This window comes from Cajanus cajan, chromosome 2, assembly GCF_000230855.2.
Source record: "Cajanus cajan strain Asha chromosome 2, NIPB_CcT2T_4, whole genome shotgun sequence".
NCBI lineage: Eukaryota > Viridiplantae > Streptophyta > Magnoliopsida > Fabales > Fabaceae > Cajanus > Cajanus cajan.
This window is the reverse complement of record NC_138518.1, coordinates 74,802,484-74,944,710: the sequence shown is the minus strand read 5'-3', so window position 1 is coordinate 74,944,710 and position 142,227 is coordinate 74,802,484. Positions and strand designations below refer to the sequence as shown.

The 142,227-nt window shown below is 29.6% G+C and overlaps 17 protein-coding genes and 1 pseudogene across 29 annotated transcripts; 14 read left to right on the top strand and 4 right to left on the bottom strand.

Annotated features, from left to right (window-relative positions):
* Window positions 1-5,135: 5,135 nt before the first annotated feature.
* On the bottom strand, window positions 5,136-7,470 carry LOC109799650 (thiamine phosphate phosphatase-like protein; annotated as a pseudogene). Its single transcript, XR_014431796.1, has 3 exons — window positions 7,291-7,470; window positions 6,954-7,224; window positions 5,136-5,740 (listed from the first exon to the last, which is right to left on the bottom strand). The product of XR_014431796.1 is annotated as a thiamine phosphate phosphatase-like protein (transcript).
* A 7,883-nt stretch (window positions 7,471-15,353) lies between these two features.
* Window positions 15,354-19,257, top strand: LOC109799466 (protein NDL1). Its single transcript, XM_020360037.3, has 11 exons — window positions 15,354-15,606; window positions 16,667-16,766; window positions 16,913-17,010; window positions 17,115-17,203; window positions 17,398-17,458; window positions 17,569-17,655; window positions 17,738-17,815; window positions 17,894-17,950; window positions 18,084-18,139; window positions 18,242-18,377; window positions 18,784-19,257. The coding sequence occupies exons 1-11, from the start codon at window positions 15,523-15,525 to the stop codon at window positions 19,003-19,005; spliced, it is 1,068 nt and encodes a 355-aa protein (XP_020215626.1). The 5' UTR covers window positions 15,354-15,522; the 3' UTR covers window positions 19,006-19,257.
* Window positions 19,258-22,952: 3,695 nt separating this feature from the next.
* Window positions 22,953-30,657, bottom strand: LOC109799626 (Metallopeptidase M24 family protein). Its single transcript, XM_020360222.2, has 16 exons — window positions 30,468-30,657; window positions 30,350-30,399; window positions 30,187-30,247; window positions 29,742-29,837; window positions 29,504-29,653; window positions 29,106-29,237; window positions 28,460-28,587; window positions 28,043-28,085; window positions 27,426-27,509; window positions 26,922-26,963; window positions 26,587-26,657; window positions 25,967-26,020; window positions 25,762-25,867; window positions 25,556-25,624; window positions 24,537-24,680; window positions 22,953-23,322 (listed from the first exon to the last, which is right to left on the bottom strand). Exons 1-16 carry the CDS (start codon window positions 30,597-30,599, stop codon window positions 23,227-23,229), a joined length of 1,458 nt encoding a protein of 485 aa, XP_020215811.1. The 5' UTR covers window positions 30,600-30,657; the 3' UTR covers window positions 22,953-23,226.
* A 2,170-nt stretch (window positions 30,658-32,827) lies between these two features.
* LOC145955194 (uncharacterized) lies at window positions 32,828-33,190 on the top strand. The gene has a single exon (XM_083069901.1). The coding sequence runs from the start codon at window positions 32,828-32,830 to the stop codon at window positions 33,188-33,190; it is 363 nt and encodes a 120-aa protein (XP_082926027.1).
* A 12,745-nt stretch (window positions 33,191-45,935) lies between these two features.
* On the top strand, window positions 45,936-48,389 carry LOC109799665 (1-aminocyclopropane-1-carboxylate synthase 7). The gene is made up of 3 exons (XM_020360269.3): window positions 45,936-46,510; window positions 46,629-46,918; window positions 47,212-48,389. The coding sequence occupies exons 1-3, from the start codon at window positions 46,340-46,342 to the stop codon at window positions 48,065-48,067; spliced, it is 1,317 nt and encodes a 438-aa protein (XP_020215858.1). The 5' UTR covers window positions 45,936-46,339; the 3' UTR covers window positions 48,068-48,389.
* A 12,998-nt stretch (window positions 48,390-61,387) lies between these two features.
* Window positions 61,388-65,006, top strand: LOC109799360 (uncharacterized). 3 transcript variants are annotated; one of them, XM_020359892.3, is made up of 3 exons: window positions 61,388-61,553; window positions 62,797-63,007; window positions 64,516-65,006. In XM_020359892.3, the coding sequence occupies exons 2-3, from the start codon at window positions 62,826-62,828 to the stop codon at window positions 64,700-64,702; spliced, it is 369 nt and encodes a 122-aa protein (XP_020215481.1). In that variant the 5' UTR covers window positions 61,388-61,553; window positions 62,797-62,825; the 3' UTR covers window positions 64,703-65,006. The 3 variants fall into 3 exon arrangements, with proteins under 3 accessions (XP_020215481.1, XP_020215480.1, XP_020215479.1); XM_020359891.2 differs by having other exon boundaries at window positions 61,389-61,553; window positions 62,821-63,007; XM_020359890.2 differs by having other exon boundaries at window positions 61,389-61,553; window positions 62,814-63,007.
* A 1,284-nt stretch (window positions 65,007-66,290) lies between these two features.
* Window positions 66,291-70,895, top strand: LOC109799345 (uncharacterized). 2 transcript variants are annotated; one of them, XM_020359874.3, is made up of 3 exons: window positions 66,291-66,450; window positions 67,983-68,176; window positions 70,423-70,895. In XM_020359874.3, the coding sequence occupies exons 2-3, from the start codon at window positions 67,995-67,997 to the stop codon at window positions 70,607-70,609; spliced, it is 369 nt and encodes a 122-aa protein (XP_020215463.1). In that variant the 5' UTR covers window positions 66,291-66,450; window positions 67,983-67,994; the 3' UTR covers window positions 70,610-70,895. The 2 variants fall into 2 exon arrangements, with proteins under 2 accessions (XP_020215463.1, XP_020215464.1); XM_020359875.3 differs by having other exon boundaries at window positions 67,966-68,176.
* Window positions 70,896-71,040: 145 nt separating this feature from the next.
* Window positions 71,041-77,044, top strand: LOC109799482 (uncharacterized). The gene is made up of 7 exons (XM_020360054.3): window positions 71,041-72,039; window positions 72,123-72,255; window positions 74,468-74,571; window positions 74,955-75,126; window positions 75,216-75,341; window positions 75,658-75,829; window positions 75,913-77,044. Exons 1-7 carry the CDS (start codon window positions 72,005-72,007, stop codon window positions 76,890-76,892), a joined length of 1,722 nt encoding a protein of 573 aa, XP_020215643.1. The 5' UTR covers window positions 71,041-72,004; the 3' UTR covers window positions 76,893-77,044.
* A 911-nt stretch (window positions 77,045-77,955) lies between these two features.
* LOC109799752 (putative caffeoyl-CoA O-methyltransferase At4g26220) lies at window positions 77,956-79,794 on the top strand. Of its 2 annotated transcripts, none has more exons than XM_020360372.3 (6): window positions 77,956-78,087; window positions 78,355-78,427; window positions 78,523-78,602; window positions 78,898-79,042; window positions 79,121-79,252; window positions 79,375-79,794. In XM_020360372.3, the coding sequence occupies exons 2-6, from the start codon at window positions 78,359-78,361 to the stop codon at window positions 79,663-79,665; spliced, it is 717 nt and encodes a 238-aa protein (XP_020215961.1). In that variant the 5' UTR covers window positions 77,956-78,087; window positions 78,355-78,358; the 3' UTR covers window positions 79,666-79,794. The 2 variants fall into 2 exon arrangements, with proteins under 2 accessions (XP_020215961.1, XP_029127348.1); XM_029271515.2 differs by having other exon boundaries at window positions 77,963-78,087; window positions 78,345-78,427.
* A 14,090-nt stretch (window positions 79,795-93,884) lies between these two features.
* Window positions 93,885-95,718, top strand: LOC109799644 (putative caffeoyl-CoA O-methyltransferase At4g26220). The gene is given in 6 exon segments (XM_020360245.3): window positions 93,885-94,104; window positions 94,193-94,250; window positions 94,253-94,271; window positions 94,614-94,758; window positions 94,844-94,975; window positions 95,230-95,718. Coding segments are annotated over 6 exon segments (717 nt in total). The 5' UTR covers window positions 93,885-94,032; the 3' UTR covers window positions 95,521-95,718.
* Window positions 95,719-99,403: 3,685 nt separating this feature from the next.
* On the top strand, window positions 99,404-100,980 carry LOC109799418 (putative caffeoyl-CoA O-methyltransferase At4g26220). 2 transcript variants are annotated; one of them, XM_020359973.3, is made up of 6 exons: window positions 99,404-99,564; window positions 99,653-99,732; window positions 99,951-100,095; window positions 100,173-100,304; window positions 100,394-100,649; window positions 100,891-100,980. In XM_020359973.3, exons 1-6 carry the CDS (start codon window positions 99,493-99,495, stop codon window positions 100,902-100,904), a joined length of 699 nt encoding a protein of 232 aa, XP_020215562.1. In that variant the 5' UTR covers window positions 99,404-99,492; the 3' UTR covers window positions 100,905-100,980. The 2 variants fall into 2 exon arrangements, with proteins under 2 accessions (XP_020215562.1, XP_020215561.1); XM_020359972.3 differs by having other exon boundaries at window positions 100,394-100,968.
* A 147-nt stretch (window positions 100,981-101,127) lies between these two features.
* On the bottom strand, window positions 101,128-102,366 carry LOC109799419 (small ribosomal subunit protein uS8my). The gene is made up of 3 exons (XM_020359974.3): window positions 102,200-102,366; window positions 101,635-101,795; window positions 101,128-101,519 (listed from the first exon to the last, which is right to left on the bottom strand). The coding sequence occupies exons 1-3, from the start codon at window positions 102,327-102,329 to the stop codon at window positions 101,421-101,423; spliced, it is 390 nt and encodes a 129-aa protein (XP_020215563.1). The 5' UTR covers window positions 102,330-102,366; the 3' UTR covers window positions 101,128-101,420.
* Window positions 102,367-102,413: 47 nt separating this feature from the next.
* On the top strand, window positions 102,414-105,120 carry LOC109799417 (F-box/RNI-like superfamily protein). Its single transcript, XM_020359971.3, has 2 exons — window positions 102,414-102,996; window positions 103,638-105,120. Exons 1-2 carry the CDS (start codon window positions 102,543-102,545, stop codon window positions 104,534-104,536), a joined length of 1,353 nt encoding a protein of 450 aa, XP_020215560.1. The 5' UTR covers window positions 102,414-102,542; the 3' UTR covers window positions 104,537-105,120.
* A 2,707-nt stretch (window positions 105,121-107,827) lies between these two features.
* Window positions 107,828-118,709, top strand: LOC109799416 (Insulinase (Peptidase family M16) protein). 3 transcript variants are annotated; one of them, XM_020359970.3, is made up of 22 exons: window positions 107,828-107,986; window positions 108,272-108,630; window positions 108,723-108,969; window positions 109,056-109,181; window positions 109,461-109,598; window positions 109,684-109,818; window positions 109,927-110,184; window positions 110,292-110,429; window positions 110,535-110,604; window positions 110,712-110,925; window positions 112,004-112,109; window positions 113,709-113,942; window positions 114,861-115,025; window positions 115,106-115,255; window positions 115,340-115,431; window positions 115,753-115,834; window positions 116,769-116,852; window positions 116,937-117,053; window positions 117,137-117,247; window positions 117,494-117,574; window positions 118,063-118,257; window positions 118,348-118,709. In XM_020359970.3, the coding sequence occupies exons 2-22, from the start codon at window positions 108,419-108,421 to the stop codon at window positions 118,444-118,446; spliced, it is 3,054 nt and encodes a 1,017-aa protein (XP_020215559.1). In that variant the 5' UTR covers window positions 107,828-107,986; window positions 108,272-108,418; the 3' UTR covers window positions 118,447-118,709. The 3 variants fall into 3 exon arrangements, with proteins under 3 accessions (XP_020215559.1, XP_082925183.1, XP_020215558.1); XM_083069057.1 differs by having other exon boundaries at window positions 116,766-116,852; window positions 116,937-117,057; window positions 117,141-117,247; XM_020359969.3 differs by having other exon boundaries at window positions 107,829-107,986; window positions 116,766-116,852.
* Window positions 118,710-121,093: 2,384 nt separating this feature from the next.
* On the top strand, window positions 121,094-121,919 carry LOC109799638 (large ribosomal subunit protein eL31). The gene is made up of 3 exons (XM_020360237.3): window positions 121,094-121,234; window positions 121,321-121,413; window positions 121,507-121,919. The coding sequence occupies exons 2-3, from the start codon at window positions 121,331-121,333 to the stop codon at window positions 121,784-121,786; spliced, it is 363 nt and encodes a 120-aa protein (XP_020215826.1). The 5' UTR covers window positions 121,094-121,234; window positions 121,321-121,330; the 3' UTR covers window positions 121,787-121,919.
* Window positions 121,920-125,413: 3,494 nt separating this feature from the next.
* On the top strand, window positions 125,414-128,042 carry LOC109799553 (histone-lysine N-methyltransferase). Of its 2 annotated transcripts, none has more exons than XM_083069056.1 (7): window positions 125,414-125,648; window positions 125,761-125,822; window positions 125,917-126,000; window positions 126,624-126,678; window positions 126,888-127,023; window positions 127,387-127,437; window positions 127,527-128,042. In XM_083069056.1, exons 1-7 carry the CDS (start codon window positions 125,555-125,557, stop codon window positions 127,561-127,563), a joined length of 519 nt encoding a protein of 172 aa, XP_082925182.1. In that variant the 5' UTR covers window positions 125,414-125,554; the 3' UTR covers window positions 127,564-128,042. The 2 variants fall into 2 exon arrangements, with proteins under 2 accessions (XP_082925182.1, XP_082925181.1); XM_083069055.1 differs by having other exon boundaries at window positions 125,421-125,648; window positions 127,522-128,042.
* Window positions 128,043-129,679: 1,637 nt separating this feature from the next.
* SYNC1 (Class II aminoacyl-tRNA and biotin synthetases superfamily protein) lies at window positions 129,680-132,424 on the bottom strand. Its single transcript, XM_020360317.3, has 6 exons — window positions 131,800-132,424; window positions 131,027-131,620; window positions 130,525-130,781; window positions 130,308-130,437; window positions 130,137-130,195; window positions 129,680-130,026 (listed from the first exon to the last, which is right to left on the bottom strand). Exons 1-6 carry the CDS (start codon window positions 132,277-132,279, stop codon window positions 129,843-129,845), a joined length of 1,704 nt encoding a protein of 567 aa, XP_020215906.1. The 5' UTR covers window positions 132,280-132,424; the 3' UTR covers window positions 129,680-129,842.
* Window positions 132,425-136,707: 4,283 nt separating this feature from the next.
* Window positions 136,708-141,603, top strand: LOC109799725 (vacuolar protein sorting-associated protein 32 homolog 1). 4 transcript variants are annotated; one of them, XM_020360347.3, is made up of 8 exons: window positions 136,708-136,865; window positions 137,082-137,242; window positions 137,898-137,997; window positions 139,616-139,701; window positions 140,279-140,370; window positions 140,572-140,686; window positions 140,837-141,032; window positions 141,298-141,603. In XM_020360347.3, the coding sequence occupies exons 2-7, from the start codon at window positions 137,171-137,173 to the stop codon at window positions 141,026-141,028; spliced, it is 657 nt and encodes a 218-aa protein (XP_020215936.1). In that variant the 5' UTR covers window positions 136,708-136,865; window positions 137,082-137,170; the 3' UTR covers window positions 141,029-141,032; window positions 141,298-141,603. The 4 variants fall into 4 exon arrangements, with proteins under 4 accessions (XP_020215936.1, XP_020215934.1, XP_082925179.1 ...); XM_020360345.3 differs by having other exon boundaries at window positions 141,293-141,603; XM_083069054.1 differs by adding an exon at window positions 136,960-136,976 and having other exon boundaries at window positions 136,749-136,865; window positions 140,837-141,603.
* The last annotated feature ends 624 nt before the right edge of the window (window positions 141,604-142,227 follow it).

Here is a 142,227-nt window from a genome sequence, read left to right as displayed (position 1 = left end):
TATACTTCATCCATCCGAATTTTTTTCATAAGAATGAAATTAAAAGTTATCTTTATATAAGAATCAACCTAAATATTGACTGTATTCAAGGACGGAGCCAAGGGGGGACCTACGGGTGCCACGGCCCCCCCAACAATTTTAATTTTTTTTTATATACATATATATTACTATATGGCACCCCCTATTTTTAATATAAACTCATATGTATAATTAAATGAATAACCCAAATTTATTTTTTTATTCAACTTTTGGACTTCTGGTACGGCCTGCTATGTGGTATCACTTTGGAATTTTTTTTTTTAAAAAAAATGTAGCGCCTCATTTGATCATTCCAATTCTCAATTCTCAATTCTCAAGTAACACTGGCAATAGGAATAGGATTGGGTAGTGACTATCGGCCCCCCAGTATTGAAATCCTGGCTCCGTCCCTGACTGTATTATGAGTAACTTTTATATTTCAATTAATATATATATATATATATATATATATATATATATATATATATTAAGTTTCTTTTTTAGAAATCTAACTTTGTCTTTGTATCGATAAAATTTTGGAAACCTTATTTTATCTCCGGCCATGCATAGCTAATAAATATATATTACTGTTGAGAGATTATAATTAATAATATTTTTGAAAAATAAATAAATATCTTTTTACCACTAAGAATAATTTAAAAAATGTAAATTAATAATATTTTTTATCTTTACTCTTTAGTAGAATTTTATACTTCTTATATGTTCAAAAAAATATAACCTTTCATTCTTTTTAGATAATCATTTACAATTATTTAATATCCTGTTTATGTAACTATTTGATATATAAAATATATCAATTCTTCTAATTTATATATAATTTTTTTCCTATTTTACCTATGATATTAAGGAGATATTATGATATGTAATATTTTTTGTCCTGTTTGAGGGCACACTTGTAATTTTTAAGTAACTGGAGGGCTGAATGAGAGTTTTGGGTGGATGCTTTAGAGGGGGAGGTACCTGCAAAAGGCGCTCCGACGCTCAAGTTAGGACAAACACGATTCTCGAGAGTAATAAATGAATAGTGCATACCTCGTTTTACGTTACCTATTTATACTACTTATCATGGGCCCTGAACGTGGTGGGTCTTCTGACACTTACCAAATTAGGTAATATGGTGCTAATCGATTGATTATGCCTTAATCGCGCGTTTGTCCTTGTTAATCATGATCATCGTCTTAATTGTTGTTCGGCCCTATCGACCTTTGACTGAGCCGATAGGTATAAGGTTGGGGCTGCCCTTCGTTCTCGGCCTTTGGCCCAGCTGATAGATAAAGGATTGGGTTGCCCTTCGTTGTCGACCCTTTGCCGAGCCGAGGAGTTGCTGAGGGGTAGAGCCCATTATGACACCTTGATGTTTGGTCTTATCAGTCTCTGACCGTGTCGAGGGGTGTGTGATTGGGGTTTCCTCTCGGTTTCGACCATTCGCCGGACAGAGACGCTGGTAAGAAGGTTAACCAATAACACTGACCTAGTTGAGTCATTGATGACTTTGTAAATTTGTTATTATGGTCATAGCCGTGTCCGAGATCTGTATCGGTGTCTACTAAAACATCATGTGTCGATCTACGTAGTCGATAGGACCCTTCCGGTACAATTTTTTTTTCTCGACTCTTTATTGGATGATTATATATGTTACATCTGTTACACTCTCTAGTTTCATATATATTTAATTTTACTATTTAATTAATTTTTCAATCGCTTTAAATCAGACAATTTAAGTGTTATAAAAAATACTGTTGGACTTGGAAGTAAAATTTAAAGATGCAGTATACATTTCTGTAATTTATGTCTTAATTTCAGTGAGGTCTAGGTGTATTGTAAATAATTGGATGCCACCTTTTGTATGGCATGGGCAGAAAATAATTGGATGGCATGCAGCTTTAAGCTTTTGTATGACATATGGCCAGAATCCATGGTGGTTTTCTTTGATGCTTTCTTTTTCATGAGTGGGAGAAAACATTCAACGTTGTATCTGTGTATGTTATTCACACATGGGGAACATGGCACAGTTGTTCAGGTTGTCGCTTTCCTTACATCTGATTAGAATTCAGAATCCGTATTCAGAACTCAGAACCCAAACTTTCTTTTTACAGATAAAATAAAACAACAACCATATTTCATTTTTTTAAAAAATATCATAATTAAGTAATCATAAATTAAATTAATTGTTACGCTTAGGACAAAGATACAAACTTTCTATCCATTTAGGGTTGTTACGGAAATATTTTATTTTATTTTCGTGTCATGTCACCCGATAATAACCATATACATGTTTCTGCATGTACTATATATTTGGTTGAAATAAAAAAGTGAAAGAAAAAATAAAATTCTTTTTATAGTTCACAAGTATTTCTTTTTATTAGAGACAAACATATCTAAATTAGATAAATTTCTTAGTTTGAAATTATTGATTAAACTAAATTAATTTTATACTAATTGGCATACATACTCAATAAAATAATATTTTTTAAATTTTTTAGTTGTTTGGTAAAGAGTGAAAGAAAAGGAAAGTGTAAATATTTTTTTCCTTATTTTTGATTGGTTGAACATGAGAAGAAACATAAATGTATGTTCGTAAAATGATATGAATACCTATAAGCAAAAATGAAATATAATAAAAGAAATAAAAATAAATTAAAATTTATATTGCCACTTAAAATTAAAAGAAAAAAATTAGCAATATAAATAAATAAACAAAATGTTCTACCACGCAAGGACATTTATGCCTTTTTAACTTAAATTAATAAATTCACATTCTTCCTCCCCTTTCTTCAAGCATTGTAATTCTTATAAATAAACAAAAATTCGATGCAAACCCACAATCCACATTTATATGACAAATAAACATAATAAATGTTATACTAGTTCTTTGATCCTCCTCCTTGTTAAGGTAAGATAGGGTTGGATTTTTCAAGGTGTTAGAAAGTGCTAGAAAACCTTGGAATCATTTTTTGTGATGCTTGCATAATGTTACTGTGCCGTAGTCTTGGGGCTTTTATTCTGCACTGTTGAAGTCCTTATTAGCCACGATTTTATATATCATCCTTAGCTAAATTTATCATATGTAAAAAAATCGATGACATGAACCACGATTGATAAGAGTCTCTTGTTACTTAATCAAGTAACTGAATTTGACTTCTGACTTGTGTGTATTTAAAAAACTCAAATTGAGAAGATATAAGTATTTATCTATTCAGTTTGACAAATTCTTAAAGAAGATTATTTTTTGTGTTTGAGAGATATCCTAAAAAAGAATTCATCGTAAAAATAACAGTTATATCTATTTCTTGTACCAAAGTGCTATGAAGTTATGGAGTATGGAATAAATATTTTGTGTAGCTTTTAGATGCTAGACCAAGATGTCTAGTGCCCTATTCTACAAATTATGGAATTCCTTATAGGTCAAATATAGTGGAAATCATTACACATGCATGTGACAAATCATGGTCCGTATAGTTGTTATTAAACTCGTGTATGAACGTTGGGAAACTATGTAACCAAATTCTAAGATGCTTATTACCGCTGAACCGCAAATTTGTAATACATGTTGTGAACCATTCTTGGTGACGTGAATTGTGAATTGTGAATCAGAAGTGTCATCTCATTAAACATGTGATAAGAGTCATGAATCATGATATCTTTACCGAGTCAGAAGTGTCATCTCATTAAACATATATTGCACAAATCTTGCATTTCATTTTGTGATGATGATATATCTGTTAAGCTAGGACCTGAATGTTACAGGTATGGTAATATATCTCATTAGGTATAGGATAGTTCTTACGGTAAAGACTAGACTCAGGTATATTGACCTGGTGATTGTGATTTTTGTGAGCTAGAATCTATTGTGGTCTTGTTTGGTTACTACAACCTGTTGAAAGAAAAGCTTACAAATGTTGACATGAAGTAAATCTCATGTCTTCTAATTTGAGAGCTTACTCAATAAATAATGAAATGACGATGAATTGACACTATGAAATGGATGTTATTGTTTCTTTTAAAACAGGCTACATGATGGAATCATTATGTTGCGACTGATCAAATGATTTTGTGGTCCATACATCGTTATAACGCATACTCTAGTGTTGTTAACTACACACTGTGAAAAGGCTATGAATAGCATTCCTACTTAGATGCAAACGATTTTTTAAAGTTGAAATCCAAAGATTCTCGTAAGCTCTCCCTCTTCTGTGACCCTTGAAGAGGTGGATATGCAGATTTGACATATCAAAAATGCAGGATTCATCACAAGATGCAGTTCCATCTTTTACCATTCATTTTCCTTTAATTATACTTTTCTGTCAATATTTTATTTATTAAAAATATTAATTAATAGCTGAGATTCGTGCAGTTCATGAATAAACTACAGGAGATCTTGATCCATAATAGATACATCACCATACTTAGTTTGCAGTAAGATCGAACAAACCGGCCAGTAGAGTTGGTAATATAAACCGAGGCTCACCTACGATTCTAAAAATGTTAACACATTTAGGATGCAAGTTTTTTGACCTAGACTTTAATTGCAAGTATGGGATGATCTGCAGACTTTTTGCACCAATTTTTTTTTAATAAAATGAACTTAATTAAATTTCAGCAAAAGTTTGTGTTATTATTTATGTCAAGTATATCATAGTGAAGAGAACAGTCAAGTGTGTTGTATGTTGGTTCATAAATATGCACGATAACATAATATTGTCCTAGTGATGGTATTGGAAAAACTTAACTATGTGTGAGTGACACTCTAGGAGCACTTATTTTTGGACAATTTTAATTTAGAACTTTTTTCTGTTTTTGGTATTTAGTGGTATTGTGGACCAAGGACAAACCAGTTAGCCTGCGAGATATGCAGAGTGAGCTTATATGGGCAGCACAGCCCGTATACCCAGCTCTATCGGTCAATCTAGTTTTTAAAAGAATGAGTTTTACTCAAAAGTTATACGAATTGTTTTTAAACAATTAGAAAAAGGCTGCAACTGAAATATAGTTGGGTGAAAAAAAATTGTTCTTTAGCGTATGCTTAACAGAAACTGTTTCTTACTCTTTTTTTTATAACATTTTCCTATCTATAAAACTAAAATTAGAGAAATGCATTGAAAACCAAAACAGGGTTCTATTTTTCTCATGGAACTGCAGCATTGAGTATTAACTATCTATCTTCTGTTCAATAATCAAATCGATCAGTTACATATGGGGATTGGGGAACAATGCAAGTTTGGTGGACTTCCACTAACAATGATCAATCGTATAATTGCTATCAGGTAGAGAGAATGTATGAAGAGAAATTGTGAGAGAGGAATGCACCTTGGCCGGAGTACAGAACCCTCTCAAAGTAATAATATTCATTTGAGTTTAATGGAGCTTCCTTTATTGGGTCTCTTGGGAGCTAGAGCATTGGTAACCTACATGGGAAGGGGGGGGGGGGGTGTCCTTCACCATTAGTGGGGGTTAATTTGTTGATAAGATTTAGTAGAATGCTCTCCAACTCCTCCCCATTGCTCCAATCATGAACTTCTGCAGCAACTAGTTTTGGGTCACTGTGAATCCGGTTCCAGAGAGGATAATTCTTCCTTGGCATCACAAAATCATCTCCCTTCAGCTTCAAAGTCGGGCAATAATCACCCATTCCATCTCCAAGGTAGATGAATCTTCTTTCATTTCCAGGTAAAGAACCTCGAATTTGGTCCATCACTAAACCCTGTAAGATGGGAAAAAAAAAACACCACCAAAGCTATGAGTAACAAATTACTGCTAGACAAAAAAAATCAAAGAGAAGGTCGAAAGAATAATGATTTTGCAAAACCAAACCACACACTAAGAAGTGCCCCCCATTAATATAGAGAAATTATATATCTATAATATCAAATGATTTTATATCATTATCTTATCACAAACTAAAATAAATAATAAATTTATTGACTTTTATAATAAATAATTAAAAACATAACAAGATAATTTTTAATTGGTAGGGTATAACTATTGACCTTTTTCTTTTGTATCTTTTATAATAGATGATCTGATGCAAGAGAAATCCAAATTATGTAAGTTGATTCACGCATATGCAATTAATATGTCTGGTTTCATAAAATAAATAATGTAATTTTTCAATATACCTTTAAATTTTTTGAATTTCCAACTATAATTAAGAAATGAATTAATGATAGTTAAGGGTATAGCGAAAAAAAAAAACTACTGTTACATTAATATTGTAAAACACAAATCAAATTAAAAAGACAAGAATTGCTAACACATCATTGGAAGAAGTATAATTTACTATTTATAAAATTAGAGCTATTAAAGTGGATCATTCAACTCAACTCATCACAAGTTGAAAAATAAGTCAACAAATCCAACTTAACTCACCTTTTAATGAGTAAAAAATAATAATAACTCGACCTGGCCCATTAAAAGTTAGAAAGTTAAATAGGCTGACTTACTTAAATTAAAAAAAATAAAAATAAATTATTGTACTTTATAAAAAAACTATTATAGTCTTATATCACAATTATAACTATGTTAATAATAGGACAAAAACAAATGTTTAAAAAATATGTATCAACCACAACCAACTTAATTAATTTATAATATTAAATAATATCAAAATAATTGTATAAAATATTAATAAAGAATATAAATTAACTTTAATTATCGTAATTCATGATTAATATATATATATAATATTTAATCAATAATATAATGTATAATTACATAAATTAACGTTGGAAACCATGTATATATACTATTACTAGATGAGACACTCCATCACGAGTTAACTTATGATGAGTCGGAAGTTAGATGAAATTTTTGTTATGATAATGTTTTAAATAGTATTATTACATATAAATTAAATTTAGTTGAATAGTATAGAGAATGCTTGGTTGTAATGAAGCAATGAGTTAATGGTAAGTAACCTTGCACATATTGGGAGGGCAGAGGGGGCAAGCGTGAGGCGACAAGGTGGAGTGATGCGAAGGCGTCCTTCATTATCTACAAAAGCTGGGTTTGTATTGATATGCGAAAAGCAACCCAATAAGCCATTGTGTTCGAGAATGGTCCGAATGAAAAACAAATTGGCGTCACTGATTATCCTCAAATCGCAGCTGCAAATGAGATTTGATGGCTGAAGCGGTGTTGGGTGGTGATGCCGTGACCGTGAGAGTGGAGCTCCTGCATGATCCTGTCCTGAAACACAAATGAAACGTTGAATTAGAAAGAATGTGGGAAAAGGGCAAAGGGTAGTGGTGGTACCATGAGAGAGGTCCAAGGCATGGTGTGCCCAAGTTGGTTGAAGAGATGGGTCAGACCCATTTCGGTCACGATCCATCTGTCGCTGTCGTCGTCGATTAGGGTTCGATCGAAGTCAAAAACCACCACCGTCGCCGCCCATTGTTGCCAAATCAATCTGCAATTGAATGGAATGGGTATAAATATAAATATAATACATTGCCTAATCAAATTCAAATAACCAACCCACGTCCCACGTAAAGACAAAAACATCTATCTCTTCAATTTTATTTTTATTTTTAATTAATTAAAATTGCTGATACGTTTTTTTTATTTTATTTTTTTTTTGTTCCTACGGGTGTTGTCCAAAAATGAGTTTCCAAAAAAATTATACTCTTAAAATAATTGAAAAGGTTAAATTATTGCAATTTAACTATCTAAAATTATTCTTCACAAAAATACATTAGCATTTCAAATTTTAAATCGTCTGAAACTTCATTTTTTTATCTTTCAAAAATACGTATTTTAGTTTCTAACATTTTGGTAAGAGAGTTTTGTTTTGTCCATGATCAATGTAAAAAATTTGAAACTTTTAATCGATTAGAAATTGTGTTAAATATAACTTTAAACATAAAGAGATACAGTAATTAGTAAATATGTAACAATTTATTTAATGTTATTTTTTTTTTCATATTATTTATTATATTTTTATAATTTCTCTCTTTCTCTTTTTATCTCTTGATTTTATAAATTATTATATATATTTATCACATATTTTTTTAATTAAATATAATATGTTATGTAATTTATTATACAAATATTCTTTTCAACAAAATATCATAACAAAATATATTATAAAAGTCAATAGATATGATTATTTATAATTAGATGATAATATAAATATATTTTATTTTAAAATAGAAAATAACTCGTGTATTAAATTAATTTGTTTATCGATATAAATAATTTTATCTTGTTTATATAATTAATTTTCTCATTATTCATTGATATAACACATAGAAATTATAATGTAATATTATAAAACTATAAATATTTATTATTATTTTTTACTTATGTCTATATTCTTTTTTATAATACTATACTCTAATTTTTCTTTATGCTTATACTAATGCTTAAAATATATTAAAGATATTATGCTTTTCATAATTATAATTATAAATATGTTTAAAAGTATATATATATATATATAATATTTACAACATAAATTTTTTAATCATAAAATTTTCAAAAGAGTAAAATCAAATAATGATTGCAGTTTTCTAACTTTCTTGTAATTTATGGAACAAAATAATGTCATTCTATTGTTATTTTTAGTTAAAATAAAAAATATATAAATAAATAATAAATAGTTAAATTGAATAGTTCTACACCTTTTCATAATAATTTTCAATTTCTTATAGAATATATCGTCCATAATTTCTTTAACTTAAAAAAATTATAAAATAAGTCATATAATTAACGTATAAATAAGAGATATTTAATATTTCATGTGATTTATTGTAGTTTATGTGATTTATGAAATAAGTAATTACAACCTCAATAATTGAGATATTTTGTTTTGTATAGAAGTTGTTAATATGACAAATATTACTCGATATTACATTTTCAAGTATCTTACTATTAAGGAAAAAATATGAATTGGAATTGATTCCTAATAAATAAATGTTACAACTATATCTTTATATCTATTAAATTCGCACATATAAAATATTTTCACATAACCATATTATTATATTACCTTTCTAATATTTTAAACATCAATTTTTTTTATTATTTTTCAAAGTTGTGTTTTATCTATTATTATTATAGAACTTCATTCAACATAATATATTTTTAAACGATGAACATGCAACAAAAAAATTTAAAAGTTAATTAAATAGACAATAACACAATATGAAGATGTCACATTAAAATTGAATTTACATTATTGTTAATTGAGAAAATTGTTGTGACTGAATACTCATCCTTCGAGATATTCTATAACTTTTCAAAGTCACCCTCCTAAAAAGTATAAATAATGTCATCAAAAAAGTAATGATAATAAATTTCTATAATAATAAATAAATAAATATGGTATCACCTTGTCAAAATACATATTTAAATACTTTCTCTTAATATAATTGGAAGATTTCTTTGAATTTTATTTTGATTGTAGATAAAAAAAAATATGAAATAAATTTTAGTTCTCTATATTGTTATTAAGTTAAATCCATGAATACTATAAATGAAAAGAGACAGCTCCTCAGTTTGAGATAACAATATTTTTTTAAAAGCATGACTATCTATGAATAAGAAAGAGACATATCTTAAATTTAGTTTTAATAAAACATATTGACTAAACTTAATTTCTTTTTAAAAATCAATTAAACTTAATTTCATTAAAAAAAATGATTAAGGTGAAGATGAGATTGTAAACTAACTCATGTTTATGACAACCAAAATAATTTATAATTTACAATATTATGATAATGTTGTTTTTTAATTGTTTGTTTATAATTATATTTGCTCCCATCGCAGTGTTATACATTTTAGTATTTTTTAATTTGTAAATATATTATAAGTATGAAACATTTACTAATTTTATTAAAAAATTAATTTTTATCAGAATTTTGACTCTGCAACTTCTCATCCAACCACAAATTAAAAATTAAATGAGAATTTATATTTTTTAAATTAAAAATGAGAATTCTTTAAAATAAAAAAGTATATATATGTATTTTAATTTATAGTTCGTAGATTCTATATTTTGCTTGTGTTAATCACGCGTTTTTTTTATATATATATAAATTAAAGCATTTGTTATTTTTATATTTTATTTAACTTTACAAAAATGCTATTACCTAGTAGAAACTCACTTTTTCAAAGGGAAAATTTTGTGTAGAATAATAAATCTTCTATATCTAAAAATTTAAATAATTATGTCGAAAAACATTTAAGGACCATTAATAATACTCTTAGCTATTTTTCCTCAATAAAAACGTTTTTAACAAAAAAAAAAAAAAAAAAGGGCTCCTCTAATAATGTACATCCTATATCATTTAACATTCATGCAATGTCTCTATTTTTAACCAATGCTCACATGTTTTTTAATCAAAAATGTTCTTTTTTGTTTTTTTTAAATAAAATCACTTGACATGAATATGCGTACATGATAATCAACATGCACGTACCCTTACTAATTAAATAAACAGTTCATCAACATTTAACAATGTTATACTCGAGTTTTAAAACTTCAAGTAATAGTCACGTTGAGGAACTCAATTATGTATTTTATTTTTCATGTACAACTTTACTATTAAGAAAAATGTATTATTAACACCTTTCTTGATGAGTTATGCTCTCACTTTTAGTGTTTAAAGGAGAGAGTTTCTTACATTCATCTAAAGACTATAAAATTATTGCCCCAATAGGTAGTTTGGTATTATACGATTGTGAGAAATCTTAACAAAAAGGATTTCTTTCTCATTTTATGAATTCGTGTGAGACAATCTTATTTGAGTATAATAGAATTAATTAACAATTTTTTTATTTAAATATTTAATGGAAATACACACTTAAGATTAAACTCTAAACCAAAATTATGCTAAAACAATCATATATTAATTTATTTACAATATCAATTGGGTATTTAGGTTCCTTGTTATAAGTATACACTTTTTATACTCTGTTACAAATAGGGGTATTCAAAATCGAACCAAACCAAAAAGAAAACCAAGAAGCGATCCAGAAAAACCAAAAAAAATAAAAATAAAGTTTGGATTTTTTGGATGTGTTTTTCAGAGAACCGACTAATTTGGTTTGATTTTTGGTTTAGTCAGTTGAACCAAATCGAAATCGACTGAACCACAGTGCTGCTTATGACTGCGTCTGCCTGCGTGAGTGTAGGTTAAACTCCAGGTCTCTCACTCCCTAATTAAAAGTTTTCTCTACTAGTGTCGCCTCTCTCCCTCTAATCTAAGTGCCTCCTTCGTCTGTCTGTCGTTCTCTCTCTCATCTAAGTGTCCTCCTCTATCGTTCTCTCCCTATGGCCTCTGCACCTTTGTGTTGGGATTCATCCCAAGTCCCACATCGGTAAAATGAAGGAACATTGGCTAGTTTATAAGTGTCCACCATTCCACATAGTATGAGGCCTTTTGGGAAGGAGCCCAAAAACAAAACCGTGCGGGCTTGGGCCCAAAGCGGACAATATCATACTATGGTGGTGGAACGGGTGGACTAGCGGGCCCTACAAGTGGTATCAGAGCCAACGGTTCGTCTGGGTTTGATGCGGGAAGACCCTCAGTGTTGTGCCTCGCGATGGAGATTCGAACTTGGTGCCTTGTGTCGAAAGTCTTCCTGATATTGTGGTGTTCAGGCGGCGTGTCCCGTAGAGTTAACGACGGTACAAGATGGTGACGGATTATCGCTTGAGGCCTTTTGGGAAGGAGCCCAAAAACAAAACCGTGCGGGCTTGGGCCCAAAGCGGACAATATCATACTATGGTGGTGGAAAAGGTGGACAATCGGGCCCAACACTTTGCCCATCGTTATCTCTCTAGTCGCTTCTCGATCACCTAAGTGTCTTCCTCTATGACTATGTCGCTCTCTATCTTTACACCTTCGCATGATTGTATCACGTTGTCGCCTCTCTGTTCGTTTCCTCTGACATTCTCCTTCGATAGTGAGAGTCTCCATCTTCTGAGTCTTTTTTTTTTCTTTTGTTAAAATCTCTTTCTTTCTACTATGTGGATATTGGAGAATAACATATAACTGATAATAGTCGATTCCACTGTGTGGGCATTAAAGATAATCACAGGTTCACAACATTAACATCGCTATAGAGGTAATTATAATTGTATACAAACAAAAAGGTAAAAAAAAAATTGCAAAAATCGAATCGAATTACAAACTATTGGTTCGATTCGGATATTATAAAAAATAAAAACCAAACCAAATTCCATGTATTTTTTTTCATTAGATTCAGGTAACTATCTAGTTAAAAATCAAATCGAACAGTGAACACTCCTAATTATAAATATGTCATAATTATGTATTATTATATTTTCTAAAATTCATTAATCCCTTCATCAATTCAAATTCAGAGTGCATTTTTTTTAATTGTTACCTATCTTAATTATTTTTCAAAAGAACATTTCAGGATAATCCTTTGATGTGAAATAAATATTTATTATTGAAATTAGTCACACGTTGCATTGTTTATCCACTAACACTCTCAAATATTATGCCATCAATTAGTCACACGTTGCATTGATTTAAATATTTCTTATTTATTTAAACGCAATAAATTAATAAATGTATTATAATTGATTAATAAATAGCAGTAAAAGATTTTAAATAAAAATTCATTATATTTATGTTTTTGAAGAGAAAAAATAATCATTATATAAATATATATATATATATATATATATATATATTAAGTAATTAAAATTATTTAATACAATAAATAAAATATTTCTTAAGTAATTGATTGCAAAGAAAATGAATTATAACTCAATCAAATTTTACCCGAGATATTCAAATTAAAATTCTCAAATTTCCGTTCTAAAAAAAATAGATAATCTTGACCGACGAATCAATTTTATAACTCTATCTCTGATCATTCTTTATATAGCGTGCTTGGGTAAAATCATTTACTATTAAGTATTAACACTTGTACAATTATTTTCTAAATAAGTTTAATCTGCAATTCCAACATACAAATGAATTTTTTTTTAATGAAAATGAAATTTGATATTAAGGATTTACAACAATTTACACTCCCTATTTAACTAATTAGCTGAGTTAGACACACTTGATATCAATGATGCCTTACCCAAAAGTATTGAGAATACCTTCTCTAGCTTATAATATAAAAAGATTAAACTCTATATTTAAAATTGTAGCAAGTAATTAATGTCCTTTTAAAAATAGAGATATTGGTGTCATAAATGTTAGAAATATAATGAGATGAATGAAATTTGTGAAATTGACGTAAAATGGAGAGCATAATCACGCATGTCTTATGCAATGTTATGGTGTGTTGGAGGTCGCTCTCGACAGCTTTAAGTATAAAAGGTGCAAGAGGTTTGTCGCTTAAACTAGTGATAATAATTTTACCAAAGATACAAAAGCTTATGACAATATTAAATTGCGTCATGACTATGAAACTATGGGTACAATGGAAAACATTGTTAGTAACAAGTCATTGCCAGATATCCACCTATAAAAGCAATTGACGTTTCGAGATTGATTGAAAAAAACCATGTAACTGATAATTTATTAAAATAAAACCCACATTTTAATTTCCTCAAAGCTTTCTATAGCATGTATATATATTTATATTACTCTAGTTAAATTAAAATACTGTCAATTTTAAATGTCTTTATCTTATATTCATAATATAATACTTACTAACATTGTTAGAGTAAACAATAGTATTACTAAGTAGGTCAGATACCCCTTGTGAAATCCCCACTCATTTCTATACTTTGCCACATGTAACAGTTAGTTTGATTTGGTTTATTAGCCATATATTTGAATACGCAACCCATTCTCAATGATTTATAATTATGATTCTAGATACACATTGTGTAGATGAGATTAAAGTAAGCATTGTCATGGGTACACTTGGAACATAGTCTGTAAAGCTAAATGGAAATATTTGTTTGAAATAATATAGTATTAAGGTTTGGTGAAGAGGAGAAAGAATATTGGTAAATGAAGAATGGAAGAAATGCGTGGGAATATGATTAGGAAGGCATGATTAATGATTGGAGTCAAATGAAAGGCAAGCAACCTAACATTTTTTAACTTCTAAGGTCCCTCTTCGATCATAAACACATGCCCTCGTCTAAAACGAGAGTAATTACATTGCATGAAATTAAAAATAATAAAAGAAAGTTAAAAGAAAAAGTGAAGGGTTTGAAAGAAATATAGTATGACAGGTGTGGACGCACAATAGGGTTTGGAGTCCAAGGGAAAATGATGGGCCAAAGGCAGACGCATCCCGCAAATTACGACCCTTTTAGATTTTGTTTTAGGTTTTCATCATCACCCAAATCATTTGTAAAAATCAAAAATTAACAGAGGACTAGTTATCTTTTTTACTACCAAAAACGTTCTTGTTTAAATAATAATAATAAAAGGTGATTATCTTTTATTTATGGATGAATTTGATTATCAAAGATGAGAAATATAAAAACATTTAAATATTAGAGAGAAATTTGTCAATGGTTGACATACTAGCTACTCAATAAAACAAAATAATTTCAAACTACATATTAATCTACAACTTTGAGATGTCATATTTATAGATTTATTTATTTATTTATATGTTACTTAACATTTATTTTTATGCGATAAAATACTTTCATTCATATTTGCAAATCAACAATTATTTCATTAAAATAATCATAGTTCTTAATCTAATTGTTAAAGTTTTAGTGAAATAAATTAACAAATTATAATTAAGATTATATTTAAGTATTCACAATATAACTTGCTAATATATTCAAATTAAAAAATAAATGAATGTATATTAACAAATGCAAATAATGCTTGATAGCATATTTTCACTTATTTTTTTTAGAAGAAATATAATAATAAACTATAACTACAACTTTCTTGCAATATCCCTACTTCTGGCCAAAGAATAAGTGAATGTATATTAACAAATTTGTTTTATTAATCTCAATTAAAGTTAATTTTTTCCCGGAAGCTACCTTTCAATAAAACTTAATATCAAAAATAAAAAAGGCTTTAAAAATATAATATGAATTAAAAATACTATTTATATTTTATTATTCATTTTTTTTCTTCTTATAGTTGAAGTAGAAGGAAGAAAAAAATTTGCTTGAGCAGAATAGCATTAGGATAGGTTTGGAGAGAATGGAGAGAGAGTGAGAAACGACGTCGTGGAGGGAAATGACGTAGTTAAAAAAGAAGGACAAAAACAAAAGGTAAGGTTAAATTCGGTTGGTACGGAAATGAAGCGTCGGTGGTGGTAAACCGCAGGTTAAAATTTTGTACAGAAAAAAACACAAACAGAAGAAAGAATCGAAGTGCTTCGTATATAAGCCATTAAAGGCACATGAGAGAGTCTTATATTTCTTTCTTGAACCTCTCAAACTCAAAACATAAACAAAAAAAAATTAAAAAAAAAATAGAGAGCAAGAGAGAGAGAAGGAGAAAGGGGGAATTGGTGGGTGGAGGCTTCTTTGGAGTGAGTTGAGTTGATCATCAGGGAGAGGCTTCCATGTTCGCCACAGCCATGCCAGAATCCAATGATTCCGTTTCACTTCACATCCAGGACGAGGAGAAGATCTACCTCGGTGGAAAGGTCCCACCCCATTTCATTCTTCTCTTTTTTTCTCTTTCAAGTTTCAATCTTTTTTCGTTTCTTTCTTCTGGGCTCGATCCAGTTCCACTGTTTCTCAATTGGGTTGCAATTTCTTTTTTAGTTGTCGGCATTAATTATGCTGCATTTTCGGTTTTTTTGGATTTGGCTGTTGCTGAATGAAGGAGATGTGTGTCCAAATCAACGGTTTTGTGCCTGCCAGAGGGTTTAATTGTTTTGTTTTGTTTTACATAACGGAACATTTGATGGGGGCAAGTGTTTTGCTATTGGGATCTTTGTCGGAAAATAGAAAAAAAATGTACAAGAAACGTTTTTTCTCCAGCTCTTTCTATTACTCTTGAAAATGCATGGGGTTGTCTTTTTATTTATTTATCTTCTTTTTTGGAATGTTGTGTAGCTTATCATATCTTCTGAAGATTTGAACGCGGAATACAGCGGATCTGCACATTCTTTATTTGCCAATTGTCACATATTCCCTCCATTTATTAAGCTATTGGTTTTTTGAACATTTGGTGGTCGTTGTTTTCATCGGATTTCTTTTGGTTTTTGTTTTGAAAATTTGAGATACGCATATTAGTTTTATTTGTTTTCCCTTTTATTTTTTATTTATTTATTTTTATTTCTTTCGGGTTTAAAGGAATACGCATATTAGTTATTGGATGAGTTTCTGGCATTCTTTTCCTTTTAAAAGCCAAAGATACTCTTCACTTTTTCACTGTCTCTCCTTGTTATTATTATTATTATTATTCTTTTTTATTCTTGAGCATACAATGATTGGAATCTGGAATGACTTATTGCACTCTTCGGTTCAGATAGTGATATTAATGTGTTGTGTTGCTTGTGGGTTTGGGTTGCCCAAAAAGGGAGTAATGGCACATGGGGAACCATGTTAGAGAACAGGTAGCTTGGAAAAAGGTTCCTTATGAATTTTAACATTACTCAAATGGAGTGCATAGTAGATAAAGGATATCCTTTGCTTTAGGAGAAGGTTCTATTCATTCCTAAAAGTTCTAACTCCATTCGTTTTGGATAACCATTTCAGGAACATCATATTCGAACTGGCTGTGGTTCTGTGTCTGTCATAGTCTATGGTGATCATGACAAACCAGCTCTGATCACTTATCCAGATTTGGCCCTAAATTGTAAGTGCTGCGTGCTGCCAATTTATTTTCTTTTATCTAATTCCACTTGTTTCAAGATTCTGATTCTGTTCTAGACTTTGTCTATAATGTATTGTACATGTGCATCTGGAAATAAGTCAATATTTGACTTGTGTGTATTGGTGCAGATATGTCATGTTTCCAAGGATTATTTTTCTGTCCAGAGGCAGCTTCTTTACTGCTTCACAACTTTTGCATATACCATATCAGTCCCCCTGGACATGAGGTTTGTCAGTTGATCGATTTGAATGAGTTTTTTTATTGCATTTAGAACTGAATATTATTATTCACATTGTTTTTCCTCTGAAACTTCCACAAGAGTTCTTGCAGTTGGGAGCAGCTGCAATTTGTGCCGAAGATCCTGTTCCTTCTGCTGAAGACTTAGCAGATCAAATAATTGAAGTCCTCAACTATTTTGGGTAATCAGAATATAATTATAATGTTGATAATTTTATTTTGTGGGGACTGGGTTAGCTTTGCTTTAAAGGTCCAAGATTTTGGAAATTGGAAGTTAAAGAACACTGTCCTCTGTGTGGGGGGGGGGGGGGTGGTGGTCAAATCCAATGTTTTTGCTATAGTTACTAATGGCATGGACTATTATTTTATTCTCCAGGCTTGGTGCAGTGATGTGTATGGGAGTGACAGCTGGTGCTTATATCCTAACTCTTTTTGCTGTATGTACCCCCATTAACTTTGAAAGGAAAAAATATGCTATGTAGTCTTATTATGAACTTATGTAGTCATTTTTCTTACTGGTTTGTTCTTCTTTGGTATTTTTCTACAGATGAAATATAGAGAGCGTGTTCTAGGTTTAATACTTGTATCTCCCTTATGCAAAGCACCTTCTTGGTCTGAATGGTTTTATAACAAGGTTCCTTTCAAATTCTTGCAGAATTTGTATTATGAATTCACTGATAATGATAACATACTCAGACCACTTGTGAATATTTTAGGTGATGTCAAATTTGTTATATTTCTACGGTATGTGTGGCTTGTTGAAGGAGTGTTTGCTTCAGCGATACTTCAGCAAGGTATTATAATACAACTATGCAAAGTGTCTTTGGTTCTGTTGTATTGTCATATTGAGTTTTCTTGGTCAATTTTAACAGGAAGTTCGCGGTAATGTTGAAGTTCCAGAATCAGAGATAGTTCAAGCTTGCAGAAAAGTCAGTGCTATGCTAATTTAGTTTCTTCGCCCTGTACTGCTCTATAGCTGGAATGTGATTGCTATTCCTTTTCTCACTCTTTAAGTGTTTGATGTATTCACCTGGATTTGCATTGTGATGTTTCTTTTTTCAGTTGCTGGATGAGAGAAAGAAAACAAATGTCTTGCGGTTTCTTAATGCAATTAATCAGTAAAATCTCCTACATGTTTGCTTCACCTTTGTTTTATCTTTATCTGTGGTCGTGTAAATTGGAAAATTTATGTGCTAAAACTTTGTTTTGCCAAATTGCAGGAGGCCTGACATATCAGAAGGGTTGAAAAGATTAAAATGTCGTACACTTATTTTTGTTGGGGATAGTTCTCCTTTCCATTCGGAGGCTCTATACATGACTTCAAAACTTGATAGGAGATATAGTGCCTTGGTTGAGGTATGTATGTGTAAGGTTGTGGTATGTATTATGTATGCATGAATGTATGTACAGAAGAAAGCATAGCAAATAGGAGATGGATAAACGCTTGGGTGACGTTTTCAAATTGATTTTTGAATGAAATTGACTTTAATTAAAGTTAATTTTGAACTAAAGTAATTTATGTTTATATATGTTTTTATTTTAAAAGTAAATTAGTGGTAAAACTTGGAATAAAACTTTAGAATGACCAAGCACATGGATCAGCTGGTATGAGGTTGTTCTAGGCTTCCAGCTTAACTAGTAGTCTGAAGTTTGAGTTTTGGATATGCAACATGTTATTATTTAGTCGATATCTGATCGTGATTATTGATAATCCAACATGAATCTAAACAAACATTGATGATATGGGGGTTTCATTTTGCAGGTGCAAGCTTGTGGGTCAATGGTTACAGAGGAACAGCCACATGCAATGCTGATACCAATGGAGTACTTTTTCATGGGTTATGGGTTGTATAGACCAACCCAGTTGAGTGACAGCCCAAGGAGCCCACTAAGCCCATCTTGCATCTCTCCGGAGCTACTTTCTCCAGAAAGCATGGGATTGAAGCTAAAGCCTATAAAGACCCGTGTTTCCTTGCAAGTTTGAAAATAAATAAACCTTTGTCTTTTGTAATTTGGAAGCAGTTTTTTTCTTGAGATTTTTTTATTGTTTTAAGTGGGGAGGGATAGACAAGAGGTTGTAAGAAGGGTTGTAGATAGAAGAAAAGAGACATGGAGAGAATACATGAAATATAGGGAGGACTTGTCTTGATTCATTTGTAGGTCTGTCTTCAATAAAGGAATAATTGAGTTGTATCTGTAAATCCCACGTGGACTCAATTTATTTATCATTTGTTAAGACATGTTTCTCATTACCATCGGAATCTGGTAGAGGGTTCAAATTTTAGATGCATATTTTAAGTCAAATTTATCGAAATAAAAAAATGATCATCCTTGTGTGAATGTGTAAAGTCCTTTACTGCAGGAAACCGTGATCTCATTTGCAGCTGATTGGATCGAAGTTTTGACTTTTGCATATTATGTTATGTTACTCCCCTCGGTCATTACTGCAGTCTTAACATTCATAAAGTATTTCAAAAGGTAATGTTTTCTTTTCAATTAGTGTGGGATGAATGAAGTTTTAGTTAACCTCAAAGCTTGTGCATAAAATAGTAATGGCACCCTCTACTTACACGAGGTAACGAATCTTCAAACCCCAGGCTTCTGAATACTCGTGTGCAAAGCCCTGGTATGCTATTGGTCTATTGTTTGTGTATTAGGAATTAGCATTTTAAAGTTGATGTGGAAAATTGCATGATACATGTAATAAGATACCATGGTAATACGTATATGCACCACATGACACGACTATAACACTTATTTTAATCTATGAAATTATAGCATTATGTTCCTTTATCTTTGAAATTGTAATTTAATATCACTTTAATTCTTAAAATTTTAATTTAATGTCACTTTAGTTCTTAGATATTATCATAATTTTACTTTAATCAAGTAATTAAGACTTAAATATTTTTATAATAAAATAAATAATTAAATTAACATTGTAAAAAGGATGATAAATATATTCAAATCATATTAAAAATTTTGCATTTAACATTAGATCTATATATAAAATACAAACAGTCATATTGCGCAAGAACTTCTATTTGACGAGAGTTTTTAGAGATTCTTTTAATTTCATATCAATTCAATTTTTATTTATCGTAAATGTTTATGAATTAATTAATTTTTTAAAATGAATTATCATTAAATAAAAATAATGTAAAATAATATAAATTACTTATTATAAATTTAAAATATAACTTATATATTTAAAAATAACTATTTATTCAAAGTGTGTTTATATATATATTGTATTCAAACATAATATTTATTTATATGCATAATTTATTTAAATTTTAGTTATATATAATAAATATTTAGTATGTGCATTGATCAAATTAAAATACTAATTTTTTTTATTCTAAATATGCTACATCTCTTCTTCTAATCGTAATTGTCCCTTTCTTTTATCCATTTTATTTTCTAAAATGCATAAATAAAAATAATTTCTAATTTTTCTATATTTATATTTTATTTTCATAATTAATTCTCTTAAACAAATTAATTCTTATTTTTCTATTGTGAAAAACGTCTATTACTTTTATTTTCCAAAAATAACATTTTTTATGTCTTTAATATTCCATTTTTATTTTAATAATATATACGCACAAACACAAACATTAGAATATTTTTTAGATGAATATATTTATCGTTATATTTACAATATTAACATGATTATATATATACCTATTATAAAGGGGATACTGGGGGCATGTAACTGTTTTTTATCTTCACTTTTTAGTGTGGATAATTATAACCATTAGATGGTAAAGAAAAATTTCTTACATCCTCTTTGAATAATTCCACTCAACCTTCTAATATTCTGTTTGTGTGTAAGTATTAGAAACACAAAATGTCTCTGCCCTCTAGTATTTTATTATGTAAATATTCAAGTCATAATTACTTGATTGAAATAAAATTATGATAATGTTTGGTGATTAAAGTGACATCAAATTAAAATTTTAGGAATTAAATTGACATTGAGTTACAATTTCAAGAGACTAAAATGACAATGATACAATTTTAAATATTAAAATGATAATGTTATATATATCGTGATATATATACATCATGTGACAAACTTATGTGACACGTGTCATCTTACATATGACACTTTCTGTTTAAAAAAACAAAGCTTATTTAATGGAAAGACTTTAATGAGTGGTGGATTACATTTTTAGAGACTTTTTTGTTAGTTTTATTATAATCAAGTACTAAATTGAGAACGATATATAATTTTAGGATTAATTTGACCATTTACTCTTCGTATAACTAGGAAATATTTCAATTTGAGTAAAACAAAACATTGATTTTAGTGGCCATTCATATTAAATCACTTGTTTGATATTAAGAAGGTATTTTATTATGAAAATTGGTGACTAGGTAGTGTGGTAGGATGCTATTTTTTACGTTTTCTGATATGAGAGGGAGAGAGATTAAATATATTTATAATTCTCCAAAATGAAGTATTTCAGTTTTCCATGTTTAAATTTGATGATACCCTACAATTTGGAAGTTGTACTCCAACATTTGCTTGCTAATAAGCATCTGTGCTTTTATTTGGTTTAACACCGTTTTTCTTTGTCGATGGAGAAGACCTTATGGAGTTATGGGTTCAAACTTCCAACAAAAAGCACCCATCGGCCTTATAACTCATCGGATTACACCCAACTTGGCTAGTTATCCTCTCCAACAAAAAGTTCGTTCAATCTCAGTAGTAACAGGAAGAGCACAACTCCCATGTGTACCATTCATCTCATGCAATGACATTACCTTCACATGCACTTAAAACTACAGTTCAAATAGTTACATACTTTAGTTCTCAGAAGATCCTGCGTGTGCTGCTGTATAGAACTCCGGGGAACGTTCTGTTGCAAAATCATCTTAGGGAGCTAATATGGAAACTATGTTAACGTCTTTGGAGTTACTTTTCTTATGGCCTTGTTTTATAATGTTAAGAGCAAATGGAACTTGGCATGAGTGAACCTGAGCCTTCACCCTGAACTCTTCCTAAAATATAGCCCGGGGCCCCGTGTTTGGAGGTTTAATCCTATATTTACATGATGCAGCCTCACACAGGTTCCGTGCACGTAATTCTTCTTCAGGGCATATTGGCAGGAGCACCTATAATGAAAATGCACTTAACAGGCTGGCTACATTAACAAACATGTAAAATTTGGGTGATGATGAACATAAAAAGGAGGATAGCTTGCCCCCAAAATTGGTGCTCACATTTTTATTTATTTGTTTTTTTTTTTCTGTTTTTTCTCCCTCCACTGATTGAAATGTCATAGAATCACTAGGTCATTGAAAAACTGCATTCTGCAAGAAAATTATTTGGCCAACAATGCTGAAAGGCGACTTGAAATATACGAAAATGAATTGTAGATACCGGCATGACATTGAAGAAAGATGCAAACATCATCTCCAATCTTATACGAAGGTGGTTGAGAGTAAATAAGACATTCCAAGGCAAGGCAAGCAACTGAGAACTTTTGGCATTTGCAGAGTTTTCTTACACAGGTTCCTTAGTCCAAGATTGACAAAGGAGTAAAGGAACGCAATCAAATGTTGTTACAATCACCGCATGAATGATTTATTTTCAATCAATGATCTGCTATATTTGTGCACTTTCCCTCTAGTGTCTTAATGTTTAAAGAAAGTCAAACGGCAATGAAATTTACGATCCCCCGTCTTGGATGTATTGTAGTGACAGAATTGTTTGTGTCGAGAGGGATTATTCTTCGAAATTTAATGCAAGTAAATGTATTTTCCATTTTCTTGTTTTGGCAACTAACAACTTCCTTTTTTATCAACAAGAACCGGTAATTTGATTGATAGGTTGATCTGGAGCAATCTTATGACTTAAATTTAAGCACTTGCACCCCCACAACATTATAATATTTGTCAAAAAAAAAACTATTGCTGGGCTTTGCATTGAAATGCTTATTCCTTAAATTTTTGATAGCGATCACATTATCTAATGCCTAACATCGAGGATCTCATTTTTTGGGGGGAGGGGGGGATTTAGAGTGTATAGTCCCAAGAGAATTTAAAAAACGAGGGGTGGGGTGGGAGTTACTTTTTAATATTTATTTAAAACAACAACAACAATAAAAACTAGAAATTGATGCAGACCTGTTCACTTCAAGGATGATTGTAGCCAAACTTGGATTTCTAATCCATTTCCAACATGAGTAGATATCTAGGCTGGCCATGGGGCTCCTGCCATCACTGCCTCAATCTCTCGTATTTCCCTGGGACACTTGGTCATGTTGTAGCAACCAGCGGCAGTAACAAGCTGAGTACATCATAAAGCAATAAACAAAGTAATAATCAAGCTCATATACCAGAATAGCTATGCACTTTATAACAATATACTGTTTGATCACAAGAAAGGGATAAGAGATTAAAATTGATCACCCTAGAGATATATCAAATGAGAAAGTTGCTTTTATAGGAGTGAGAAGAATACATATTGACTAACAAGTTTTACTGTAAATGATCAAAATTAAAACACAAGTCGTGTAACTTCTTAAGTATCCTGTGATAGATAGATAGATAGAGAGAGACAAAACAGGCTAGAACTGTCAGTTATTATAATAAAAAAATAAAAATGAGAGCATTTAATTATAACCATTATATTAAGAGTATATTTGGATCTGCGTTCAGGAACCACATCTACCAGAAAAATCAAGTCAAATAGCTCAAAATACACAAACAACTACTTGGAGCTTCAAGATGAACACGTGCCATCTATTATGCGACGTGTTTCCAAGTATGCACAAAAATTGATGGTTCAGATTGCATATTTAATTATAAATCTCACGTGTTCTTTAATTTAAAGGAAGAAAATCACATGCGACTTATAATTAAATACACAATCTAATCACTCAATTTTAATCAAATAGTTGTAATTAAATATTCTCATTTTTTTACCAATACCCAATAGTTCTCTTTTTTCACTTATTTTTTAAAAAATCAATTACCTTTTTGGTCCCTATAGTTTTATAAACTTTAATTTTTAGTCTTTATAATTAAAACATTTCATTTTAGTATCTATATATATCATTTTTGTTTCTTTTTATTTCCTATAATTTCATAAACTTTTCGTTTTAATCCCTATAGCAATAGACAATTAAAAGGAAACAAAAATGGTATGTATAAGCCAATAAGGACTAAAATGAATCTTTTTAACTATAGGGATTACAAGTTAAAAGTCATGAATATCGGGACTAAAATGGTAATTAAACATTTTTTAAAAGACTATATTAAACAAATTACATCTTTAGAAGTGTTTTCTCAAATCCAAAGTTGTATATTTGTATATTGCTACCGAACTCCTAAAGAACATGTCGGAGAATAAGTTAGCAACCCTCTCCCAAAATATAGTATTGAATATATGTTTCTTAGGACAAATATTATTAGGTTGAGAAAAAATCAAACATCAATGAGATATAGAGATGATAATTGAAAAAATAGGCTATCCTTAATAAGGTTCAGTAAATGGAATACCACATCACTCTCGATTCGGACTCCACCAAAACCTTTAAATCTATTAATCACTTCCTGGTTTAAGAACTTGGAAGTTTCTGGACTACTCATGGCAGGAAGCAGCAAAGCATCAATAAAGTAGCATCCAGGCTCCACAGTGATAACCTACAAGTGTAAAAATAGGTATCGGGATCAGAGATAAGAAATGAGGAAAATCTGTATTATTAGGTGTATGAAAGACTTGGATCAACTGATTACAGAGCCTAAAAAATGTTTACAAGTATAGAAATGAAAGGAAAACAAATCTGAGCAGTTTGAGTGCTCAGTCTCTCCCAGATTAAGAGTCCAGCCCAATTACCACTTGGCTTCTTCCTCTATTACTTACACTTCCCTCCCAACTGCCTCACATGTGTCACACCACAGCCAGCTAGGCAGTTAGTTGCATATTCTCCCTCCCTAATTTTGATTATAGGTGCATAACACTTAATCGTCCTTTTCCTATACACACTTAATCTCAGCTTTCTTTTTGGGCTCTATCAATAAAGAAGAAGGTTACCTAATCATCAAATTCATATTTCTAGTTCGTAAAATAAAGCACTAACTAAAAGAGATCAAAGAACTGAGAAGACCCCAATCTCAACTGAAGCAACCAGGGTTCACAAATTGCATTATCATTATTTTGATTTTAGGCCTTTAGCTTTATGTAACATGTACAAGATTTATAATCAAAATTCTAATGAAGACTTAAAGTGAAAGACATTTTGCAAAGTTAGGGGACTAAGGTGATCAATGCTTACAATCTCAGGGAGTAAAGAGCAGATTTAGCTGAACTAAGTCATTTGGCAATAACATGTAAAGACAACTAGACGATTCAATACCAGAAAATTTTAACAATCAATAAATCATGGAGTTTTAGGGGCATCATAATTGTGCCAATTTTAATATAGTATAACCCATAGCAAAACATCAACACTAATATTATACTTTATATGAGTTGCTACTTAAAAAAGTTCTGATTACTGAAAAAAGTCATAACTGACCATTCCTTCCCTGAGATCTCTGATTGTCCGCAAAGATTTTAATCCGGGTTCCTTTCTTCTTTCCAGGCCCTGCAAATCAGAAGAAAGTTCTCTAGACATTATATGTAAAAGAAGTTGCTGACACAAGATTAATTATACAAGCCATTAATCAAAAAAGAGGAAGAGGGGCGGTTTAAAATGTAACTGCAGATTAAATTCACAAATACCTTTAAGTAGCCTCCAGGGTCATGTGTGTCAATACCAAGGAAATGCCCTAGACCATGTGGCATAAAAACAGCACCCAAGCGTGCAGCCACCATGTCATCAACATCACTACACCAAAAGTCACAAGTATGCAACATCATAAAAGATCCTAGAGACTGTATTGAGATGAAAGTTTGCCACTGGAAATAGAAAAACACAATATGTCACCCCAATATAATGTGTCCCCTCTTCAGTGACTCCAGAATCACTTTTTCTGCTAATCTGCAATTTCAGAAAGGATGAGTTATGAGCAGAAACAAGGCAATATAACATGACATGACACGAGTGTAAATTAGTGGTTTGAATAATAAAGTTTTTTAATTTTTTACAGAAATTAGTAGGATCAGGGATATTTGGTCAACCCGTTCATATTTCTTATTATCTCTATAACTTATTATTTTCACTATAGGTGTTGTGAACAGCATACAATATCACAATGAAGACTTGGTACAAATATTAGACACCAGAGTTGTTGATTCCACAATGAAGACTGATAATGGCTACCAGACTATATTACTCTTAGGTTCCCCCATTTAAGACAATTGACTGTAATTTCTCATTCAAGCTGCAGACGGCAAAATAAATACTTGTGACTGCATGTGAAAAATTACCTAGGCTACAATTCTGTTATGTTCCAATCCATCAACTAAGTTAAAAAGTCAATAAATTTCACAAGTAAAGCACTAATATAATATACTTGTTCACAGCTATTAACACTTGAAAGTTGAAACCAAGCATGGCAGACATTTTAGTTGCTTAAAAAAAATTATACTTGTACTCAATCATACATGTGCATATCAACCCAGTTTATTCCAGGTTTCATTGCAGATATAACGGCATTATGAGCATCTAGCACAGCCTGCAGAACATGGAAAGCATGAATACATAATTGTTGAAAGAAATGCTATAAAAATTAATTCAGTAAGGTATATGAAAGGTACAATGGCTGGGCCGTACTAACATGCACACAAGTGTCTAAAATTGGTTGAGCCCTTATTGAAAATTATAACGTGTTTGTTAGGGATTTGCACTGCAAATGTTTGTACTGGTGCAATTTTCCCATTCAGTAAAGAATTTAAAATTTGTTTTCCCTTTGATTAAGGCTTTGCATGAAAGGACTTACACTATATATAAGAGATTGATCACTTGTAAATTTTCCATTTACCTGCACCACAAATTTAAAGTTGAGGATAAAATGATTATTCTAGTCAATACAAGCGAACATAGTGTTTGACCCAGCCTTTTTTCGGCTTCTTTTCTCAGAAATATAGAAATTCCTCCATCTAACTTCTATGGAAGCTCTATTTTTTTATTTTTCTTTCATTAAAAAAATCAAATTTTATTTTCTAGAGCTTATTTAATACTGTGTTTGGCCCACCTTCTCATTTTAAGGAGAAGAGAAGCCCAAAAACTAGGTCAAACACTACCTAAGCAGCTAAACCTTAAACCTGGCACACTCACAAAAAACTCTGGATTAATATAAAGAAAATAATGAGACTACAGAAATATAATAAATAAACATGTGAACATGCAAAGGAACCAACTGTGTGCAATTTTAGCAGAGGTATGCAAGTAACAGTGAAACCAAGTAAAATTACTAAAATTAATTACTAAAGGAAAGACTCACAGGGAAAGAACAAGTTATGTCAGATCCATAGAAATGGTACTCAGCTCCCATATCAAACAGCGCCATGTCTCCATCTTCCAAAGTCTAAATAAGATTTTAAAAATAAATAAATAAAATTGGAAATCTCTAAAAAGTAAATAAACATTGATCATCCAATTCAGACTATAACTTCATTTTATTTTGTCTCTTAAAGAATGGAGTTTTGAATATTTAATATGTTAGTAACCAAAGTCACCATATACAACAAATAGTTTACTTTTTCCCGTTTTCAAAGAGTTTCAAATCATTGTTTTTGTTATTTTTCTATAATCTCATTTTTCTGTATTCTTGAACCAGTTACTTGTTCCTACTAGTGAAAGAAAAAATACGGATGACTAAGCATGGTGCTGATTAATTTCAAGTTTCAATGTAGGAAATAATAAATAGGCATACAGGATACAGCCAACACAGCAATTATGCACAATTCAGTTTCCCAGAGGTGGAACAGCACCAAACAGCTTACAAAACTCATATAACCAATCTATTAAGATGAACTGAATCAACATTATGGTAGAAAATCAGCCACAATGGCTACAATTATTTTAAAGGTAAAAGAAAAATGTACTCTTATACCATACCTTGTCATTAGGAGCTGCTGCATGGCCATAATGAAGCACAGCACTGCATTAATACACAGGTGTTAGCCAGCCCACTTTATAATAAAGGTAGCTACTATTTAAAAACCAATACAGACACATAAACATTATGCATGGTATGGCACTAGCCAGTAGTACAAAATTACAAACAGCAAGCCAGCAACAAATCAAACATATATATTCCACACATACATGCACATATATATAAATAAACATTATAGGTGGTGCAGCAGTAGGTAGTATAAATTACAAAATCAGTTTTAATTCTCTTTAGGTAAATGGGGCCAAGAAGATTCTTACACAGGAGCATCAAGTGCAGTTTTATTAAATCAAAAGCATCTGAGAATCACATTTATTGTCATGAATATGGTTACAATATCAGAATTCAGAAATCTATACCTATTATCACCGGTAGCACAAATACATGTATAGGAGCAATGCCGACATCCACCATACATGTAGGTGTGGTGAAGAAAAATGCTTTCAAGCTGATACTCCTTCATGCCCACCTTAGTTTTTTTCATAACCTGTTTCATGGTTATGAACATTGCAACTATTACAAAATCATTTTCACAAAACATTTATAAAATCATTCATACTTCACCACTGAGATTATAAATTCTTCCACTAATAGATAATGTAACCATATACATCTCACCCCCACATGTTCCAAACTCTACCAAATAAATCCCAATAGTTTCCATGAAAAATGGGTAGATAACGAAGTCAAGGGAAAAAAGTACTCTTTTCTGTCTGTTCAGATATATACTAATTATTTTCCCTAGTCTTATTATCTAAGAAAAAGTCATCATTACAGGAAAGCTAAAAGATACCTCCCAGTCCCCAAAATCACTTTCTTTTTACAACTTCAACAAAACGAACACCCTCAAATTAAGAAGATACTAACAATTAAACTATCACAGATGCAATATTTAAGGCCTGTTTCCTCTAATACATTTCCCATAAGCCTCAAAGGACATTTTGTTTAAGTGTTAAATAAGTACTCAGGAAACAAGCACAACTTTGGAATTTTAAGATTAATTACCTCAACATGAGCCTCAGAGCTTATATCATTGGCATACTGAATAAGAGCAATTTCCAGCTCTGACTTGATGACACGGCATTCAGTCAATATAGGATGCAAAGTTGTCAAATCCTTATCAAACTTATCAATTCCCTAAAAAAACAAAAAAAGAAGTATAAATATACAATACAAGTAGCTCTGAGAATCAATCTCCTAAGAAAGATAAGTTAACTGGTAAGTACTACCACGTTGTCACAAATAACACAATAGTATTGGTACAGAAGACATCTTATGAAATTGAAGTTTTGGGGTTAGAAATAATACAAATCCAACAAATCACACACTGTCCTGATCAAAGCTATTAAAAAGAAAAATGCTTCTAGTGAATGGGATATAAAGGAATTATTATAGTTAAGAACCTGAAACTCTGCTGGTTTAGAGAAATTGTCACTATCTGTATTAAGGCCATGCAAGAGGAACAGTAATGGTTTTCCCGAACTCTGGTAATGTTGTTGCAAAACACTCGCAATTTCATCTGAAAAGCAAGTTGTGCTAACCATGTAGTGTTCCTGCAAGGAGGAAGCATAGATGTAAACCCCTAAACAATAACATACCCAACATGCGAATCCATTAAAATTTTATCATTGGGAGAGTCACCTTAAAATAGGAGAGTGGCTTAATCTCCCCCATCCAAACAGCATACTCAGCAGGTAACCTAGGAACAAATAGGATAGAATTCCCAGTTGCGATGTCCTTCAGAAACCAATGACATGCACAAATCAAATTAAGTTTAATGATCATACACTTTCAGTATAAAATAGTTTTGCATTGTCAAACAATTATACATATCACTGACTTTTTACTTATTTATTATAAAAGACAACATGATTGTGTTTGAGTGCAATTGCATCACAAAAATTGAAAAGTTTAAAACTATCAACTGAGTAAAATCGCTCTAGATATAACTTTTAATTTTAAAAAATATATATTACAAAATCAATAATCTTACATGCATGTTAAGTTATAATTAGCTTAACATTTTGCGTTCATTTTAATTAAATTAAAATTAAACAACATTGCTTCGGAGAAGAAAACAACTAACAATAGCTCCATAAAACCCAGACTCTTTGACTCCAAACAAGTAAGCAAAGTAACTCTCCTGCCTGCGAAGCGTGAAGCAAAGCGATTAGGGATCGATTGGCAAATACTGAAAAGACGAGTATTGGAAAAATTGAAATGGCGATGAGGTTTTAGGGTTAGGTTACCTGAATAGCTCTAAGTGATCGGTGTCGTAACGCGTTTGCTCTTCGCCACCCTGGCGCGAACAAAATCAGATGAAGAATATTAAATGAGAGACGATGGAGAGAAGTTGCAGAGACAGACCTGAAGGAGGACGAAGCCATGGAGAGGACGAGAGGATTCGGAGAGGTGTTGACGAAGCGATGTGAGAAGGTTGTTTCGGTTTTTGACATGGAGCTCCATCTTCACCTTCGGAGGTAACAGAGACGAACCCATGACGATCCCTGATGCATTACACTGTAACTGTTGCTAACCCTTGTTTTAACTGTTTAATATTATATATATATATATATATATATATAGGGGTGAAATATCCTTTTGAAGTAAAATTGGTAGTTTCATATTTAAATTTAGTTATAAATACGTTTTTAAACTAGTGTAACATCAACTAGTTTTGATTTTTAATATTATAAGAAAACTTTTTTATATTTAAAATTTGAAATTAGTGTGTTTTTAATAAATAATATCTCTAAATTTGACATATAATCTATTTTTATCAATATGTGTTTATTTAAATTTATGTTACAAAATATTAAATAAATTCTAAATTTTATAAAAACAAATCTGATTTCATTTATTGATAAATGGTTTAATTTAACTATTAGATCATCAAAATTTAATGTATATGATAAGTTGTTTAATAAATTAACTCTATTCATAATTACATATAAAATAACTTGATTCTTAAATATACATAGATAGAGATATATAAAATAAAGTTTATTAGTTATAAAGAGAAATAGAGAAGAAGAAAAAAGTTAGGTGACCAATAATAACGTACTATTTAAAAAAGTATTTGCATTTTTAAAAAACTAATATATATATATATAGAAAGAGAGAGAGAGATAACCCCGTTAGAAGATTTGTGTTTTTTATTCTTGTATATGTATATAATGCATGAATAATTAGATAACTCTTGTATAAGAATAATATGATAGTTATATATAATAATTTGTCGGGTCGTTTCATATTTTGTGATATTTTTTCGTGGAACTTACATATAATTTACTCAATCAACAATTTCACTAAAATCATTAAGACATTTGTTTCTTATTTATTTCTCTTTTATTTTCTCCCTCGCCTTTTTTTTTTTTACTTTTCTCTCTTTTTTCCCCCTCTCGCTCTGTGTTACTTTCTCTCTTCTCTCTTTATTTTCAATCTCATGTTTTTTTCTCTTTTTTTTAATCTCTCTCATTTATCTGTTCTTTTTCTTCTCTTTATTTTTCTCTTATTTTTTTATCTATCAATATTTTTTTCTTATATTTTTATCTATCAATATTGACATATAATTTATCAATATTTATTTTTTAGTTATTAAAATTTTAAAATCATTTTTCAATTATTTTATATCATATTGTTAATTTTTTAATTATTAAAATTTTAAAAATGTTTATTTTCAATAAAATATAATATTTAAATATAAAATTTGTAAACATATATAAAAAAATATCTTTTGAAATTTGTGTCAATTAATGAATATCATAAATTTAAACATGTTGTTCAAATTCAATAGTTTGCATAAGAAAATATAAATTCATAGATAGTTGTATACAAATAAATGTTACTTAAAAGGACATGAAATCATAATTAGTTGTTTATCAAAAGGTTGAAAAATTTATTTATTTTATTTTCTTTATTCAAACCTTATCATTTATGTTATTTTTTTTATTAACTGTATTTTTTTAAGTCTATATTGTCCTTTGAAATAAATCTTATAAATTCTTAAGATACAAATTCATCAAATTTCACATTATATGATTAAAAAAGTCTCTTTAAAAAAATCTTAAAAGTCATTACATTCTTACAAAGTTTTTTAAAATCTATAAGACTTTTTTTTGTGTTAAAAAAAGTCTTATGAATTCTCAATCTAATATACCCTCTAAAATGAAATGCCTAAAACTTTAGTTGACAATCAAAATACATGTTTCTCAATTTTTCAACTGCCCTTCACATATAAATGAAATTATTAAATCCCAAAACACGTGTGAGAAAATTATGAGAAGAATGAAAATAAAAGAAATATATATCCTCCATCTTTTTGATAACAAACACAACGTAAGATGTGAATTGAAAAATAGAGGGAGAAATTAAATACCTATTAACAACGCAAATCATATAGAGTCAGTGTGAAAAATAAATTGAACCACGTGAATAATAAAACAATCTTTATGGTAAACTTTTATGAAAGGAAATAATATATGGTAAGAAGAGAATATTCAAATATTCTCAATACATGTTCTTTTAAGCCAGTGTTAGACTTTGTCACCATTAATTCATCATCTACAAAGAACAAAAAAAATATTGAACAAAAAGTTTGATCTTACTAACACATTAATAAAAGGGAAAAACTATCAAAGTACATATCATAATAGTAGATAAAAGTCGATGGGTGGCGGAGGTGTTCTCCGGGGTGGCCGTGGAGATTGGCAATTTGGATTCTCCACATGCTATGGCCAAGGCAGTCCTTTCTCACAGAAATTCTGGCAATAACGGATGGACTGATGCATGCTTGGAGGTTGGGGTATAGAAATATAACCTGTAAAACTGACTGTATGGAAGCAGTAGATGCAATCAATATCTCTAATATGAGGGAGCTGTCACTACATGTGCATAAGGATAAGCTTTTGCAAATACATAATATTTTAAGGAAGAACTGGAGGGTGAAGATCGTGCATATCCCTCGAGAGTGGAACACAGTGGCGGATTGCTTGGATCATGAGGGAGCCAATGGTTTGATTAAAGAGTTCATTACCCCTCCACCCCTAGCCCTTGAAGCTTTCCTTCAAGATCTAGCGATTGTAGGCTAGTTAGTTTCATACTGTTCTTGTTTTCTTTCTCTTATTTTCCTTTCTCTACCAAAAAAAAATAATAGTAGATAAAAGAGAAGAACACAAAGTGAAATAAAAATTATTTATGGATCAACAAAAGACTCGTACAAGCCATAAAAAAATCAAATAAAAATCATTGAAACATGACATTCTTAATTGGTGTCATTAAATTTACTAGAGATTAATAATAATAAATGTTTGAATTTTAAAAGACATGAGAGTTTTAGAAAACAAGTAATCTAACATAATGTAGTTTTGAGTGATTTTTTTTAAAGAAACTATTTTATACCTTTAATAATATATATATATATATATATTAATAATATATATAGATAGATATAGATATAAGTGACTAATCTAATGTTTTATTTTGAACAAATGATTACATCATTCATTTATTTTTAATTATATAATTTTTTTCTCTCTAAACATATTATTGTGTTAAAATTTATTTTCACATATATTATATTTATAAATTTTTATATTAATTCATAATTATTTGATATATCAATTATACACTTCGAAATTAACATATTATATATTTAAAATATACAAATATTTGATCATTTATTATTTTTAATTTTGATAAAATTTGACATTAATATTTTAAATATATAATTTAATGATTGAATTGATAAAATCTCGTTCTATTTAACTATTAATAATGTAATAATAGTTGTAGCAATATATTGTATCCTTTTTTTTCTCTTTTAATATATATATATATATATATATATATATATATATATATATTATCATAATAATTAAAATTAATAAAAGAAACACGTTGATAAGCTCTAGTCTTTTTTTTCTTCATTATTTTTTTTCCCATCATATGTCTAGTAGGTCTTACACAACTTTTTAGTTTTTTTTTTTTTTTTTTAATATAATGCCTCAAGCTATATACTTAAAACAAAACAAAGAAAATATCATGGCCCAAACTAAAGTATCCCAAAGTTCCCCCATATTTAGAAAAAGAACATGGTCCAATTCCTTTGGTCCATCACTGTAATAAGGTCCATCTTCATTTCAATGAATACGATTCATAGTCCTATCGAAGCACAACTATTCAGAAAGCACCTACATAACTTTAACAATCAACTATGTATATCATTCTCATTCAATAACAAAAACTGATGCAGTAAAATCCTACCTATCCCCACGCCAGAAGTAAGCGATATTTCATTGAAACAAGTAAGCAAATTTATTAATTCAAACAAAGAATCATCCAAATATTTTTTTAACAAACAGTTATCACATATATTATCAAATAAATAAAACAAAAAGAAGTAGAATAGTATTAGCAAGAAAAAAGCCATTAATTTTAGACCAAAATTCTCTACCTATTGACTGCTAAATTTGTATGTTTAAATGGCTGTGTTAAAAAAATAAATCAAAAGACAATTTTAATTTTAAATTAATATTTATTTTGAGTGGGATTTTTTCAATCAAAGTATTTGTTCAGTTTATATATATACATATATATATATATAGTGTAATTATTTAATTCTTACTTTCCTTTGAACCGTGTCCATATTGCATTTTAATAAAGCCAACCGACCAAATAAAAAAAGAGAATTGGGCCAAGGAAAATAAAATAAGACAAGAGAAACAAGGTATGCTTGCGAAGGAGACAAAGAACATTTGAGATATTGAAACAAAGTACATGGGACTTCTAAGCTCATCAATGCTCTTGGTCAAGGGGCGAAATGCATTCGAGCCAAATATTAGCAATACATTTCAAGAAGATTATTATATTTCTCCCTTGACAAATATATAGATTATAATTTTTTTGCTAAAGCAGTATAAAAAATCTTATAATTTTTTTAAATAGTTTATTTTTATTATTTTCTAAAATAGATTATAAAAAAATGTTAAATTTATGAAAAATACTTGCATTCGAATTTAGCCAGAGCCAAATATATATAAATAATGGATTTTCATTGTTTTTTCTATTCTCAAATTAAACTTTTTACTTTTTAATTACTTCACTTAAAGTATTATAAATATTAATTTATTCACAATACAAATTATTATGTTCATTGCTAGTAGTTTTTTTTTTGTTTTTAATTTTTTATGTCTCCTTTTTCACTAAAAAAATATTGTGATTAAATATATTTATATTTTATGTATTTCTAGTAAAAAAAATTTACATGTTTGCTTTTACAATGATGAGTAATAGTTCAATTTTTATAATTTTTGAATATTGGGTATTTCAAAATTTAAAATTATTGATATCTTATGTTGATTTTTTTTGTGTGTTTTACATTTTTAATTTTTTTTAATACTAAACATATATAAATGGTGAAAAGATTCACAAAAAAAAAAATTGTGACTAATGATTTTCTTTTATAATATTTCTGTCAGATATAGATATATATATATATGTATATATAATTTTAGTATTTTAATTATTTAGTTTTAAAATTTTAGTTTATTTTTGTACATAATTTAGTTTTATTTTAAAATGAGACAACATTTTATTAATGATTACGTAATAATACTTTAAAATTATATAAGCGTCTATTTAAATATATATTTTTATCAAATATAATAATAATAATAATAATAATAATAATAATAATTATTATTATTATTATTATTATTATTATTATTGTTATTGTTGATGAGAAAACTAGTCCTATTAAAAAAGTTATGAAAAGACTAGTTAATTATAGAGTTTTTTTTTCGATTAATGGTTAATTATAAAGTTGAGAAGCCAAACCTATACTTTAAAATTCATTTTCCTTCTTCTAATAGTGTATTTAATCCAAAAACTTATAAAAGAAATCCTTTTATGTGTTAGCAACCCGCAAAAATAGTCTCAAATAAAATTAACCCTTTTTAAAATAAAGTTATGCCTTCACTCTACCTTTTAATATTAAATATTTTGATTCTTTTATTTTATTTTACTTTTGATAATGAATTAAATATATTTTTAACAAACTCTAAGTGTGTGGTGCAGCGGGTTAATCCACGCTTAAGTAAGGTTAAGAGTTCGAATCTTACCTTGTGTATGCAACCGCGTTAAATCTTGGGACTAGTTATCTCACCCTTTGAGGTGCCTCCAACGTAGCGAGGAGATTAGTTACTGCTATCGGCTCTAGATACTCTAAGGACGAACAAAAAAAAATTGTTTTTAACAAGTAGAAATATAATTTTTTAAAGAATTTTCTATTTAAATTTTGTATACTGATTTTAGGTTTTACCAAATTTTAAAAGACATAATTTTATATAATTTTTAATAACTAAAATAAAAACAAAAAAAAGAACAACGTATTTTCAATCTCTATGACACGACCGTCAGAGGCAAACTCCGTAAAATGAGAAAAGTTCACCAACTCCATCCCTATCTTCTATTGCGTCACAATCCGTGTTCTGCTCAATCATTGGACCAATATTTTGTTTTTATTTTTTGGGAGAAGTATTGTTATTTTAAGTATATTTATTAAGAAATATAAATATTTAATAAACTTTGATGCTCCATTTTTCATGTTGAAAAGCTTGTAAAAAACAATTTAATCGATGTAGTGAGTGTTTGGTAATACGTTTAGGATCCACGTTTTCTCCTATTTTTAGGTTATAATACAGCAAAAGTAACTAATAGTTACTTCTCAAAATCACGTCCAAGTTTTCAAACGTAAAAGCAAACAGGTTAGTAGTTTATTTTTAAAATTTATTGAATATTTTAAGATCATAAAATATGATAATATTATTAGTTAAGAAAATATTAAAAATTTGTTAAGAACACATAAAATTATTAAATACTTAAATTCCATTCACTGTTTAATACACAAATAATCTCTGCCAAAAACAAAAATAAATAAATAAAAAAATTAGAGATTTGCATCTTCCTCGAAAATACAAATACTTTTAAATGGGTCCAAATTTGACCGAACGACAGAAAAAGAGGGAGACTGATATCGCCGGAGAAGAATATCCGGCACCGACACTGTTACCACGTGCCCGATGAAAACTACTAATGCTACGTTTGATAAAAAGATAATAAATAAATGTGAAATAAAATAGAATATAAAAAAATGAAAATAAAAATAAGGGAAAATAGATATATTTGATTTAAAATAAACAAATAAGAGATAGAAAAAGATAAATTAAAATGATAATTAAATATATTTTAAATTAAAATTACATTTTAACCGATCTATTAACTCAGTTTATAATGGATATATTAAACCGCTGTAATTGATTAAAAATATGACATTCTTCACAATCGGTTAAATTCATTCCAACGACACTTTTCATTCCTATCATATATTTCCACTAAACGAGTTAGAACGTTATACCTTTTCATTTTTCTCTTTTTATCTACATGAAATCATACTAACTTTTTATTTCTCATCTTTTTTTTACTTTATCATAATGAATTATAATCGAGTGACAATATAAAATGTATGCATTGTTTTCTATAAACTTGAAATTAAAATAATAAATTCTTAAAAAATATTATAAGTATAATATTTAGAGTAGGACCAACTAATAATGAAGTATTAGGGCAAGCTCGGATGGAGAGTAAAGTTTTTCAATTTAATAATGTTATTATTTCTTTGTTTATCCTTTATTTGTTTCTATAGAAGTTCATTAGAGAGAAAAGTAATTTCATGTTGTTTAGTTAGTTAAAAAGCTAGTGAGTCCACCTCAAAATAAATTATTTTATTAAATGAGAAAAAAAAAATTGAAAGAAAGAGAGGTAAAATTGTAAGAACTATCCAAAATTATAATTTTAACATTTATTCTTTACTCCACAAGATCTATATTATTATTTTTATTATAATAATAATAATTATTATTATTATTATTATTACTCAAATTTAATGCAATATTATATCGATCAAGTTTATCAAATTACTAGTTTGCTCTTATTTATAAAACTCAACTTAAAATAATTATTCGTTCTTGTATATAAGACTTAATTAATTCATTTTGTTTTGTCCATTAATTATTTTTTTTACTAAAATATTCCAAATTAAAATGTACTTTTTTAATTTGATAAAATGTATTAACTATAAAATCTTTAAAGAACATGCATTCTAATCTTTAGGAGAATGATAAGTATTAATTAAGAGAGGAAAATAGTATACAATATGAACCCTAATTGATTAAAAAATATATAAGTATTAATTAGAAAAAAAAACCATATAAAGATAATACTAAAAACATATAAATAAATATATATATATATATATATATTTATTTATTTATTTATTAAAATCGAATTTAATACCAAAAAATTTCCAACAACTCACACATTAATCAACTAAGTGAATTACACTATCAATTTCTCTTTTTATTTATTTTCATTCTTTTCACTAGAATACTTTTTCCATCAAACAACGTTAGAAAGGATGGAAAAACATATGCAAGGGTCAAGGGAGGGCAAGAAATAGGACCACACCACACGGAGCATTTTAATTATATGTGATCTTAAAGACGTTGAAATTGAAACATTTATTATTGAGTCAAATTGGGTGACATTTATCGCCTTACAACTAAGGCAATGACCATTAAGAAATAGACCCAAAACCAAAAGGAATAATGCATATTCAACAAAAGTAAGAGTAGGAGTAGTATTTGGATATTGAAATAACATAATTAAACATTTATTTAATAAATTTATCACATAAGACGCTATGTTATAAACCTACCATAAAATTTATTTTGCATTTATATTTATTTCATAAAAAATGATACAACTATTTTTATGAATGAAAATAGGATTTTGGGTCTACGTACTCGAGAATTTAACATGCAGAAATGGTGTCAGGGACAAATTAAATGTTGTGCGTGTCCGTGCAGATTGTAATGCCATACTTGGACTTTTAAAAAGGATACGTAGTCCAATTTATATTCTCGAAAACGTGTGTACGAACGCGGTGGGAATCTTCAATGCATGTAAAATAAACATAATATATACTACTACTACACCAAGTACTACTACACTACTACTTCAAAGTTCAAACATTTAATATAATAATAATAATGTTATTATTATTAAATCGGAAGGTAGAGGGAGGAAAAAACAGAAATATGAATATTAATATGACAAGTGAGTGTATTTAACGTCCGACCTACTCGATATTCTGTACTTATCTCTCTCTTAAGACATAGTATCCTATCACGATCATGATTAGAACAAAGATTCCGTCGTGGCGTGTCACCATTGAAACTACATCTTCCAAGAAGATTCACATGGCCTTTAATTAATTCATACACCATTTCAAAAATTCCCTTTCTCTAACGATATATAGTCTATTGGACAACCAATTCAAATGTTTTTCATAGTTCCGACTTGCATTACTTCCCCCCTCCCTCCAGCAAATCAACATAGTAAATAGTTAGCACTAATTGTTAATACAGTACTTAAAGAAAATGCTACTTTAAGGTCAACTATATAATGCATATAACCAAATTCCATTTCTCATACAATTTGTTTTGTAGATGGAGCAAAACAGATAAATGAGAGAAAAAAAAAAATAGAAAAGGAGGGAAATAAAAAAAAAGTGTTACATTTCCATCATTTTATTTTCTTGCTAACATAAACATAATGTAATTGGAGTGTGTTTCCCATGGATTAATAATCATATTCTTTAAAATTAATCGATTATCACAAAATTTTTGTTACAATTTTAGGAGTAGAATGCAAAATTTTACAGGTTGTGACACAACTGATATAAAACATATTTTTTTGATAAATATGTGGTTCATTTTATTATTATACCGAACTTGTAACATTAACAGGATCCAAAAGCACTGTAATATTAACTCTGACATAACATTTACATTAAAATCTACAAAGTGACATTCTTAAGGTTTTAAATTAACCAATAACGTCCTAAACTACTCATGCTTGGAGTTTTGTACATTCCTATATTCAATTTTAACATAATTTTAGTCGTAATGATTATTTACCGGCTATCTTGTAATTTTCTTTTGCAAATTCAACTGTCACATATAAGACCTATATACATCAAAGGATGAATTTTGGCACAATTAAATCAAGAATACACTTACAGACAATAACAAGTCAATTTTCACTAAACACAAACTCCTCATTTTGCATGTAATTTCTTTATATAATTATAAATTTGACTAAAAAGATATTTTATGTAGAAGTGACAAATTGAGTTAATTGAGCCAAATTGGCCTAAGTTATATTAACAAAAAAAATAACAATAATAAATAATACTTGATGGAATAAGATCGATTGATTGAGCCTACATTTTATATGTTCAACCTAATCTATCAAGTTGAGTTAAATTGATCTAATTTTTTTTACCTATATTTCAAGATTAGTCCAACTTTATTCATGAGTTGTTCAAGTTGTCCCATCATATTAGGATGATTTTTTCACATTTACTTTTATGTTGATACATCTATCTTTAAATATCCTTTTAATACAATTCATATAAACATTTCAATTTCTATATCAATTTCTTTCTATTTTGTTACAAATACTTCATCACTATATATAGTTGATGACAAAACAAGACACACTAGGATTTACTTTATGAAACAAAAACCAAAACACCATTTTCTCATCAAATCAATTATCTCCCTGATTGAAACAAAATTCAACCTAAAATTGAAATGTATCAAATCAGATGATGAATCTTGGTTCAATATTTTTTTTCTTCTTTTTCATGACTATAAATAGTCTGAGCATCAAATTACGTGTGTTGAAAGTCCCACAACAAAATCGAGGTGTAGAAAAAAAATACTAACATATTTCAAGTATAACTATAAATCTCTTTTTTCCATGTTGCTACACAAACATCACACATAAGAAGAAAAAAATGGATCCCAAAGCTAGGAAATGTGTTTTACTTCTGTTCAGGTATTGTACTAAAGGGCATCTCCTCTTTCATTTGAAAAATAGATAAACTTTGTCACCGGAAATATATGTCATTTTATGAGCACATTTTCCTTTTCACTTCACAAATTGATTCCTCTCCTATATTGTCTACATATTCCCTATTTCACATACATGACATGACATTCTTCTTATCCTAATTTTTTTATTCTCCCACACATTCTTTCCATGGTTGTGATGATCCAAATTCCTCTTCTCTTACAACCATTTTGACATTAATTTTTTTTTTTGGGTTTGTTCATGAAATTGAAATTTTAGTTTTGAATAGTAAATCAATTTCATCAAGATGAAGACTAGCTTGGCATATTGTTATACTTAAAGACAATTTTTAAAATGAGATTTTTCAAAATCAATAATAATATCTTTTAATAAAAAAAATAAAATATTTTAGAGATGGATCTTAAAAAAACAATTAATTTTGTATATTTTTTTTAGAGATAATCATTTTAAAGTGAATTTTTAAAAATATAAAAATGATTTTTAAGTTATGAAACTTTGAAAAATCATATAAATATTAATATAAAATATTTTTTAAAGGACTTAAAATGAGAATTTTGTTGACATTTTCTTTAGGGCAGTCCTAATTAGAATAATTATATATAATATTGCATTGAATTTTAATAATAATAATAAAAATAATTTATACATGGTTGTGACAAATGGTGGTGGTAATTAATAGTTTATAAATGTGGTGGTAACAATAATATTTGATGGTTATGAGTGACAATAACAACAATAGTGATAATGACAATAATAGTGGAGATAGTGAAAAAAAAAAGTCAATTAATAGTTGTGATGGTGAGAGTAATAATTAATAAATAAACCCATAATAAAAATAGAGTTAGTAATGAGACGTATGATCACTGTGATGAGAATAATAGTAAAGACTCTATAAAAAAAAAAAAATTAATAGTAGAATATTATGAGAGTGAAATTAAAAAAAAATGATTTGCGGTAATAATGAAATTGAAAATTGTTCGTTTCAGTTATACAAAAATCCCATTGAATTTAATTTTATAATCACAATTCTAACTTAAACGAGTTATAATTGTTATTATAATTTTAAGATTTATTCCAATTTCATACCTTACTCTGTTAAACACACATAAATTACAAAAAAAATTCAGCCACTCATATAGTAGGCTACGTGTTTTTTCTTTCTTTCCAATTTTAGAGTTGATTTGGATGAATGACCATCAATTAGATTGTTAAGAATAACATCAAAAAAATTATAAAATGTGTGTTATTTTTCAAAGAAATAATGAAATGCGACAGAGTAACTCCAGGACCCTCGTTGAATTTTGCAACCCAAATTTTGTCCCTTTAAATTGGAAATTAAGGAGAAAATGACATAATCTTTTGGTAGGAGTTCTTTCTCTTTCTTTATTAAATAGTCAAGTAAAAGAGTCTGGTGTATTTTTCTATTTTTTTTTTTTTACTTTTTCGGTTCTTATTAATTTCTTAATTTCCTTAAATTTCAAAATTTTTTATTTCATTAAATTCAAGACATAAAAACTCAAAACAAATGTTAGTCACTGAATGCCAGAAAAAAATATATAATTGTGTGATATTATTTAAACAAAAAATATCTCTATTTATATTTTTGGGTACGGATCATTTCGGTTTTGTACGTACTAATTAATTAGCCAAGCAATAAACAGCTTGCAACATGTTTTTGTTTTTTATTTTTCCTAAAAATATATTTCCTTCTAGTTGTTGTTAGTTCAAGTGAATAACGTTCACATCAAGTGACATGATCATGGGCCTTCACTTTGAGTTGACACTCTTAGCTGTTAACAATTAAGAAAAGATCCCCTATCTCACGTACTCGTGGATTTTCTAGACTTTAGAAAAAGTACATGGTGTCGGAGAAGAGCCCAATGAAGTAGTCTTGTAAACTTCCTTCATGGACAATACCAATAGTCATTTTCACACACCTTCAATTTTCAAACTCATATATTTAGTTTAAGACACAGCTTCGCCATCTAGATCTTCTTCTTACTTCTCCAGAGATAATGTTTGTCATATATTTATTCTCAACCTTCTTACCCCAAGTCTAAGGGTTATTTTAATTTATTCAACGAACTATTACATAGACAAATCACTTTCAAGAAAAAAAAACAGTTCTTAACTTGAATATTATTTATACATGTAATAAGATATTTCATTCTAACTCTTATTGATATCTTCATTCTTATTCACTCTCCAATTTGATTGTCTTTGTCCATGTTAAGGGGGTGCATTTACAAAAGAAACTTGGATATTCAAGCAATTATCTATTTAATGTAATAAATGTGATAATTAGATATTACTCATCATTACGCCTTAATCATCTTGATTATTGGCTATTGAAAAAGTTTATTCGTCTCCAATTATTTTAACAGTCAATTGAGTACAAAAGTGTTACATGATCCTTTCAATTATCGAGAGTGTCGAAGGGATACTTTAAGGAATGGTCTTGAAGATTTGCACCAATTTACATGATCCATTCGATTGTCAAGGGTGTTGAAGTGATGGATTAAGGATTTCGGTCATGTGATCCCTTCGACTACTAAGAGTGCCGAGAAATCTCAGTCAGGCAATCCCTTCAACTATCGAGGGTGTCGAGGGATCTCGATCTTGATATTTTTGGTGACTAAACAACCTATTTGATATACAGTATTAAACTTAGTTCAACCCCTTAAATAAGTTATATAGTTTGTAGATGAAAAATATACAACTAAAAGAAACTCATTAAAAATAATTAGTCAAAATTTTTAATAGATATTAAAAATCGATACAATTCGATGAAAGACATTGAATATGAGTTTAAGAGGGTACCAAACTACCAATACCAAATTTTCATTTTTCTCCTTTTTTTTTTCTTAACGATGCTACTTCTGCTATAAAACAATTATAGATAGAACTTTTAAAGAGTGGAACAAATTTTGAAAGTGATTGTGGCCTGCTCAGGTTTCTCTTGGGCTCCGTCTCTAATATAATTGATAATAATTTGTACCAATAATATGAGTATAAAAAAATAGATAACTTTCAATACTTTCCAACTAATAATGCTGAATTTAATTGATTATTTGGGGTTGGAGAAACGACTACTGAGAAAATACACATATATTTAAAATACAACTACAATAATATATGATATATGAACCATGAAAATCAATAACGAATTTTCATATCTTGTGAACCCTTTGTTTGATACTTGTCTCTACCCTACAAGCCAAAGTCACCACACAGTGGTCACATTCTCTTTCTTGCACTAAGATTCACTATAATAATTGCAGATCTATACTTGATCTTCTCTAGCTCATAGATATTCATCATGTCTATAGTCACATCCCTTGTTATAGGGAATTGAAGCATATTCTTCTCATTATTTCAAATCATACCATCTTAATTATTTTTTTTCTCTTCTTTCTATCTTGTTAGTGTGATTGATGCTTACTAGTAGTTGTTCAAGTGAGTTAGTTGGAATTCGCAAAAACAACATGATCTCAACAAATATCTCATATTCCTAACTTCTAAACCTTGTTGTGCATGCATATATATAAATATATATATATATATATATATATATATATACATTTATATATATATATATATATATATATATATATATATATATATATATATATGGCAAAATTTACTTGTAAAAATTATACAAGTTGATATACTTATATGATGACAATATTATACAAACAGATCCAATTGATATATAAAATGAGAGAGTAATAATAAAAAAGCAGAAATAACATATGCTCATTATTTATATCCAAAATACCTAATCATTTAATTAAGTCAAATCATAAGTAATTAATCTTGAATGTAAATGACAATTATTCACTCAATCTTTCTTGCATTTAATTATTAACATATATTGGTTTTAGAGCTTGATTTATAGTATGTTTTTCTCATTAAATGTTTATTAATTTACACATTATGAAAGAATCCAACCATAGATTACCTTCCAAGTATATTCTTTCCTTCATTATTAATTAAAAGATCATGTATAATTGAGGTATCAAATCGGTTCTTGATAATAATGATGAGTTTATATGGTTGTGCTATTTATCAAGGATATGTGTCATGTGTTGGGATTCAAATATATTGGCTATAAGTAGTATATAAAGCCACGGGCATGGTCTCATTATTGAGCGTTAAATCCAATGTATATATGATAGTTTGTTCATATGCGATATTTCTAATCTTATATAGTTGTGTGACCATTGGCTATAAGAAAAATGTCCCTTCTTTCTCTTTAACCGAAAAGATAACTTTACAAATCAATCAATCATTACACAAATCACTTCTATCATGAACATAACTATCTTAAGCAGTTGAATGAAAAGGAAATATGAGTTAAAAAACTTGAAAGTAGACGTTAAATTCTGTTCTTTGTTATTGGCTTCTTCTCTCATGCACCACTCAGTCAAATGCGTACGGCTCCAGTGGTAGGGTCTGAAGATCTTCAAAGAGCTTCTCTTTTATCCAGTTAAGCTGCTTTACATCAAAATCTTGTTCAATCTTTTCAGTTACTTGATACATCTTTGTCAATTGTCAGGTCATTAAACTTAACCACTCTAGGAAATCCTGAAATTAATGTTTAACCTATTCAGATCTTAATGAAATGATTGATTTGGTTATAATTCCCAAAGGAGTTTTCGGACTTAATATAATTAGTCATAGATTGAGAGCTGAAAATTTTCTTTGAGAGCTCAACCACTATGATTTAATAAACAACAAAGCCGTATATATAAAATATAGTCACATTAACAAATAGTATTAAAACACTACTCTATTAAACCGACACATATATAAAGAGGAAAGAGGGGACTACAAGAACCATATATTTTCGTGTGATCTGGCATCATGTACAGTTGTCACAAGTCACGTCAGATAAATCTCTACGTGTAAAAACTAAAAGCCTCCATGGTAAAGCTCCGATTTGCTATATCAATATTTAATGTTATTATATAGTTTTTTTTAATGTTTTATGTATTGGCTCAAAGCCTATAAATAGAGCGGGGTTTTGATACCACTTTCAATCAACAACGGTCTCTTTTTCAGCTTTCTCTAGTTTCTCACTTAACATCCTTCTCTCTCCTTTTTGTTTCCTATTAACTCACTTTCTTGATCTAGATATCTCTTTTCTACTTTCATCACATCACTTGTCACTTCCTTTTTCTTCTCTTAATTACCCCCCCCCCCCCCTTTTTTTTTTCTCTCCAAAGAGTTAAGTAGTTATGGGTTTTGAAATTGAGCAACCTTGTGTGGAGCTTTCTAAAGTTGCAGTTTCTGAAACTCATGGTGAAGACTCCCCCTACTTTGCTGGGTGGAAAGCCTATGATGAAAACCCTTATGATGAATTAACAAACTCCTCCGGAGTTATACAAATGGGATTGGCAGAAAATCAAGTAATTAACATATATATGATTTCAAAATATTTATAGTCATATAGCACACCAGAAGATTAATTATTTATATAGTAGTGCACGTAATTAACCAATGTTCTTGTATTGTACCCTTCGTCAGGTTTCATTTGATTTGCTGGAGAAGTACTTGGAAGAAAACTCAGAGGCCTCAACATGGGGAAAAGGAGCTCCTGGTTTCAGAGAGAACGCTTTGTTCCAAGATTATCATGGACTGAAAACATTCAGAACAGCAATGGCAAGCTTCATGGAGCAAATAAGAGGGGGGAGAGCGAAATTTTTTCCTGATAGAGTGGTCCTCACTGCAGGCGCCACTGCAGCCAATGAACTCTTAACCTTCATCCTCGCAAACCCAGGAGATGCTTTACTTGTTCCAACCCCTTACTATCCAGGGTAAGAATCAAGCTAGCACCATATATTCATTACACATCAAATATATATAAGTTTATAAGTATTTTTAAAAATTTCTTTACGAGAAATACATAAACATTTAAAAGTACTTCTATATTTTATAGCCAAATATATTTTTAATCACAAATTATTATATATGGTAAAATAAATAATTTAAAAGTCATATTAACAGTAAAATGATCACAAATCATCACAATATCCTAAACTTTTTTTTAAAAGAGTTTTGGGGGGGTTTTTTAGTGTGCCAAATCTCATTAAACTTTTTGGTTTTACAGATTTGACAGAGATTTAAGGTGGAGAACTGGGGTGAACATAGTTCCAATCCATTGTGACAGCTCAAACAACTTTCAAATCACTCCTCAAGCTTTGGAGGCTGCATACCAAGCAGCAGAAGCCAAGAACACAAAAGTGAGAGCAGTGTTAATCACAAACCCATCAAACCCCTTAGGTGCAACAATCCAACGCTCAGTTCTAGAGAACCTTCTAGATTTCGTGACACGCAAGAACATCCACCTTGTCTCAGACGAAATCTACTCAGGCTCAGTGTTCTCCTCCTCGGAGTTCGTGAGCGTAGCAGAAATCCTCGAAGCACGCAATTACAAGAACGCTGAAAGAGTTCACATTGTTTATAGCCTCTCCAAGGACCTTGGCCTTCCCGGCTTCAGAGTTGGCACCATTTACTCATACAACGACAAGGTTGTGACCACAGCGAGGAGGATGTCGAGTTTCACCTTAATATCTTCTCAGACACAGCACTTGTTGGCTTCTATGTTGTCTGATAAGAAGTTCACTGAGAACTACATTGAGACCAACAGGGAGAGGCTGAGGAAGAGGTACAACATGATCATTGAAGGGTTGAAAAGCGTTGGGATAGAGTGCTTGAAGGGGAATGCAGGGTTGTTTTGCTGGATGAACATGAGTCCGTTGTTGGAGAAGAAAACTAGGGAAGGAGAATTGGAGCTTTGGAATGCTATTGTGCATGAAGTGAGACTCAACATCTCTCCAGGGTCCTCTTGTCATTGTTCTGAACCAGGTTGGTTCAGGGTTTGCTTCGCCAACATGAGTGAGGAAACACTGGAAGTAGCATTGGAGAGAATACGTAGCTTCATGGAACGTATAAAGAAAGAGTAATAATGGTACTGTGATCCTATGTTCTATTTATTGGTGTTGTTGTTCTAGTTGTGTATTGTTATTTTATTTTATTTTTTTCAAGTGGTTCTGGCCATTCTGATAAATTCTTTATTTTTGAGTAACAGCAAAACTCATGTGACGATAATATTAAGCACACGTATACTGTAGAGCAGATTCACTGCCTCATGTAGTCAAGTGTCCTAGTTGTTGTTTGCTTGCTTTACTTAAGCAAGTTCATTACTTAGAAACTCCTTTGTATGATTAGTGAAATTATGGATTAATGAAAAGTGTTGTCTTGTATTATGTATATTGATAGATTCAATTAAGTTCTTTTATTTTATGTAACGCAATTCATATTGACTAACAATATATTTAAATAAGTTTTTTCATAAACACATGTAGAAAAAAGGAAAAATAAGATGAAAAATTAAAATGATTTTTTTTATAAATTAAAATTAATTTATACATAAGTTAAAAAATTAAACTTTAAAAAGATAATAAGAGAGAGTTTTATTAATTAACTATACATAAAATTATATACTAACTATTTTTCTCATTTAGAGTAAATTAACTAGGTTCATAATTTCTTTCTTCTAATTTTTCTCATAAAATTTCTCAAACATGCCTCAATGTTAATTTGGACAACAAACTTCTATTACTATACTAATTATTTTTACACACATATTTGTTTACTTCTTTTTTATGGTATCATTTATTTTATCTTACATTATCTTCTTTTTTAATTTTCTTCTTCTTCTTCTTCTTTTGCATAGAATTTTATTATAAAATTCATTTTGGTGTATATTAAATAAAAGTCCTCTAGATCAAAGGTTTATACACACGTGTGCGCGTGTGTTTGCGCGCCACAGCTAGCAAACCAACCCTATACACATAGCTGTTATCTTCTTGTCTATGTTTGAATCATTTAAAAATGGAAACTTCTCATATTCAACTCTCATGTCAAAGTCTACGTGTTCTTGTCATGCTTATTATAATGGAATTATGGATAATCTGACTTGGTTAAGGATAATTAATTCGATAAACATATATAATACTCTGCTTTCTTGATGTGCGCGTGATGTTCCAAATTAAACAAATAATTAACAATGGTCCACTATATACTCAGATTGAGATCCCACAATTAGGCTAGTTATTGACACACATATAAAGCTTGATTATATTAATAATCTCACCACCAAACTTTGAGCTAACACTGATCAATTCCTTATTGTATTTGTATACGACATGACAAGCAGCGGTGACCTCTTTAATTTTTATATATACTGTATTGAAGCTTTAACTCATTATAGATTATGCATGATTTAAAGGTATATATAGTTACTTTGTCACTTTACATATCATTTAATTTACTCCAAAGACTCTTGCCCTTATATACTTTCTTCACTTCTAGTTAATGATACATTAACTATGACGCAAGAGATGACAACACCGCAGTTTAGCATGAGACACGTTATTAATTAGTACACCTAACGTATATATGTTTAATAGTATTAAAATAAGGGTGTATATAACACAGTCAACATTTGTAACTTTTGTACATAGTAACATAGGTATCTGGGGCTACCTTAATTATTGTTGTAATTACTTTCGGAGAATGATTTGATTTTGATAATGTTCTGTTTACCTCTCAACTAATCCTTGTTGAACTGAATGTTTTGCATATACTAGCTTTCAATAAATACGGTCAACTAATGTGAAATCCGGTTTGATTTGCATACCATATTAATCAACCATGCATGATTTGGATCGTCGTCATAATTATTTATACATAATATAATGGGATACGGCTTTAATAATTGTTTCCTTAGTTTTCAATTGCTAATACGCTTTCATCTCTAATACTTAACCTTGTATATTAAACATAAAAGTGAATGTGGTTTTAGATTATTTTTTTTCAAAATTTTTTTAAGAGATTTTTTTTAACTTTTTATCTAATTCAGTTTTTATTTAATAATTAAATTTTAATATTTTTAAAATAAATTATTAATAAATAAAAATAATATTATGTTACAATATAAATTAATTATTATAAATATAAAATATAATTTATATTAAATAATTTATATGTCGATATAAAAGATATATAATTTATATGTTTAAAAATATTTACTTATACAAATTTTAAATATAATTTATATACTCAAATATAATATTTATTTTTATATATAACTAATTATATTTTTAGTTGCATATAATACATATTTAACTTACGTAGTATCCATACTAAAATACTAATTTATATTATATACACCATTTGTAATAAAAAAAACACTCAATAAAATTACTTACTTAAAAATTTTAATACTTTATTTTAAAATTATTTTATATTTAAATTCCTAAAAAATAATATATAGAAGTACGGAATGTCTCTTTTTCTTACTAGTATTAATAATGTCAAATAATATAGCTAGTGTTGTAAGAGTACTAAAAGGAGAGTTTTTATATATTTATTAATATTTTAATTATCATAAAAAATATTAAATATATATATTTTTTAAAATGATAATCACTTTGTTTTTAATAGATGATTTCTATTTTACTTTCCAATTACTGGTTCTTAGCATTTGAATTTTTTTTTTAATTGATGTCAATTGTGGTGAAAATCAACTTCAGCTAATTAATTATGAATTGATATTTTACTATTTAAGTCCTAAACTATATATATTATATATATATAGAGAGTGTAAATATTTATAAATTATAAATAAATTTATAATAAATTATTTATACAAATAAACATCATATTTGAATATATAAATTATATTTAAAATTTGTATAAATAAATATTTTTAAACATAAGTTAAAATTTATATTTATGATAAATAATTTAAAATATAACAAAAAATTATTTTTAATTATTAATAATTTATTTTTAAAATATTAAATTTTAATTCATAAATAATTATAATAAATATAATGTAAATTAAATAAAAAGTTGAAAATTTTTCTAAAAATCTTTTGGTCAAAAAAATATTCTTAAAAACATTGTCGTGCAATGTAGATTTTTGTGTTAAACATATATAAATTGATTATTTATTATATTTAGGTTAAAATATATTTTTTTATTTTTTATACTTTTACCTACTTTTCATTTTAGTTTCTATAATTTAAAATAGATATTTTTAATCTATTTCAATTATTTTTAGTCCTTATAATTTATGATAGATATCTTTTATTCTTATATTTGTTGATTTTTAACATTTTAGTGTCTGTTGTTAATTTTTTTTTTTAACGTTATTTCTTTTCAACTTTGTGTATCTTATTTTGAATTTATTTTTATTAGAGTTACTCTAAATTAAGTCTAAGAAAATTTCGTGTCTATCATCATTTATGAGATTCATTTCTGAGACACATTTGCAAATTAAAAATATATATTACATCAAATAAGTATTTTAAATTATAAGAAATAACAGATACAATAAGTCAAATTATATAAAATAAAAAATATTTTAACCATATATTTATCACTTTTTCTCTCTCTATTTCCTTTTTTCTTTTCATCTCATCCTTCTACCTTTTCAAGTCATTCCAAAATGGGGGTGGATGTTTAACTTTTTTAAGCGTAGACAATTTAATATTTCATCCTCATATAGAATATAACTATGCCATTTATTTCCTCTCGTGCATGTCTTTTTTCTTATTCCATCATGTAACTGATTACACTTGTTACTTTTCTCTCTTCTAAGCATAAATATATCAACTACTCTATGGGGAACTTTGGCGAGATCAAAGCTTTGTTGTTCTGGCTGATATATATATATATATATATACGTAAAACAAAAGTTACGAATTCTGGATTCTCTTTGGATAGAAAAGTGAAGATGTTGAATTCAATCGTAAATGATTGATTAGATGACATGCAGTTCCCAGAAAGTCTGAAAAAACACTATTCGCTGGCATGCTGATGGTGCAAATGCAATGATATCCTACGAACACGTATGTACGGTTTAATTGCTCGTGAAGGTGAGCAAGAAGCTGTCTTTCAAGCGTGCTTGAAATGAAAATCATACAACTCTATTATCTCCAACATAGCTACTTTTTCTTAATTTAACGAGCACAACTTTCTCAATAAATCACTACTACTTCTCTTCTTCAATTTCATTATGTTGTTTCAAACCTTTGACCAACTCACCATTTTTTCCCCTTCTAGTAGAATAAATAAATAAATAAAATAATAATTTTGATTTTCACAAGATATTTATATCAGAGTATATGTATACCATTTCTTAGTGACTTTGAATTGATAAGGAACAATATCTCATCAAAAGATTGCACAGAAGGACCATTAAAAGTGAATTCTCAATAATTAGAGTAAATGAAATAATTAAAATAGCATAAAATTTTGTACAACAATAAATGGGACATTTTAGTCCATTTAAATACAAATTAAAAGTACTTTTCTTTTACTAAAAATAAAGAGTATTTTTTTTAATAATTTTTTTTAAAAAAATATTTCTAAACTTGTATCTAAATAATAATAAAAAAATCCTTCCCTGATTCCCCCAAACATTTGTCCAAGAATTAAAATAATATCACCATCAGTTAATATATATTTTTTTCAATCTCCGATCAAGTGAGGTTATGATGAATAATTAATGACTTAATTTATATGTTTTATCATCATCCTAAAAAGTGGTCTTTTGAAAATTAGTCATTTTTTATGCAATTTGAGACCACTACCTCAATTTCTTCTCTCATGAACATTTTTCAAATACTTTCCAATACTAAAATAACATCATAAATGGTCAAAGACCTTCAAGATAAGTGTTTAATATCAAAGATCGTTGGTACAAGTGATTAATTCTAAGGAGTAAAAACTATATGTGATACAATCTTTAACTTAAGTAAAGGAATCACAATGAGTAACACCACTTTATTTCTATAGAACTCGATCCAATGAAAAAAGTTATGTGTTCTTAGATCAAATCCAAAAGGGTTCAATGATTAAATCCATTTCCTTTTCTCCAACTGGCTCTTATCCACTTATTTTGATGGAAATAATTTCCTTTAAGACCTAGAGCATAGTTCCTATAGGATAAGCCCAAGGAAGGTAGAAACTTCTCCATTGACATGTCCTACTCTTTTGGGACTTCATGCATTTAACTTTTATATAAATAAAATTTAGGAAAAAAATTTCCCCCTCCTTTCCATTTATCTTAAAATCAGTGTTATTAGGAAATATTAGACATGTTGCATATATATATATATATATATATATATATATATATATATATATATATATATATTTAAAAGAAGGGTCAATGACCAAATAACAAAACTAATTATCTGCTAAACAAAATAGTCAAAGAGTTGGTTAAAAGAAACAAATCAAGAAAATTAGGAGTAGCATCAAACACTCTAATCTCTACATGAATATCCAATGACATTCCCCATTTAGCTAGTGCATCAACAGATCATTTACCTCCCTAAAAGTGTGTTTGCAATTGAATGACAAAATTCTTTGAGTTTTGTGTTGGGTTTTGCCTTCCCTTTATATGAAGAATAAATATAGGGAGTGATAGTAGTTCAATTTGAGAAAACAACAACAAAATATAGAGAGAAGAGAAAAGAGAAAGTTATATGCTGTATATCCACCAAACAATATTTTGTTGAATTGCAGCCAAAGATTTGTTTACTGTTGGATCAAAGTGATTTTTGGATAGCAGGCTCATAAGTTGTGATGTTACATATTCAACGGTTGAATTACAAAAGGAAGTTTGGAGTGAAAAAAGTGTCTTGCGGTAATAACTCTATTTTGGGATCTTTTATCTTCCTATTTCTCCATTGTAAATAATTGTGCTCGATTTAGCTTTATCTAATTGTAAGCATTGTTTGGTGCGTTATCTAGAGGCTCTCTTGTACTCTTTGCTGATCATAGTAAAAATTTTCTTTGGTCTGGATGACTTATGGTCTTATGTATTTGCTTTGTCTATTTTTCTTCTATTTTTTTTTATGTTCCTTACAGATTGTTGCAAGTAGGAAATCTTATTTTCTACTACATTATTACTTTTTATTAGATTTGTTGTTATTGTGTTGGGTTTTCTCGCATCACTTTACATAATTTGGGAGATAATAATCGCACTAGGATGGTAGTTATTGACTCTTTAATTTGTTGATAATAAAGTGAATCACCAATTGAGAATCAGACTCAACTTCCACCTTATTAAAACATCTGCTACTTGAGAAAGTTAATCAGGCATGTTGCATATATAAAACATATAACACAGTCTCCTACCAAAAATCCAGAACTGATATGGTAAGTATGCACGAGTAAGGGATCCCACTTTGATCATCCAATATAAAACTTAGATGAATTACACAATGAAGGTACACCTAGTGCTAATGTATCAATAGTTTTTTTTTTTTAAATGAAAATTATTTGAGGGGGTATTAATCCAAGTTTGATGTTCTATGAACACATTTTGTTCCCCCATAACAATATTCATATCATTTGTTGAAGCCAGAATTTGACGTAGTACTATCGTGAGCGTAGTTATTCATGATTATGTTCAATAAGAACTAGTTCGGATAGAAACTTGTTTATTATGCATCATAATATTTTCAATGTGTAATTGCTTAAAAGATTTTATGGCACTAGCTTATTGTCAAAAAAAGAAAAAAGAAGAAAGATTTCATGGTCCTTATACACAAGCAATGCAACTCTCTAACTTGCCAATTTATTATGTTATAAAAATATTTATACATATAATTTATAGAAAGTAATTAGAAGGGAAAACTATCCTTGATATTCTAAGTATGTACTTTAAGGTCTATTGAAGTGTTAATAAAATAAATAAATAAATAAATAAAATGAACTAGAAATTGAGAATTGAACAAAATAATCATTAAACAAAACTACAATAAAATTAAATAAGTACCCCGAGAGTGTTAGGAATAATTCTCAATCTAAAATGTCATCTAATTTAATTTTTTACATGTCACATTTGTCATTTAGAGATATATAACTACTATTTTAGATTATAAATATTTATTTAATATAACTAAAATCATTATAATTTTTAAAATATATAAATTATATTATAATAAATAAATACTTTTAAATATATGAATTATATTTTATATTCATGATAGACAATTTATATTGTAATACAATATTATTTTTAACTAATGATATTCTTTAAAAAATATTAAAATTCAATTTAGAAATTTTAAAGATGAAAATAATAAATTAAAATAGATAAAAAAAAAATCTAAGAAAAACTTATAAAAATATTCCTATAAAAAAATTCTAAAAATATTATGATTGAAAAAATAACTTTTAAAAATGCTCTTATTCAATGAATTCATATTTATAATATAAGAATTGACTTATAATAACTATAAATACATGTTAGTCTGGATTCCTAACTGTACTAGCTTTAAACGTAGTCTTTATCTTTAATAAAATTACTTTGATGCAACATAGCTATATTGTTGAAAGAATGATCATCACCATGATGCTTCGATTCTATGCTTGTTTTCCTTAGTATTATATATCTCTAGAAGCTCATATTGGTTAACTTTGATTTGAAATAACGTAGTAAACATATATATGTAATGTCGAACCAACTAGTTTAATTTTCTTATGCAATCTCAAGGTGTTAGTTCTCATAATTTCATTACAGTAAAATAGACTTTTAGTAACATTTAATATGATTTTTAATGGTAATATAAATTATTACAAAATTTTTTACTGGCAAATGTATAACTTTTTGTGTCATTTGTTATTGACATTTAAAATTGCCGTCAAAAGTTTAAGAAAAGATTTATAATACTCGTTATCTTCTAAGTATATATTCTTTAATTTTTTGAATTATCTTATCTCCTAAATATTAACTTAGAATAGTAAGTTATAGGCTTAACTCAAGCTTATAAAGCATACTTGTAAGGTGAGAATTATCATTCACTTATATACTCTTTAATTATTTTATTTCTAGTCGATGTGAGACTTAAGTTTTTTCTAACAAATAATTGTCACTAATAGTAAATTTTGATGTGATGTAAATACATTTTTAGTGACCATTATATAATAGTCATTAATATTTTTATTAAATAATAAAATAGAGGCAATTAATTTATTTCCATTAAATAATTGTCGGTAATATTAAATTTTGTTGTAGTATCAAAAATGGAAATTGTTATCATAAAAACTTAAAAAAATATATAGATAGCAGACATCTTAAATTGAAACACGATTAGATAACAGTGTTTATTATTTAGGTCTATACACTAATGACTAATCCCTTAAGTTGAAATTGTACGAGTTTTTCTAGCATGTGTTTTGACGACGCAGTGCCAGGTAGTAAGACTAATTAGAATGTCACCAACTTTAATTTCTTGAGCCACTTTAACAAACCCACTTTAATTTATGTGCTGACATTCTAATCTCGTTCACACGTGGATTGATTATACGTTTCAAAAAGTCGTCGAAGAGTTTAGCTGTTTGCTTACAAAAAGGGAACATGTTAACACTGAGCAGCAGCACAAATAGAATCAATATGCCGACATTCAGATTAGAAAGTAAATCATATATATTCATTCTTTTAGTTCGTCAAAAGAATATATTTAGAGGAACAAGTCAATATATAGTGAATGCGGTATGAGTGAAAACGATGAGTCAAAACACATAAATATATATAATAATAATCGGTGAAAGCAAAACCCATTTAAGTTTTTTTTAATAGATAAAAATGACATTTCAAGACTATCAAACTGGAAATTAATGAGATATTAATTAAAAAATCTCAAACTAAATCATACCATTCACTTAGTAGTTAGTCTATCATCAATTTAATAGTTAATCAAATTTTAGAAATATTTAATTTAACTCAGAATTTTAGCCAATAAAAAATTATCAGGATAATTTTATCTCTATTGCTAATATATCCCTTTAAATAAATATGTTGATCGAAATAGGATCTTAATAATTGTAAAAGTGTTAAACAAATCATAAAAAATACAAATTCAGATTAAATCCTAGACTATTTGAGTTGTGAGACATGAGTCTGGCAATTTATTTATTTATAAGCACCAATGTGAAAAATGATGGACCGAAAAACTTCTTTGAATTTTGCATACATATTTGCATAGAAATAGAAATTTTTAAGGCTAGGTAGGTTCCCATGATCAACATGAATCGATAAGTCGGTGGATAGGGACAAATTCAAGCGATGCAAATGAGATTACGTGAAAGTGCAATGCATGAAAGAAAAAAAAAAAACTTTGTAGTATTTAATTTGTTCCATGATGAAAGGGAATGCCATGGAGGCGCATCCATTTTAATTAGTTCACATTAGATTATATTATTAAATCTTAGGTCATATTCATTTGTTTGTTTAACAAAAGGCAAAACTTGTTTTCACGGGTCAGTACAAAAGAAGGAGGCCACATTTGATGATCAGAAACTAAAAGATTGTTTTTGTTTTTTATTTGGTCAAGATTAATTAACGTATTCTTTGTTTTATATTTAGGAGTCATTATATGATTATGAATAATTAAGAAAATTGTCTACAGTTAAAAAATATTATATATTTTATATATTGAGGATAATTTTATAATTATCAATAAGAAAAGTTTCAGAAATTAAATTAAAAAAATATTATTTGTTGTATATTTTTAAAAATGATTTTATAACTGTTAACAAGAATATTGTCAACAGTTCTTAACTGATGACATGAAAAAACATTGTATATATATATAACAAAAATGTTCAAGTAAAATTGCTTACGAAAAAGGAAAAGTTTGTACACTTAACAATAAAGAAGTACATTTAATAATTACCTTAATTATTAAGCTCCTTAGTCCTTAATTTGTATCTGTGCATTTTTCTATTGTTATTTTGAGACCAAGTATTGTTGACCCACAGTTAATTAACAGACGTTTGTTTGAAAAATGTGTTTTGAAAAAATTATTTTAACAATTGATTATAATAGTAGTGAATGTTATAATTGATTATAATTAAAATAGAATTTTGTTTTTACTAGATTTGCTGATAAGCGATATTAAAATTTTCAATTTTGTTTGAATATTAATAAATAAATAAAAAGATGTAATAGATTAATTTAAAAAGAGAAAATTTGTTGAAAAATAATCATAAGTTTTAAATTATATTTTTAAAAATAATTTACTTTTTGAAAAGAAAAAATTATTTACATATTTAAATTATTGTCTCGAACATACAATTTATTTTGTAAATAGTTTTTTCTATACAAAAAGTTAAAATGATTTACAAAAAAAAATCTATTGTTTTTTAAACATGCTCTAAATAACATTGTTTTCTCATGACACGGTTGAGTTAGAACAATTGGATGAAATTTTTTTCATAATGATTTGCAATAATAAATTATTACAAATTCTTAGAATCAATTTAATTAGTTTGGTTTAAATTATTAGGTTTATTACCTTAAAAGTAAATTACACTCGTATTTTATAAATATATATTTTTAATTGTATTTAATATCTATTTATATTTAAACTTACATCAAAATCTCGGTTGAAAAGATATTACATTATTCATGTAATTTTTTTTAAAATTGAACCCAATACTCTTTCAATAATTAAATCTATTCAAATCTCTTAAAAGTTGAAAAAATGTTGTATTTGTACTCTTTATGTTTTTTTAATTTTGTTTTTAATATCATCTATTGCTTGGATCTACATTAGGACTCCTTAAAAGTGGAAAAAATATTACATGAAATTGAGTTGGTTTTATGTTGTAAAGTTTACCCAACTAAACTTTTACATATTATTTATTCCAAAACTTCAGTCAACTCTCCTTAGTTTTGAAATCCAAAAATGTAAACTTTTTTGAAGTTAATTTGTTTAAAAAATTATTAGTTTTAACGAAGAAGGTGTGAGACATTTTTAAAAGGAAAAAATTGTAACGTCTAAAATATACGTATTAATCCTAGTTTTATACGTTTATAGATAGTTATATATATATATATATATATATATATATATTTAAATTGAGAACACAATTGAGTAATAAGAGCAAATACATATAAATAACTTAAAAGGATCTTAAAATATTTACTAAGATATGTACATCATTTTAAACTACTCATATATGTTACATTATTATTTTTAACATTTACACACATATTATTCTACACGCATTACCTATTCTCTATATATATATCTTGTTATTTTACACGACCATTACAATAATATTTACATTGGTGGTGGTGGAAACAAGTTCACAATAGGATTTATATGATTTGCCGGTGGTAAAAAGAAAGTCACGATAATAGGTCCATCTATGGTGGTAGGGTTTTCTTGATCGGGGAAGAAAAAGAACGAAAACAGTGCGATGCCTTGGAATGTGACAAAGTTAGAAGTAACATCTATTCCCCAATTACCCCGGGGAAAACGGCAGTGATCACTCCTGTAAAAGGATCTGGGATAGCTGGGAGATCCATCTTTTTTATATATATTAAAATTTTCACAACAAGAAATAAGGAGTAAGAACACTTGTTAAATAAATATAATTAATTAAATAAATAATAAAATTATTTATCGCAACAAAAATTAAATAATAAAATTTGAATCATTTTAATAGTGACTAGTCAGGATAAATGAGCATTATTGTAATATCAACCCAATATCAACATAATATTTTACCATAAATGTTTACTCATTTAAATCCCCAAGGTCAAACCTCCAGCTATAAATAATTCAAACTTTATCTTCTATGGCCATAGAACAATATTTATCTTCATAAATACGTGAAGAAATAATAACATGAGTTAAAGAGACTTTAACAAAACTATATCATAGTTAATTATAAATATATTTACAATAAATATATTTACGTAAAAAGAATATATTAATAGTACCAATAACATAAATAAAAATGACAATCATTATAAAATAATGAAACAATATAAAATATGAACATGTTAATAATTATTATGGATAAAAATAAGCATAGAATAAGCAAATAAATGAGGTTAGAGACACCTCACTAGATAAATGAATCAAGAAATTAACATAAAATAGTAATAAATAAAATTTAAAGAAACAAAGTTCTCCTCCCCCTTACCTTAAGGTTGTTTATCTTTCTCTTTTTATCTCACTTTTCTCTTTCGCTTTTTCGTTCACTATCTCTTTCTCTTTTTTGTTTTCTTCTTTCTCTCTGGCTGTTATCTTATCTACTGCAAGGTTAATTATTACTGCCTTGTAGATAAGTTTATTCCTTGCATTTATGATCTTCGGATATTCCTTGCATTTATGATCTTCGAATAGAGAATAATTTGCCCCTGACGTGGTGGACGTGGCCATTGACCCGCGTGACTCAATGTTTCCTTGGCTGATTCTTATGCGTGACTCAATGTATGAAAAAGTTATAGGAGTTGACCCAGGGCCCAGTACCCAGAATCCTTAAGCGCAACTAATTCAACCACTGAACCATTTAATTTTATATGTCTATAACCTCATGAAAATTTATAATAAGTTATTTTTTTGTAGATAATATTTATAATATAATTAGTTAGTACACACACATATATATATATATATATATATATTTATTTATTTATTTATCTTTCTGAACATAAAATTTTATAAAATAAAACTTATTAAAATATATAAGTTGTAATAGATAATTTTATATATAATCATAATATGATAAATAGTTATAATATTTTTGGATGTCATCTATATATATATATATATATATATATATATATATATATATATATATATAGATATATGATAAAAAGAAATGTGAAATATAACTATCTAAAATAATAATACAACCAATTTTATCTATATTAAATAAGGTATCTAAAATTATATATATATATATATATATATATATATATATATATAAAAGATAATATTGTATCATAAATTTAGAATATTACAAAAATCATTAAAAATTATGTGTAAGTCACATGACACAAATATATTAATAAATTTGATACTATTTTTACGAGTTAGAAATACTGTAAGAACTTTTAGAGTTTAAGATTTAAGGTTTAAGATTTAAGATTTAGGATTTAGAGTTTAGGATTTAAAAAATATTATTACTAAGTCCAAATAAAAAAAAAGTGTTGAGTGCAATATAAAAAAAACAGGAAATTAGAAGTACGAGTGTAACTTACTCTTACGTTAAACCTAAAAAAAATATAGGAGAAGGAAAAGGGTAGTTTTGGGTTTAGGAGTAAAATTTAATGAAAGGAGTGTGAATAGTGAACAGAGGGCGTGAATAATAACACATATTCGTGGGCTTAAATAAGTTATGGACTGTACTCGTATCTCATGTGGCCCAACAAATCGAGACCAAACTGAAGATTGGACAAGACGAAACATACTGAAAAACTAGAACGAAGGCACAACAATAAGACTGAAGGCGCACACAGACACACCCAGCGTTCACAGTGGTTGCTGCGTCGCAAGGTACCGGTGGCGACGGAGGGCTATCTCAACGATTTCCGATTACTGCATTGATTCTGTTCACAAGGTAACGCTATTTCCATTCCTCTTTTTACTTTCGTTTATCATCACTACACTTGAGATATTATTCCTTCTGCATTTCCTCTTCAGATCTCCTTCTCTCCTTTTCCCGATCTTCTATAATCTCTTTCATTTTCTCTCCTAAACTGAATTACGTTTCTGTTATATATGTTTCCACTTTTTATTTATTTTTTGGGTGGAAACGCGAAATGGTTGAAAATTTAGGGGTTTGACTTGGCACCCACAAGCCGATTTTCCTTTCAAAGTATATAGGGTTTAGTGCAATAAACAATATGAGCAGCTGGAATGTCATTGCTTGAGTTGTTCTTTCAGTCAATTCTACCTCGTGTATGTTTATGTATTTAATTTAAGAGTATATCTTTTAATTATGCCATAAATAAAAAAAACTTTACACTGGCAGTGTATAGATTAATTCTTAATTGAATTCAAGTTCTTTGCATTTAACATCAATGAACAGCTCCATCTTAAACCCCGTTTAATTTAGAAATAGAAATGGGCGAGCTAACAACAATTCGTGTCAAAGGCCATGTTGTGTTCTAGATATTTCTCGAAGATTATGCCTTTATTCTGTTAATTTTCTTTCTATCCCGACTATTATTAGTGAGTAGAAGAATTTATGGCATTTCGAATAATAACTATGGATCAGGAGTGTGATATACCATGAAGCACAGACCCGAATACAGAATACCGTGTCAAAGTTTCCACACATCCCGGCCACAATGCTTGTCAGACATACTTGGATACACGTTGGACACCTCTCCACTCTGTGACAATTAATTTTTTTTTTCTTGGTTTGGACACCTCTCTAACATGACTTGGACACAAACAAAAAGAGTGAACTGACACCTCTCTTAGTCACTTATCTAATATTCTTATTATATAAAAAATTAAAAAGTCAACTTATTTATAAATATTGCAAGACTCATAACATTTTTTTAATCTTTTTTGAAGCTCATTTTCATAAGAATTATTAATTATTTTAACTTTTAAGAGATACGGTTCATCTTTTAAGGGACATTATCATATATATATATATATATATATATATATATATATATATATATATATATATATATATATATATATATATGTATGTATGTATGTGTGTATGTAAATTTTGGATATTTGCCGTGTAGTTGTGGTGTCCAATGTCCATGTCGGAGTCTTTGTAAGTCATATATTGTTGACCTTATGTCTTATTCTACTCTGTCCATTTTCATTTGGTTAAGGGTTTTGTTCTACTTAGCTCGCAGACTTGATGGCGTCAAAGTTACAGCAGTTGCAATCCAAAGCATGCCAAGCTTCCCAATTTATCACAAAACATGGAACTGCATACTACAGGCAATTGTTGGAACAGAACAAGCAACACATTCAGGACCCTCCCACAGTAGAGAAATGCAACCTGCTGGCAAAGCAATTGTTTTACACCCGCCTTGCTAGGTTATTTTTTCTCCAGCTCCCACCCCCTCTAATAATATTGCATTTGGCTGGAACCGCGTTATGAAATTTTAATTCTATATACTTGTTGGCCATAATTTGTTGATTTCAAATAATGTTTTTGACATACTTTAATATACTTTGGTTGGATGTTTGTAGCCATGCTTGATAGCTTCTTTCTTCTCCTTTATAGACTAGGGATGAAGTCCTGGAATGTGGGGTTGCAATTTTTGAACCTACTGATGTATCATGTTGGTTTGTGCCCCCTCTTTTGACAGGAGTTCCTAAAAGATTAACTACGAGAGATAAACTTTCAGTCATCAATCTCCTTAAAAACAATTAATAACTTTTGACTGACTTTTGAAGTGCCAATAATTAACTGGACCCCTAATTACGTAGTTGGACTCTCATCGGCTTCACTAGCTTGCCAAATACACATAACTACAACGCTTTAGCAGTTCTAGACTTAAGTGCAATTAAATTATCAATGAACATTGAGTAAATAATATATATATTACACTTTAATGATTAAGTCTCATTGCATCGAGTAATTGCCATTTGCCATTGATGAGCAAGCTGATTGATGCCCGGTGCTTGTTATCCGCATGTCATTGGTGCAATTTTTACTCTTTTATGCTTAACATAGTAAACTGATTAGGATTGGCACCAAACTTGCTCTCAACTGAATGTACAATGTGCTGTGTATTTTTATTTGCCACAGTAACTGCTTCTAGAGGTTTCCAAACCCTTCAACGGGACCTGAGCATATTATGCTCAAGTAAATTACTACAGGGTACAGATACAGATCACTGTTTTTTACATTTTGTCGACATTTGTACTATGAGTTTGTACTGTTAAAATCAAATATAGGTCTAGTATCTTTTTGTTTCTTTGACCAGGTGCTTCTGAAAGTGTATTGAATTTAGTCGTGATCACAAAATTAACAACTAATGCAACTTTTGGGTTTTATAAAACTGGAATATTTTTAATGGATTACTTTTATAATCAAGCTGTTTGCGTAATCCTCCATCGTTGCACGGCTCAACTGTATGCCTTGAATTTGAGCAGCTCATTATGTGCTTGTGAGTTGGGAGGCATTATAAGCATGATTGTTTTAGTCTAGAGCTTCTTGTTAATTGATGTAATCGTGTTAATAATGCTGATTGAGAAAGAACCTCAGCTTATCTATTTTTTCATATCAGTGTCACAATTGTTGCTTGTAGCTTTCATGCTGAAGCCCACTTCTGTTTGGTATAACTGAAGCCAATGCTGCCTCTATCTATGCTATCTATTTGTGTTAATGAATGCTTGTATTTCATTTCAATGTTGTCTCGAAATCATTTATGCATTTTAAATTATGTCAATCTTCACCTCGATCCTTAGTGAGTTATCTAAACCATGATATAGTGAATTCTGAAAACCTGTTCCGCATGGTCATATCTAGTCTGTTCTATATCAATTTAATTTTAGGTGCTTCTTTTTGCTGCGTATAACTCTTCGGATTTTTGCAGTATTCCGGGTCGTAATGAGTCCTTCTGGAAGGAACTTGATTATGCCAAGAATTTGTGGAAGAACAGGAAAGATTTAAAGGTTGAAGATGCAGGTATTGCTGCTTTGTTTGGCCTGGAATGCTTTGCATGGTTTTGTGGTGGTGAGATTGTAGGAAGGGGATTTACTTTCACCGGTTACTATGTTTGAAAATAACCACTTGAAAGTGTAGATTTTACCAGGGCTATATACTCCTAAAGCCAATTCCTCTGGTCATTTATACATTGTGTGGATTATGTCATTCTGCAAGCCAATTTTTGTTATTCTGATTCTTTTTTTGATTTTGGGAAAAAGGTTGAAAAACTAGCGGTTAGCTTTGATAAGCCTCAATAACCCCTTGTAGTTGGAAGAGGGATGGACATTGCGTTGTTATATTATCATATCATGTTGGAAAAAAGCTAGTGATGGTACTCCACATTGATGATACTTATGCAATTTTTTAATATTCTTGTCATGGTGTTTTCTTTTTTGAAAATTTATATTGGTGTTTATTATCATAACATGTTGAAGTAAGAATAAAAGTTTATGACCAAGAATATGTGTCTTTTTAATTATTTTCTAGATTTTTTAAACTATAATTTTGATTATAAATTAATATGCGATACGAATAATTGAAGACGTATTTTGGCCAGGAAGCGGTATTTGGTCCGCTTGATTTTCTGTAAGGAAGTTTATCTGTGCTACCATGATCTTGTAATGGTATGATATGCAAAGGAAACCACATCTACTTAATTATTTGATCGTGGTTAAACCATTTGCCAATTTACTCTTTTGAGGACATCGCAAATCAGTCCTGTGGATTTTATGTGCAAGGTTCGACCTTTAGAGCTAGGAATGGCATAATATATATAAATTTTCAAGTACACATACGATAACGCTATGAAATTAGCTCCGTTAAAGCTATAATAATTATGGCTTGAATAGTGTGGATGGGAGGGTAAGGGTGAACGACGAAGAAAATTAATTGGGTCTAATTTAGTTACAAATGAGCAAAAATAAATTTCGAGCAATGGCTATGCAATTTAATTTACAACTTACAGGAAAAGACTTGCATATGAGATGACATTTTTTTTAGTTAGGTTTTTAATGATATATTTTCTGTTTAATTTTAAATGATATGTTAATGGTTGGACTACTATTGTTTCATTTTGATAACTATAAAGACTAATTTTGTAATAAAAAAATTGAAAAACTAAAATTACATATTTGTGAAACTATACAAATTTAAATATAATTTTTAAAGTATTATTCCCTCTTCTGAATAGTCCTTAAAATAAAAATGAAAATAAAGATTATGCATTTAATTAGAACTCTTCAAAATATTATAAAATGTATAGTGTCTAAAATATTAAAATTTTCTTAAAGTTAGTCATTGAAATTTACTTAAATGCATTAACTTAGAGACAAAAATATGAATATTCTATACTTCATAAATCACTAAAAAAATTTGTTTCATTCAAGACTACATAAAAGAGAAACTGTTAAGGTAGGGGTGAACGTGTGACAGGTTCAAACAAGTTTTTTCTTCTATCTTTATCTGACTCGGGAAATTTGTTAAGATACTTTAATTCGAACCTGATCCGAGAAGAGGAGGTGAAAGAGTAGTTTAGGGTTTTTGAGTGAGTGTGAATAGTAAATAGTAATCCATTTCCGTGGGCTTAAATAAATTTTGGACTGTGCTTGTGGGTCATGTGGCCCAAAACAGTCCAGACCAAATTGAAGATCGGACATGACGAAACATGTTGAGAAAATAGAAGAAAAAAAAAAGGCACAAGGTTAAGACGAAGGCGCACACAGGCACACCCAGCGTTCTCAGTGGTTGCTGCGTAGCAAGGTACCGGCGGCGACGGAGACCTATCTCAACGATTTCCGATCACTGCATTGGTTCTGTTCACAAGGTAACGCTATTTCCATTCCTCTCATTACTCTCATTTATCATCACTACACTTGAGATATTATTCCTTTTGCATTTCCTCCTCAGATCTCCTTCTCTCCTTTTTCCGATCCTCTATAATCTCTTTCATTTTCTCTCCCAAACTGAATTACGTTTCTGTTAATATATTTCCTCTTTTTTTTTTCTTTTTTTTTTTGTAACGTGAAATGGTGGAAAATTTAGGGGTTCGACTTGGCGCCCACAACCCGATTCTCCCTTCAAATTATTTATGGGTTTGTGCAGCAAACAATTCGAGAAACTGGAGCTGTCATTGTTTGAGTTCTTTCAATCAATTGTTGCTCTTTAATACTTGGATTAGTGGAAGTGGAACATTCTATTTGTGTTCTGTGAGATGTCGAACAACTAAAACCTTTATGTTTATGCGATTAGGCTATTCTTCATCTTGCATGTTTATTTATTTAATTGAGGCTATGTTTGGATTGGTGGTAGAGAATGGAACAAAGTGGATTGACACATAATAAAGCGGGAATGGATTAAAAATGTCATTCCATTGTTTGAGCAATTTATAATAAAATAGAACATATATTCCATTCCATCAATTGGGAAAAGAATGGGGCGGAATAAGTTAAAACTTTTCAATTTCTATCCTTATTTCCCAATTGACATTACTGGATGATATGCCATTATTTAGTGAACTATATGTTACTTCACCTATATAGTTCACTGAACCAGCTATGTTGCAAGTAACATAGTTCAGTGACTATAATTTCATATGTGCAAGTAATTCAAGGTAAAGTACATTATCGGTGAAGGCCACAAAAATGTGAATGCAGCCAGTGGAAATTGTAAACTTGTTATAGACATCAGTGTCGGTGTTTGACGTTTTGTTCCAAGGAAATTGCTACCTGATGATTGATGTTTTAAAAATTAAGTGCAAGACACCACATGAGAGATATGATTAGGGATAGCTATGTGAATAGACCTTTTTGCGAATGAATTGTCTTATTCAACTGCTTGGACTGTGCTTTAATTCACATGTGCGAACGGTTATGTTTGAGCCAAATTTTGTAAGGCTAAAATAATAACTTTTGAACTTAAAAGTTTTGTTTCATTGTGCACCCAAATTACAGAAGAAAAATTGGAATAAACAATGGAATGGAATAGATTTGGACCCATCCTTTTCCATCTTCATTTATATAATGCCAAACAATGGAATTTTTATCAAATCCATTCCATCTTAAACCCTTTAGGTTACTTATAAAACATCAATTGCAAAGCTAATTAACCCTAACTTAGAAATAGAAAATGGTGGAGGTAACAACATTTGTGTCAAAGGCCATTATGTGTTCTATATATTTCTTGAGATTATGCCTTTTTTCTGTTAATTTTCTTTCTATTTTTTCTATTATCAGTGTTAGTAGAAGAATTTATGGCATTTCAATTAATAATTATGATCAGGAGTGTTATATATTGTTGACCTTATGCCTTATTATACTTTGTCCATTCTAATTTGGTCTAGGGTTTTGTTCTACATAGCTTGCAAATTTGATGGCGTCAAAGTTGCAGCAGTTGCAGTCCAAAGCATGTCAAGCTTCCCAATTTATCGCCAAACATGGAACTGCCTACTACAGGCAATTGTTGGAACAGAACAAGCAACACATACAGGAGCCTCCTACAGTAGAGAAATGCAACCTGCTGGCAAAGCAATTGTTTTACACCCGCCTTGCTAGGTTATTTTTTCTCCAGCTCCCACCTCCGCTAAACAACATTGCATCTGGCTGGACTCACTTTATGAAATTCTAATTTATATGCATGTTGGCCATAATTTATTGATTTCAAGTAATGTTTTTGTCATACTTTAGTACACTTGGATTGGATGTTTCCAGCCATGTCCCAGAAGGTGAGGTTGCAAATTTGAACTTACTATGTATCTTGTTGGTTTGTGCCCCTCTTTTAACAAGAGTTCCTATAAGATCAACTACAAGAGATATTAAATGTCACATCACTAAAGTATGAGTAAACGTTAAAACTTGACGATTAATAAATGTTAGTTTGACGGGAGAACCAAATTTCTATATTTTTAAAATTCAAGGGACTAAATGTCTCTATTTTTAAATAGAGGGACCAAAATTGCAGATTGACAAAAATAGAGAGACCAAAAGTCCAATTTACATTTAAGCCTATATATTATGAACTGCTACCTGATGTGTCTCCTATGGTCTTGTGGGTTCAGGATATAATTCCAAGTTCGTAGGGCTATAAAAGACCAAGTGCATGTATGGTATAGGTTATTTTTTGGGAAATAATTGCTTATTTCCCAAAAGCTCTCTTGTAAATCTGGCTTAAATGAGCAATTATTCCCCCAATTAGGCTGAGCCAAAACATGCACTAAGTCAGTCGGTCAGCCCACTAACAGGACCTAGGTTGGCTAAGTTCACACCTAGGACATGGAATGAAATGTTGGTTGGTTCATTCTGGCCTGTGAGGTGGGGGTGGGGGACACAGCTGACACTTAATAAACAAAGTGGACAGGATCAACATTATTTCTTAGCATTGAAGTGTTGGTTTGATTCAGTCCAGGAATCAGTTTAGACTTTAGAATTAGGACTGGGTTGCAAGGGAAATATGTGGATAAGTTGGATAAGGGTATGTGTGGAAGGATTCCACCTCAAACAGAATTCAGACATAATCATAATTCTGATTGAGTTTTGGAAAGAAATGCCAGCAATACATTCTGTGTATATTTTAGTGAATATTGTTCTAAACTGTTTTAGAAGTGCAAACTACAAAGAGAAAAACTTCTTAGACCCTGTAGGACTCTAGAACCAACCAGACTCTCAAGTTGAGGTACCTAATTAATTACTTTTGACTGACTTATGGACTGCCAAAAATTAACTGGAACCCTAATTACATAGTTGGTTCTTCATAGGCTTCACTAGCATGCCAAATGCAGAAAACTACAACTCTTTAGCAGTTTTAGACTGGAGTGCAATTAAATTAACAACGGAAATAATAACATATCTATTTCACTTTTATAATTAAGTCTCATTGCATCAAATAATTGCCATAGATAGGCATGCTGCTTGATGCTTGGTGCTTGTTATCAGCATGTCATTAGTGCAATTTTTACCCTTTTGTGCATAACTGACTAATCTGATTTTGATTGGCACCAAACTGCTCTCAACTGAATGTACAATATGTTACGTGTATTTTTAATTACCTACAGTAACTGCTTCCAGAGGTTTCGAAACCTTTAACTGGGACCTGAGCATAATAGGCTCAAGTAAAATACTAGAGTAAAAATCGCCGTTTTTTTTACATTTTGTTGACGTTTGTACTGTGAGTTTGTAATGTCAAAATCAAATATAGGTCTACTATCCTTTTGTTTCTCTGACTAAGTGCTTCTGAAAGTGTAGTGAATTTAGTCGTGATCTCAAAAATTATTCCTAATGCAGCTTTTGGATTTTAAATAAAATTGGAATGTTGTGAATGGTTAACTTTTATAATCAAGCTGTTTGCCACTATATGATTTCAATTTTGAAGTTTTTCCATAATTCATCATGGCACGGTTCAACTGTATGCCTTGAATTTGAGCAGCTCATAATGTGCCTGAGGCATTATAAGCACGATCATTTTAGTCTAGAGCTTCTTGTTAATTGATGTAAATGTAATCATGTCAATAATGTTGATTAAGGAATAACCCGAGCTCAATAGTTTCTGCTCATATCAGTATCAAAATTTCTGCTTGTATCTTTCATGCTGAAGCCCACTTCTGTTTGGTATTACTGAAGCCAATGCTGCCTATGCTATGTATTTGTATATGGCAATGCTTGTATTTTCAACATGGTTTTCAAATGGCATGCATTTCAAATTGTGTCAGTCTTCACCAAGATCCTAAGTGAATTAGCTAAACAATGTAGTGAATTTAATTTTATGTGCTTCTTTTTGCTAAGTATAACTCTTCCAAATTTTGCAGTATTCCAGGTCGTAATGAGTCCTTCTGGAAGGAACTTGATTATGCCAAGAATTTATGGAAGAACAGGAAAGATTTAAAGGTTGAAGATGTCACTATTGGTGCTTTGTTTGGCCTGGAATGCTTTGCATGGTTTTGTGCTGGTGAGATTGTAGGAAGGGGATTTACTTTCACCGGTTATTATGTCTGAAAATAACCACTTTGAAGTGTAGATTTAACCAGGGCTATATACTCCTAAAGCCAATTCCTCTGGTCATTTATACCTTGTGTGGATTATGGCATTCTGCAAGCCAATTTTTGTTATTCTGATTTTTTTTTTTCATTTTTGGGAAAAAGGTTGAAAAACTAGCGGTTAGCTCTGATAAGCCTCAATAACCCCTTGTAGTCGGAAGAGGGATGGACCTTGCGTTGTTACATTATCATGTTGGAAAAAGCTAGTGATGGTATCCCACAATGATACTTATGCAATTTTTTAATATTCTTGTCATGTTTTTTTTTTATTCGAAATTTTATATTGTTTATTTTCATAAAATGTTGAAGTGAGAGTAAAAGTTTATGCCCAAGAATAGATATCTTTTTCTTGTTCTAGATTTTTTAAACCATAATTTTGATCATAAATTAATGTGCGATACGCATAATTAAAGACGTATTTTGGCCAGGAAGTGGTATATGTTCCGCTTGATTTTCTGTAAGGAAGTTTATTTGTGCTACCTTGACCTTGTAATGATATACAAGGGAAAACAGATTTACTTAATTGTTAGATCGTGGTCAAACAAGATCTACACAAGTGCTACACTTACTCACGATCGTTGAATGTCACATGAAGTTTCAAGAGTTGAATCGTCACCATACAGTATTTTTGAGGAGCATTTAGTCTAAGTGTGTGTTTGGTTTAGATTTTTCACGTTAGAATGGAAGCTATCAATTATAGCTTTTATGTTTTAGACGTGATTTTTGCTCTAAATTATATTTTGGACGTGTAACTAAACATGCACTAAATCGGGTATCAACAGTCACACGTTGCCATGAAATTGGATATCTACTTGTTGATCGTGATTAATAACATAAACTATTCATGCTTCTCATAAAGATAATTTATGAAATAATAAAGTTACTAGTGAAATTGAGGGAAAAAAGGAAGACCTTTTTATTACTCAAGCAACAAGAGTATTCACTATTCAGTATTCAAGTCCCAAGTTCTTTGGTGCTGTTTTCCAATTGAAGCCATCCCAAATAAAATAAAATAAAAAATAAAAAGAAGAGGCAATGACTTGTGATAGCATGTTTTTGCTCTCTGACTGTGATAAGGCCGGCGAGGTTGTGCTAAATTCTCCAATTAATGCTGACAGTAAAAAAAAGGGTGATGTAGATTAAAAAAAAAAAAACGATACGGAATAAGAAAGGTTAAAGGTTATGATTATGGAATATAATAAAAAAGATTCTGAATTTGATAACTACTAGTAAACATTGTTATAGGTATACAAAAGGCTTGTATCCTTTTGTTAACCATTTGATTTGCTCAAAGGACAGTGAAATAAACCATTAAAACAGGGTCTCTCTCCTTCATTCGAAGCCAAGCCAAGCCATGTTGCATCATAGAAGCTTCAAGTCCGCAAAGTGGTACGAAACTAAACTTGATTTTGGAAAGAGAGAAATAGTTTGCATGAAGCATTCCATTTTGACTCACTATTCTTAATCTGCAGCAAAATCGCATTGAAGCTATCGGTTTCACGGATAAAAGTTTTGAAGATAAAGACAGAATCCCTCGTGAAGCAACTTCGGAGGGAAGTGGCGCAGTTGCTTCATTCTGGACACAACCACGCTGCTAGAGTCCGGGTAAGGCTAATTATCATTTTCTATTCAATTTCATTTTACATTTTCTCTTTATTTATTATCCATTACTCAACTTTTCTCACCTTCTATGTTCTTTCTGTCTCTCATTTTTATTTTATTCTAATTTATCGGGTTATTATTATTTTTTTCTTTCGTTTCCATAGATCAAAATTCTGAATTTTAATGTTGATTCACATGATTTATTTAATATATTACTTTTTTATTTTCAAAAGTGTTACATTTTATTCATTTATTTATAAACAACAAATGCCACATTGGTTGATACACTAACATAAATTTTAGAACAAGTATATTAGCATACATTTCTCTCAGAATATATTCAAAGGTGTAGCTTGTTACACACACAAGAGAAAATGTAACTTGTTAATATACTATTTTTTAAAAAATGTGAGTTTATGTTAATATCTATATACTTTTTCTACAAAGAGTTAAAATGTTATAATTTTAATTTTCTTAGATACAAATAAATTATTTTATTCTAAATTACTCTTAGAGCAAATTCCAACAAATGCAATTGCCTTATTCTTTTTTAATGTAGTCTTACATGAAAAAGTATTTTTTGTTCTTATTTCTTAACAATAAGAATATCTATTATTGTGCTTAATTATTTTTAAACACACATATATATATATATATTATAATTAAAAATTTAGATAAGTTGAGTTTCAAGAATTCATTAGAGTCAGACAAATTTTAAGACTATATAGGTGTTTATAAAAACATTTACCAACAAAATTTTTACATCGGAAGAAATTGAACCTACGTCCCTTTAATATATAAGTTCATTTTTTTTTCCCAATTGAATCGATCTTTATTGACTAATTATATATTTTATATATTTTTAATTTGTGTCAAATATTTACTAACTTTATTAATAACTATATTATATTTTATAAGAAGATTTAAGTGGTGATTTTTAATGTGATGTCCTCCCAATCAAGTTCCCATTAATAAAACTTAAATCTAACACATTATTTAAGGGATTTGTGTTTCACTCGGAAAAATGAAATGTTAATATAATTAAGATATCCAAGATTAAATCGGATTTTAATTTAGATATGAAAAATTGTTTTACTATAATTAAAACCGAAAATTTGTGCTTATTTAAAAAATGGTATATCATCTAACAAATTCACAGTCACATTTTAAACATTCTAATTATACTTTTAGCCGAACTCAAGTTTTTTTATTTTCTTTTTCATTATATTGATACACATTTTAAATTATATTTATATTTTAATGAATTTGTTTAAACTTGTATTTTGAAGAACATTGTTTTGTACTTATATTTGATGTATTTTGATAAAATTAAATTTATTAAAAATAAAATTAATCATCTAAAAATAAATGTAATTTAAATTGGAATGGATTGGAGCATACTAATCTTATCATCTGATATTATATAAAAATAATAAATGTATTTGATTCAGAACATATGAGGTGAGAGAATAAGAGGAGCGAAACTCAATCGTATAATTTAAATGAATAGTTAAAATTAAAATTATAGTTGAATGACCTTTTCACAGTCTCACTAGATGTTATACATCTCTCATATTTGATTGTTAACTGTTTCTTTTCTTTCATTCTAAACTTATAATTAAATGAGTGAACATACTCGATTTTTTTTTTCCAATAACAATATATTTTCTACCACATTTTCTTTCTTTTTAATTAAAATCTATAAAAAAATTATAAAATTTGTGAGTTCTACTTTATATAACTAGCCTGCCTCACTTATAACTTTCTTTCTTTTCACTTATTTATATATATATATATATATATATATATATATATATATATATATATATATATATATATATATATATATATATATATATAACATTAACATAGGAGATATCTTATTTTGGTGTCTAATTTTTTTTATCCTTTAACCAATTTGTTTAACTACTCTATTATTTTAAAGTTAATTGTACACTTTTTTTAATTTCAACATTTTTATTTTATTTTTTATAACGAGACATTTTTTTTTTTTCTCACTATCACTAGTATATAATAAAGACAGTTTTTTTTCTTCTGATATTTGATTTTAAAGTAATTTCTTCGAAGCTGTTGATTGGTGCATAACTGCATATTTGCTAGTAAAAGGGAAATAATGAATGATAAACAATGGTTGTTCTATATACCTGTTTTTTTTTTTTTTTTTTTTCATTGACTTCTCCCGTTTTGCTTTCAGGTTGAACATGTAGTCAAAGAAGAGAAGACAATAGGAGCATATAATCTTATTGAGATATACTGTGAACTTATTGCAGCACGCATGCCGACGATTGAATCACAAAAGTATTTAAAATTCATCTAAATAATTTCAGCACATGGTTATATCCATATATAAAGGATCAAATGACTCATATATAGATATGATTCATGTATTATCGTAAAATTGATAATTAAATACTAATTTATAATTATAAGATTGGCTTTCCATGCTCAAACATTTTCTTTTATATATGTTTATGTGTTTTTGTGATCTTGTCTATGTTATAGTGATGAATTAAATTGATTATATCCTGATTTACATCTTGCAATACTCATTGAATTCGCCTGTATAATACTGCATGCGGTTTTTCTTTTTGAAAATATTTGATCTTTGCAATCTAGAAAGTTACTTTATTGTGAGTGTACATTGTCACTTTGTTTATCCTTGTTTATTTTTTTATCTCTAGGAACTGCCCCATCGATTTGAAGGAAGCAATTTCAAGCGTAATATTTGCAACCCCAAGGTGTTTAGACATACCTGAGCTGGCTAATGTGAGGAAGCAAATTATGGCCAAGTATGGAAAAGAATTTGTCTCAGCAGCTGTTGAATTACGTCCCGACTGTGGTGTAAATCGTTTGGCAAGTCTCTCTTCCTGCTTCAGTTGGGAGGATCATGTTAAAAATAATTTCTTATCATTTTCTTTTCCTAACTTGTTATTGTCTTCTAGTTGGTTGAGAAGTTGTCTACCAAAGCACCTGATGGTCCAACCAAGATCAAAATACTTACTGCAATAGCTGAGGAACATAACGTCAAATGGCAACCCTCATTAGAAGAAAATGGTCGGGATTTGCTGGTAGGCTTTGTTCATTATGATCTCGAGTTTATTTTACATTATATTATAAAGAGGAATGCTAGTAACAAATCTTTTAACACTTTTTTTTTATTGAATTTTATTAGAAATTACAAATTATAGTAAGTCTTGCCACTGTATTAGAAGTGACTCATTATATGAAATGTGAATTTCATCAAAATTTCTGATTTTCAATAAATTTCAACTAATAATATAAAGAGTGTTAGAATGAATGTCGCTAATATTACTATTATACAATATATGTATGAAGGGATGAATATGCTTAACCATATTAATTTGCCACTATTTATATGATAAGGTTGGACCAAATACTTTAGAGAAGGCTACTTATGTGGAACCTCCACAACTCCATGTTCCACCTGTTGGTGATGAAAAAGGACCTCCTAATTTAAGTGCTTCTTATCAACTTAAAGAAATGAAAGATGTATGTAAAAATTCTTATGAGAAGAATGCAAGTTTAAATTCTTCAGGTAACTTCTTTTAATCACTTTGAGAAATATCTTAAGATGGTTATTACATAGCTGAATATTTGTGGTCCTTTAATTTGTTACAGGTACTGGAAGTCAAGAAATGGATTTTGGAAACATGAGTGCTTTTCAAAAGGGTAGACAGAATTGGAACATGGAATTCAAGGATGCTGCCTCTGCTGCACAGGTAGCTGCAGAATCTGCAGAACGTGCAAGCATGGCTGCAAGAGCAGCTGCAGAACTTTCTAACCGTGAAAAGTTAACAATGCAGTATTCAAGTGGATGGAACTGGCAGAGTCCTTCTGATGGTGGTGAATTACCTCAAGAATATGCTTTTCATTCAACCAAATATCTTTCTGCTGGATATGTTAATAGCACAATCCGAAGCAACAGTTTTGAGATACACAATGAACAAACTAATGCAAGAGAACAACATAACCTGGTTGCATCACCCAATGAACATTACATGAATAGTAATGAGAATGTGATGAAACGTTACCAGAAAAGGCAAGGTGAAGCGAACAAGAAATCAAGCACAAGGGACTCAAATGAATGCTATGATTCTGAGAACGGACTTCCTGAACAAATTTCAGTCACTCTTGCTAGTCATGCTAGTGATTTGTCTAGAAGGATGTTAGTTCCTTCAAAAACTAGTACTAGTACATTTTTAAGTTTGAAGGGTGATCCTTTATCCAAGGCTTCTAAGACTTTTGATGCAGGACTTGGAGAGGAGTCTTCAAGGGTTTCTTATGAGAGTATAGAACAGAAGGTCTCATTCATGGAAAATTGGGCAAGTTCTGAGCATGGATCAGCAGAACATGCAGCATCTAAGCCAAGTTCAGTATCTAAAAGTGAGGAAATTCTAACATTATCATCTGCAAGGGTGCAAATGCAACCTTCTAGTTCTCTTACTAAAACAATGATACCAGAAAAGGAACAGGCTTCAATGTCTTTAAATTCTAACAAAGATATTCCCTCTAAGGAGAAGGGCAGTCATGTCCATCCAAAGCTACCTGATTATGATACCTTCGCTGCCCAATTTCTGTCCCGTAAGAAGGGTCGCTAATAAAATTTCATGTGCTTTCTTATAACAATATAGGATAATCTTGACACAATCTTGAATCGCACACTTTCATATAAACTAATTTTTTTCCTCTAGACTACATGTATTTTTTACCGAATTAATGCAATCATGTTCAAGTCGATCAAGATCATTTTATGTGATAAAACTTTTTTTTTTTAAGTTGCATATTCAGAATTTAAATTCAATATTACTGATTAAATTAAAATAATTCTTTAACGGTTGATTCACGTGCTTCTGATGGGGTTATATTGATGGTATTTATCTGAGAGAATATTTTATGAGTTATTTTTATAAGGTTATTACAAAAACATACTCCACAATGATTTATCTGAGAGAATATTTTATGAGTTATTTTTATAAGGTTATTACACAAACATACTCCACAATGATGAGATATTGTCCGCTTTGGGACTTAGCCCTCACGGATTTGCTTTTTGTCATCACCCAAAAGGCCTCTTAATCATTGAAGTATGTTTGTATTATATAAGTTGTTATTTGTTGTATTATTTTATCGATGTGGGACTTGTTTGAATCCCAACATAATCGAACTTCACTCAACTCATAATTATCGTTTAAAACGTGAGAGTCATTATTTACGTGTACTATATTTTTTTACCCCGTTTTTGTATAATATAATTCTCTTAGCAGAGAAGAGTATGACAAAAAATTACGTGGTCTTTTTTCTGTTCTCTTCCAACTAATTCTCAAGTTTACTTCTTACAATAAGATAACTATAATCTCATTATAAAATATTCAAAATCTCAAGCAGCCAAGTATGATTTAGTTTCTGGGGTCGTTTTTAGTTTCTATTCTAACCCTCTTCTTGACTTACGTATTTGTTGTGCCCGAAAAATTAAAATCACGTGTCCTTCACAATGTTTTTGATCAAAGAGCATGAAAAGATGGTGATGCATGAGCAAATATCGGTTTCCTTAAAGAAGCATCAAGATTGAAATGCTTTATCGTCGGAATACAAAAATACGAAATACAAGGAATAGATGAAGCATTATTGGCCTGAAAGATTATAAACAAGCAATTCATATTAATTAATAAAGCATGTCTAATGTTAATACAGACTATTAAAGAACTGTGGAGTACCCCAAAACAATGCATTGCTAAGAGTTTAGTTTCTACTCTTGTGCTTACCACATACCTACTAATCATCATTGAAATTCAGGTATGCCTCTCTTTTCAACCCTTTCTTTTGTATATGCCACCACAATGTTTCTCATTCATGACTCAAGTACTATGGACTGAAATCTATGTACCTATGAAGTTGTCAAAGCTATTTTTTTCAATAACAAGATGGTGAAAATTAGCAACAATTAAAGCACGACCACAACACGAAACTTTAGTATTGAATACCAAGTTTAATCATAACATGTGGTAGAACTATTTTTTTTTTTTAATGACTTGAGGACTTTATAACGTAAGTGCGTTGCAGAGAAATGGACAATACATCAAAGCCAGCAATGTTCCCTAATCCAGTTATATTGCAGAGTGAGGGGTTACTGAAGGTATAAAAAAACAAAACATTTATTGGAATTTCCAAATTTAAATTCTTAGATCCATTTATCCTACTTAACACAAGGATGCAACAATTATGTGGCAGTACATATTGGAAACAGGCGTTTACCCAAGAGAAGCAGAGACCCTCAAAGAGCTAAGAAATGCAAATGCAAAGCATCCTCTGTAATTATTCTTTGTACTATAGTTCTACACTTCTAAACCTAATAATTAAGCATTCATGGACATTGACACAACAAATTTTGATATGTCCATATTATATAGTATCACTTCAAATCTCTGTATGATAATGTATGGACCATATACATGTATACAAGAATTTCTCAAACAAAACAATAGAAGTATAAGGCATTATTACTTCATTCTTTTCATTGAATTTGACTTTTGAGCAGACACAAGGAAACTTTTTATTTTTTTTATTTTTTATTTTTTCTGTAGTATTATTAATTTCATTCTTCAGGGGCTTCATGGGTGCTGCACCTGATGCGGGTCAGTTAATAGCCATGCTCTTGAAACTGTTGAATGCTAAAAAGACAATTGAAGTGGGAGTTTTTACTGGATACTCTCTTCTCCTCACAGCACTCACCATTCCTCATGATGGAAAGGTTTGCAATTTCTGTTGTTATTTGGTACATTTAATATGTTTGTTTTATGTTAGCAACTCCATTGTCTGCGTGGTGTAGATTATAGCTATGGATCCAGACAGAAAAGCTTACGAGATAGGACTACCATTCATTAAAAAGGCTGGTGTAGAACACAAGATTGACTTCATAGAGTCTCCAGCTTTACCAGTTCTTGATAAACTCTTGGAAGATGTAAGCATGCATCTCTACACCACTTAGTGGATAACTTTACTCAGCATTCATGTAAACCTTTTAAAAGGAATGAAAAAAAAGGCCCCATGAAATAAAAAAGCGTTATTGATGTTTTGGTGCAGGGTGCGAACGAAGGGAGTTTTGACTTTGGGTTCGTTGACGCTGACAAGAACAATTACTGGAACTACCACGAGAGGCTTATGAGATTGGTGAAGATTGGAGGGATAGTTGCGTACGACAACACACTGTGGGGAGGAAGTGTTGCGTTGGCTGAAGAGTCGGTTTCAGAAGCCAAAAGAGAATGGAGACGATCAACACTTGCTTTCAACGAAGCCATTTCAAAGGACTCTCGTCTTCAAATTGCTTTTCTTTCCATTGGTGACGGACTCATTATCTGCATCCGTCTCCACTGATTCTCCTCCCAATCCAACACTCTTATCTTGTCACCAATAATATTAATTTCATTCACTAACAAGACACAAATATTAATGTTTTATATACATTTTTAACACTATTTAGGAACCAATAAGTCATTTATCTAATTAGTTGTACATAATAATAAAAAATACCTAATTACAAGGAGACAACGGACTAAAGTTACTACTTGAGTCATTTTTTTAAAATTAGTTATTTTAAGATATATTTCACAAACAATAATAATTAAAAATGATGATTATATCGGTATGTAATTAATTTAAAATATTTCATAATATGTTATGTTATATAATAATTATATTAGATTATATAGTATTTTTTAATTTTGTTGATAACTAATATTTCCAAAGAAACCTATCATCTTTTGTAAGGTTTCCCTTCTAATAATTTTTTTTTCTTATATAAGACTCAAATTTGAGATTTTATTTAAAAAAATCAACTTCAACATTAATCAAACTAAAAATTTATTTGTAAATAAAATATGCTTTATATATATATATACTTTATTTTTAATTTAGTCATAAAAATTAATGTCTTAGAAACTTAAAGAAATATTATTGGGGATTAAGATCTAGTGATCGAATAAAACATGTAAAAAAAAAGTATTTGAATTTAACTTTATAATTAATTGATATAAGTGGTAGGAACTTATATCTTTTAATTAAGTTGTTTATTGTTTGAGTCTTGACGATATGTATGAAATAAATTATGTTACGAGGAGAATACTCACTTTATGCATTTACAATCTTAGTCATTAATTTCATTTTGTGTATGCTTACAATCTCTAATAAAGACTAATCATTTTGATAGATACTTTGTACCAGTATTATCTTTAAAAAAATAATAGTAATTGATCATAAGTAATTATTATTTTTTATATTCATAGAAAATACAATTACGACAATAAAATTTGAATTTTAGATTTAGCATGTTACTTTAACCCCACCACTAGACCGACTCATATATAATTAAATTTAATACCTTAATTGTATTTAATGATGGATTAAATTATCATATTAATATTTTTTCTTTCTTCATAGCAATTATAATAATAATAACCTATTTGAACTTAGATTTGGTACATATTATCCTAACTCTCCACCATTTAACTGACTTTAATAGTTATATTAATGTTATATATAATTGAATTAATGTTTTTTTTTCTCTCAAGTTATTATTAATGGATATTATAGGCTTAATGCATCTAATGAAGAATTAAATTATCCATACTAATGCTATTTATTATATAATTTTTCATTAATTAAATATTAATTTTGATAATTTTTTATTTAAATTTGTAATATTACATATTGTAATACTAGTTATGGTAAATTTTTTAAAAAATAGTTATTTGAAAGTAAACTCAACAAAAGAAAAAATAAAAAGTAACGATTTTATAATTATTTAAATAGATTTAAAATAATTCACAATATTTCATGTAAAAAAAATAAGATATGTTATTTTAACTAATATATATATAATGATAGAAATTATTAACTAAATTGTTATGTACATATAGTTTATATTTTAATTTAATTTTTAAAATATATGTAAATTAGTGATGGTAATGGATAGGATTTAAGTAGGGTACATACCATAACACTCGTTTTTGTATCTGCTCTCATATTCAAGTGAGTAACAAATTTAATGTCCATCTTTATATCTTTTGAATACCTATATAACAATACTTACTACTTGCATTTATACAGGTCAACCTAATATATTGTTAGAGATGGATAGATCTACTTCAAAGAGAGTGAGGACACTTACCCTACTAACATTTTATCATTTGTAAATAATTATCTCATTAATCCTTTATCTTTATCATTTGTAAATAATAAATATCATACACATTATAATAAACACGAGAAACAATTAAGTTATTACATGTACATCAAAATCAACGGCTTTGCAAACAAAAAATAAATTGGTAGCTTCTTCATAAGATGTGTCAAATTTGTAACTCCCCGTTTGGATAATAATTTAGCCTCACCATACATCTTCTTGGACATTAACTTAACATAAACTTCTAATTATTTGAAACAAGAATGTAATCTTACAAATAATCTCTTCATGAACATAACAATGGGTCTTGTTAAAATTATTCTTACAATTTTAAATATAATAAAATTATTTTATATTTTAAATAAATATTATCCTCATTAATTTTTTTATATGTTTATATTTATTCTCTTAATTATATATTCTTATAATTTGAAATAAAAAATATATATATTTTATGTATAAAATATAACTAATTAAAATCCTTTTATCTTTATGTGTGTAAATAAATATTTTAATTACCTAATCTTTTGGTCTATTAAATTTTGTCTTTATTTTTAAATTTAAATTTAATATTTTTTTCAAAAAAATTATCAATAATTAAAAATAATTTTATATCAAAACTGAAATTATTGATTATAAAAATATTATAATCATATATAAATATTAGCTCTACAACTTAAAATTTCTAGATTCATTGTTGTTAATATTAGACCTAAAACAATCTTAAAATGAGACTTTCTCAAAACCGATAATAATACTAGTATTTTAGCATATGTAATGCAAAAATATTTTTTTATATATATAACATGATCAAAATTTATTATAAATTATATATAAAAAATCTATATTTGAATATGCAAATTATATTTAAAATAAGTATAGATAAATATTTTAAATATATAAATTATATTTTAAATTTATGATAAACAATTTTTATAGTAATTAATAAATATTAATATTTATTAATAATAATTATGATAAATAAAAATTAAATTAGATAAGAGATTATAAGAAAATCTCTCATTCTCTTGATCGGTGACTACTTTCCCCGAGTTTTCTTATTTCTTATTGTGTTTTGATTTAGGTTTAGAAGCTTGAATCTATCTGATTTCTTTCGAAGTTCTTCGAAAGACTCGGTACTTTCTTCTCTTCTCCTAATCTTCTTCGTGTGCTTGTTGAGGTAAGGGAAGTTAGAAAGTGTTTTAGTGAATGTTAAGTTAAATTCATTGAATGGGTTGTGGATTGCATGAGTTTATATGTTTAAATTGCATGAATTGGGGTTGGATATGTTGAACTTGAGTGGTTGGATTCATGGAAGTGGAAATTGGTGATTTCTTTAATTATGGTTGCATGTGTTGCTTTAGCTAGAATTTGAGTCATAAATAATGTGTATGTAGTGTTGGATGTTGTGCATGCTTTGGATTTCTTGATTTTCAGGTGCTTGCGGAAATTTTCGTGATATGCAATTGCATAATTCTGATATCACATTGGGTGCGCCTTCATGACGTTAGGTGCAATTCCAACCAGGGGTCTTTATCTCATTCACGTCAGGAGTAGGATCGGTTGTTCCAAATGTGAGGAGAGAGATTTGGATGCCGAATGTGGTTTGAATGGCACTAGGCGCGAGAGCATGAGAAAGTCTATGACTTGGTGGCCTTGGGCCCCAATTGGATGGTGTCTAGTGTGAGACCCCGTTTATATATTCTTTCTCCCTACTCACTTCACTCTTCTCATTTTCTCCCTCTCAACTCACTTTCTCTCAATTCTCTTTTACTCTCTCTTTTCCCTGTTTCCTTTTTCCTCTGATCTTGGGTGGTAGTGGTGATCTTAGGAGCTGAGTAATGGTGTTGGATTGCTAGTTGAACCGTGCGGAGCTCTTCTTCAAACTTCTTCTTCTTCCTTCTCTTCCCGGAGCTCGGAATCGTCTCACCGAGGTAAGGGAAGCTAGGATTTTGTGTTGGTTGTTGTTGAGTGAGTTAGAAACTCACGGATTGTCTAATTCTTGGAGATTGATGGTTGTGTTTGAAAGATTTTCATTTTCGAGGTTTCGAGGTTTGATGGAAATTTGGGGTTTTTGGTTTCTTGATGGAAGGTTGAACATTGATGATTTTTCTTGAGTTTTGGATGCATGCATGTTGTGATTGTTGATGTTTTTGGGTTGCATGTGGTTAGTAGTATTGCATTTGAGTTGTAGCATGGTTTGGGTCTCCTTGGATTGCAAGTTCATGGAGGTTTTGAGTGAAAACGAAGCTGAAATCCATGGAGTTTTTGGAAGTTCCGAAACCCACAGCTATAGCCGTGGAATCACAGCTATAGCCGTGGAAGAAAAATGCACTTGCAGGAACCCACAGCTATAGCCGTGGATTCGCAGCCATAGCCGTGAGAAGGAAAAACGTGATGGCAGAGACTTGCAGCCATAGCTGTAGTTTTGCAGCCATAGCTGTGGAGAAAAATTAAAGTGGCAGAAACTTGCAGCTATGGCCATGGATTTGCAGCCATGGCTGTGGAAGGGGAAATTGAACTGGCAGAGAGTTGCAGCTAAAGCGCTGGATTGAGAGCTGCAGCGGTGGGACTTGATGACTGAATTTGGTCTTAAGGTCTTCATGAAAGTTGTAGCCTTGGATCTTAGCTTTCCAATGGCGTTGGAATCACCAAAAAAGGAGTTCTAGAACTCCAGATATGGCTGTTTTAATGAAGAGGGGTCGAGCTGCTAGCTTTGTTTATAGCTGTTGCGGTTTTTATCATTTTTAACATGGTAGATGAAGGAATTAAGATTTGGTGTCTTCATGAGAGTTGTAGGAAATTTAATTATCTTTCATATGAGATAAGAATGAGCATGTTAGGAGTAGTATAACTCCTGATGCGCTGTTTGCTGTGATGGTTGCCATTTCACATTTAGTGATTTGGTTAAGTTGGAAATTGTTTTAGGTGCTTAGGTGTACTCTTGTTGTTTGGGTGAGTAATTTGACAAGATAGATGAGTTGTAAACAAGATGGTTGGGTCGTATTAGGTGTTGATCATGTTGTTTTAAGCTGTTAGTGATGAATGATTATTGAGCTGAATGATGATATTATTGTGCTGCGCTGAGCGCGACCCTTGTCGCGCTGGGCGTGAGACTCCTTGGGAGTCACTGCCTCGAGGGCGCTGGGCACAATTTGGTTTGCGCTGGGCGCGAGACCAAGGGAGGTCTCTGCCTGGCCTGCGCTGGGCGCAATCGGGTATTGCGCCAGGCGCAAGAGAGCTTTGGACTCTCTGACTAAGTCTCGTCGGGCGCAGGCACGCTTGCGCCGGGCGCGCTGGCCCCTGGAGCCCTCTGGTTGTGCCACGCCAGGCGTGACCATGAGTGCGTCGGGCGCGTATGAGGATGTAAAGTTATATGTTGAATTTGTTGACAATATTGTTTCATGCTGAACTAAGTCGAAATTGATGAATATGATGTGATGACTAGTTGAAATTGTTGTTTGATGATGATGAGTTGTGTTAGGTGTATGTTGCTGTAAGATGCTTAGATGTGCGGTAAGACGATAGGCTGTGCTATTAAGATGAGCTGTGCTGAATGTTGTTTATGCTGATTAATGTTGCCAATGCCGTGTGATGAAAAGTTGTGTTGTGCAGTATGTTGTTAATGATGTAATGCTGAGTTGTGCTACGTGATGCTAATGCTAAACTTTATTGTTTGAGTCGAGCTGAATTATATGCTGATAATTGTTGAATTTTGTTGTGATTGCTGAGCTGAGATGTAATTGATAAATATGTTGTGCTGACTAGATGTAAATGCTGAAAAATGATGTTAAGCTGTAATAGATGTATCTCGCTATGCTGAGCTGGGCTGTTATTGATAATTTTAAATGCTGATTTATAATATGGTTGTGTTCTAGAATGATGAGTTGAGTTATGAGTAGTAAGCTGTGTTGAATACTACTTGGCTGTGCTGTATGCTGATTTTGCTGTGCTATTTATTGCTGAACTGTATGTTGTGTTTAGCCACTATTGTAGTGCTGTTATAGCCGTTATGTCGGTATTGTTAGCCACTATTGTGGTGCTGTTATAGCCGCTATGTTGGTGCTGTTAGCCACTATTGTGGTGTTGTTATAGCCGCTAAGTCGGTGCTGTGCTCCGTGCTGATAGGAGTTGTTGTAGGCCGTAAGGCTGAGCTGTTGTAGGAGATCTCTGAGCAGATATGTGTGACGACGCATTGTGTGTTTACTACTATTTATCGATGTGTACTGTTGTTATTGTGGAATGATGTGAGATGTGTGATGTTATAAATATATATATACATAGCTGATGTTGTTAGGCTAATGGATGTTCTGATAGCTGTAGCTGTCTACTATTCTTAAATTTATGTATATGTATGTTGTTTCTTTCACTAGCTTACCCTTGTTGTTTCCATGTGGTTTGGACTGCGATGATCATACTATGTATGGGAGCAGAGCAGGGATAGGTTGGTGGCTTGTGGCAGGTCTGTAGCTGGCAGATAGAGCTTATTTCTTATGGACGTTTTGGTGTTTTAGCTACTTGGTGTAGTAGCTCTGGACGTATTTTTGTACATTTTGAATCTAGTCAGACTTGAACATGTATATATGTATATTCTAGACATTATATGTATACACTTGTTCTTTTCTGTCCGGTTTCTGGTGTACGGTGTAGCGTGTAGTGACCAGCCGGGTCGTTACATCTAGTGTGATCAAGGTAGAGGCTTCTTATCCAGACGACACTAGGTGCCATTGAGGTGACACTGGGTGCGAGTTAGGTAGAAGCTCTCTACCTAATATGAGGCTAGGCGTGGGTTTTGTCACGCTAGACGTGAGGTCCCATGGGGTCTCCACCTCGATCACACTAGGTGCGGTTTGGATGATTTTAGGCGTGAACAAGGTAGACAGCTCCTTGCCTCAATAATGTTAGGCGTGAGGTATGTTGTGTTAGGTGCGAGATGCTTTATGAAAGACTTATGTGTTGTAGTATAGTATGATGAACATGAGTAGATGTTTTCAGTTCTATTGGATGTTGAATGTTGTATGATAGTTGTTCTATGAATGTTGATTGCATATGACATTTGTAGATGGTTGTATGAAGTTAGATAATGATAAGCATATCTATGATGTTGTTAATCTCTATATGCATTGATGGGATGGGATGTATATAGATGATGTATGCATAAGGTGTGGATGTTGAGAATGCAATATAACATTAAGGCATGTTGGCTAACTTAGGACTTAAGAGAGGAAAATTATTTTTGAAAATTGAAGATCCCACATAGGAAATCTCGGAGTGGTGCTTGGGTAAGTCATTGTTGGAAAGCCCTCCATGAGTAAGTGTCTTGTATAGTGGGTTTTGAGGTATGTTGAGTCTCCTCGAGGTCCTTAATTAGTGTTGAGTAAGGTAGGAGGTTGGGGGCTACAACCCTTAACCAAGTACCTGAAAAGGTTACATGGTTTCTTGAGAATGGCTAGCAAACTAACTCCACATGTGATTTGGTAATGCATGACAAGGTCGTGATACACACCTATACCCAGTTGTACAACTCCTAATGATGAAACTAGACTTTCCTAGTATGAGTAACAAAATTTGAGAAATCATGTTGTTAGAATTGGTGATCCAATTCGGTTGATGGTTCTATTTATTGTAGAGATGATCGTGTTGATAGGTTTATCTAGTCTAGAGATGATCAGGTTGATTCAGTATGGTTGAGTCGCTTAGACTACTTTGTTGCGTTAGGAGATTTTCGTAAGCGAATGCGTGACTACATATTAGTTGAGATGTTTGCATATGAGGCGTGTTGTGGTGTGTTTATATGTATTGTTAGGTGTCTTGTTTGGCATGGTTTGGATGACATACATGGTTGCTTAGGAGTATTTAGCTTTCAAGTATAATTGTGGTATGATGTTGTATGTTATATAATTGTTTCTATGTTTATATGTTTTTGAACTTTAGCTTACCCTTTTATTTCAATGTAATTTGGACTGCGATGCTTATACATTATATGAGAGCAAATCAGGAGTAGGCTAAAGGAGCAGTTGTTGGCAGGTGGAGGGACTTTTGTTGGTGTCGATTTTATTTTATGTAGCTTGTATAGGTATACTCGATCGGTACTAGGTTATACAATTTACCTTAGGATTATTGTACATACATGGATATGGTTTATATCATATGATGATTTCACTTTTATATTCTTATTATATGTATATCCATATATCTAAAAGTTAAACTTTTATAATTCTAGTAGACTAGTTTTTACTGTTAGTAGTGATTTCACATAGTGTAATGGTTATGAAGGATCGTTACATACTTAATGTTGTAATAACATATTAAGTTAACCCATTATAATATTCTAATAAATGTAAGTAGAAAAATATTGTTAAAAATGTTAAATGTTGTAATGAATTTAAAAATTTTAGTTAATATTTTATAATATTAAGAAATTTTTATTTAATTAATTATATATAAATAAAATGCAAGTCAGAAGAGTAGGTAATATAGTACGCATACCAATTTTCATCCATATTCTCATTGATTTTTTATCTCATGCGGCATCTCCATTATACGAATTTTTATCCTTCTCGTTAAAAGGAAATTGTAACATAATAGTTTAGATTGATTTTCAACTTTACAATAGTCATTGATGGAAGATATTTAAATTTAACTTACCAAATTATATTTAATGATGAATTAATTTGATTACTTCAATGTTATTTATTGCACACCAATGAATAAATGCACGAGATTATTTCAATTTAATTGATGGTCTGGAGTTAGAGTTTTGATATACAAATATATTAAATACATGATAGAAAAAATTTATTCTCTATAATAGTACTATTCGTATTCAATTAGTATTTGGTTAAATATGTTTTATAATAAGAACAGGAAGGAGTAGTCGTAAACTTTAATGGACTAAAAGTTGCATGTATATGAGATATGAATTAATGAATTTAATTGTATTAAATTAATATTTAATGATAGTAAAATAATAGTTGAAGTTAATTTTAAATTTAATATTATTTATAGTTGTTTGTGTAAACTTATTTAATGAATTTAATTGTATTAATTTTGGATTTTAAAATTTTAAAATTATGGTTGAAATTGATTTTAAATTTAATATTGTTTATATTTGTCAATTAAAATTCATATATATTACCATTTCTAACCGTTGGCATTGAGATTTAAAATAAAAAAAAAAAAAAAATATTATAAAAGATGATTCTATGTACATCGCACAGTTGGTCATTTTGTTGATAAATTGCTTTTTTATGCAAACTACTCAAGCAAGTAAGTCTGTAAGTGGTTGCAATTTTTTTTTTAAGCAAGTCGATGCATTTATTAATCATTAATAATAAAAGTTATATTTAGAGTAGTATTTTTATATAAATCACAGTATTTTCTTCGATTTTTTATATAATAAATAAATAGTACAATAAATATTTATCTTAAGATATATATTAATTAATTATAATTTTTTTATTTTTATGTAAATAGATGCATTTATTGATATATTGACAATACAATATACACTTATTGGTGAAAAAAATAAATTATCTATTGAATGAGGTGTATTATCATTTAATACTAACTATTTAAATCAATCAATCAATTTAAAAAGAATTTTTGTAATGAAATTTAATTCTATGATATTATTAAAGAAAATTAATTATTTTAATCATTTTTATTAGTTTTTGATAAATTAATTATTTATTTCTTATATAAGAAATAAGAGAGAGTAATATTTTAGCATATGTATTTCACAAGTTAAATATTTATTATATATAATTAAAATTTATAATAAATAATATATATATATATATATAAATATATAAAAATATTTATATAAATAGATATTTTTAAATATGTAAATTATATTTTATATTTAAGATAAATAAATTATATTGCACAAATCGTTTTTATCTATTGATAATTTATTTTAGAATATTAAAATTTAATTCATAGATATGAAATTAAATCAATTTCTACATATTAAATGTGAATAAAACAAATATATCAAAAAGGAATAATTTGGATAAAAGTATTTTAATCATTATTAAATTTCTGCAATATTATAAAATATAAACTGCTACTAAAATAATTAAAAAAATATATGAAAACAAATATTATAAAATAAATTATTAATCATTATTAGAAATCTATAATATTATAAAATAAACTACTACTAAAAATAATTTTAAAAAATACCAAAATAAATAGTAAAATTTGAATAAAAATATTTTAATAATTACTAATCATTATTAGATTTTCACAATATTATAAAAGATAAACTACTACTGAAAATAAGTAAAAAAAATATATTAAAACAAATATTATAAAATAAATTACTCATCATTGTTCAATTTCTGCAATACTATAAAATAAATTGATACAAAAAATAATTAAAAAATAAATATACTAAAATAAAAGGTAAAATTTGGATAAAAATATTTTAACAATTACTAATCATTATTATATTTTCATAATATTATAAAAAAATTCGCTACTGAAAATAATAATAATAAAAAAAATCAAACTAAAAAGTAAAATTTGGATAAAAACATTTCATAATTACTAATTATTAGTATATTTTTGCAATATTATAAAATAAACTGGAAAGAATTAAAAAATAAATATATCAAAATAAAAGGTAAAATTTAGATAAAAAGAACTATAATAATTATTAGATATTCACAAAATCCAATAGTTATATCAAATTTTTCTCACAACCATATGTAACAATTTTAAGAGTTCCATCGAATAGCGAATTAAAAACCTTAGTTATTGATAGTAAAAATAAAGATTTTAAGGTGGAATAAGAATTTTAGTTATTGATAATGAAGATGAAGATTTAAATAAGGTGTACTCAATCAGTACTAAGACATACAATTTATTTTGGAATTATTGTACATAAGTTCATATAACTGATTTAGATTTGTACGAGTGTTTAATTAACTTTTACATAATCATTTTCATGTGTAATTATTTCTTCTATAAACTTGATATATCCTATATTATCTAGTTTTCGTTGTTAATAGTGTTAATTTCACAAAGTGTATGCACTGTGACGGGTCGTTACATTTTTAATTATATAATCAATTAAATATAAAATCATCAAACTTATGTTACCAAAATAAATCCAACTTACCAAAATAAACCATGCATTTCACGGATATCAAATCTAATATTAATAAATTTAAAATGGTAGAATGAAATTAAGGAAAATTAATGTAGTTTTTTTAATGCTATTAAATATTAATGTATTTTTTTTTGTAAATATATAAATAAATATAATTTTTGATATAATATTAATTATTTGTATCTATTTATTAATTATATAGATAATTTATTTTATGTTTTATTTCTAAATTAAAACTATGTTTATATTATAAAATAAATTATTTTACTATTGTTTTAATTTTATTTTATCTTTTAAAATATCGTGATTCACAATAATATTATATGGTAATTATTTTTTGAAAACAAGATCTATTCAATTAATAGTATAGTTCATAATTTTTCCTTAATAATGTAACTATATATATAATAATTTATTGGACTATTTTCTCATTTTAATAACTACTTTCAAATTACTCTCTTTACTATTTTTTTTAATTTAATTTCCATTGTTTTTTTACTTTCTTGTAAATCTCTAATTAATCACTCATTTTATTATCTCTTTCTTTTTTTTAAATAAGTGCCTTTCTCGGCTTGTTTAATATAATACTAATTATTTAAATAAATGCTTTTATTTTTGTATATATATATATATATATATATATCTAAAAAAATCAAATACAAATATACAAATCATATAATTTAACGTGGGTAATGATTTATTGTAGATATTTTGATCTCAAATAAAAATACAAAAATATTTTAAATCACTAAGGTTATAAGTGTCATAATATTAATACTTAATTTACATTTTTTTTTATACAATTTTAATTTGTAAGCAGTATGTAAAAGGTGAACTATATGCTTAGTTTCTAACAAAATTATTATAGTAACTCGAATTAATCTACACGAGACTTTATGCAAGTTATTTACAAAGTTAGGCATTGAATATAAATACCATAACAAATTTATTTTAATGAGACTTCACTCATTACTTTTAGTGATGTGAAACTCCATTTCCACACATCATTTATTTTTGGATACACGGTCATGATTGTCATAATCCTCATTTATTTCCCACCATGGTATATATCAACTATAATTAAGGTTACAATTTACAAATTATTACCACAATTTAACACAGAATTAAACACATTATTTCGTGTTTGATTATCTTTCACAGTTCCATCCTTTCTTACATTTACAGATCAGATTTTCCGCATTTATCAATGTTTACGTCTAACATAATTTTATGTTTGAAAATAAATTTTAAAATCTATATGATCTATTTAAAGCTTGAATTAATTAGAAAGTTTCCTTACAAATCTGATTTATAACAGTCTTTAGTTTTTGGGTATCGTTTTGGGTTTGGCTTGTAAATAACTTTTTACATAGTCTTTAGTTGGGGCTTTTTTACTTGGATGGGGTAATTTTTTTCAAAATTCTAAAAATGGGCTAATTTTCAATTTTTTTTTAAAAAAAATTGGATCAATATTTATTATTAACATTTTCTTTCAAATATATTTTTATTATTTAATTATATGTATTTAATTCTAATTATTTATTAAACATTTTAATAAATATATTTAAATCTTTTTATGTGGATTATGAAAATTAAAAATTAAAAAATTAATGTTGTGTATATAATCATGACTTGAAAATTAAAATTTACGTTCAAGAGTTTTATATTTTAATATAAGTCTTATAAATGACTCCAAAATTTAAATAAATAATAATAATGATTTCGTGATTCAGTTAACGACTTTAGACTTATTTAGAAAAAAAATAAAAATTGTGTTTACAAATCACGACTTCTAATATTTTGTTTTAAAAAAATATAAATTCATAATTCGGGTTTCTATACACGACATGTCGTGTCTCTCGACTTTTGAAAATTTTTAAAAACTTACTCATTTCAGGAATTTTGAGAAAAAATTGGACATCAAGGTTAAAAAGCTGTTTGGTTGGTGGAAAATGAAGAGGAGAATATGAGAGAGATTTTTATTAATTTTTGTAGGAGAAAGAGGAGTAAAATCTTTTCTTATCTAATTTTAGCTATCATTCAATATTTGAGAGATTTAGAAAGAAGAGACATGGATTTAAAATATTTTTAATATAATATTTAAAATATATTTACATGTGTTTTAAACATCTAAATTATAAGGATATAAAGATAAATTAATTTTTAAAATTTATTTCATCTCCCTATAAATTTAACAAGAAAATAACTATTTTTTCTTCCCAACTCTCCACTCAACTAAACAAAAGTTTTAATTCTCTCCTCCCTTCCTTCCATTTGAACCAAATAAACTCTAACTTAAACACATAAGTTTAAATAGACTTTTAATATATATATATATATATATATATATATATATATATATATATATATATATATATGCATTGAAAGTATAAAATAATTTTTCTAGATCATTCAATCATAAATTATCATTTATTGTAATTTATTGACTTTTAGAATAACTATCTTTAAAGAATGTTTGATAAGTGAAAATTTTTTCATACCTAAGAATTATGATTTCTAAGAATTATAAATTTTGAGAATCATGGTTCATAAGAATAATTAAAATCTGTTTGTCCCTAAAAATATTCATACAGGATTCTTGGGAATTAAATATTTTCATGTTTTGTTATAATAATATATTTCTAGGTATGTAACTATTTTTACAAAAATATCTTTTATTAAAATAAATTCATTAAATATATTTATTTATTCAAATCTTATTACAAACATGATGTTAAACTATTTTAAAATGTTGAAAACTTATTTAAAATTATTTAAATACATAAATCAACAAAACAAATAAATAAAAAATGTTACATAATAAATAAGAAGGATAAAAATATATTATTTCATTTCATTCAAATAATAAATAAATAAATAAGTATTAAGAAATATTATTAAATTGTAAAAACAAAACAAACTTTAATAATATTATTAAAATTAATAAAATTAATAAATAATGAGATACAACAAAGAGAAAGAAGAAATTGAGATATGGGAGAAAGAGGCAACAAGAAAGGAAGAAAGAAAGAGAAATAGGAGAGAGAAAGAGAAATATAAGGAGTGAAAAATTTTTTGTTTTAAAAAGAAATATTGTAGTATTTTTATATAAAAAAAACTTTCTCCTATTATTGATTGATTGATTATATAAACTATTTTACATTGAGAATGTATGACTAGTAAATCCTTTAAAAAATGATTATTAATGGTTATATTTTTATATTATTATTATTAGATATAAATTTAGCATGTATAATTTTTATAGATAGATATAATTATATTGCATATAAACAGAGTCGTTACGGTAGTAGTTGATTGAGTTGTTAAAGATTTTTACATAAACGGAAAAGGCCAAGTCCGTTAGTTATTTCTTTTAAAATGGCCCCAACCCAACAGCAGAGCAGAGGCATTGTAAGTGTACAAAAAACAAGAATCTAGAGAAATGGAAGGCTCAACAACAAAGGATAACTTACCCTCTAAACCAATAATACTGCAGAGTCACAACTTAAAAAAGGTTTGTTCTTTATTAAACATTGTTTTGCCATTTTCCTTGGATTCAATTTCATCAAATGTTGTCTAACCCAACAATTTTGCTGTCACAGTATATACTGGAGACCAGCGTTTACCCACGAGAAACTGAGATTCTCAAAGAGCTCAGGAATGCACTGCAAGCCACCCTTGGTGATTACTCTTTCTAGATTAAGAAACATCAATATTATTAACACAAACATGAATACAAATTTTAAAAAGCTTTGGAGAGTCTATTTACTCGAAATTAGTTTTTTTTTTTACACACTTCTAACTTTGTTAGACTTGTTTCTCTATTTGAATATAATTTTAGAAGTGTTTATCAAAAAATATTCTTTATTTTTAGTAAATAAATTCTAAAAAACGCTTATAACTTATATTGAAACAAACTTTAAAAAAAATTATATATAATAAAAGGTCTTGCTTCATAAACTAGATTGCCAAATCTAATGAGGAAACTTATTTAATTTGTTTAATAACTTTTTAATTCACTAGGAGCCATGTGGCCGCTGAACCCGATTCGGGTCAGTTAATAGCCATGCTCTTGAAGCTGTTGAATGCTAAAAAGACAATTGAAGTGGGAGTTTTTACGGGATACTCTCTTCTCCTCACAGCACTCACCATTCCTCATGATGGAAAGGTTTGCATCTTTTGTTGTTGTTTGGTACACTTAATATGTTGGTTTTATATATGTTATTACCAACTTTATTGTATGCGTGGTGAAGATTATAGCCGTGGATCCAGACAGAAAAGCTTATGAGATAGGACTACCATTCATTAAAAAGGCTGGTGTAGAGCACAAAATCGACTTCAAAGAATCTCCAGGTTTACTCGTTCTTGATAAACTCATAGAAGATGTGAGCATGCACCATTCTTTGTTACTAACGTTACACTGGCAATTTTATATTTTTTCACATTTCTCCTTAGTAAGGTAACATTATCATATTGAAAAATTTTAAGAAGTCATTACAAAATCTAATAAGTCTCACTTTATTTAATGACCATATATATATGTTTAGAGAATTAATTTGTTAGTATTTCTCTTATGATGTTAGCACACAAGAGGATCCTAAGATTTGTTCTACTTATTGACATTTCAAGCCTGTTGCAGGCATGGAACAAGGAAAGTTTTGACTTTGCCTTCGTTGATGCTGATAAAGATAACTATTGGAATTACCACGAGAGGCTTCTTAAACTGGTAAAGGTTGGTGGGTTAATTCTCTATGATAACACTCTTTGGAGTGGAACTGTTGCATGGCCTGAAGAGGATGTTCCACGTCACATGAGAAAATACTGGCAGGCTGCTTTGGCTTTCAACCAAAAACTTGCAGATGATTCTCGTCTTGAAATCTCAGCCGTTTCAATTGGTGATGGGCTCACTATCTGCAGGCGTACTCGTTGAACATCATTTCCCATTGTTGTTTTATGAAATTGGATAATTTTATATGTTCAAGAATAAACATTATTCTTAATAATTTATGGGAGAATATCAAACGTTTGTAACAGTTATTCTGTTGTAGGACCTCCATTGCCAATGATAATTAAAATAAAAATTGATGATTGCGGTATTTTGATTGATTTTGCTATGGATACAACATCGTAAGAAAAGAGAGTTATATGAAGTGTTCACAACCACACTATTAAATTTTAGTCTCAATTTGTCTAATTATGGGAATACCAGTGATATAGAGAGTTATTTTTTATTTGTGTCTTTTAATTTACAAGAACTTTCTCTATTCCCTTTTCTTTCTAATTTGGAGAGAAACGGTTTACGTGGGATCTACTTAATTATTTTTTCCCTTTATACTTTATTATTATTAAATAAATAGAAATTACTTATTTTATTTTCTTTAAAAAAATTTAAAGAAACCGGCCATAGTGTATGAGCGAAATTTGTGTTAATTTTCATGTTGAATATAAAGCTATTTTCACGTATTTATAATCAAGTAATTATATCATTATTTTTTTTAAATTTTTTCTTAGAAACGTGCTTTTTAAATAAAATAAGTACTTTTTTATGTGTGTTTTTTTAAACTTATTTTTTTAAATAAGTAATTTTATTTTTTCTTTTTTTTTTTATAAAAAGAACTCCTATCTATTTCTTAAATAATTACTTTTTTATAAAAATATTTTTTTAAAATATTTCTTTTTAAGTTTAAATAAATAGATCTAAGCACTATAAGAATGATATCTTTTTAAAGTCAATTTACTTATTTAACTAAAATTTAAATTTATTAAAAAAATGTTGTGACTGATTAGTTACATCTAAAGAGGCTAATCACCAAATCTCATTTATGCGTGTTCTAACCCTATGTTTGGGAGGTGGGAGCAGATGGATTTGAGAGAAAGGGAGTGGATTAAAATTTAGAAAGGATTTAATAAAAATATTTTTGTTTAGTAGAATTAATTTATGAAAAATTATGTAGAAATTTATGTGAGTCCTATAAGTTACAAAAATATCCTTTATAAAAAAAGGAATTATCGTGAAATTGAGATTGTTTGAATAAAATGATAAATATAACTTTATAATATCAGACATCATATTCTAATATATTACCAATATAATGAAATATGTAAGTAGAACACAATTGTACAAAGTATCATGAGTAATTATATTAAAATACATTATTAATGTACTATATTATGCACAAAAATAGAAACACAATATGTAATATAAATGCATAATTGGTTATGCCAACAAATATGATCGATTATTCTGCTATATTACATTAAAAAAATAATCTCACTTCAATATAATGGGAAGGATAAAATTGTAATTACATTTTTTTACATAAAAATCTATTTATATAATATTTTTTTTCATCTAATTTTACTTTATCAAATAATTATAAATTAAATTTCCCTCATTTAACTCTATTTTTTACCTATTTCCTATCAAATAAATTTTCAAATATTCTCTTCCTTTTCTTTTAATTCCTTCCCTCCTGCAAGCAGAGCATAAGGCTACTAAAAGCCTTTGTCACTTGAATAATTTGGCATTTCTCAATTCAAAATAATTATTATATGTATTTACTTTTTCTTCTATTTATTTATTTATTTATTTTTTATCTCATTATCTATCACTTTTATATATATTTTTTTTTTATTTTTTTATGTTCACTATTCGTATGTTTAGTTGTGAAAAAAGAATGTAAGAAAAAAATAAAATGAAAAATGAAAAAAAAATTAAGAAAAAGAAAAATAGAAATATTTATCTCTAACATACTGATTGTTGAGAATATAAAGAGGTTAAAATACTTTTTTAATCTACTTATTTTACCTTTTAGTCTCTGTAATTTAAATAGATATTTTTATTCTTTATATTTATCTTAATTAATCTTTTTTAGTCCATAATCCTTATAATTTAGGATATATCATTTTAGTTCCTATACCTGACTTTTTTAATCCCTTTTAGTATTTATTGTTATTTTTTTTTTTGTAATATCATCTCTCTCGTGTTGATGTGATGGTGATCTTTAATTTTGTAAGGGTAACAAAAATGTGTCTCAACAATGAGTGTCTAAATGAGGGTAAAAAAGAAGTACAAATAGTCAATTAACCTAATTTTGACTACTTAGCAAATTAAATTCGACATCAAACACATAAAATTGAGTCAATAAATATGTTATGTCAACATAAAAGAGACAATGTTAAAAAAAAAATTAACAGAAATTAAAAGGATTAAAAATTATAAGTATAAAGAATAAAAAGTCATACATTAAACTATGGGAACTAAAAAGAGATAAGTATACGAACTAAAAATTTTATTTTAAATTATTAAGATTAAATGATAAAATAAGTAAAATAAGGCTAAAAAAATATTTTAACCATATAAAAAAGGAGAGAAATAAGGAGAGGGAACAAGTGATATTCTGAGCTTGTTTAAACAATGTTTTAAAATTCAATCAATTATTGTACCAATGAATACACTAATTTAAAATTTAATGATAATTAATTTGTTATCTAATTGATATTAATAAAAGAATTATGATAATTAAATAATATTAAATAGATATAATATCATAATTGTATGATAATAAAAATAAATATAAAAAAATATTTTATAAATTTTTAACATTTAAGTACATAAATGTCTTAAAAAAAATACATGTAAAAGTGTAAATTAAATATAATATAATGTTTAAATTTAAATGTTAACAAAATAGACTTTTTTTTTTAATATATCAAAATTTTTTTATCCAAATAACTCACCTCCATTTTTATTTACCCATTTTGCAGCCCAAGTGAGGAAAAATGGGGGTGGGTTGAATATTTTTTAAACAGTAGCAGTTGAAACAGGATTTCTACACCAATTTTGAATTGATTTTAGATTAATTTGCATTGTTATTTAAGGGATGGATAACGAGGCTAATTATAGTATGAATAATTAAGCCGGCCTATTAAGTTGGATTTTAAAAATAATGTATTTAAGCATTAAATTGGAAAGGAGATTATGAAATTTTAATAGGGCCGCACAATTGAATGATTTATCTTCCTTCCCCCAACAACCGTGAAAGGGGACCAAGGTTCGGCCGAATATTGTAATTTACAAATTAAATTTACAAATTAAATTTACCACTATTTGCCCTTCCTTCCGGTTCTTGAATGCTGCTTTACAACCAAAACTTTACATTATGCTATGTACATTATCAATTAAACCAAAAACTGCGTTATTTTATTTTTATTATTATTACTAGTAAGTAAAAGAGAAGGTTTTCAGAGATGATTGTAGTAAAAAAAAAATATTAAATTTTTTTATTTTGGTAATTGAAAAAAAATTAAAAAAATATATTAAGATTAGAGTGAGTTTGTGGCCATTTCAAGCTTTTAATCAAGGTTAAATTATACTTTGTATTTCTTTATTTTTTTAATTTTAATTCAATTTTATTATTTTTAAATGATTCAAATTAATCTTTTATTTTTTTTTAAATGTTCAATATTAAATTTTCATTCAAATTGACATTAACAATGTTAATGAAATTTGATGAAAAAAAATAATATTTAATGTTGTTTGAAAATTAAATAATTAAATTGAATCATTTAAAATATTCAATTTAATTACATTATTTTTAAAATGCTTAATTTGATTATCTAATTTTAAAAATAAATGTTTAATTTTGTTCTTTCACCTAACTTCAAGTATGTCTCGTTAATATTTTTTAATATGCTATTCTAATAATCTATACACACAAAAATAAGGGTGAGATCCCCCTCCCCCCTCTTCCAATTATAACGCATGCACACACTCCTTAAGTGTTTTTTTGAAGAGGTGAAAGAATGGAGGTTGCAACGTGCAACCCCCTCTAGACACTTCTTTTAAAATGGCCCGAACAGGAGAGGCATTGTAAGCGAAAGAAAACAAGAATCGAGACAAATGGAAGGTTTAACAACAAAGGATAAATTAATCCCTAATTCAGCAATACTGCAGAGTGAGAACTTGACAAAGGTGCGTTGTTTATTCAACATTATTTTGGCATTTTCCTTGGATTCAATTTCATAAATTGAAGTTTAACCCAACAATTTTGTTGTGACAGTATATACTGGAGACCAGCGTTTACCCACGAGAGGCAGAGACTCTCAAAGAGTTAAGGAATGCCACTGCAAGCCACTCTAGGTGATTATTCTTTCTAGCTTATTATGAATCATGAATCATCAACATTATTATTATTAACACGAACATGGACCCAGTCTAACACAAAGTGTCTACGTTAAGTAGACTTGTTTCATAAACTAGATTACCTTCTTTTTTTTTTTTTTTTTGCTGAATGTAAACTAGATTACCTAATCTAACATTACTAGGAAACTTTGTTTAACAACATTTTCATTCTTCAGGGGCTTCATGGGCGTTGCACCTGATGCAGGCCAGCTAATGGCCTTGCTATTGAAGCTGTTGAATGCTAAAAAGACAATTGAAGTGGGAGTTTTTACTGGATACTCTCTTCTACTCACAGCACTCGCAATTTCTCTTGATGGAAAGGTTTGCATTTTTCTGTTGTTTGGCACATTTAATATGTTTGTTTTATGTTAGCAACTCTATTGTCTGTTGTGGTGAAGATTATAGCCATAGATCCAGACAAAAAAGCTTATGAGATAGGACTACCATTCATTAAAAAGGCTGGTGTAGAACACAAGATCGACTTCAAAGAGTCTCCAGCTTTACCTGTTCTTGATAAACTCTTAGAAGATGTGAGCATGCACGATTCTGTATTACTTTCATGTTACTAAAATAACAATGTCATTTCATATTATAAGGAAAAAGTTAAACTTTAATGCAGCCTTCGAATAGGGAATCTTTTGACTTTGCCTTCGTTGATGCTGATAAAGATAACTATTGGAATTACCACGAGCGACTTCTTAAACTGGTAAAGATTGGTGGGATAATCATCTATGATAACACTCTTTGGGGAGGAACTGTTGCATTGCCCGAAGAGGATGTTCCAACACCCAAAAGAAGATTCAGGAAGGCTACACTGGATTTCAACAAAGCAATTGCAGATGATTCTCGCGTTGAAATTTCTGCTGTTTCAATAGGTGATGGCTTCACTATCTGCAGGCGTACTCCTTGAACATCATCTGCCAATGTTGTATTATGGTTGAATTAACTAATGTACTATGTTTTCGGTTTAGTGGGTGGGGCTTGCTATAATTACGTACTAGGAACTTTGTTGTGGGGTAAATTAAAGTGAATTAATGTATTTTGTTGCGGTATTTATTAGGTACTTAGTATGAATGATGTGTACTAGAATTTGACTTGCCTCATCATGATCTGCAGGGCATATGGTGTGACTCTGATGTAAAACTGGGAGCGTTGCTATTTACTATTAATAAATAAAACAAAACGTTGTGTTGTGGCCTGTCTATAATGGAATGTTTTGCTTCAGTGTAAGATGCGTTATTCTTACAGATGTTTGGTAACGCGGAAATTAGTTTAAGGTGAATACCCAAATTAGTCCATAAAAACAACATCGTTCATGTATTAGAAGTAAACAGAAACCAGTGCGCAGAATGGTTGAATTAACTAAAGGACTACACGAGTGCAACTTCGAATTAGAAACAGATTATGATGTACAAAGTACGGGAGCACAATATCCATTCATGTTAACAAAAACGGGACTAATTCCACAAAGCATCAACTCTAATCTACCATACTCATCATGCATGAGCTGCTATGTTATAACCTTCATACAGGAGAAAAGCATTCTGTCTTCACATAAAACATAAAACATAAAACATTCTTTGAATGTTTGTCTGGAAACATAGATGAACATAATACCTGGTCAAAATAGCAGACAAATGATCATTCTAGTGAAAGAAACCAAGAACCTGGCCACCTACATTCTTTTTAATCGCCTCTTCATGATCCAAAATACCATCAGGAGTTGTAATCACAACATAACCCCACTGCACGCACAGAGAAAGAACTGCATAATTATCCTTTTCCTTTTGTTCTTGAAACACAAATTATAACAACTAGCATTCCTATAACATGAACACGGAACATTAAGCATTAACCAACCTGATGCGTTGGAAGAGTCTTTAATCTGTAGGCTTCAATATCCCTTGCCTTGAGGTCTTTTCGGAAAGTAAGGGCCTTGCAATCATTAATCCTACCTTGCAGTTCAACCGTGATCCTCCCCACTCTATGCGGATCATAGACTTGAAAGTCCCTGATATAACCTATCAGAAGCATATGCCAAATTACTTACACCAACAGTAGCATTGTAGTAGTAATAGTGATTATCACAAGTTCACAATGACAGAATTTTAGTTAGGTTTATGGCCTTTCATTTCCATCCAACTAGGCAAGCAGATATTTCACATACAGAAAGCCATACATACTCAGAAGTCAGAACATACTCCCCAAATGGAAAATAACAATAACAGTAATCATGGACTTGTATGAATAAATATCTACATAAACATTTATAAGAGAAACAATGGGAGCAAACAGTAATGGAAGAAGTCCTCCAAAGTCCAAAGACAAAAATCCAGCAGAGAGAGAAAATCACAGAAGAAACATTTTGCTAGTTAATTAAAAAGGGGATTCATATGATTTCAGTGATGCCCAGATTTGAAATTACCATGGTGTTTCATGATGCGGAGAAAGGAAGACATGAGAGTGGAGATTGGCTTGAGATCCACCGTAGCTTTCCCTCTCCTCTCAGCATTCACCATACTCCTCAACGCATCATTCAGTATCCTCCTCCCCATCTCTCCCAAACCCTCTCCCTCTCTCTCTAGGGTTTTCGAAACATAATGGATTATTAATTTCAAACACAAGGGCATATTCGACATTTCAGCCACGTCAAACGAAAACGTGAAATAATTTTAGTTAGTTATCCACACACACATAACAAAACACAATTTCACAAACGATAAAAAAAAAGAAAAGAAAAACTCCTCTCTCTCTGTTTATGGTGAACGATGGAGGAGCTACCAGGTCCCGTGGTGGTGGAGATCCTGAGTCGTTTAACGGACTCAAGGGATCTGGCGCGGTGCAGGGTGGCATCGAAGAGCCTAAACGCGGTGTCGTACGAGGTGCCGTGGCTGAACATGGTGTGTTCCATGTCGCGGTACCTCAAGTCTCGTTCGCCGGAGACGAAGCACCTCGTGACGCCCTTCAAGACCGTGTTCGCGGACCTGGTGCGCCGCTCCAACAACCTCGAATCGGTGTCGGTCGGCGTGGACCGCGCCCTCGGCGGCGTGTCCTTCGACGACGTGGAGGACGAGTCCGATGATCTCTACCTCACCGACTTCAACTTCATCAGAGGCTGGCTCCCCTCCGTTTCCCACGCTCTCAAGTCCTTCTCCATCTCCGATTTCTGGGTCCAATCTTGTTGGCGCCGATCCGAAGCCTTGTCCCTCATCTCTTCCACGTGTCAGTTTCTCATTTCTCAATTTCCCTTCCTCCATTTTTTTTCTTCCCCTACGCGACTAAATATTTTGTTGTGTTTCAATAGGAATTAGAGTTTCCCATTTTTAATACGTGATTTGTGTGTTTTGTTGAATTATAATTAGAATTTGAGTTTCACATCTTTAATTCGAAGTTTGTTTTAAAGATTAGCTTAGTTTAGAAGGAAACTTCAATTCTGATCAATCAAAGAATAATAGGACTAAAAGAACCTGATGGTGTGTTTGGAATGTAGGATGGAAAGTGAAGAAATAGAAGAAAAGATAATTTGAATTTTTGTTTTTTAAAAGCAATGCATATCAAAAATGTCATAGAAAATTATATGTAGAAATTACAATCACGGATCATAATAAGAACACAAGACTTCGAGCATACTAATTCAACCCATAAGCAGGCCGGCCTTAATGATTATAAAAAAAATTAAGCAAATTTGAATAGGAGGGAAAGAGGAAAGATTTTTTTTTTTTTAGAAGTCAATATTGTTCTCCTTTTTCTTATTACTTTCTCTTCAATCAAGCAAAAAAATATGCATTGTGTTCCTGTATATTTTCTCTTCTTCCTTCTAAACATGCCATATGGAAATGTGTGTATGTCTTTTACTTCTGCAGGTCATAATCTTGTGAAATTGGTTGTGAGGAACGCTTGGTTATCCGTGGATGGTTTGTGTTTGATGCCAACGTTGAGATATTTGACCCTTGAATTTGTGAGACTGGATGATGAGGATCTGAGCAGGATCAATGCTTGTTTCCCTAATTTGACACAACTCAATCTTATTGGGGTTGGTGGACTTAAGGAGCCTAAGATTAATCTCTTGCACCTCACCACTTGTCATTGGTCTGTCTCAAATGCTCCACTTTCTTTGATTATATCTGCTCCTTGCCTAGTTGATTTTAATCTCAAATGCATTAAACCTAGGCTGGTTGTCCTTGAAGCCCCTTCCTTGTCCAATTTTAATCTCTCCCTTGAGAACACTGATGATCTCAGGTTGAAAAATTGTGCTAACATACAATGCCTTCAGCTTAGTGTAGAATGCCCATCTCTTGGTTTTTTGTGTCATGTGTTTCGCCATTGCAATACAGTGAAGAGACTTACCTTGGATTTGGTGGGAAGAATGGAAAATGTTGATGTGGCAGAGTTTGGGCTTGATACTCTGTTGAATTGTTTCCCGAACACAACATATCTTAATTTAGGTCCTGGAGCTTGGCATGTGATGGAGAATTCTTTCAGCCGAGGAGGTTTGGAAGATGGGATAGGGATGAAGATGATAAAAGAACTTGTTGCACATCTGGTGGTCCATGAAATGGGGGTTACTCTTGAATTTATTTTCTCTGTTTTGGATAAATGCACCAAATTGTCTGATGTTTCACTACTCATCCACCGTGATGTTGATTCATATGGTGCTGGCAGCCTGATCTCTGCGTGCAGAAGCAAATTTCCAAGAGTTAGATGGAGATGGGGAATATGGAAAGAAGGAATAAAGGATACTTGGGTCTCTGATGGCATCTAGTTTGGAGACTGCTTTCTTGTCTATGAAAGGGAGAGTCATATGTTGATTCATATGTTTCTCGTCTATGTTTATTCATATATTGTATCATAGGTTTACGAATAGACTATTGGTGTTAGGACATTGGTAGATTTTAAATAGTTTTTGTTGATGCAACTCCAAGAAGTATAAGCATACAGCACAAAATATTGATAAAAATACTTCCCAAATGTATTGGCAAACTATAGAAAGTCGGAAGAAACTATGAGGGTCTGAAAGGGGAGTATGGGCTATGAGGCATGGGTATTAAGAAATTTTTTTTTAAACTGCGTTGGCTAAGTGGATGCAATTGTGGATATGTGCATGAACTGTGGATCAGCATTACAAAATATCATGATAATAGAATGTCTGGAAGAAGCAATATTGTGGGTAGTTTTTTTTTTTTTTTGTATATATCTGTAGGCTTGTTGATTGTTGTATTTCTTTGTATATATTTTTGTCCTGCTCATTTCTTTTGAGCATATGTATAATCTTGCATTATTCATCCTTGTTGTTTCATTACTTGTATATTTGGAGTTCTGTTAAAATGTAAATCTTTATTTTATGAAGCAGACGGTTTTTTGGGAAAAAACACGATCACATAATTATTGCCTCATTCGTTGAACAGAATGAAATTATAAATTACAAAATGTTTCAGCCAATTTTTTCATAGGTGGATGGACAAAGGGCGATACCAATACCAACCCTTGAAGCACAAAGCACTGTCTTCGGTCATACCAACCTTTTGCTCGGAAGTCATTTAGCTGCACTCTATGTAATCAATAGTTCTATACATCTTGCTTACAGATTTGGATATTTTCCCTTAATGATATAAACTTGTTTCATGTTTGCATTATCTACAATTTTAGGGAACTTGCTACTGAATCCCAACTGCCTTGTTTCCCTTAATCATATAAGAGAAATGATCACATTTTTTGACATTCCCTTTTAAACACATTCTCAATTATCAGTTGAAATTTATTGGAGATGATAATTTTTTTGTTATGCGGTCCCCTTTATATTCAATAATTCTCTTAATAATAAAATGTGTTAGAAATTTTATTATTATCACTCCTCTTATTGCTATATGTATGGACAATAAGAAGAACCAGAATGTAAATAGTTTTCTAGACATTTTCTGTTGGCTCTTATTATCCTTTAAATAGTTTTTTGTATAAAAGCTTTTATAAGATCCAAAGAGACTCGATCCTTTGGTATTGGTAATAAATAATTGTTTCCGTTACAATTAGTGACCATTGATTACCATGAAAAAACTAAGTGGTTACGTCTTTTGATTAAAAAAAAAATATATCCTTTATTCTAGAATACTTCTAGTTATTGCTTGTCTGGGGTGTTAAAGGTGGGTGGAAGTGGGTTTTACTTTTTTCATTCCTGTCCTATAAAAGGCGGGATTAGAGTTTTAGCCCCTGTTTGCTTCCACTGATTTACTGTACATGATGAAGGAAAGGCGAGGATGAAACGTGTTTGTTTCCAGCGAAATACGAAGAAAGAAAAGCGAAGAAAAACGGGAGAGGCGTACGGAGGCTTCTTCGATAAACCGTGAAGAAAAGCGAAGAAAGCCACGTTGGCAAGGATTGAAAGACGTAAAAACTCTTCTGAAAATTACGTGCATAATCGATTATGTTGGCACATAATCGATTATGTGCCACGCATAATCGATTATGCAAGGCACATAATCGATTATGTGCCAACATAATCGATTATGCATGGCACATAATCGATTATGTGTCATACATAATCGATTATGTGCCATTTTTTTCGCTTCCAGGCTTTCCCAGAACGGGCCGTTCCAAAACTGGAACGGGCCGTTCCCAAACCGGAACGTGCCGTTCCAGAATATTAAATTAGCTTAAAAACTCTAGTTGAGAACGAGCCGTTCCACTTTCTTAAAAATGCAACATGTTAAAATTTTCTTAATTTTTTAATTGGTAAAAATTAACTTCTAAAATTAACAAATATATCTTCATTTCATTCTAATTTATGTTAATAATTTATCAAATTTTTAATTTATTAATTAACTTTCAAAAAATTTATTATACATTTTTTTATATTAAGAAAATTCTATTATTTAAATATTGACATCAAAAAGTGAAAATAAAATAAAATAAAATAAAATAATGTATGCTTATAAAATTGAAATAATAACACTTTCATAAATATTAATAAAATAATGTTAAAAATATAATTATCATAATATATTTTGTTATTATTATTTATTATTATAAATATTATTATTATTATTATTATCATTATTATTAATATTATTATTATTAATATTAATATTATTAATATTATTATTATTTATTATAATTAGTAGTATTATTATTTATTATGATTCTTATTATTTTTCTAATATTTATTATTATTATTATCATTATTTATTATTTTCTTAATAAATTATACCTATTAATATAATTTTATTGTAATTATTATTATTTACAATAAATAATATTATACTCATTTTTAATTTAAGAGTAAAAGTGTAAATCACGTATTCATCTATTAAATTTTTAATTTCTATCTCATTAAATTTAAAGCAAATATTTAAATTAAATTATTTTTAAATTAAGATTTTATATTTATTTTTTTAGTTAAATTTTTTATATTTATCTTTTAATTATAATAATTATAAACTTTTTTTAACCTAAGGGCAAAATAGTAATCTTATAAAATTATCAATTAAAAAATTTATTTTTATCTATCACTTCAATCAATTCACTCACAAACTTTCACAAACTTTCTCTACACTTTCCATTCATTTTTCCTTAATCTAAACAACCTCACTTTCCACTCACTTTCCCTTCAAATTCCTCCTTTTCCACTCCTCCTTTTCCATCCTCAAATCCAAACAAAGCCTTAAAGAGCTATGGTTATATTTTTAAAACAATATAAAAAAACTTATTAAATTATATTTTTTATTTAACCGTATAATTTTAAGTTTATTAAATAATTATTGTTATAATTTAAATTATTGAGTTATTAAAATTATTATTTTGTATTTTAATATTTATAAAAATAAAAAAAATAACTTTAATTTATATATATATATATATATATATATATATATATATATATATCTTTGATGTAAATAAAATGTAGTAGGATGGATACCAAAGCGTAGCCGAGAAAAATCTGTATCTTAAAATGTACTCAATTAAAATAAATTTTTTCCGTCAAAATGGATCAAGGTTGCCCAGATTCCAAGAGTGGAGATTTAATTTATTTGTGGTGCCTACTTGTTTGCGATCCATAAATTCTCTTTCAAGTTTAGTGGATGGCTCATTTGATTCACTAGTCTTTGAGTATCATACATATAAAGCAGCGATTCCCCCTAGAGTTGCCAAAATGAACTACAGTATTTTTGACCAGCTAAATTCAGAAAAAGTATTTACCAACTAGCACGTTACTATTTTGGTAAGTCAATTCTGGGTGTTCTAACTCTATTCTCACACACATATGATATATGTACCATGCACGCGAAGTGGTGTTTACATTGAGGACCTGAATTTCATTTTAAATCCAAAGTAGATTTTTGTTTTCATCAAAGCTGGCTTAGAGTAAATACTTAACAAACATTTAATTACTTTAAGCTCTCGAGATTTAATTATCAAATTCACAGTATGAATAAAAGTAAATTAAAAATAAAAATTAATAATGAATTAATGTCTAACATGATTTAATATATTTGTTTTAACGAAGTTGGAGGTGGTTTTGAAAAGAAAAGGAAGGAAGGAAAGACACGCAGAGTGGTAGTAACGTCAGTGGCACTGGTTGTCAAGTGGCGCAGAATATCTGACAGTGCGAGGGTTGAATTTGAATCGGGGGAGAGAAACCGAAACAAGAAGAATGGAATTACTTCCGGCGACTGCACCTCCGATCTCGAAGAAGAAACAAGGCTTCCGATCGCTGAAGCTCGTGAACGCCGACATGGACCAGCTCCTCTCGGACCAACCCATAGGCGTCGACTACGGCACACTCCACAATGGCCTCCGCTACTACGTCCGCTGCAATTCCAAGCCTCGCATGCGAGCCGCTCTCGCTCTCGCCGTCAAGGCTGGGTAACGAATAACCTAACCTATTTCTCCATTTATGTATATTCCCTAAATTATCGATCAATGCTGAATCGCTGATTGTCAAATCGCTTCGGCAGATCAGTTCTCGAGGAAGAGGACGAACGCGGAGTTGCTCACATTGTTGAGCACCTTGCCTTCAGTGCCACCAGGAGATACACCAATCACGACATCATCAAGTTCCTCGAGAGCATCGGAGCCGAATTCGGCGCTTGCCAGAACGCCGTCACCTCCGCCGACGACACCGTTTACGAGCTCTTGGTTCCGGTCGACAAGCCAGAGCTCCTGTCCCAGGCCATTTCGGTTTTGGCCGAGTTCAGTTCAGAGGTCTCAACTCCGCGCAATTCTATTATGCTCTGTTTGGACCACTCTAGGGTATTATAGCTGTTGGATTGTGCTCTGTGTTTGTGTAGATTCGTGTGTCGAAGGATGACTTGGAGAAGGAGAGAGGAGCTGTCATGGAAGAGTACAGGGGAAGCAGAAACGCCACGGGGAGGCTACAGGATGCTCATTGGATATTGATGATGGAAGGTTCAAAGGTGCCTGTAAAATGGTTTTAGTTAATTTAAGTAAAATGGTTAGAATAGAATAGAGCATTTGATTTTATTTTTTTTAAGAGTTAATCATCCATACATTGTCGGTGTAAAAAAATACTGGCAACCAATCATATCTTCTAAATTATTTTATTTAGTGACATGACACTATTAAAAGATATGATTGGTTGTCGGTGTAAAAAACTTTACACTGACAGTGTATAGATGATTAACTCTTTTTTTAATCAATTGATGTCATTTCATAAAGTGTTTTATGGATTGCAGTATGCTGAGAGGTTGCCTATTGGACTTGAGAGAGTGATTCGGACTGTTTCTGCGGAGACTGTGAGGCGTTTTTACCAGAAGTGGTACCATTTATGCAACATGGCAGTAATAGCAGTTGGAGATTTTTCTGATACGCAGGTGCTTTGGTTGTTTATCTATAACTATAATCTATAACTGTGTTGTATGGTCGTGCTTTCTGTAACCACTCTCCGTACGATTGCAGGGTGTAGTTGAGTTAATAAAGACTCATTTTGGCCAGAAAATTCCGGATCCTGATCCTCCACTTATACCAACATTCCAGGTTCCATCGCACGATGAGCCACGATTTTCGTGTTTTGTTGAATCTGAAGCTGCTGGGGTAAGTAAGTAACGAATCATTAACTTCTAGTGCAAGTTTCAGGATTTTTGTTTGTAATTTCATGTTGCTTGGGGAGTAACACTTTACTTTGGGTTTTTCTAATAACAGTCTGCAGTGATGATTAGTTATAAGATGCCAGTGGATGAGCTTAAAACAGTAAAAGACTACCGTAATTTACTTGCAGAATCCATGTTCCTTTATGCCTTAAACCAGAGGTTCTTTAAAATAGCACGTAGAAATGATCCACCCTATTTCTCCTGTTCTGCTGCTGCTGATGTTCTAGTCCGCCCATTAAAGGCCAATATAATGTCTTCATCTTGTAAAAGAAAAGGAACTATTGAGGCCCTAGAATCAATGTTAATAGAGGTATTTTTTTCATCTTGAACTTAGTTGCATTTTCTTCACCTTTCTCTCTTCCCATTTTCCTTCTTTCTCCCCCTTTTATTTTGAGATTTATGAAAGCTATATTTTAGGTTGCAAGGGTGAGGCTTCATGGCTTTTCAGAGCGTGAAATATCTGTAGTTCGCGCCCTACTGATGTCAGAGATTGAATCTGCCTATTTGGAGCGAGATCAAATTCAATCTACCAGCTTGAGAGATGAATATTTACAAGTATATTATATATATATATATATGAATTTTTTTCCTTTTCACATTAAAATGGCTTATAGCAAACTATGGGTGATTTTGGAGATAATGTTTTCTTTGTTCATGCAGCATTTTCTCCACAATGAACCTGTTGTTGGGATTGAGTATGAGGCTCAACTCCAAAAGACTCTTCTACCACGTGAGTTGATATATCATCTCCTTTTGTCTTCTAATATCAAATTTCTGGATAAATCTAGTTTGGGAGGCCTTATAATTGAGCTTATATTAGTTATTTATACCCATTAGATATATCGACGTCAGAGGTCTCTAAGTGTTCTGAGAAATTAAGGACATCATGTAGCTGTGTCATAAAGACTATTGAGCCCCAATCATTTGCTGTGCTTGATGATCTGAAAAATGTTGTTAATAAAGTCAATCTTCTTGAGGAAGAGGGTAGAATCTCTTCTTGGGACGATGAACATGTTCCAGAAGAAATTGTCACTACAAAGCCAAATATGGGGTGAGTTTGATTTGAACTTGAATATCTTTCTCTATTTTGTACGTTACATTTTCATTTGCCAATGTAGTTACTTGCTCCCTGATTTCTAGCCCAGCCCATATAATCACATGTGCATATATCCTTGTTGTTAATTCATATAATCAAGTTTCTCCTCTGCTGTTTTTAAGTAGCTCCCAGGTAGGTGTTTTAGGCAGACTTTGCAACTTTATCCTAATACGAAAGAGTGGTTGGCAATGACATGTTTCTTCCTGTTCTTCCATTGAGCTAGCATTTTCTGTTTTAGTTGTTATCAAAAGATCATACTAATATGTAAAGCATTAAGCTTTGATGGTTCCTTTTATCTCCTCTTGCTTGGATTCATTTAGAGAAATTAAAGGAAGTTTGTTTTCCTTGATAATTGTCTTAGTTATTTGGCCATACTTTTCCTTCATTTAATGGTCGCTGCCTGTAGGGTCAAAATAACAAAAATTCCTAAAGAATTTCAGAATGATTAGCGAAAAGTGAAAATGCTCCCTTACTTTGTTTTCCAAGTAGGACTCAGTTGTTTATGCCTTTACGTATTTTTGTTTAATTTGTTGTTAAGGCCTTGTTTGGATAAATATCTGTACGTACCTATGGGTGAAAAAAAGAGAGAGAGAGAAAAATGAAATAAGTTCTCTCAAAAGCTAAAATTAATTTATATATTAATTAAAATCAACTTTTGGAAAAGCTGCTATGAAAGAAATTCTAGAAATTAATTTATACATGAGCTAATTTTAACTTATGGGAAATTTTTTTTTTCTTTCATTTTTTCATATTTTTTTCCTCCAAGTGCTTATGTAAAAGTTTATCCAAACAAGGTCTAAGCCATGTTTCATTTAAATCTTGATTTTTCGAAGCAGTAATAGCCAATATCATCTGTTCAACCCGCTGATAGCTTGGTACTTCATATGTAATGAAGGGTTTTATTATACCAGTTATTAAACTATTATATGGATCAAATTTCTGTCTTTACGATGTTCTGGATGTGACCTCTTCTTTACATTTATGTTTGGGAAATCACATTCTGATCTAATTACCTGCCCTGTCTTCAAATTAGGCATATTGTGCAGGAATTGGAATATTCAAATATTGGAGCTACTGAACTGATTCTGTCAAATGGCATGCGTATCTGCTATAAGCGTACAGACTTTCTTGATGACCAGGTTCCAATCATCATAGGCATTGCTTATCAAATTTATCATGGTTCATAGTTCTTACATATTTCTTGAATAAACATTGACTGACTTATGACTTGTCTATCTCTCTGGCTGCATTATTGATTGACAACTTGCTTTGAATTTTGTTAAGTTATATAGTATGATCACTAATAGAGTATAATTAAGACATTTAAACCTTGGGTTTTTCAGTGACAGATCTATCCAACACAAATCACAAAAAATTCGAAGCAATAAACCTAAAACTGGAAGAAAAAAATGTATTTGATTGGAGTAATTTTAGTTTTGTAATTTGAAATTTTCCAAACCAAATTAAAAATTTATATACATAATTGAATGAGTGTGTGCACAATAAAATTCAAACCAAAACTGAAAAGAAATGAAGACTGATTTTTTTTATTGGGTTGGATTAGTTTTTTGTTTCCTATTTTGAAAATTGATCTAGTCCAAATCAAACTGAATTTATAAGCTGAAAGGCCTTTGACCCATGTATATAGGAGAAAAGAGAAAGAGAAAGATGGACCTAACAGTATCAAAGGCCTGTAGTATGAGAGAAGGAGAGGAGAAAAAAGGGGCAAGGACAAAAATTTGATGAGAGAAGTGAAGAAGTGGAGGAATTGGTTGAAAGAGAGAGGGAAATGCATAACAGAATGGATATCTGACAAGAGCAAATTGAGGGAAGAGAATTGGAGAATGGGAAATGTAATGACAAGGAAAATTGGTTGGGGGAAAGGGTGGAATGTGAGGAAGCATAGGAACATTTTGGGTGGTCAAGGTGACCCTTGCCTAGGGAGGATTTAGCACTACATACTTTCTTAATTGAGTTATATTTTTTGGTTTTTACCTGGTTTATTCTCTGATTTTGGGCTGTATTCTTTGGTTTATCAGAGATTTTTAAATGTTGTAAGCATGGTTATCAATCTCGAGTGAGTGATAACTCGTAACAATTACCAAGTTTATGAGATTGGTTAGCCTCACCTATAATGTAAACTTGTTCTTGAGCAATCTCGTCTCCTTTCTTGCTTAAAGCAAAAATTGGTCTTTTTTTAGTTTTTTATTTATTATTTTAAGAACTTGTGTCTTGTGTGAAATTTTGCATGATTTGCTAATTGCTACTATACATTGCTACTTTAATATTATAATTTTCTATTTTACTTTAATATGGAGTTGAAATGTTGAGTTATTATGTTATTTATAAGTATACCTCAACGAGATTACGTAAATTTTCCTGATTGACAACCTTGGTTGTAAGGAGATGAGCTCCATTCCTTGAAGCAGAATATTATCCCAAAATTTGGTTTCTATTATATACACAATTGCATCTGTGTGTGTGCATGAAACAGTAAAGGAAAGGAAGTAATTTAGACTGGAAAATAAAAAAATTGGAGCTCATTATGCTGCTTGTACTACAAGAGAGATGAGTTTCCTGTTTTTCACTAACTCAATTGAAATTAGCATGCACATGCATTTATTATAAAGCATCAGCTGATACTCATACTCCCATGAGTGGTGTTTCATTATTAATGGTGATGTTAGAATTTTATCACAAATAATTATCAGTTCTAATCTACAGATGTGTCTTAACAGGTTATCTTCACAGGGTATTCATATGGGGGCTTGTCTGAACTCCCAGAGAGTGAGTACTTCTCTTGTTCAATGGGACCAACCATCGCTGGGGAAATTGGTGTGTTTGGTTATAGACCATCTGTTCTAATGGATATGCTTGCTGGCAAGAGAGCTGAAGTCGGTACCAAGATTGGTGCATATATGAGAACTTTTTATGGTGATTGTTCACCTTCAGACCTAGAAACTGCTTTGCAGGTATATTTGATATGATTAGCAAACTTATGTGGTTCCTTTAATTATTTGATCACAAATTACAGTAGTGTGTAGTTGCTCACACAACCAAGTGAGCACATAAAAAACCATTATTAAATTATATATCTGCTTGTTTATGTTTTAAAGCAGGAAGCAAGTATTTTTACTTTTAAGTTATATATTAGTAATCTTGTTCTGCAAGCCTAATAATATTTCTCTTCTTTTTTTCATCCATTTATTGTGTGGACTGGACATCATGTATATTTTTTGGATTTAACTTCAATATACCAATACCTTTTTTCAAGTTAAGTTAATTATGTGTTAAACATTTTCAAAGAAAACATTTTCTAAAATTAAAAGTAAACACATTTTTGTGTTTATTTTCTACTTTCTTTGAAAATGAAAATAGAAAATGGTGAAACCAAACAGGCCCTTGGGCAAGTATGTTTATATATTGGGGTAAATTAGTGATTTCTCACTTAACAAGTACCCACATACCCTAGTACTTCCCTATCTATAAGCAGGTAGAGAAAAAATCTGTTCACTTCTCCTGCAGATACCCATTTGAAACCCAAATATGACCTGCAATGGTTTTTACCTGCTGCACTGAGCCACTGAGTATCTGTGGGTGCAATTTTTTTTCCCCATCCCTAGTTAGAGCTGATTAATTAGGTAAATAGGGGATAAGGATGGAAGGTGCATTCAAACAATTAGAAGATTTTTAAATGGGAAACCTCGGGAGGGAAAATTCTTTCTCCTTGCTTTGATAATTTTCAATCAAGAAATATAATATTTCATTTCTTTTCACTGTTTTCTATTCTGTATGTATAATACATAAACACATCAATTCCACTATTTTAAATTATGCATATATTCTTTCTATCTATTCTGATGTTATTTATTTATTACTTTATTTTTCAGCTTGTCTATCAGCTGTTTGTAACAAATTTAACACCAGGAGAAGAAGATGTCAAAATAGTGATGCAAATGGCTGAAGAAGCAGTTTCTGCTCAAGATAGGGATCCGTATACTGCTTTTACAAACCGTGTAAAGGAGCTTAACTATGGAAACTCTTATTTTTTCCGGGTATGACAATTTTCTAATATCAGTTAAATCATTGACTGAATGATCTACTTTTAACTTTCAACATATTGTTTGTTTTGCAGCCTATTAGGAAAAGTGACCTACAAAAGGTTGATCCACGGAAAGCTTGTGAATTCTTCAGCAAATGTTTCAAAGATCCATCAACTTTTACTGTTGTGATTGTTGGGAACATTGATCCCACTATCGCAATGCCCTTGATATTGCAGTACCTAGTGAGTATGAATCCATTAAACAAAAGCCAGGAGACCTTCAATAGTTGAATTATTCTACAAACCAATTGATTTGTTTCCATGCAGGGTGGAATACCGAAACCTCCTGAACCTATTATGCATTTTAACCGTGATGAACTGAAAGGATTGCCTTTCACTTTTCCAACAGCAATCCATAGGTACATCAATGCACTGTATTCACAAACAGAAGGTGTTATGATAGTTGTTGTGTAGTGTTGTACCAAAAGGAGAAGATGTGAACATTTTGTTAGGCTCTCAAATGAACTGTACTATGATTTTTCAAAAGAAAAAAAGACCAGACCATGCTTAGGCGTCATCTTTAGGAATAGACTGTATTCTCATTTCTCTATTGCATCTTTTTTTTTGACAACCTGGATGTTTCAAACTTCGTTCAATAGTATCTATTGTGCATGGATGCTGATACACTTTTGAAGGATTCAGTGGATACATCTTCTAAATAAACCATACTGTGCTTGTAGGGAAGTGGTTCGGAGTCCCATGGTAGAAGCACAGTGTTTAGTGCAGATATGCTTTCCTGTGGAGCTGAAGAATGGGACCACGGTGTGTAATCTTTTTTCCCTAGTTCCTGAATTTATATAACATAAATAAATATAAAAACCTGTATATGTGAATCTCAAATAATGTTGGGATATTAGCTAAAAGTTTGGCCTTTTCCCCCTATCAGGGCTATTTTTTTTTTTAAATTCCCAAAAATGGGTAATTTTAAAATAAAATTCCCAAAATAGAGGTACTTTGTGTTTCTAAAACATGACTTTTGAAATGAAAATCGTGTTTCAGAAACTCAACTACTGCCCTCTTTAAAAATAAAAAGAAAAACATGGAAGTCGTGTTCTAAAACAACTTTTTTTCAAAAAAAAAACGAAAAAATTATTTTAACATAAAACAAAATAATAATAAAATAAAGGGGCAAAGTCTCAATCTTAAACATGACTTGCCATTTTTCAAATTAAAAAATAATAATAATAATAATAATAATAATAATAATAATAAGGAATGGCTTGCTTGGCAATCACGACTACTATTTGAAAAGAAGAAAAAAAAATAAAGTAAAAGTCGTGTATGTGAAATACGACTTATCCATTTCAGGAATCTGTTTAAATTTTACCCATTTTCAGAATTTTCTAAAAAAATTACCCGTGGCTTGTAAAAAGCCCTGAAATTTGCTAAAAAGCTTTTTTTGTTGAAAAATAAGTTGTTTTCGAATCATGCATCTGAATCTTTTTAGCTTATGATTATTTCCCTATAGTTTTTCCCCCTAAAAAATGTTATTTCCAAATTACCCTCAAATTTCCCAACAGCTTTATACTCTTTTTAATTTACTATGTAAAAAAAAAAAAATTGTTGCATCCAAAACGAAGTTATCTTAAAATAGCTTTCAGCAAACTTACTCAAAGAAAAACTAATTTTCACAGCTATCCCAAATACGATCTATAATCTGTTTTTGGTCCTGTTTCCAATTGGGGCTATTTAGCAGGTGGAAGAGATTCACTTCGTTGGGTTCTTGAGCAAGCTTCTTGAAACAAAAATAATGCAGGTTCTCCGTTTCAAGCATGGGCAGGTGTATATGCGTTACTATCTTTTTCCTTTAGTTGTCATATATATTATATTCTAGTATTTCTAAGGTTTTACCTCCGTGCACCAGATATACTCTGTAGGTGTTTCGGTATTTCTTGGTGGTAACAAACCCTCTAGAATAGGTGACGTTCGTGGAGACATCAGCATAAATTTCTCTTGTGATCCAGATATATCTTCCAAGCTGGCAAGTCTCCTTCATATGTAAAATAAGTGAACTTCTCACAATACATTACTCGGTGAAAATTGCTGCTTGTAACTCATTTACAGGTAGATCTTGCTTTGGATGAAATGTTACGTCTTCAAGAGGAAGGGCCTTCAGAACAGGATGTTTCAACCATGCTTGAAATTGAGCAACGAGCTCATGAGAATGGACTGCAGGTTAATTTGGTTTTGAAGCTTGTCTTATTAGCATCCTTTACTACGCAGTCAATGGAACAAATAGATACACCTAGATATACGAATCCTTATGTCCCCCATGCCAACTGTAAACAATGATAAAAGTTACAAGCTTCTCTATCTCACATATCTCTTATATCCACAAAAGCATTCAGATTCGTGGATTAATGGGATGGAAGTAACATTACTCTCTCAATTTTCTTTTTCTTATTTGCACGTATCTTTCAGGAAAATTATTACTGGCTGGATAGGATTTTGCACAGCTATCAATCAAGAGTCTATTCTGGTGATGTTGGCACTTCTTTTGAGGTTAGTGACTATTACAGTCTTTTGTTTTTGTATTTTTCCATTTCAATAAATTGAGATGGCATCTGTCATGAGGATTACTATTTGCATTTTGAATTTCCTCAAACTATCAGAAAGGAATTAATTATAACGTCTAGTTCCAGTACTGTTGTATTATGGCCATTGTTTAGTTTGAAAACAAGTTTAGCATGAATATATGTAAAATATCTCTCTCTTTTAATCGATTTTGATTCTGAAAATTGAATGTGACATTGAGATGTTTCTTGAAAGTTATGATCTAAAAGTAAATAATCACTCCCCCTTTTCATAATCTTATTACAATATCAAAATTTTACCATAGATCCTGACATCAGCTGCATTTGTTTTTAATTGAATGATGATCTGTTTGTTTTGTATGTTGCAAATTATGATGATTGCATGGGATATGAAATCATATTACTCATTTTCATATAAATGAAATGTTATTAATTGTGCAATTATCTCTGCTGTAGATTCAAGATGAAGGGCGATCGAAAGTTAGATCATCCCTTACACCGTCGACTGCACAGTTGGCACTAAAAAGAATATTGCCTTTTCCCTGCAAAAATAAGTATACTGTTGTGATTCTAATGCCAAAGGCTTCTCCTTTTAAATTGCTGAAATCAGTATTCCAATCTGCTCGAACTAACTATGGCAGAGAAGCAAAGGTCAGTTATATACAGGCCTCTCGTAGGTAGATAGATATACATGCCTTTATGTATGGGAAACAGACATTACATTACATTTTTTTGTGACAGATTTTGGCAGGAGTCGCTGGCGTGGCAGTTTTGGCATTTAGTTTGTGGAGACATGCCCAAAATAATAGCAGACATTTGCTTGGCAGAGCCGCTAATTAAAATTTAGTTTTCCAACATGCGTGATTCTTTATTTTTACCAAAGTCACAAAACGTACATAACATTGTAAGATTAGATGATGTAAAATATTGATTAGTTTATAGTTATAGGAGGCAAATTAGGTGTTTACGTGGCCCCAATGAAGGCCTGAATGAAACGTATGTACATCGATTTGTGATGCTGAGAATTGTATCGTGCAACTTCACTTGCTTCTTTACAAAAGGAATACAGGAAACGGGATGGTGGTGCGACATTGTTTCCATTACTCAGGTTATTTTTCTAATCATTCAGAAAATAGTAATTGTGGTAGACACAGTCCTGGACAAATCCGCAGAATAAGAGGGTTGGTGATTCAAGGCACGTTGGAGGTGCTGCATCTGTGTGCCTTTTATTATTATTTACCTTACAAGTGTGGAGGGAACAGCCGAAATACATTTTCTCTTCGTATAGACTTCGATAGTATTAATTATGTAAAAAAAAAAATAGTGTTTTAAACTCATTAAATTTTTGAAAACTTATTTGTGTTTAGAAATAATGTTTTAATAGTGAATTTAGAAAAATTAATTTTTTCTAAGACAGTAAATCATGTGTGCATTTATAATAATGGATTCAATACAAATGAGTATAAACTCATAAATATGCATCCACACATAACTATACTGTAAATATAGATATGCTTTTTTAAATATAAAAAATGTGAGTAGTGTTTAGAAATTTATATTTTAGATTTATAATTATTTTAATCAATATGATTATATTTCTTATAATTAATATTATGATATTATTTTAATAAATATTATAATTAATTATTATAATATAAAATGTATAAATAGTTTGTCAAAATATCATTAAATATCAACACAATTTTTTTTTATCAATAATTCAGACTAATTGTATAAATATTTTCTTAAATCTTTTTTTTGTTTTTTGCATCTTTTAAGGAGAAATATGTAAATATGATTTCAAATTTCGGTCGTGTTTTAGTCTGTCTTTTTCGGTTTTTCTTTAAAAGTATAAATTCTTTCAATTAACTTTTATATAAATTGCTTATGGTCTTTTTTTTTTTATTAAAATGTTTACTTTTACTTTGAGTTCTATTAAACTGTTATTCACATAACTTCGTTTTAGGGAAAAAAAAGAGTTTAATATGCTAGAAAAATAAAAATTTGTTCTGCCTACATACCTAATTATAAGACTCTTTTAACTAAATCATACTCTTTAAGAAAATTAGTTAATTTAGTTGAGAGTATTAAATTTGTCAATAATTTAAATTACTTTTTCAAAATTTATTTAATCATTTTTCACTTAATTGATTAATATTTGAAAAAAAAAAAGTTACATATATGTGTGTATTTATCTCCTTCAATCCAAATAAGAGAAAAAGTTTTTATCCAATAAATTTTAAGCACTTATTATCATTTTTTCTAAAAGAATTAATTAATTAAGGGTATCTAGAGAACATGTAATTAATGATAATTAAATGACTATCTTATAAAAAAAAAAGGGACAAATAAAAAAGTGAAAATAGGCTTGTATACAGGGACAAAGGTAGTAATAATTTACTAACTCCAAAAACCTAAATATAAAAAGAGCTAAAGTATTAGCACTAATGATATAAAATAATTTTATACCGTTGTCTAATTACAAACTATCATTTATTATAAATTTGTTGACTTATATAATAATTATCTTAAAAATCATATGAAATGGTGATTTTTATCAATTAATAATACATCACCATTAAACCCTAATAAGATTTATAGAAGATCAAATACTCAATTATAAAATGTTTTTAGTATATAGACCTAATTAATTTTTTTAAAATAATTTAAGGACTTATCTTAGAATAGTTATTTTAAAAAAAAGTTTGATCAAATTTTATCTTAAAAATGCACAATAGTTATTCATAAAAGTCAGGACTCAATTATAAATGCTTTTAGTATATAGACCTAATTAACAATTTTCAAATAATTTAAGGACTTATTGATACAGACAAAAAGAAAAAGAAAAAAGGGTTTGGTCAACTTTTATCTTACAATGCACAATAGTTATTCACCTATTATTTTATAATACTTATTCTTATAAATCACCTACTTTATTGTAACTTTTTATTTTTTTTTATTTTTCATTTTTCTTTTAATGAAAATGGAGGCAACCAAAAGTGTTCTACAAGAAAGTGAGATTGGTTCGAATAACTTAACTTATTTTTTCAACGAAAAAGAAAAATACACGAAATACCTACTTTATACTAGTAATTTTTAATAAAAATAGAATTTTAAAAATAAAATAAAACCTAAAAATTAAAACAGGAAATATAATGAACTTTTTAGAAGTTAAATAATTAGCCATTCAGTTAACATAAAAAAATATATAATAGTATATCACATTAGAATCTTGCAAATTAGCATGCCATTTATAAATATTTTTAATTAAAATAACCTACCCCTTTAAGTTGAAAAAATACAACATTTTAACTTATAAGCATACTAAAATTTAAATTATTTGTATATATAGTTAATAATTAAGTATCTGTCTCTCAATTACATAAATGGTTTCTTTAACTTTTAAATCTATAAAAAATTTGGCAATTAGAAAAATAAAAAAATAAAAAAACAACTGCAAATTTTTTTTTTCTCAACTAGAAAAAGGCTTGATGCCTGTAAAGTGTAAACCCATTACGGTGTGGCGGCCCATTAGGGTTTAAGGATATATTTGAACACTCTTCTCTTTATTTTGATCTTCTGCCTCCGTCTCTTCCTCTCTGCATCGCTGCGTTTTCCGAATCTGAAGGTATGTTTTCTTCTCCCTTCGTTTCCAATAGAAGAAGCTCTAAGTATTTGTAATGAAACTAAATTGTGAGTATCTTATGTACATAGGTAAGTAACAATGGTGGAAAAGGCCAAGGGAAGAAAAGAAGAGGTGGTTACTCGGGAATACACCATCAACCTCCACAAACGTTTACATGGCTGGTAATCTCCTTTTCCCCTTCTCCACAACTCTTTTTTTCAAACCTATTTAGGTCTGCGGAAGCTGTCATAATCAAATCATTCTGCAATAAACAGCACATTCAAGAAGAAGGCTCCTAAAGCGATTAAGGAGATAAGGAAGTTTGCTCAGAAAGCGATGGGGACGAACGATGTGAGAGTGGACGTGAAGCTGAACAAGTTTGTGTGGAGCCAGGGGATCCGGAGTGTCCCAAGGAGAATTAGGGTTCGCGTTGCTCGCAAGAGGAACGATGACGAGGATGCGAAAGAGGAGCTATACTCCCTCGTTACAGTCGTCGAAATCCCCAAGGAGGAGATCAAAGGTTTGGGCACCAAGGTTATTGATGACGAGGATTGATTCATATATATCTGTTGGTTATAGTTGATTAATGCGGATTTTACATTTATCTTCTATTTTCTTCAGACATTGCTGATATGTAGTTTCATAATTATCAATTATTTTCATCTGTTTTGTTGGCTTTTAGCATCAACATATTTGAGTTTAGACCCTCTCTTTCCCTTGTTTTCTTGTTGCGGGGATAATGAAAAAACAAATTCTGTTCTAAGAACAGTGGGGTGGATATTAACAAAATTCTTGGTCAGAAAGGAATGAGAGTGGGTTGAGCATCGAGACTTGAGGTACCCAATCGTTTGCTATTACCTTTCTACCAGGTGAAGGAAAACTTAGAAACAGTTGAAATTAGTCTATAATGAATATATAGGTACATTTTATCTTAGGATGCCAAAATTTTGTCTATTCTTGTAAGACTATAATATGGGTAGTTAGGGTTGAGTGCTCTCTTTCCGATAGAGGAAAGTGCTGAGAGGTCTCTTTTCCTTTGGAAAGATATTGGAAGACTCATGAATTATCATATGCAATTCTTTCTTCCTGTCAAATAAGAACTCAAAATTGGTGAATATGTATAGTCCTTCCAGGAAGTCTGTTGAATTTTGGTTCAGAAATGAATTTTTATTGGAACTGACAGGTCCTTAAACTTTTTGGTTGTCTAAGTCGTCAATATATGGAAGTGCTATTGACTTTAAAAACAAAAAACTAATTGATGCGATGAATTGTGGATCATTAGATATGATAGTTTCGTTAGTATTCCTTGCAACTTGGTGAAGCAGTAGCTGCGGTGTTGACGAGTGCAACTCCGTTCTCACTGTGCCTGCAAACCCAATTTCCCTTTATCTCCTCAAGTCATAGAGCAATATTCCGCAATTAATGTTTGAACATTGTGCTTTATTCATGGCATTCCTTCCCGTAACTCATTACGGTACACAAGTAACACAACTTAGATTATTAAGGTTAAACTTTTAACAGCCACCCATATGTACAGTTAGATTGTGCGGAAAAGGGGAAATACTATTCAATATGAGACCAGTCTGACAAAAACTGTTATTTCAAAACCTGGATTTTTTTTTTGGATAGAAAATACCAGTAATAACAACTTTATTTTATTTTAATTTAAGAGAAAATGACACGACTTGCAAAATAAATTTTAAAATTTTAAAATTCTCATTTTTTCTCCCTTTGAAACAAGGAGCAGATTATTGTTATTATTATTATTATTTAATTAGTAAAATAGCTTCATCGCCTATTCCTACCAATAATCTCTGTAACAATGAGTGAGTATATTTTGAAAGTTTTGATTAAGATTTGTACAAATTATAATTTCGTAAAAAGTTTAATAATTAAGCTCAATATAATATTCTTATAATTATTACATTTTATTAAGCAAAGTTTGTGAAACAATTGCTTGTTGAAATATATTATTTTTGCTTTTATTTATAAAACTCAATTTAAAATAATCATCTGTTCTTTCATATAGATCTAATTTACAATATTTGATGTATTATTTTTTAAATTGAAATATCTTTACTTAAAACATGTTATCTTAATTTTATAGAATATATTAATTATAATTTTTTTTAAAGATATGCATTCTAAGGTTAGAAAAAAGTAAATATTAATTATGACAAATAAATAATACAGGATATATACTCTAATTAATTAAGAAAAAGATTAGTAGTAATTACCACAGAAAAGTAGTACGAAAGTAATTTTGAAAAAAAATTAAAAAAAAAGAAGAAAACTTTATTGTCATTAATTCAATTAATTACTTTTTTAATTTTAATAAATTAGATAATATAAGTAAAAAAAAATCCATGTTTAAATTGAATTGGTAAAAGTCAGTCAAAGAACCATTAAAAATGGATCAGGAATCATAAAAAAAATGGTTTAATCAAAGAATATTTTTTAAATATTATTTTATTTTTCTTAAAAAAATTTAATTTGAAACAATTATCATTTTCTTTATTATTTTCAATATAAATGTTATTATTAATAAATAATTGTGTATATTGTTAAAATTAAGATTAAACTATTATAATATATTCGATTTGCATGCTAATATATCCTTTAAATGCTAGGAACACTTAAAACTATTATGATATTATTTTTAATATTATTTTACATATTATTGAATTATTATAATTATTTTATTAATTTTAGTTCGATCATAGAATTATTAAATCTTGAAATAGTGTTTTAATTTGCTCAAAAACTAGTTGGATTTTAAAAGTAATGAATATTTTAACTATTATCATTAATGTGAAATTTTATTCGATAAAGTACACACTATATCCCTCTAATCAGCCCTTATTGTGTCGATAAAATTTTAATTTAATTTAAAATTATGATTTTGTAACTTAATTTTTAAATATACATATAATAATTCTAATTTTATTTAATTCTTCCTTAAAAAATTATTTAATTCTAAATTTGAGATATTATTTTTTGTGATGATAGACTTTAGTATTACTAACTCGAATAGAATTCTTTCATAAAAAAACAAAAATAAAATAAAAATAAAAGAACACGTGATTTTTATTATATATAATAAAAAATAAAGGAAAAAAAAAGGTTACTGAGAACTCTGGAAAATGAAAATATTTAATTATAATCATTAAATTATATATTTAATTATATGCTAAATGTCTTGCGTAATCTTTAATTAAAAAAAAAGGAACAACTAAATCAATCTAGTAGTGAAAAGAAGTATGCATCAAATTACAGATTTGAATATTATAACTATCATTGTAATTTTTAATATAAAAAAAGAGAAAGAATTGCCTAAGACTTATAATTAAATATGCAATATAAAACTATAAATTTTAATAATCAGTTTTATCTTATTTCTCACAGTTAAGAATTTTTACATGATACACCTCTTATTATGAGTGAGAAAAAACGAAAATATTTTTCCTTTTAAGAATATAAGGACTAGAAATTTATAAGTAAAAAATTATAAATTTAGATAACACAATTTTAAATTAGTTATCATAATTAAAAATCATATAATTACTTTAAAATCACTAAAATTATCTCAATCATTTAAATATAATTTTATAATTTATAAAAACATTTATTAGTTTTGATAACAATAACAAAGTATTTTTCAGTTAACTCAAATTTTATTATTTTTATTTTTTAAAAAGAGTATTTGAAGGCATTACATGGATGCCTTTTTTATTTACTTTATATTTTAGTCTTTATCAAATAAAATAGATATTTTATTAATGTGGTAAATATTTTTAATTTTTGTGATAGTAAAAGAGATGGTATCTCAAAAATAGATGTTGTAAGTGAAAGTAAAAAAATGAGACACAAGTGAATAATTTAATTTAGAACAATTATAGTAAAATAAATTTAATATATAAGATATAAAATTAAATATATTTGTCACGTCAATATGAAAAAAAATATATATATTATAGAGAAATTAATAAATAAAAAAACTAAAATAATTATAAAAGAAACCTACAAATATAAAAACTAAAAAACCTATCTAACTATAGGAATAGAAAAATAAATATTAAAAGTTACAAAGTTTACTTTAAATTATAAAATTAAAAATAAAATAAATGAAACTATATAGAATAAAAAATATATATCTTAACCGTGTAAGACGTATAAAAAAAGCGTAGGAGGTGGAAGTGAAAGTAATCATAAAATGAAGGAAAAATAAATAAAAATGTGGGAGCAGAGCAGGAGAATCGTTCAATAACAAGATTTTGATAGAGACGGTTTCAAATCGGCGAAAGAGAAAAGGAAGCAGAAGCAATGAAGAAGCTCGCAAGGAAGTTGCGGAATTCGGAAGATGAAAACCTCTCTCTTCCGATTCACGACGGCGATTCTCGTCCCTTGGACTCTCAAGGTACGATCTTCCTCAACTATTCTCGATTACATCTAAAAAAATATTTCATTTTGTTTCTTAAATTCGAATTGGGTGTCATCTAATTAATGAAGACTTAGATTTTTATGCACAGAGCAAGAAGAACTGGTTCGTTCCTTAGAAAGGAGTCAAGCTCAACAGAGTCGCTTATGGAGGGTACACACTTTTTTACTTGTTACACATTATTTCATTCAATTCTCTAACCTATTGGAATCATGCTAACTTCAATTTTTTTGTTTTTGTTATGTAGACGGTATTTGCAACTCTATTCTTCTGTTATATTGTCTTTCTTTTGTACTCCATTTTCCACCAGGCTTCATCACCCTGGGAACTGGTATGTTCAACAGTTTTTGCTATATTATGCACTGAACTTTATCATGTTGTGAATTGGTGTCCGCTAGAAGAATCGATGAAAATAAAAACTAGTATATGTTTAGATATACTTCTCTACTTCTAGATGAAAAAAATAGGAAAGTAAAATGAAATACTTTAGCTTATGCATTTGTAAAAGCCCTCTCATTTCATCTTCTTTAAATAAATAAAAAAATTAACTTATGCATAAGTTAGTTTTAGTTTATGGAAAAAGGTTATTTCATTTTTCTTTATATTTTTTTCTCCTAAAAGTGTTTATGGAGAAGTTTATCCAAACAAATCTTTAGATAATTTATATTGAAGGAGGTTTTTTATCTTGTAACAAATGGTCTCGCTAGGTTTCATTGCATGTGATATGAGATTGTAAGCATTCTGTTCATGCAATTCTTTTATTTTGTTACCAGAATGTGATTTTTGTGGGATTTTACAAGTATTCTAGTTTCTGTTGTGAGTTGTAAAAATTGAACCCCTTCTCCTGATTATGTTAAAATTTGACTTATGTGGAAAGGCTCTGCGTTTTACTCTTTTCCAGATTTTTAACATCAAAATATTTTTAGCTAATTTTCTTTGCTCTTTGATAAACAGCGATACCATGCTTATTTCATGGAGGAGATCTACTCGTGGATGATTATATCTGCAGGTTTACTTCTCTTGTCAAGACTCTTTGCTCTTTCCTTGATTCTCATTGTATTATCATTTTGTCAGAGTTGTGGATATTAGTGCTTTTATATTATTTGCTTTCATTATCTGCGTGTATTAATTTGCAACTGACTATGAGATATGATATATGTCATCCACATATTATTTGGACCATGGCTGTAAACTTTTTTCATTGAATAACTTCTACAGATTGGGTGGCTGTTTTAGCATGCTCATTTGCCATCATAGGACTGCTTCATGAGTCAATGCTTCGCACGAGATGGATCAAGTACTCATGGTACACTGGCGTTATTCTGGCAATTTTCTGGTTATATTACATGTTGAGGTAAAGTTACTGGATAGCCACTGATTGGTGCCATTTTATATGCACCCTAATGGATTCTGCATATTGATAAATTTACAAAAGTGAAAGGAAATATATTTTATATTACAAAACTATGGGCATTGGTATTCAGTATGTATTTTCAGTTTGGATATTCTAGCTACATGAATCAAGAGGCTCTACTATTGGGCCCAAATAAAGCAGAAAAAAGAAGAAAAAAAAGAGGCTTGTACACATTCTACTCAAGTAATAGTAGTATGGAACACAAATAAATTGTTTACAACTGCTTCACACACACTCTTCAGTTATGTTTTCTGCCATCTGCTCATCGTTTACTGTTAAATAATATAACGAGTTTTTTGGTAGGTTGCCAAAGTTTCGTTGGGATGTTCTCTGGCTACCATTTGGTCCTCTTAGGTAGGCCATGCTTTGTTCCTATATGATTTGTTTTGTTTTGTGAGCATTAACTAAATAGTGCATTGCTTCTTTACTATGCTGCAGTGCAGCTGCGATCTGCCTCTATGTGGATCATTTACTAACTGAGTCATCAGAAGAGGTAAGAAAGCTTCGTGGATACATGTATTCCTACAAAGCAAGCTAGAATGATGTTATGCCTACGTGATGAAGGAATGCACCAAAAAAGCGTGTTGGAGCAGAATGACGCGAAAAAGTATCAACTATTTTCAGTATATCATATGGATTGACCATAATATCCTTATCAGCCGACAGGACGGAAAGGAGATTATTTCTTTTGTGGATTCAGTTTACTCTTTTTTCGGATTTCCTTTGGTTAGATAAAAGCAGTTGATGAAGATGAGAACAGTAACCAGATTAGAGACCAGCTAATAGGAGTTAAGGTGACATTTGGAGGTAATGTCATTTGTTTTTGTGACAAGGAGTTAGTAACAGTTTTAGATCCTGTATTTGAAAATAGTTTAGCTTTACTGGTTAACTGAGTAAATCACTTCTGTGTCAATGTTTTGATGATAGTTTTAGCATTTGCTTTTGGAAAATTGCGTTGAGATATGTGTTTTATTGTGTTCCGTATTTCCAAGGATCAAATAGCTATACAATGCGGTTATTTATTCCTTCGTAGATCATTCCAAGTCGATTTTGGAATAGGGCATGAAAGCGAAAAAATCTTAACTAGGCTGCCCAAAGTTCCGTGTTTTTATCTGTCTTCTTGTTTTTCCATCGGAAACTTCTTGTCCGTAATTACAGGCCATGAATAATTATTTATTGTTTTAGATATGTTTTTAATTTCTATAAAATTGATGATTTTGATTTTAGTTTCTCTAAAATATTTTTTTTGTTTTTCATTATTTTAAAATTTATAAACATTATTTTTTATCCTTATAAAATATTAAATTTTGATTTTAATCCTTATAAAATATTTTTCTTTAATTTTCACCTCTTTAAAATTTAAACTAATTATTTTTAATCTCTAATAATCATTTTAAGGTAGATAAATAACATTTATTTTAAGGACCTATAAATTTTTTTTAGAAGTATTAAACTTAAGATAATACTTAACTTTTTAATAAATAAAAAGTGGTTAAAAATAATTACATAAAAATAAAAATTAAAAATAATAATTTTAATTTTATAACAATAAAAAATAAAGAGAAAAATAAAATTTGTTAATTTTATAGATACTAAAAATATATTTAAATTTTATTTATTGTTACAATTATACAATGTTATCTTTCCCCCAATGATTGCATTTTCTGTTAACCAATTGTTAAATCGAAGTTACTATTTATTGGCTTATTATTAACCACAAAACGAATCGAGTAATTATAAATATAAATACCTTCTCTTCCATCTGATTTCCATCCTATTTTTTTATATTTATTTTCCTTTCTCATCATAACACATCACAATTATTATTATTTTACTATTATTATTTTCTTCTCTTTCACTCATCCATTTCAATTCATCCTACATACGATAGACGTCTACATTTACACAAATGAATTAGTCGATTAATCTTTCTATTCTACATGTTACATCAGTGGAGGGTATTTTTATCACTTGGGGAAGATAAAACTCCCCAGATCTGTGATAAAAGGATGATTTGAGATCGAAATTTAATGGTTTTTCCAGCATTATTGTCTTTGATTGGTTGTGTTAATTAATATATAATTAATTTTATTAACTTGTTTTTTATAAAAAAAATTGCAAGCGAACTTATTTTACTAATTTATAATATTTTTCGGATATTGTTTAAAATAGCAGGAGCTTACAACTTTTCCCATTTTTAAGCGCCCTCAGTATTTTATATAATTCTATCTTTATACTAGTTTTTATGTTTTTTAATTATTACACTACTTTTCTTCGAAAAAAAATATTACACTAATTTTATTATTTATTTTATCTTAATACACATTTGACTTTTAAATACACATTTAATTAATTAAAACCTTAAAAATAATTATATACAACGACTAAAATACGATATTTTAAATAGTAAATGCGAAATTAGATAACGAATATGGATAATTGGATGCAAATGCTAAAGGAGGCTCTGTAAAATGCATAATCAAGATTGACATAATCCCCACACTGAATAGAGTATTGCAGGTCCTTTGCAGAACAGAGTTGCTTTAAACCTCAATAAATAAATGAAATCAACGTCAAATTGGAGACAAAAAGTAAGTAACATATAAAAGCCAGCATCATTTAAACATTAGTAGATCGGGAAAGAGGAATCTCCAAGACGGCCACTCAACAAAAATAATTTAAATGCTATATTTAATTACTACATTTCAATTTTCAACTTTAACTACTCATGCAAGAGAATTGTAATCAGTAAATAAAGATCATAGATCTGCTCTGCCAGGATATCGTGGGAAGGGAATCACGTCTCTAATATTCTCCAAACCAGTGGCAAAGAGAATCATCCTTTCAAAGCCAAGGCCGAATCCAGCATGCTTCACCGTTCCATATCGCCTCAGATCAAGGTACCACTCATATGGCTCAAGAGGCAAACCCATCTCCTTTATTCTACAAAATAAAACACGACAAAAAAAAGTCAAATAACTTCTAAGGACTGCAAAATCCTTTTAAATAAAGCAACGAAATTAAGAAAAGACAAAGTAAACGGTTATATTTACCTTGTCTGAATGACATCATAGCGTTCTTCCCTTTGGCTTCCACCAATTAGCTCTCCAACCTAAAATTATATTTACATGTTTCTATAAGTCACTGGGTATCTCTGAACATATTATCATCAATAGCCATGAACTCTATAGATTTGTGGAAAATAAAATATACAGGAGTCATACCTTTGGTACAAGCACATCCATAGCAGCCACTGTCTTTAAGTCATCATTCAGCCGCATGTAGAATGCTTTGATTTCTTTTGGATAGTTATAGACAATCACAGGCTTCTGAAACTTCACCTCTGTTAGGTATCTGCATAACACCATCCCCCAATATATCACAACACAAATCAATAAATAAGAACAAGAACTAGACAGAAATAAGTAAACTTAAAAGTACCTTTCATGCTCAGATGCCAAGTCAATTCCCCATTTCACTTCATTCTCAAATTTCTTACCATTCTTCACAGCCTCTTCTAGTATTTCCACTGCTTCTGTGTAGGTAACCCGGATAAAGGGGGTGGAAGCAACCAATTTTAAACGGTTAATGCAACCTTTATCAAACTTATCAGCCATAAACTCCATATCATCAAGGCAGTTGTCAAGTAACCACTGGCACATAAACTTCACATATGCCTCGGCACAGTTCATATCATCCTACACAAAAAAGCACAAAACCATGAACTTTATTACTTCCACCACAAGAAAAGCAAAGGCACCAAACACTATAAGCACAGGTGAAATGGCAGCTCAACATTGCACTAGAAAACTACCAACTTTATTACCCCAACTAAAATTCAAATATTTGGATCAAGTATCAACATTCAGCTGATAAGCATACCACCAACAACAACTAACATAATCATGATTATGCTCAAGTCTGAGTTAAAAGTATCATATACCTTCAACTCCGCAAACGCAATCTCAGGTTCTACCATCCAAAACTCGGCCAAATGCCTAGAAGTATGAGAATTCTCTGCACGAAACGTGGGGCCAAAGGTATACACACTAGTGAGAGCACACGCATATGACTCAACCTGAAGCTGACCCGAAACCGTCAAAAATGCTTGACGTGCAAAGAAATCTTTCCCATAATCAACCTTCCCATCATCCTTCTTAGGGATCCCAGGCTTAAGCTTCGACCTCTCCTCCACCTTAGCCAAACTCTCTTTCGCCTTCTTAAGCTGATCCACAGCAGCCCCAATCTCCTGCTTACTCGCCTTAGCAGCTTTCAACTGAGACACAACCTCTCCTTTTTCCTTAGCAACAACCCTAGCCGCCTCGACATCAGCCTCCGTCGGAGGCGGATTCTCCAACAACTCCTTCTCCAACCTCTCCGCCTCACTCAGCAATGTCGTCACCTGAAACATCTCACCCGCACCCTCACAATCACTCGTAGTAATAATAGGCGTGTGCACATACAGAAACCCTTCCCTGTTGAAAAAGGTATGCGTGGCATACGCAAGAGCATTCCTAATTCTAGCCACCGCAGATATCTGCAATCACACAAAACCTAATTAATCGAATTCCAGAACAAGTTACAATAATGTTAGCTCAAACTGTAATGTAGTTACTATAAAAAAAAAAAAAAAAAAAAAAAACACAATAATACAGTAAAGTTTTAATTAATAGATTGATAAACAATTTTAGAATTAATTAGGGAAAAGAAAAATACAGTGTTGGTTCTGGAACGAAGGTGAACGAAATCTCGGAGAAACTCGAGAGTGAGTCTCATCTTGGGAAGAGGATACTTGGCGGGATCGACGGGGCCAACGTGGAGAACCTCATCGGCGCGGAGTTCGATTTTCTGTTTGGTGCCGGCGGGAGGAAGCTTGAGGTGGCCGTCGACGACGACGCAGGTTCCGGTGGGGACGATTTGCCCAAGGTCGCCGAGCGAGGCTTCGACGATGACTTGGAGGTTGGCGGCGCAGCTTCCGTCGTTGAGTTCCAGGAATGCGAAGGCGTCCTTGTCGGCTTTCCTTCCTGTCTTTACCCAGCCGCCGACGCGCGCCTTCCGGCCGGCGAGGGCGGAGCCGCCGTCGGGGCGGGAGACGATGGATCGGATGGGGACGCGGTCGGAGAACAGCGCCTTGGGGACCTCGTCGAGGGTGGCAGCGGCGAGCTGGTCTGTCGGCGGAGAGGATGCGTCTGCCATTGGTGTTGACGGCGGCGGGAACGAGTGCCGCGGTGGAAAGTCTCTTTGCTGAGTGAAAAATTAAACCCTAAATTTGAGTGCGAAATTGTGATGTGTCTTTTTATTTTGGGTGGTGACAGGGAATATTAATTGGACAGTTTCAATTTTAAGATTCACTCACCCACCTGATTTTATACAAGAGAGGATGTTACGACTTACGCGTCTTAATGTTTTAACGAGGCTCGAGATTTAAATTTTTTTATTATTTTAATTTCAGTTTTTATATTTTTAAATATTTTATTTATACCAGTTAATTTTTTTTTTTTTTATTTTAATGTACATTTACTAATTTGATTTATTTTATGAGTAAAATTAATTTTAAGTATATATATATATTAAGATTTAAGATCAAATTTTATATATATAAAAATATTATTTATTTTTTAAATATTTAATAGTTTAAAAATTAATGTATTCATTATTGAGATTTCAGCGGTCAATTTTTTATTTATTTATTTATCTTGTATTCATTTTTACATGAATAATTTTTATCTTTATTTATATTATGTAATTCTCTAATTTATTTTCATTTTGACGTGAACCTGTTTATAAATAAATGCTCATACAAATAATAAATTTTTTTTTCTACCCGTAATTATAAATATATTTTATTCTTTCTATTTTCTTGAGTAGAATCCACTCCAAGTTACTAAGATATTCCGTTGGGTTCACACAATGGATTCGGTTTGGGTAAACAATGTCAAGTTGATTTTAAATTTGGACAATGGGAAAAACTTGGTCCAAATCCAATTGCTTGGCCGACAAACAAAGTTAAGGAGTATTTTTTTTTTAATCATTGACCCCATGGTTAATATTTGTAAGAATTTCGTTAGCATTTTTTTTTAGTAGTACATCTATAAATTGCTGCATAGTATTTTAATATTTTTTTATTTTACAAAACATACTATTTAGTTAATCACTTTACTTTTCGTTACTTTCTTGAGATTATATGTTATGAATAATTAATTAAACAAGCATAATATTATACAATTATTTTAATTTGATATTTATGTTTGATAAGCGTAATTAAAAAGTTAATTGAAAACCAAAAAATATTAGACAGTAATTAAAAATTATTTGTTGAATCAAACTTCTTGATCTAATAGTTGTCAAGTCTATTTTTAAAGATGAGAGTCAATTTAATATTGTTAGGTATAAAATAACAATGATGGAAAAATGTTTCGAAAATAAATTTTACTAATTAAGCAAAGGTTTGCAAAATTTCCTTGGATAAAAGTAACATTTTACTAGAGAAAATTAAAATAATTGTCCAGTATAATAATTACACAATGAAATTTCAAATTACAACGAGAAACACTTATTATACTATCATAGTTTTTTATATAATTAAGTCATCGATTTAGCTCAAATTTTACATTAAAATCTATTTGATAAGTAGGAGAGGAGAGGGGGGAAATGAGAGGAATTAAAAATTTTGTTAAATTAAGAAGGTGAGAGACAATTTTTTGTATGCTTTAGAAAATATAATGACAGAAGAAAAAAAAAACACACTCTAATATGTAAGACATTCATGTCATTAGCTAGCAAAAGCGAAACAAAATAATTATGTGGCACCATACTTAACCAATAAATCAACATACAAATCAACTTCTCGAAAGATATGCTCAAAGCTAATGATCTAGTTTAAAAAAATAAAAAGTGTTGAATCCTCTTTATAAGTAAATAATTTAGATGAAAACGTTATCATTTTTCTTTATCAACTTCAAGATTATAAGTAAATTTGATTCACAAATAAGGTTGTAAATATCATTATGTGAAGCTTTATGAAGTCCATAAAAAACTTCACAATTACACTTTAAGGTTGGCAAAGATCTCACAACAGTATAAAAAACTGGAAACCCAAGATATGAAAAGGATGGAAGAGAAATAAAAAATAAAAAATCAATTTACCTTTATATCTTTATAATCTTAAATTTTAAATGTATATAAAATATTTTATATATTATACTAAAAATAATTTAAAATTTTTCACATCACCTCCAAATTTTCTAATATTAGAAGGAAGCTAAAATTAGATAAGGAGAGATTTAGTTATCTTCTATTTCCATTCTAAAATTTGATTCAAACAAAAAAATATTAATTAAATAAGTAACAAAAATCTCATATTTGTTAGTCTTAAATATAAGCAACATAATCTCAACATATTTAATGTTGACATTCTTAAAATACTTCATTTAACTAAAATGACATTTTCAATGTTTTTTTTTTAATTCTTAATACTAAGTTTTAAGAAATGATAACTTAGAAAGTTAAATTACTTTTTAGTTGAGATTAACAAAATCAAATGAGATAAATAATTTTTTAATTAACGTAAAATATATTTTTTATTATTTATATTCAAAACCGAATGAATATCTAACCGGCACACCTAAAAATATTATTTGTAAAACGTGTTGTAAGTACAATCATAAATAATACATTTTTTTATTATTTAAAGACATATCCTATATTCTTGTAAAAAAAAACTCTATTACCTTATTTACATAAATTTTTATGATAAGGAGATAATTAATTAAAATTATTAAATGTGTATTTATTTACTCTCCAACATAGTTATTATTTTTTATAAGTATATATATATATATATATATATATATATCATTTGGTTAAACTTTAATCTATTAAAATTATTTTAATAAAACTTTATATTATATAAATTATTAAAATAATCTATGCATGTAGTTGAAATAAACGTAACAAATTATTTGATACAATAACGCGATGAAATATACGTTATTCATTTAAAAAAAAGAATCGTAAGTTATGATTTTTTAATTTTTTTATTGTAAATCACAATATTTTTTTCTACTAACAATCGTGTTTATGCTGAGTAAAACTATCAGAAGCAATTTTACCACAAAATATCTTAAACATTAAATCATTAAAATTTTCTTATTGTAAATTTAAAATTAAGATATAATTATTTAAATATGATTTTTTATAAGTTTAATTAATCATATCTTTATCCTTACACTATTTTTTTCATTTTAGTTTCTATAAATATTTTTTTTACAGTTCAGTATATATATGTTTTTTTTTTCTCATTTTAGTTTTTAAACTTCTATTTTATGATAGTTTTTTTTACCATAAAATAATAACAATGATCAAAATATAATTAAAAAAAGCTCTTATAAAAATTAAAACCCATTTTTTTAAGTATAAATATTAAAATGAAAAGTTAACTCGGACAAAATTATTAATCCAACTCACAATATATAAGTTACAACTGAAATTAACTTCCTGCACATTGCGTCACTAGTATTGAGTTATCTCATATTAAATAAACTTAATCCTTTCTTTTACAAGATGAACTTAATTCGTTAATATACACTAAACTATTATTTTTATCGAACACATTATTTCTTATATAAAAATTAAATTTATATATTAAATAATAATAATAATAATAATAATAATATAATATTATACTATGATAAACTTATGCTTTATTCAATTTTTGAAATCTTTTACTTTGAACTTTTTCTACCAATTCATTTTAAAACTATTTAAATCAATCACATATATAAATATTTTTAAATTTATGTTTTAGTTTTTACCTTAATTATATATTATTTTTTCTTAGATTAAAAAACACTCTAAAAAATCAAATCATGCATAAAGTTTAAATAAATATATAAGTGGACAAATTTTTTTTACTTAAATATGTTTTAAGTTTTAACAAATATGTTTCTATCTCATTTTAGTCTTCATATTTTTTTTTTGTAATTTTTAAATCCCGTATCATTAATTCTAGTTAGCTAACTTAGCGTGGATATAATCATATAAATAACAAAATAAAAATATTAAAATAATAAAAAACATTTAAATCAACATAATTATGTTGCTTTAGGCTACATTATTTAATTAAGTAATTTATTTATTATTTTATATAAATAAAATAATTGCATATAGTTTATTTTTATATTTTTTAATTTTAATATTTTATGAACAATAATTTTTATTACTTTAAAATATTAAAATTAATAAAAAAAACAATGTTCATAACATATTAAAAATTAAAATAAATTATAAAAATATATTTATTTTTGTTATTTATAAATAATAATAAATATATTATTTAATTAAATTATTCTCTTAAAAATAATCTAGTTATTTTAATTTAAAACATTTTTTAATTATCTTAATTTATTTAGTCGTGCCCTGCTAAAATACTGTAATTAGGATGAATAACTGTAAGAACTATAATTCCCCTTAAAAAAAAACTGTAAGAACTATAAAGAAGGAAAATTAAAAGAGATGAACTGAAAAATTCTTACAAATTAAAATGAGACATGTTTGCATGAATTAAAACATATTTAAGTTTTTTTTTCTTATTACTAATAAAAGGAATAAGAAAAATACAAAATTGAGCACTTATGAATTTGTCTTGGACCCACAATTAGTTGCACGCTACGTGGAGGAGTCAAGAAATCGAAGAAAGAACGAAGCAAATCAATTTCTGTTTACTTTTTATTTTATTTTTCTTCGATTGGATTCAATTTCTGAATTTCCCAATACCCTTCACGGTACGCCTTCTTCCTCCATCTCTCCCTATTTCATCATATATAACTCTAACAATCTTCATGTACCACAATTTTTTTTTTTTTTTAATTTTAAAAGACCTAATTTTTCAACAGGTTCGTTCATCTCCACTTTTCTTTCAACTCCATCGTTCTATTTCTTTTCTTATATTTATTTTTTCAACAATTTTTCGATTTCGATGGATCTTTTTGATGTTCCAGGGAGATCGGTTGGCGAATTGGTAGCGTCCCGTTGATTTTCCTATTCGACGCATAAAGGGTATCACTGTTTCATCATCTCTTAATCAATCATGTTTACCCGAATTTTTGGCAAACCGAAACAGGAAGCCAATACTCTAACCACTTTGGACAAGTTAAATGAGGTAATTTCACTTTCCCAATTGGAAGATTCTTCTTTTTTTTACATTGTTTTGTGAATTGTGCATGTATGATAAATAGAACTGCTGCTTCTTCAAATTACGCGTTTGTTATATTTATATTGCAATTCAGGCTAGTTTTATTATTTTCTTAATTGATAAGCAGCGTTATCTTCATTGGAACTACGAAGAAACGGATTTCCTGTGTACTGTGGTTGTTGAATATCATGTGCTGCATATTCAATCAAGAGTCGTCTTGCATGTGTGAATTCTTTTACAGCATTATAATGCTGTTTACGATTTGAAGGAGTAGAAGGCACATTCTTGTCCCTTTTATAATCTTTTCTTTTTCTGTTAGTGTTCTGGAAATTGATTGATTTCTTAATTACGTGAATAAACTACATATATCCAGATCATTGTCTGAGACACAGCCTCAGTAGCCATGTTCGGCTTTTATTATCTTATTTTTCCTTGTTAAATCCTGCATTTTATGCTGAAACTTAGTGTTTTTCTGTGGTTTAACTTTGCATAAGTATTTATAAACATTTTTTGATCAGGTAAAGATCAATGTGTGCAATTTTAGTGTTTGTTTTCTGCAGTTATTTACAGTTTGAGGTTACTTTTTTCTCGTTTTGAATGTTTTGAGTCTTGAATGCTGCAGACACTTGAAATGCTAGAGAAAAAGGAGAAAGTACTCCTTAAAAAGGCTGCAGCAGAAGTTGAAAGAGCCAAAGAATTCACACGAGCAAAGAATAAAAGGGGTATGTAGCAAAACTCATGTGCTTTTTCTAGACAATACCATTGAAGCATACAATGCCGTCTTCCTCCCTATTCACTGGTATTTGTGTTACTGCTGAGATTTTGAATGCATGCTTTGGTCAAAATTTTGTGCTATGATAGTTTCATCAAGAATAACATGTCAAGCTTCTCAACAAGATTTTTGGCCTCACAAAATCAGGATGGTGAGAGATGGAATGAACTATAAGTTGTTTAGGTTCATTGGAATGTGAAAGGCAATTCCATTATAAGATTGGATGCAGTATTGTTAAAGTAGCAATCAGCCTCATAAGATTGTAAAATTTTACACATCAAAGGACCCCTGGCAAGCTGAACTGCCGAAGCTTCTCTGTGATCGCGATTTGCAATTTACCATGCGTTTAATTCTGGGCTTGTCGATCCCAGAGAGGTGGAGTGCAGCCAAGATTACCATGTCAGGTTGTTTAACATGGTCTGAGAAAAAAATTTAAAACTTTTTCTCCTTCATTGTAATGCTCGCTGTCATTTGTGACCTATGCCCCATTTGAAAATCACTCAGTTGTGTGCCGCCGGACCCCTCCTTTATAACTACACGAGATTCACCTCATGCCAATACTGAACTGTGCGTTGTTGCTGCCATTACCAGTTATTGCACTCTAGTTGTGCACTTGTTACCCAATTTTTAAGCATCTTTTAGTTTCTTCTCGTTTTCTCTAGGTTGTGCCTCAGTTATGCAGCATCTAGTTGTGCCTCTACCCACCTTGGATCTCTCACTCAGTCACTGTCTATCTTTTAATTCAATTCTTTGGCTTCTCTCACATTTTTTTTTATAAAAAATCATCTTTGACTTATTTTTAATCAGCCATTAGGCTTTAAGTTATCATCTCTTTTTCCTGTTATTTTTAACAGTAGCTTAGTCAAGGGTATCAAGAACGAGTTTCAATGTTTTGAATGGAAGAGGGGTGTAGTTTTGTAATGCAAATAGTATGATCTAACTAAAATGTATGCATAAAAAATCGCACCAGGGGAAGAAATACAAAGGGTCAACAGTTAAGGGGAGAAATAGAGAAGAGTGTCAAAGGATGACAATGGAGGTCGTACAAGCAAACCATAATTTAGGGAATTAAATAAAAATATAGGGTTTCTTTTTAAAGGATTGTTTGACCCAACTTGGATTGTTCACTGCTGCAAACTCATTTCTGGAGTGCGGCAATCCAACAATTCCATGACTTGGAGCAATGATCCAGCATGAGTCAACCATAGAATGTTTTCTGGTGGAGTGCAGGTTGATTGGGAGGATAAAACACATTAGATCTCAGAATCCTGTTCGTTGGAGGCAATTTTGACAACAATGAGCTTATTGGCAAATGAGAGACAACCAGATTATTTGAAAAAAAATATCGTAAATTAAAACTACTTTACCTATTTATTATTTTGTTCAACTTTTCATATTAAAATAAAATTAAAAAAATCAGAAATGGAGTCACAAAGCTGAGTGTGGAATTCCCCTAATGCAGCATGGTTTTAACCCCATTACCATTGCCATTTATAGTACACTATTTTACTGAATCAATGATGTATTAATTATTTGTTACATTGTTTTTGAATTCCTGTTTTATGCAGCGGCTATACAATGTTTGAAGAGGAAGAGGCTATATGAACAGCAAATAGAGCAGCTTGGAAATTTCCAGCTGCGTATTCATGACCAGGTGTGAATGCACTTTACATTCAGCAGTTACAACAAATGTTTTTGAAACTGTGCCAGTCATTTGAATCATTAAAAAAAGAAAAGTTAAGGGTTGAGTATAATAAATGTATGCATTTTTATATTAATAATTATTAAACTAAAAATAATGTACTAATATTAACATAATTTTATAATATATGCTAGTATCAACGAAAACAGTAAGCCAAACTCATTGCAGTACAGGCTATTATTTGTCTCACGTTGGACAAAGTAGGAAAAGAAAAACTTTGGTTTGGTTATAAATTGGGAACTAAATAATCAATAATGTATAGAAAGTTTTTTTACAATTTTCAAGGGACTTGTTTAATCTGTCATGTCAACTAGTACAGTTCACATGGGTCATGGGTCAGCTTGTTCAAGCCTAGTACATTTTTTTTTAATGATTTTTGAAATCTTATTTTGGAGGATTGGTTGGATCAGTTCCTGGTTTTTCCAGTCCTTGCAGCCACTGTGTTCTAGTTCTGACAATTATGTGGGTATGATTTTGATTTAGTATTTGGAGTATCATTTATATCCTATGCTGATCATTTGTGTTACAGATGATAATGTTAGAAGGTGCCAAGGCAACCACAGAAACAGTTGATGCATTGAGAACTGGAGCAGCGGCAATGAAGGCTATGCAAAAAGCCACGTATGTATATTGTGATTTTATTCTTAATTCTTAATATGCTCTTCCATATTTTACATCTCTGTTTTAGGCTTGTTTTGAAAACCTGATAAGTCTACTGTGTTTTCTGTGATGTGGAAAATGTCCATGCATGTATTGTTTAATGCATCTTGCATAACGGGCTGCTCATTATGACATTGTTGAGTTGCGGTATTTATTTCTCAGGAATATTGATGATGTCGACAAGACTATGGATGAGATCAACGAACAGACAGAGAACATGAAACAAATTCAGGAAGCATTGTCTACTCCAATTGGTGCAGCTGCTGACTTTGACGAGGTCGTTTTCTCAAGCTTTAATTTTATTTGTGCACAATGCAATTGAAAAAAAAAAAAAACTTTTGATTTAGTTATTACCGAGCATATATATAATGCATTGTGTCACATGTCTGGGCAGCATCCTTAAATATAAATTTGTTTGCCATTTCAGGATGAATTGGAAGCAGAACTTGAAGAGCTGGAGGGTGCTGAATTGGAAGAACAGCTTCTTCAACCCGCAACTACAGCTCCAGCAGCCCCAGTGCATGTTCCAGCTGGGCGTCAACCCACTCGTCCTGTGTCTTCGAAGCCCACTGCTGAGGAAGATGAATTGGCAGCTTTGCAGGCTGAGATGGCACTTTGAGCAGGTCCCTTTTTCCAGCTGAAACACTATTGATATATGCATCTATTCATTAATCTGTTCTAGTTCGGTTGGGGTATTGCAATTAATGTGGCCGTTGAATGGTTTGTGTGTGCACCAGTTTCATGTTCGATATCAACCTTTGCACAGTTGAATTCACTTGTATAATCTTAGTTTGGAAAGAATTGTTCATAGTTGCATGTCTGGAAAAAGTTTGAGAGTCATATTTATGCAGTTCTTATTGATTTTGCTGTTGGCTTTCATTAGGCCAGAACTTTGCAGGCATTGATGTGCATGATAAGTGGCCTCTTGTAAAACCAGAGTGACACGGAGAATTCTGCCCCTCCTCATGCTTGCTTATCAATGAAACTATTAAACAGACCAAAGATGTATATAAAGGGTATAAAAATTCAATGGCCCTTAAAAATTTCTACTTTCTCGGATGTTTCGCCCTCTTCGATGTCGCGTTTTATCAGAAAGTTGAAAAGCCGGATTTATCCTTGTGTAGTTCTTGTTAAACATTGATGCATTTGTTTGTAAACCTAGTGGAGTTTAAATATTATTCTTCACACTGATCAGAGGATATCTTAGTTTATTACAATCTCCATTCAAAAAGGGAAAAATATTTTCGTCCGGCAATAAAAAGGAAATATTATTTGCGGAAACGCGAGTTTGTAGGTTCAACAATGATCCATAATTCCGATGATTGGGATTTAGAGAAAAATAAATTCAAACTGAGTAAAATGTTTGGTAAATAATTTGTATTTTCAATGCATTTCTCTGCTAAGAGCATCTCAGGGAAAAATCTTTTGATTCGCAAGTATATTTCCAAAAGGCTCGTATTTAGAGTTAACATCTCTTCGATTCCTCACTTTGAATTATATTTATCCACACACAATACAAAAACAATTAAGGGAAATATTTTGTATGTGCTTCAGCACATCAATGACTAGATTAAATAATTAAGTGTCCATGTGACCACTAGGATTAATTTAGTGTCCATTTTATATGAATTTAAATCACTAATAATAGTTATTTATTAAAGACAAAATAAAAAATGACGAGAATTATTTGTGTCGCATGATTGTTGAATATTAAGAAATCAAGTCTTCATTTACTTTAATATCTAAGTTTTCAATGCAACAAACGATAAAAAGTAATTAAAAGTTGTGAGGGCCAAGAATACCTAATCATCTTATTTA

Excerpts from the sequence above, each read along its gene's own strand:
- LOC109799725 (XM_020360347.3), top strand. The coding sequence starts at position 137,171 with ATGTTTACCCGAATTTTTGGCAAACCGAAACAGGAAGCCAATACTCTA. Across the intron at positions 137,998-139,615 it reads ACGAGCAAAGAATAAAAGGG|CGGCTATACAATGTTTGAAG; the intron begins GTATGTAGCAAA and ends TGTTTTATGCAG. Across the intron at positions 140,371-140,571 it reads AAGGCTATGCAAAAAGCCAC|GAATATTGATGATGTCGACA; the intron begins GTATGTATATTG and ends TTTATTTCTCAG.
- LOC145955194 (XM_083069901.1), top strand. The coding sequence starts at position 32,828 with ATGCTATGGCCAAGGCAGTCCTTTCTCACAGAAATTCTGGCAATAACG.
- LOC109799360 (XM_020359892.3), top strand. The coding sequence starts at position 62,826 with ATGGCGTCAAAGTTACAGCAGTTGCAATCCAAAGCATGCCAAGCTTCC. Across the intron at positions 63,008-64,515 it reads TTTTACACCCGCCTTGCTAG|TATTCCGGGTCGTAATGAGT; the intron begins GTTATTTTTTCT and ends GGATTTTTGCAG.
- LOC109799482 (XM_020360054.3), top strand. The coding sequence starts at position 72,005 with ATGTTGCATCATAGAAGCTTCAAGTCCGCAAAGTG. Across the intron at positions 74,572-74,954 it reads CCGACGATTGAATCACAAAA|GAACTGCCCCATCGATTTGA; the intron begins GTATTTAAAATT and ends TTTTATCTCTAG. Across the intron at positions 75,342-75,657 it reads AAAATGGTCGGGATTTGCTG|GTTGGACCAAATACTTTAGA; the intron begins GTAGGCTTTGTT and ends TTATATGATAAG.
- LOC109799752 (XM_020360372.3), top strand. The coding sequence starts at position 78,359 with ATGGACAATACATCAAAGCCAGCAATGTTCCCTAATCCAGTTATATTG. Across the intron at positions 79,043-79,120 it reads CCATTCCTCATGATGGAAAG|ATTATAGCTATGGATCCAGA; the intron begins GTTTGCAATTTC and ends TGCGTGGTGTAG. Across the intron at positions 79,253-79,374 it reads TTGATAAACTCTTGGAAGAT|GGTGCGAACGAAGGGAGTTT; the intron begins GTAAGCATGCAT and ends GTTTTGGTGCAG.
- LOC109799419 (XM_020359974.3), bottom strand. The coding sequence starts at position 102,329 with ATGGGGAGGAGGATACTGAATGATGCGTTGAGGAGTATGGTGAATGCT. Across the intron at positions 101,796-102,199 it reads CCGCATCATGAAACACCATG|GTTATATCAGGGACTTTCAA; the intron begins GTAATTTCAAAT and ends TGCTTCTGATAG. Across the intron at positions 101,520-101,634 it reads AGACTCTTCCAACGCATCAG|TGGGGTTATGTTGTGATTAC; the intron begins GTTGGTTAATGC and ends CTGTGCGTGCAG.
- LOC109799418 (XM_020359972.3), top strand. The coding sequence starts at position 99,493 with ATGGAAGGTTTAACAACAAAGGATAAATTAATCCCTAATTCAGCAATA. Across the intron at positions 99,565-99,652 it reads AGAGTGAGAACTTGACAAAG|TATATACTGGAGACCAGCGT; the intron begins GTGCGTTGTTTA and ends TTGTTGTGACAG. Across the intron at positions 100,096-100,172 it reads CAATTTCTCTTGATGGAAAG|ATTATAGCCATAGATCCAGA; the intron begins GTTTGCATTTTT and ends GTTGTGGTGAAG.
- LOC109799466 (XM_020360037.3), top strand. The coding sequence starts at position 15,523 with ATGTTCGCCACAGCCATGCCAGAATCCAATGATTCCGTTTCACTTCAC. Across the intron at positions 17,656-17,737 it reads CTGAATGGTTTTATAACAAG|GTGATGTCAAATTTGTTATA; the intron begins GTTCCTTTCAAA and ends TGAATATTTTAG. Across the intron at positions 18,140-18,241 it reads TTTCTTAATGCAATTAATCA|GAGGCCTGACATATCAGAAG; the intron begins GTAAAATCTCCT and ends GCCAAATTGCAG.
- LOC109799345 (XM_020359874.3), top strand. The coding sequence starts at position 67,995 with ATGGCGTCAAAGTTGCAGCAGTTGCAGTCCAAAGCATGTCAAGCTTCC. Across the intron at positions 68,177-70,422 it reads TTTTACACCCGCCTTGCTAG|TATTCCAGGTCGTAATGAGT; the intron begins GTTATTTTTTCT and ends CAAATTTTGCAG.
- SYNC1 (XM_020360317.3), bottom strand. The coding sequence starts at position 132,279 with ATGGCAGACGCATCCTCTCCGCCGACAGACCAGCTCGCCGCTGCCACC. Across the intron at positions 131,621-131,799 it reads TTCGTTCCAGAACCAACACT|ATATCTGCGGTGGCTAGAAT; the intron begins GTATTTTTCTTT and ends GTGTGATTGCAG. Across the intron at positions 130,027-130,136 it reads TATGATGTCATTCAGACAAG|AATAAAGGAGATGGGTTTGC; the intron begins GTAAATATAACC and ends TTTATTTTGTAG.
- LOC109799416 (XM_083069057.1), top strand. The coding sequence starts at position 108,419 with ATGGAATTACTTCCGGCGACTGCACCTCCGATCTCGAAGAAGAAACAA. Across the intron at positions 109,599-109,683 it reads GAGATTTTTCTGATACGCAG|GGTGTAGTTGAGTTAATAAA; the intron begins GTGCTTTGGTTG and ends GTACGATTGCAG. Across the intron at positions 113,943-114,860 it reads ACCTAGAAACTGCTTTGCAG|CTTGTCTATCAGCTGTTTGT; the intron begins GTATATTTGATA and ends TTTATTTTTCAG.
- LOC109799417 (XM_020359971.3), top strand. The coding sequence starts at position 102,543 with ATGGAGGAGCTACCAGGTCCCGTGGTGGTGGAGATCCTGAGTCGTTTA. Across the intron at positions 102,997-103,637 it reads GTCCCTCATCTCTTCCACGT|GTCATAATCTTGTGAAATTG; the intron begins GTCAGTTTCTCA and ends TTACTTCTGCAG.
- LOC109799665 (XM_020360269.3), top strand. The coding sequence starts at position 46,340 with ATGGGTTTTGAAATTGAGCAACCTTGTGTGGAGCTTTCTAAAGTTGCA. Across the intron at positions 46,511-46,628 it reads TGGGATTGGCAGAAAATCAA|GTTTCATTTGATTTGCTGGA; the intron begins GTAATTAACATA and ends ACCCTTCGTCAG. Across the intron at positions 46,919-47,211 it reads CCAACCCCTTACTATCCAGG|ATTTGACAGAGATTTAAGGT; the intron begins GTAAGAATCAAG and ends TTGGTTTTACAG.
- LOC109799553 (XM_083069055.1), top strand. The coding sequence starts at position 125,555 with ATGAAGAAGCTCGCAAGGAAGTTGCGGAATTCGGAAGATGAAAACCTC. Across the intron at positions 125,823-125,916 it reads AACAGAGTCGCTTATGGAGG|ACGGTATTTGCAACTCTATT; the intron begins GTACACACTTTT and ends TTTGTTATGTAG. Across the intron at positions 127,438-127,521 it reads CTACCATTTGGTCCTCTTAG|TGCAGCTGCGATCTGCCTCT; the intron begins GTAGGCCATGCT and ends ACTATGCTGCAG.
- LOC109799638 (XM_020360237.3), top strand. The coding sequence starts at position 121,331 with ATGGTGGAAAAGGCCAAGGGAAGAAAAGAAGAGGTGGTTACTCGGGAA. Across the intron at positions 121,414-121,506 it reads CACAAACGTTTACATGGCTG|CACATTCAAGAAGAAGGCTC; the intron begins GTAATCTCCTTT and ends TGCAATAAACAG.
- LOC109799626 (XM_020360222.2), bottom strand. The coding sequence starts at position 30,599 with ATGGGTTCGTCTCTGTTACCTCCGAAGGTGAAGATGGAGCTCCATGTC. Across the intron at positions 30,248-30,349 it reads GATCACTTAGAGCTATTCAG|GCAGGAGAGTTACTTTGCTT; the intron begins GTAACCTAACCC and ends CACGCTTCGCAG. Across the intron at positions 29,654-29,741 it reads AGCCACTCTCCTATTTTAAG|GAACACTACATGGTTAGCAC; the intron begins GTGACTCTCCCA and ends TCCTCCTTGCAG.